Below are 133,128 nucleotides of genomic sequence, written 5' to 3' on the forward strand. Positions count from 1 at the left end.
GGTGCAAGTATACAGTCTCTCACCTCCGCTTTCCCCTGCAGACATTGACAGGATGCAGTGACTTCCTTCCTTCTGTGATCCCTATGACCAGCTGCATGTGGTACAGCAGAGCTGGGAGAAGAGAGGAGACATGGCATTGGGACACAGCTCTATGCTTGGGACATCCTCTATGCTGGGGAAACCTGTTCTCAGAAGGTCCCTGGAAAGTCCCTCCTGGCTTATGGTCCATGACACATTGTCTGACAAGCTGGGGAAGGACATGCTTGGGAGATGAAGGGCTGCTTCCCATGGTATAGCCAAGGATAAGAGGTCAGGCCCCTGATTCAGTGCTAGCCCGGACAGGGTCAGATACTGCCTAACATCTATAAAGTGAGATGTCTGGCCTCAGCTTCCTCTCAGACTTGTCAGTGAACTGATTCATTTGTGCTTACAAAGCACAGTGAATCTTACAGATGGAGAAGGCAAAAAGAGGTAGGAAGGCAGTAAATCAGGAGTGCCCAGGAACATTCTCCTAGACACATCTTGTAAACTAGCACCAAACGGCTCATGCCACTATTACTAAACTTTCTTCACCTCTGAAACAGTGACCTTATGAAAAAACCTATTGGGAATGGTCCTGTGCCTACAACTCCCAAATCATGCCTGGAAATTTTCTGGGACAGTCCTAGTGGGACCAAGTCAAACCATGCCAGGGGTGTGCTGACACTTACTTCTGACAATTGAGTTTGTATTCTAGGAACGTTTCCTGATGTTTTTTAATTTACTAGTAAAGACTTAATTACTAGTGAAGACTTAATGTCTGTTCTATTAAATTACCCTCAAAGTCAGTACTGCCCTGATAAAAATCAGCAAGTGTCCCTAAATCTTCCTGAAAACTTTGATTCTTCAGTCCTCAGGGATTATCTTTCCATCTCCTCAGTGAATGTGGAACAAATTATTAAATAATCAATTTGTTATCACTTAAAGATAATCAGGCGATAAGAAAAAGCCAGCAGAAAGAAAGCTAAGAACAAATCATGTAAAACTGTTTAACTTTCTTTGCCACAGTAACTGGAATAGTGGAGAGAGTAAGCCCAGCAGTGAAGGCTATCCTGATGTGTAGTAAGGCTTTCTGAAACAATCCTGTATGATATTTGTCATGGATATGCACTCTGCAACTACTTATCAGTAGTTTGCTATCAGACCAAGAGGACTTACAGAGATCAGTCCAGGGGCTGCCCGGCCAGATCTATCAACTAGTTTCCCCAATGACTTAGATGATGAAATAAAGTGTGTTTATAAAATGCATAGTTGGCCCCAAGTCTGGAAGAGCAGGCAAGACTGAAGGCACGACAGGAAAAAAAAATTATCTTGACAAATTGGAGAAATAGCTCACAATCAGCAATCTAAAATTTCATAAAACTAATGAAAATAGTGAACTGAGAAGGGGAAGAAATTAAATGCACCAGTAAAGAAAAAAAGTGCCTAGACCTCAGCACTGAGGAAATGCATTGAGGAGTTACAGGACCATGAACTGATTATGAATTGCCATTGAGAAGGTATTGCATTAAAAGGCAAATTTCCTTCTTGGCTGTATTACTAGGGCACACTGCCTATAAGACAAAGAGGGTGCCATGATCCAGATATTAAAATTATTAGAAATGCCTCTGCCCAAATTAAGGTGCAAACAAGACTATATGCCGAAGTCAATAGTATGGATTTTATTCAACAGTAAATGTGAGGCAGAGAGAGAGACAGAAAGAAATAGGAAAAAAGGGGTGGGGGGAGGGAAGAAAGAGAGTGATGGAGATTAAACAGAAAATGTATCACCACTCTGTGGAACCCAGTGGCATCTTGCCGGTCTGGTTCTTCTGGTCTTCTTGGTGGTGAGGGTCCCGCAAAACATAGAGTCCAGTGGATTAATATACATTCAGGAGATGCCCAGGCACCTCCCCTGGGCAAGCTTTACAGTCTCTTGAGACAGACTCTGGATTAGTTGCATCCCTTGGATCACAGTGCAGTCCTGTGGTGGTAGAAGGCCTCAGGAATGAGTCTGGACGGCACTTTGAGGGTCTTTGATGGTTTATGACCCCTTCTCAGCTCCTCTCACGTGAATGTCCTGTGTGTATGTGGCCTTCCTGGAGGGGGGAGTTATTCGTGTTTTGTGTGGAGAGATTTCGTTATCACACGCCCAAAACCCTTCTCCTCCTCCACTCACTCAGCCTTATTTACTTCTTCTTAGACCTGAAATAATTAGACAATAATCTTATCTCAAGTTCCCATCACAGTCTAAATTACAGTCAGGAAGCATATGGGGGAGGTGTTGGGAGAGGACGGTGTTTCGGTGGTCGCAGACAGGCAGTTTTTTCCTTGCAGTTCGACAAAAAGTCTTTCTATGATTTTGACAATGTTTAAGACAACAACATATCGGTCTTGCACAGGGGGTAATTTTTTCTTTCTCCATACCCCCAAGTTAAAGAGGATTAGTCTAGGTTTGGACTGCAGAAAGGTAACAAATGGTATATAATAGGTGCAAAACACATAGGGTTGAGAGGATTTAGTCTAGCAGGAAGAAAAGAGGGAATATGATGATGAACCTCAAATACATAAGGTTGTTAGAAGATGAGGATCAATTCCTCCCCATGTGTGCTGAGAATAGGTCAAGATGCAACAAGCTCAGTTTGGTTACAAAGAGGAGGGAAACCTTCCCAACCATCAGTCAATGAGCAGCGTAGCAGGTAGGAGGTGGCAGCATCCCTGGCACTCCTTAAGCACAGATAAGGCAAACATCTGCTTGGGTGGCATCAGGGTACCCGATCCTGCCTCTGGGCATGTAGGTGGAGTGTCTTCTGAATTTTCCTTTCAGACTGACACTTGTGTATTTTTAGTTTCTAATATCACTTCATCACTCGCTTTGGCTGCAGGGATGTGACCCCCAGTGCAGGGACAGCCTAATCAGAGACCCTGAGCAATCTTACCAGGACTTTAATCCAATCTCAGTACTGGATATGTTATTTGGTGTTCACCTGTATGTCATCACATCCTACACCTTCCTCTTACAGGCTTTCTGTTAGACTATTCCATTCAAGAGATTACTAAAAACTATTCCACTCTTTTCCTCTTACTCCTCTGGCAGGAGATGTGTTCCATAATATGATTGCTCTCACAGCTAGAAACTTCTGATTTCCAGCTTAGATATGTGCATGGCCAGTCAGCAGCCATCAAGTCAGCTTGCTATGGAGTACTTCAAATTCATACTCATGTCTGTGGTTATTCTAAAATACAGAAGCTGATGACATTGCATGTGAAAAACTTCCATCTCTTTTCCTCAGGTTTCAAGAAGGAAAATATTACAAGTTTGCTGAGGAAAAAGAACAGTTGTTCTTTCTTGCATTAGCATGCAGATGACCTGAATGACATTACAAAGGAAATTAAGATACAACACAGGGAAGAATGAAGAGAAGGTGTCAGCTGAAGGCAGAACCAGGAGACCCAAGACCACATAACAGGCATAATGAAGTTACCAGCTTGATGGATTTAGGAGTGCCAGGAGGAGTAACATGAGAATTGAAAATTGCTGCTTGCAACAGTGGGAATGGTGGCTTCTTGGTGAGAGAGGAACCAGTTCCCCTTTTCTGTCTTCCCAAAAGATGTAACAACAAAGGTCACAGTCGTCTGCCCGAAAAATGGTGTATGTTTGTCTCTGAGAAGAAGTGTATATGTGAGAATTGACAGTCCTGCCCTGAATCAATATTCACCTTTGTAAAGGAGAAAATGCTTTCTGCTGAACTGATGGCTATTTCAGCCCACTGCAAACCATAACAGATGGCTTTCTTCAAACCTGTATGCATTTTTAGATTGTATTTACACTCCCTAAGCAAGTCTTCTAAGAGGGGAAAAAATAACATTCTCACTCTTTTTCATTTTCTCCCTCCCCCTGACGCTGTGCTTTTCCGGAGCTGCTGGGTGGGTCCTCCTCAGCTTCATTACTGCCTTCTGACTGAGCTGCTTCTGCTTGGAAAGCAGTTATCTGTGTCTCACCTTGGAGGGGGGAGTTCTGGCTCCTTTAGGTTCAGCAGTATAGGTTCTGTATCATGGAGTCAAGTACCAGACCGGGAAGCAGAAAACAGTACAGCTGTCCCTCATTTTCTCCAGACATAAAATGAGATTGATGCTGTTACCAACACATACTACCTCAGGTAGTAAAAATGTAGGGGGGTGTTGTTTGAAAGAAAAATGAAACACACTAATCAGGTATCAGTAATATCACTCTTTCTATGACAGGCATCTGCACTCCTGCCATCCTAGCAAAATTTCAGTCAGCAGAGGCTATTTAGTCAAAATGAAAATTCAGTCTGTGTGTCTAATAAATGCTGCTGCTGCCCAGCCTTCTATTTTTTGGTCAGCAAATAGATCTGCTGTTCTTTGTCATGTAGCAATCATTTCCTACCCTGAAGACAAATGCATTTCAGTAGTTCTTGGCTGGTTGTTTTTTTCTGGTTGGTTGGTTGTTTCTTTTTTAAATACCAGATAGCAGTGTTTCATAAAAAGCTTTCTAAGGACAGAACAAGAGCTTCCATGCATATGTAACATTGTGATAAGCATCTTGCAATGAACTGGCTAGCATGCACAAAGTGCTGTCTGCTGGTAGATCACAAAGCCCACTTTTCCTCAGCTGCTTTAACATAAAGCTGCTGTTTGAGTAGAAATCCCAAGGACAGCCTTAATCACAGAATCACAGAATTATTTAGGTTGGAAAAGACCTCTGAGATTATTGAGTCCAACCTGTGACTGATCACCACCATGTCAACTAGAACTTGGCACTAAATGCCACATTCAGTCTTTCCTTAAATACCTCCAGAGAGGGTGACTCCATCATCTCCCTGGGCAGCCCGTTCCAATGTTTAGTAACCCGTTCCATGAAAAAATTCCTCCTGATGTCCAGAAAAAAATTCTCAGTGATCCTAACATGCAGCAAAGCAGCTGTGCTGGGTTTGCCTGGTGTTTCCAAAATTGCCTTCTTTCTAGGTGAGCCCTGACCCCCAGCAATACAAGAGCTGGGCTGGAGTGTCCTGCCCAGTGCAGGCCAGGAGCAGGATTGCACTGACTCCCTTTGGGGGAAAACCAGATGATCAGTTCGGATCTGCCCTCTGGGACAGACAGGACAGATAGCACCCTACAGGGACAGATAGCAACCCGAGGGAGCAGGGGTTTCTGAGGGGTGGAGAGGCAGGACGAGGCAGGACCAATAGGTCCCACCTCAGCTTTCCAGCCTGCTCATCCTCCTCCAACCACCCCTCATCCATCACCACTGGAACCGGCACAGAAGCCTCCGGGCAGCACCGACACAACGCAGGAGGCACCGCTCCGGATGCCACTCGCTCCCGGTTGTGTCCAGACGACGCCAAGAGGGATCCCAGGGCCAGGCCCAGCGGCTCCGACGGAGGGCCCGGGCAGCAGCGCCCTCACCAAGATGGCGCTCGCTCCCCTCCCCGCCCAGCGCGGCCCATCACCGAGGCGTGCGCATGCGCGGCCGGGCCGGGCCGGGCCGGACCATGGGCAGGCGGCGCGCGGGGCCGAGCGTGGCCCGGGAGGTGAGGGGGGGCGGGGGCCCGGCCGGGCCGGGCCGGGAGCGCCGAGCACCGTCCTTGTCTTCACCGCCGGGCCCTGAGCGATGGCGCTTGGTGTCCCTGCTCCCGCCGAGCCTGGAGCCAGCGCCGTGAGGGGCGGTGGGGCTGTGCCCGCTGCTGCGGCCCCAGCGCGGTGTGGGCCTTGCGGCGGTGGGAGTCAGCCGTGTGCGGGACACGGGCAGCTCCTTCTGCTTCTTGTGAGGAGCCCGGTGGTGAACCAGCGTGTGAGGGGCCTGTAAATCACAGCGAGGAGGAGGGCTAAAGGCTGTTTTTTAATAACACGCCTCCCTTGTAAAAATGCCTTTTTATTGTTGCACTTGGGTGTTTTGTCTCCCTCACCGGAGATACTCAAGAACTGTCTGGATGCAGTCCTGTGCCATGTGCTCTAGGATGACCTTAGGTTGGACCAGATGATGCACGGTGGTCCCTTCCACTCTGACCCATTCTGTGATTCCATGATTCTGTAATCTGCTGAGTGGCAGGAGGGCTGCTGGTAAGCTTTGTTGAAGGTTTACATTTGTGTTAACAGTCTGAGTCGTGTTAGTTAAGGTCTCTCTGAAGCATACGTGGTTCTGGCTCCTGCACTGAACAGTGACTCCGAGGAGGCAGTGGAGAGCCTGTAGTTCAGATCTGAGGGTTGTGGATACTTTGGGGACAGCAAAGGCATGAAAGCTCATCCCAAATGGCTGAGATGGGGCAGAATCGATGAACCAGTGAACTTCACTGGTCACCTTTCGGTCCTGAAGCCTTTCGGGTGAGATTATGCATAGCAGACCAAAATAACCAGAGTAGAAAGGCCAGGTAAAGGATTTGGGGCTTGTAGTGTTTGTGTCATCAGCCATTAACGTAAAGGTGAATGTCACAGAATCGTTAGGGTTGGAAGGGACCTCTGGAGATCATCCAGTCCAATCCCCCTGCCAAGGCAGGGTTACTTACAGCAGGTTATACAGGAACGTGTCCAGGTGGGTTTTGAATGTCTCCAGAGAGGGAGAACCAAACTTCCCTGGGCAGCCTGGTCCAGTGTTCTGCCACCCTCAATGTAAAGAAGTTCTTCATGATGTTGAGGGGGAACTTCTTGGGCTTCAGTTTATGGCCATTGCTCGTCCTCCTGTCGCTAGGCACCACTGAAAGGAGTCTGGCACCATCCTCTAGGCACCCACCTTTGAGAATGCTGTTGAGATTCCCTCTCATCCTACTATGTCATATGATTGGGAGTTCAGTTTATAGTAGTTTTCTTGTCTGTTTCATTGGTTAGGCTTTCATTAGAGACACAGACATTTCTAGACACTCTAGCCCAAATATAACCACCAAAGGGAGTCCAGAGGAGAGTGTGCTGACTGTCCAAGCTTCCCTTCGGTGAGCCTAGCAGGGAGTTGAAATGCTTTTTTGGTGGTTGTTGTTTGAGATGTGGTAGACAAGGGGAGTTGAAGTAGTAGGGTCTACCTTACAAAAAGAGAGATGGTAAAAAGGTTGAGCCTGTCAGGGATCTCTTGGTCACAGAATGAAAAGAGACTGATTTTAGCTGCCAGAGAAAATTCTTGCAAAGTGTCTGGGGACTTGTAGTTGGTTTAGGTTTTGGGGGGTTTTTTTAGAAGTTGTCATGATGGAACACACTAGTTTTGAAAGGACTGTAGAACTACTCTTTTTTGGTGTGTTACAGGTGAAAACCTCTCAGTGCAATGATACTGCTAAAAGATAAAATTCTTTCCACTTGCAGTGATGACAAAGGTACTGAATAGCAGTTAGGGAGGAAGAAAACAAAATCCCTTTAAGCCAGAGGAAGAGAGCTGTGTTTCAGGTATCAGAATGCATGACAACCAAGATATTGATTTCATAATTTAAACTTTTATTCTGTTCAGTATTACCTTCTGAGCTGTTATGATTGTACTGAAAACTTTCCAAATGAGTCTTAATATGACATTATACATGATAGTTTTGAAAGGCCTCATCTAGGCAGAGTCATGCTTGTTTAACTGAAGTCATGATGCTAAATGAGTGCAATTTTCCTATCACATTGGCTTGCACTTACAAATTGCAGGTGTAATTAATATGATCTGGTTTAAACCGATATAAATGCATGTCCATAATGTTGTGGTGGTTTAAACTCACCTCACTTCTTTCCTATAGCTCTCTAGTCTTTTGACAGGCAGCCCTACTGACAATGCTGAGCTGCACAGAACTCTCTTGAGGAAACTCGTCAGGCAAATGAAACTGAGGAGACTGGTCCATTTTGTAGCAAAATAATGAAAATGGAAAGAACTTAAGAGAGTGACAAGGATGATCAAAGGTGTGGAAAACTTTTATGCAAGATTCTGCCAAGCATTCCAGGTCCTTTTAAGCTTGAAAACACAACTGCAAGGGGACCCAATATAGGTCTATATCCTCTACATGCTATTTGTAACTTTAAACAAAGAATGAACCTTCACTGTCAATAAAAAATTAGGGCTGTCAAATGAAACAAGCAGCTGACTAGCTCAGAACAAACAGAAGGGGTTCTTCCCATAACCTGTGGCTGTGCTGTGAAACTCCCTTTCAGAGGATGTTGTAACCCTTAAAAATATACTTGTGGGTCAGGCAACAACTGAAAAAAAAATAACGGAAGCAGTACAGTGCATTAAATGCAAAGAGAACACCCTGCACTCAGTGCCAAAGCTGTAAAATGTCAGGTGTGTGTTTAGAGAAAGTATTGTTACTTTGTGTATTGCTGCTTCTGACAAGGCAGTTCCTAATGACTATCTATGGAAGAGCATAAAGAATAGGGAAAAGGCCAACATAGTTTTTACTCAGTAAAGCTGTTCTTACAGAATTTTTCAAAAAGCACTGGTCTGAGCTGAGGCAGGATATGCTTGTGGGATAGTCTCTCCAAGGCTGAAGGAAGAGATGCAGGTAGGATCCAGCCTTTTCTCCTTTAGCAATGCAGAGGGTTGTTCTGCAAAATTTATCTTAGAGTTTGCTGGAGGATCATCCTCTGCTGTGTAGTAGCTTGTCTGATAAATATTTCCAAGCACACTGTGGGTAGAACATGTGTGAAATTATTTGCCAGCATGCAAAATGATTCCAGGAGCGTGGAGAAAATGGAAGTGTGTACATAAACTGCAAGTTAGCACTTGAATTTAAACAAAACTTGTTTCTGCTGGACTGATAATAATCCAGCCAAATTTGTGGATGAAGGAACCGTTAATTCTTCTGTGAAAAGAATGGCTCAAGTATGCTGGCAGGTGATAAGGCTTGTAAAGACTGCTCAGACAAGGGTTTTTGCATTTGCCCCTACCTCTTCAGTTGGCTTTGATCTGTTTTATGAGGGTCACAAGATGAAAACCTCATTACCTAATGCTGTTGGATGTCAACATATGTGTGATATGGCTCTTTGCCAGTATCTTAATTAGGGAATTCATAAAAGCAGAGGGTGGATGCCAGTTCTTGAAAAGCGCTTTTAGCCTTTCTGCTGGAAAGATTTTATTAATTCATTACAAAATGTATTAAATGGGATCCAGCTCAACTCTGTAAGCAAAGCTGCTTCTTTTTCTCTTCTCTCTTTGCCTTTATGTGAGCCATTTTGGGCTCCCTGCCCAAGATGGTCCCCGCAAATGATATTTGTAATCAGCATATAAGTCAGTTTGGATTGAAATCCATTCCAGGTCCCTCTGGCTTAAAAAGGTCTCCAGATTGTGAGTGAGTATTGCCAGAATTCAACAAAAATAGCCCAATGCCTTGTCATACCTGTGGAGCAAAGGAGGCATCTGGTCTTAGATCTCTGTGTGCATCCAAAGCTGCTGGGACCTGACTTTGTGGAGTGTCTAATGATGAGCTTCAGAAGGGCAGCTCTGCATGCTCTGAGCTGCTGCCTGGATGTGAAGCACCCATTTCACTCACCTCTTTTAACTGGCACTACTTATAGATGTTGCTGTGAGTGAAGTCCTGTGTCCCTGCTACCGGCTGTGAACCATGATGAGTTGTCATGTGAGCTTTCTGAGTGCTGCATTTCAGCTCTGTCCCAGAGGATTCCCTTCGTGGAAAGGAGAGCTACAGGGAGGAAGGCTTCATCGTTGCAACTTATGAGACACTGTGCTGAGCTTGCCACTAAAATGATAAGGCGGTGTGAAGTGCAGGGATGGGTCAGCTAAGCGAGCTTGGCTCTTTCTTTTCCTGTGGGCTTCCAGTATGCCTAGGTACATACCCCAACTAACCTTCTCCTGTATTAGTTAGTAGGAGGGAAAGCTTTCCATCCACAGCTAGCTCAGGTGAGCCCCTGCTTTTAGGATTGCTCTCCTGGAGAGCTGCATAGGGAATTATGCCAAAGCTCAACAGATTTTCTTGTGCTACCGTTTTACAGACTATGCTCCCCTGGGAGTTTCCTGAGCAGCCCAGAGAGTAATCAGTAAATCCCAGGCATTAGTCTGATTTTTCCCTGTGCTTATTTTCTATTTCTGCCTTTCCTTTGTCCTGCAGTGAAGAATTATTTGGATGACTGAGCTGCCGAGAGACTCCTGGCTTGCAGGAACTGATCCCAAATCCCAAGTGAGGTAGCGGCATTGTCTGAGGCTTCTAGTGCAAATGAGCTACCTTCAGGAGGCAGATGGTATTGTCCCAGTTTATAAGTGGGGAAACTGAGGCATGGTGAATGGATAACATCTGTGAATCCTCACTCTGTCCTTTCTTACAACCCCTAATTCCCTAGACTAGCTGGAAGAGCAGAAATAGAGAGATTCTGAAGGAAAAGTATTTTGTTCATTCAGCAGTCTGTTTCTCCTTCCTTACTTCTTTTTATTTTTTTGTGATTATTTTCTGTCCCTTGTGCCCTCAGCTCAGCAAAGCTGATGGTGCAGTTCTAGGGCATGTGGTTTATTAGCAAATTATTGCTCTCCAGCAGGGGACCCAAACTTTGGTTTTGATTTAAGAGCAGTAACACCAGTTGAAACTTTTAAAGTATTATGTGGACTCTGAAGATTTTTATTCAGCAGAAAGTAAAAGCGTTGACAGAGTTGGGTGGAGTATCCTCTTGCTGAGTCTCATGAAATGAGGGAAGTATGGGCAGAGAATGTCCTAGTGAGAGCAACTGCAGACTGCCCAGGAGGAGCAGTTCTGGAGGAGAGGAGTGCAGTGGCATGGATTAATTTAGTGGTGGGGTTGGCAGCTGACTAAAGCTCTCATTAAATTGTTATTATTTAACATTATTTTTAAATGTATTTCCCAGGAAGGCATGGTGCATTGTAATAAGTTTACTGGCTAAGGAGTAGCCAAATAACACATACTGGAGCATCCCTTGCTGTGTGTGCATGTGAGGGTTTCCAATATCTAAGGGAGCAGAGACAGTCATTTTTAAATGGTAGGAGCTGGTGAAGGTGATGGTAGTTCTTAAACTGGACTGGATGGACACCCCACCTCTACTCTGCTGCACTCTGCCATTAAATTAACTTGCTGATAACTGTGGTCAGAGTTGACCTGGACAAAGCCCTTACTTGGCCCTGAAGCATCATGCTGACTGACCTGTAGTGGATGACATACTGATGAGCAGCTGGAATTAACATTCCTAACTGGCACAGCTGGAAATGGAGGAGAACAGTTATCTTTGCCCTGACCAAATGCATTTTCAGCTAACATGATTCAAAAATATCCATTTCCCCATCCAGGCAAACCCAAGCATTGCCAAACACAGCAGTGCCGTTCCATGTGCTCTGGATCAGGTGATGTGCTTTGGTGCTCCCCTTGGGCTCAGGGGAAGCTGTGCAGGTGCCTCTGGGGAGCTTGGCATCTCAACGGCCCTAGCAGAGTTGCCTAATAACACAGGACTTCGAAATTGCTATCTGGTAAATAAAAGACTTACTTGAGCCTTGTTATATGTGTCCTCCTGCCCAGCTCTGCTGTGCTCCTTGCAGTGAGACTATTCAGCTGACTGGCTAAACTTCTTTTTATGGTCTGTTTTGTTCCCCGTTTTGCGTCAAGCCTCTTCTCACGTCCTGCTTATTTATGATGCTTGCCTGCCTTTCCTGAGCAGAAGGTGTGAATTGCTAATGAGCTCTGGACAGAGCTGATCCCCAAAGCAACAATAATTAGGGATCACTACCTTTGATTTTGTTTCCCTTATCACTGTTCATGGGAGTGTTTGTGCTCTGAGCCACCTTAGAGCAGCTTATGTCCAGGCAGCTTATTCCACCTCAGTACTTTTCCTGGGACTGTGCTGCCTCTCAGTCTCTAGTGTGTTAAGGCTCCCACCACAGAGAGGCTGTGCTGCCTTCCATCTAGCCAGCCCTGGCCTTCCCTGGAGAACCAGGCACAGCAGGAGTGTTGTGCTAAGTAGCTAAAAAGAGAGGTCATTGCTATCTCAGGGCACCAAGGCTGTTTGCTTTCAGGCTAGGTTGTTGTGTTCATATTATCTGATTAGTCCCACTGTTTCTTTGCTGGCAGCAAGCTTGAAAGAAAGTTTTCCTAAAGATGTCTATGCTCTGGTTGCCAGGCAGAAGAGAGGAATGATTCCCAGAACTGTTGCCCATGGTAGGATTCCCTCCTGGGCAGTCCCTTTGCACACAAGTAGATCAACCCCTCCTGTGCTTAGCCACAGTTACTCCCCTCCACAGGAAGACAGAGGAGGAGGGTAGCTGTTAGGATGCTTGATGAGGAGACACAAGGAGATGACCAGTGTTCTTCTGCATGGGAACATGTTGCTGCCAAAATCTGGTGCAAGTGGAAGGTGTGGAGGCAGGGTTGAATGCTCTCTTGAGCATACTCTGCAGACCACTGTTGCTGTTGTAGATTTAGTTGGGTAAAAGATGGTAGGTATCAGTGTTTCTTTCCCCTTTTTCCCCCTTTTCACCCAACCAGACAGCTGAGGGTGCTTCGTAGGCACATCCCATGAACTTCTGCATCCATTCACAATTCTAAATCAAGACCTTGTCCCTCAGGCTTTGGCCTAGGCCAGTCTCTTTTTTTTCTTCTTAATTGCCTAAAGATGCCTTAGATCACATCTTTGCTTATGGACCCACATGCAAAGAAACTAGAACAGACTGGAACAGGACCAGATCCTAGCAGAAAGGTGCTGGCCAGCCACACAACTGGCAGCATCAGGGCTGGCTTGGCTGTGTCTGGCATTACGATGTCATAGTTGCCTGGGGTATAATACAGGCTGATCTGGGAGGTGAAGGGCTTTCTGTGCTGCGAGCTCTGCACAGAGCTGGGGCTCCTCCCTTGATTAGGGCCGGAAAAAGGTGGAGTAGCTGAGCTGCCACCCTTCTCATCTGCGTGGGAATGGATCGGTGTTAGCTGAAGCAGGAAATGATGGTGACTGGTGTGATGTTTTTCAGATCGATGGACTGGAGGAGAAGCTGGCACGCTGCAGACAGAGCATGGAAGAGGTGGATCTTAAGCTGCGCAGGGAGAAGCTCAGCCCTGAAGGAAGGTAGTGATGACCACCTCCTTCCACGGGTGTGGCTGTGCACTTCAGCTACCTGTCATCCTGCTGAAGTACTGAGCAAGGGCTCTTGAAAGGATGGGAGTCTGTGGTTCCCCATGACAAGACTCTCTTCCCCCAGCTTGGAGCTTACTTGGGGAACTTGCTGTGTGAGAAGTTCAGTGATATATGGAGAGAGCTTTATCTTGTTAACAGCCTGACTCCAACCTGCACCACAACCAGACAAGCAGTGCCCAAAACTTGCCACTTAATTTGCAGATCTGACTCCTGGCCTGCTAGGAGACAGCTCTATGAGTCTGGCAAAGGTTTGCTGCATGCTGTTGCTCAAGCCTTGCCAAAGCTGCATGAGTTCAATCAGGGGAGATGTGCAGCAGCTACTACTGAGGGCCAGACCAGGCTGGGATGCAACTGCAGAAGGGGCTGAGGGGGATTTCCTGTGCCTGTGTTGCACGTGTGTCTGGATGTAGGGATGCATTGACACACTGGCTTTTCTTGGGAAAGCTAAGAGGGACAATCCCCCTGAAATCTGTTACTGCCGTAGAGGTAGCAACTGTTGGCTTCTAGAGCTGGGATTCAAGCAAGGACTTTGGCCTGGATTTTGTAGCAGACAGAGGCACAACCTGCTTTCTCTTGAGTGTGAAGCAAGAGATTCTAAGTCTTCCAGCTGATTCTCAAATCTCTCAGTTTGAGGATATTCTTTCAGTCACCTGAGATTAGCTCAGTTGGTCAGAGCTTGGAGCTGTTAACACCAGGGTCATGGGTTTGATCCCCATAGGGGCCATTCCCTTAAGAGTTGGACTTGATGATCCTTGTCGGTTCCTTCTAATTCGGAATATTTTGTGACTCTGTGACCAGCATCCTACTGCTCTGCTCATAGCAAAAAAGGCCAGGAAGCTCAGTTATAGACCCAGGGAGTGGTTCTGTTGATCCTGGTGTTTGGTCTCCAATGCTGTCCAACAGAACCCATTAGAAATGATCCTAGCAGTGGTGATGTCTCCATACCCTGATATTTATCAGCCTCAGTTTAACTTCTTTGTTAAACTCTCATTTGCACTCTCCCCTCCCTGCTCCTTTACTGGGGTTTTGGATCCCCATCCATATTTAGACAGGGTCCTGTCCCTCATCTCTTCAGCTCTTCATCTCATCAGTCCTTTTCTAGGCGTAAATTCTTCTTGTTTACTGTGTGTATTCTTTATCTGGTACTTAGATGGCCAACAACCAAACCTACAGTTGTGATAACTTCACAGGATGGAAAAGATGATGGTTTCTTTCTGAAATATAGGGCCTAGAGCAAAGAATTAGAAATAGAGATTCCTGGGGCCTTTTCTGAGTTTTACAGCTTGTATGGAGATAGAAACAGAACTTCAGTTGCCCTATTCCAGACCATTTGAAAAACCCTGAAGGAAGGTACATACTGTGACGAAAATTATTGATTCGGTGCACAGTACACAAAGGAGAGCTCTGCTTTCCCACTTTGAAGTTCAGTTGTCATGGTTTCTTCATGTCTCATTCTCAAAGCTTCTTCCCTTGACTCTCTTCACAAGGCAAGTTTCTAAGTAGCAGCTCAGTCATGTTGGTAAATGTCTTCTCACTTCCTCCTGGCTGCTCTCCCCCTTGCCTTTCCCCAGCTCTATTTAAGAGCCCTTTCCTTTCCTGCTGCTCTGCTGTAGTTTGCTTTCTTGCCATCCCTTACTTAACTAGCTGTACAAATAGATTTGGATTTCTTTCCTCCTACAAGTTCTTGCTCTGCCCCAAGGGGAACAACAAACTCTGTTACACTTACTGCCTTCTCTGAACCAGGAGATAATTTGTTAGTGCATGTGTATTGATGTTCATAGTCTGAAAGGAGTGACTGTGTCTGCACTGCCAGAATGGAAATGCTGCTGCTTTCAGGAATTTTGTTTTGCATTTATATTTTAAACTGTGTATTAATTAATCATCTTGTGCAGTTTAAGACAAGGGCTGGGTTGGCCTGTTATTATCATGAGTTTTCAGCATAATAACAGGTTGCTTAACTGGTTGCTACTGAGCTTGGATTCAGCTTGTTTCCTTGAGTTTACCAGTTTGTGTAAATTGGATACCTCCCAACACAGGGATCGTGGCTTCTATCAGTGAGAAGAATTACTGTTGCAGCACTATGCCAGTGTGCTGGAGGTGCTGCAGAGAGCACTTGGGGATCCTGCCCTATGTCAGAACTTCCTACCCCACCTGGGGGAACTAGAGTAGGGGCTCTCTGACACACAGACCCCTTTGTAGCTGCTTCAGGAACACTGACACTGTCCTGAAAGAAGAGACAGGAAGCAGTTTCAGGGAAGGCAAAAATAATCTAAAATGCTGCATCTCTTCTCTTGCGCAACTGGGTGTTTCTAAATTGTCATCACTCCACAGTGAAGGGTGAGGGGCTCATTCTGTGAGCAGATATCCCCAGCAGTGGGACAGTCTCTCTTCCATCATGTAAGCAAAGAAATAGGCTGTGTTGTGCCTCGCAGGTAATGAACTCCTCTTCTCATTACAGAAAGTCACTGGAGAGAGAGAGAAACTTACTAATGACCAAAGCTGACAACTATGGTAAGAGCTTCATTAAAAATGGTCCCTCTGGGCTGGATGGGATCACTGCTGCAGCTTAGCTTTGTCTTCAAGCTCCTGCCACCTCTGACTTCTGCCTTTGAATTTAAGTTCAGCCAAAGGGAGCTAGACTGAGGGAAATGTAGTCAGCATATTATGAGTCTGTATCCTCCTGCTTGAGCTGTGCTACCATAGGGGAAAAAAAATAAGCATCAGCTAATGAAGGGGGGAAAATGTCCCTTTCACATACCCCAAATTACTAGTCTTTAGATAATCATAGCTAACAGATCAGCTTGAGTAGCTTTTAACATTTCTTCCCCCCCTTTTTAATTTTTTTTTTCTTTTTTTTTTTTTAATTGAAGCTTGCTAAGCAAGCTGGCAAGTGCTATCAGGAGTGTTGCAAAGTATACCTTCCTTGGGGAAGGTTCTTACTGCATCAGTTTCTGGGGCCACTCAGCACAGGACCATAGGGATTCACACTGATGTGTGTGCAGTTCTAGAGAGCCAGGGTCTTTCCTTGCTGCAAGTCCTGCTGTAGACAATTAAAATGAGAGTCCCTCCGAGCTACCACAACTTGACAGCATGTCCATTCCACCAGGAATGCTGCTTTGCACATCTTCAGACTCCTAGTGTTGATCAGTGTGTTACCTGCTTGACAGTACTTTAAGGCCTGGAGAGTGGAAAGCCAGCAACTTTTTAATTATAACTCCTGTTAAAGGACTGTTTCCAGAACAGTAGCCATTACTTTAAATAGATTGAAAGCTGTTCCCTGAGGAGCTACCACTAGAGACAGCAGAAGACTCTACACATCACTGCCACTCTTTCACCAGCCAGCAGTCAGCCAGCACTGGCAGCAAAGTAGTCTGACAGCAGCTCAGACAGCAGCAACAGCCTCACCTAATGGTGATGGCTGCTCCTTCTGGAACAGAACACACAGTGCATGTGCACAGAGTCTTTTTAGATCACTGCTATGGCCTCTGATTAAATCTTTACTTATTCCAACTGACACACTTGAGGTCATGAACTGCAGCTGCTGACGATGGCATTGCTCCATCACTTCAGGCTGGCACTGCTGTGTATGAGGTTATGTGACCTCCTGCCCGTGTCACCTCCTCTGGGGCTTTGCAGATTTAAGCAGGTTGCTCTGCAGTTGCATGAGAACGCTTGCATTACATGAAGAATGGGGGCAGAAAGAACAGCTAAGAGTCTCTTTTGATAACAATACCAGTTTAGGAACTGCTGGAGGCTGCTTGTGCAAACTGTAGAGGCAGTAACTTGTGCAGTTACTGCAGGTGAACTCAGCAGCAAAAGCAGTCCGACTCTGGAGACAGGCCCCACCCAACCGTGCCCTCCCAAACAATTACTGCTGTTCGACCATGCAGTGTTTAGTGCTGTAGGCCTCACTGCTTGCCTGTACCACCCAGCAAAGTTTTGTGGAACCAAACTAGCCAGACTGGAGTTGTCATCTTTTGTAAAGGAAACAAATGAAATGGAGATCACAAGGCTCCATACTTGCAGTAGCCACTTCCTTCATCTCTGTGTGTCTGTGGTGGTTCTGTAAACCAGGGCAAGGAATAGCAACCTGTCTCTAAAAAGCTTCAGACCCCAACAGAATGAGTGTCTACGCTTAGACCTGTTCCACACTCATCCTTCTGAAGCACAAGGAAACCCACATTCTGCAACATTCAAAGGTGGCCACAATTAAGTAAATTTTAACGCTAGAAAAAGCTACCAGGCTGTTACCTCTAGAAGATATTAGAAATAGCTCTTAGCCCTCTGTCTCCTTCATTCTTTTAGGGAACAAACAATTATTCTAATGACAAACTCTGTCCTTAGTAGAGGCCTACAGCAATGTCATTTGCAAACAGAAACTGGTCCGGCACTGAAGTATTCCCAAGCACAAGTGTCAGGATGGGAGTTAGCAAATGAAAGGGTTCCCGCTAGTTTACTTCCTGTTTGGCACATCCTATAATTGGCAGCTTTGCATACCGGTCCCAAAATGTTGCCCATGGCCAAGGTAGCTTTGTGCTTTTAAGAGAGTTTTGAAAGTGGATGCGGCTGCAACATGATGAACCTTCACAGGCAAGGCTTTTGTTTGTTTCCCAGAGAAAGAACTGAGTGCGCTTCGCAAGGAAAATCGCAAGAATGCTGCCCTTGCTGTGGCCATGGCGTTGCTGATTGCTCTTATTTACGCCTGCTGGACGATGTGATTGCAGTCAAGAATTCTCCCTGCTGACCAAATGACTCCCCTGCAAGAAGTGCTTCCTCCTCTCACCACTGTGCCTCCAAGAGTGAGGATCAGCATTTCAAAATGTTGTTCTTGTTTACTGTCTCCAAGCCTCATTGTAGGGAAGATTTTTCTCTGCAAATTGAGGGGGACAGGAGACAAACCAGAAATCACAGCACACTTGCACTTGAAAATCAGGTCAAACAGAGCTCAAGGTGGTGCCATCTTACCCAAAACACAGTCAAGATCACCCAGCCTGATGCAGGAAGACAGTTTGTTCTCCTTTAGAAGAGGACCCCTGTGGTTGCAGACATGCCACTTTCTTGGCTCCTGTCACTCAGCCATAAGATGAAGGGACACCAACCTCAACTGAAGAGTAATCTTGAGGAATTGTGACCTTAAGATTTTATGTGTTTACAGAGCTGCACTAAAGATGTTTCCTCCTCCACCCTGACTTACAGGACCAAAGGAACCCTACCTCCACAAAACCATAGGTACATAGGTATCTCTTTTTCTGCAAGCAAGTAGCATACAACTTCAGATCTGGGTGCTTGGGCTTTGAGAAGATCTGCCTGCCTCTCCAATGCATCAGAGCTTGGTAGCCATTTTGTGCCTTTGAGAATCAGCACTTGCAGAAGAGAATTTACTAGTAACTGCCAGAAATGGAAGTGCTTCTGTAGGGTTTTAAATAAAATAATCCAACCTTGTAATTTCCTGTTCTGTGATTTTTTTTAATTTCTCATTTTGTCCTGTTTCTCAGGCAGTGCTTTATTCCCATCCTACCCTCTCCCTGCTGGCACACATTACACATAATAAGCCTAGACTGGGTTAGGCACTTAGCATCCCTGGTTAGTGAGGTTTCAACAGTGGTTACTGGCCCGTTGCAGCCTGGAATCTACTTCCTTTGAGAGGAAAAGCAGCCTAGCATGCTACAGAGGAGCACTGGAGACTGTCCCCTGTAGTCCCCTCATTCTTATGCAGGGACATACAGTAAGTAGCCCTCAGCATGCTCTAACTTGGCAGAAAGCCTTTAGAAGGGACTGCCTTGAAAATCTAACTCTGCAAGGCATATCTCTGTCGCCACACTGACACACACTGCTGGCCAGAATTTTGTGGGGAAGCAAAGTAAACAAGCACTCCTGTGAACTAAAGGGGCTGTATTGGTAATAGAAACAATGAAAGCAGAGAAATCAACACAAAATGATACAAAGCCTAATAATACATTGTGCAATTAACATACATAACATTCCCTTCAGCAAGACCTTACTCACCCACCCCTTCCCAACATAATCCCTCAGCAGGGAAGCAAGTAGCACGGTGGCTCAAGCTTGCCTTCTTGAAGGGAGATTTGGAATCAAGGTTCAGTGCATCAAAAATAAAATTAAAAGCAAATTTAAATGAGGAGCTGGAGACAACTGAGTAAAAAAAGTATCTGTTCATAAAAGCCAGCCTGCAGGCTGACCAGGCATTCTTGTACCCTCAGAGGCCTACACTCACCCTAGTGTCCCTCTTAGTCACCCCTCTGTCTGCCAGCCCACAGAAGTCAAAGCCCTGAGTGGAGGGTACAACACTCAGGGAAGGAGCCTGGCAGAGGGAGCAGCATGCTGTGCTGGCACTGGAACAGCCTCAAGGCAGTCTGCACAAGTGCCAGAACTCAATTACTGGTTGCTTTAAAAAGCCAACTGTACACAGGCCCGGACACCACACAGTTGGAGGTGCTTCACTGCCCAGTGGGAGAGATTCCTCCTTTTTCCTTGTGGAAGTGCTTGTGCCAAGACAAAAGGTACCAGTGAAACACTTTTGTTCTTCTGGAGGAAGGGCCACCACTTGCTTGATACATGTTTTACTGATGTTTGAGAGCAGAGGGGGTCTCCAGGTCAGCAAGAAGAAGCATTAACAGCCCACAGTCCTTCAACTGCTTTGATAGACCTGTATCTAAGTGAAAATTTCTGTTTTGCTACACAAGCTTGTTCAAATCATATGTATGCTTGTGGAGAAAAAAACCTATCTAATAAAACTGCTATAGATTCTAGAACTATAGCTTTCCTTAAGGCACACTTCAGACCTAAATCAGTTTTCTCCCTACTGCCAATCTCTGTTTAAAAACAAGAACAAACAAAACAAAAAAAAAGAAACAAAACAAAACACCAAACAAAAAGGGCAATTTTGCTGCTTGGTCAAAAGCATTCAATTATGTGTTATCTTCTGATTTACGTGGAAGACCTGGCGAAGTGCCATGGAAGCCAGAAGTGAAGGTAAAACATGCAACAGAAGCCAACTTTGAGCCTGGCGCAGAAGTGCATGGAGAAGTCTGGACACAAATACCATGCTGAGAGTTTCACAGCTCTATGCCTTCACCCCAGATGCAGTTCCACAGCCAAATGAGATACAAAGGGTTTCAAAGCCACTTTGACATTTAAAAAGGAAAGTCTGGTTACCTTGCCAGGGGGTACAGTCAGGGGACAGGATTTCTTCCAATTAACCAACATGGTCAAAGTCAAGATCCCTTTTCACTGAAGCCCTGGGTCTTTTTAATTAAGTCAGGCATCCCCATAATTTCTTCCAAAGACTCCAGCATCCCAGCCTTCCAGTGTCTTCCCTCCCACATCAGCTTTTCTCCCTGAAGATTTGGGTAATGGTGTTGAGTACCCAGAACCAAAGCACCTTGGTCTCAGAAGTACCATGAGGCACATACGCCAACCATGGTACATGTTCACAAATTAACCCTAGGCTGCTGATTTGGGATCAGTCACTAACCTAGAGAGGGGAAATCCTTGTCACAGCAGGTTCTAGAGGTCTGAGAAAGCCCTGGCACTGAGCACTTCAGATCTGTGCCAGGAGCTCTACTCATCATCTGCACTGGCATTTGTCCAACAGGATACCATCATGTAAGAATTGCCAGGCCAACTGAGTGCCTTGATAAACAGAAGTGTTGGAGACAACAAGGATACATAACTTGTGTCCCGCAGCTAGCATTCCCCAAGGAGTTAACACCCTCCAGTGGGTAGTGTAGGCCTTTGACAAGGCCAAGGAGACATAGCTGCCAGGAACAATGCAGGGCTGCTTCAACGTGCAGTTGCCAAGCTCTGCCATCAAAACATCTCTGCTCCTTCCCATACTGCCAGAGAAGCACAAGCTTGGAAAGTTCTGGCACACGCAGAGCTCCACAAACCTTGCTGAATGTTTGAGCAGGAGCAAAGAAAGCTGCCAGCCCCTTGGCCTCATGCATGCAGTAGGGCAGGACAAAAGGGCATTAGGCCTTGGCTCCAGGAGTCACCGTGGGTACTCCAGCAGCAGGTGCTACCTGGGCTGTACTCTATATACACTGCCAAGGTAGGGCCTCATCCTGTGCCTTCTGCATACCACACCCTTGTTCGATCACCTCCAGGAAATCAGCTCTGGAGAAGACCAGGATAGAAGTTGTGGAGCCTCCCCAGTCTCATCAGTCCCTGAAGAATCCAAGCTGGGCTCAGACTCCCCCTGCACCCTCAAGGGAGCAGGGTTAGGGGTAGTGCGCTTGGATGAAAGACAGGACAGTCTCTTTTGACAGCTTCTCTGGATCTTGTCTTTTCTGAGAGTCGTGCACTTTGACACCTTCCCCCCACTCCCAGAAGAGGCGGCTGTAATGGCAGATGCTGTGGGCAGAGAGGAGAGAAAGATTAGTTTGGCAGGGGAGGGAAAGGAAAACACTTTCATCCTATCCAGAAACAGCTGCCCTTACAATGGGAGCCACAGATAAATACTCTTAACAAGTGCCTTAGAAAAGACTGGTGCATTCATTCACCTTACAAACTCTACAGCTCCCAAAGTACAGCAACTGCCAAGCCTGAAAGATTTCCACAAAAACAAACTTCTTAATTTTAGCTTCACTTGAATTCAGTTCAGTATTTGCTGGAAGGAGTCAGGACATTAGGGAAAAAAACCTACCTCCCCCAATGTTTTTCAGAGAATGAAACTGTCATTGCAGGCAATGGAAAGGCCTTAATGAAGAATTTAGAAAGCCTGCCAGGAGCAGCAAGCTAATCACTCACCACAAACCTACTATAATCAGTAATAGCTGTCCTATGGAGCTTTGCAAACAAACAGCACTTCCCACTTTAGCGAAAGCAGCTAGGATCATCCCCTCTTCCCCCTCGTGTGAAATAACAGAGTTCAGCTTGGCTGCTGACAGTTCTAGTCCTACAGCCATCTCCCACTCCACCCATCAAGCACAGCCCTTCCTCACTGCATCAACATAGTCCCAGCCATAATGAAATCAGAGCTGCTAATTACTGCCAACACAGCAGCCTTTAGATTTGTACAATTACTGACACTTAATATTCATAGCTTATTTAGTGCTTCTGTTCTAACAAAGCAGTACTAGCACAGCGACAAGAGCACATGTCAATGGCTAATTATAGACATTAGTACTCACTAACCACAACACAAACACAACACATCCCTTCCAGAGTCCCACACAAGCACTCCCTCCACCTCTTCAGCCATTCCTGCAGGTTCCTGCTGGTCTATTTCCAGTACAAAGGCAGAACTAAACCCATCCTGACACATAGAGGGAAAAGGCATCATGTGCCTCTGCTTTTTAAGCCTGTTTTCCATTCACCCCACTAAGGAAAGCTTCAGGATTCTTGAGACCACTGCTGTAAGGTAGGTAAGGAGATTCATAGGGAGTAAATCAGGAGTCCTATTTCACACCAAGCTCTTGCTCAGAGGCACATTCTTGGGTAACTGTGGTAGAGAGCATCTCTTGAGACTACCTGAGGGCAGGGTGTACAGAACATCTCCACTCATGTGGAGTGTCTGAGGTGTCACAGACAGATTTGCTGTATTTAAGTAATGGCCTTAGCCTAGTAGTCAGATGGGGTTCAAGAGCCAGTGTTAATGTCCCATGGCAAGCTACTCCATCCTTTCCCAAGGAGCTACTGCTTTTCTCTCCCTCTCTCTCTCTCACCCCACCTTAAGAAAGCTCCCAGTTTCCCACAGCTTATTCCAGAGCCTGGGCTAAATGAACTGGGATTTACTTTTAAATTAGCAACTTCCAATCAAGCACGTTAAAATACAGAGATACAGCAAACTACAGTTGCTGGGCTCAATTTCTACTTCCCTGTGTGCAGGAGGCTCAGTAACCTGTACTCTGCTGCAGACAGGAAAACAAAGTTGTGAGACGTTTGTTATTCATAGCCATTAATCACAAAATCCAGGATTCCAGATCGGCAGTTTCCTGAAAGTCTGAGAAGATGTCAGCTCCTGCAGCACACCCTGCTGGTGACCAAGCTGCACTTGCACTGCAAGAACACAGCACTCCTGAATTCCCTTCCAAATACCCAGGCACACACCCACACACACACACAGAGACACTCAGCTTTCCTTCCACAGCCTCAGCTCTGGCTCATACTCACTGAAAGGGTGCAATGGCTTCAGAAGGGAGGCTGTATGTTGCTACATTGGTCATTTTGTTGAAAAAGAATTTCCTCTTGAAGTTTTTGCTATATGCCATTGTCCAGGGATCTAGTAAAAGTCACAGGGATCAGACAGAAAACGAAAGGGAGGAAAAAAGCACAGTATAAATACACATACAGACCAGCAAGAAGGAAGAATCTATAAGAATAATTGTGATCTTTCTGTTACTCCTTTTTCCTTTCCTTCCCCCAGGGTGTCCTGCTTCCCAAGCTGTTCTCTATTCACTGAAAAAAATCCCTTCTCCCTGCATTTAAAAGTTGACGTTCCAAATTGGATATTTCCATGTACCATGACTCTAGAAAACATCTTGATGAAAAATTCTCTCATGAAAAAAATAATCAGTCATGTAAATAAATGGAATTACCCACACAATAGCTAATCAACCCACAACAGAAAAACCTATCATATAAATATACCCTAACCCTTATCCAAATCCAAGCTACCCTCATTACATGCAAACAGTAATCTCTAGCCATTGGAATAGTCCCATTAATTTTCTACCAAGTTACAACAGGAACAAGCCTGGTGAATACTTTTTAGTTGGAGAAGGAAAGAAAAGCTGAGTAAGAGTGAGGACTGTCTCTTCCTACCATTCATAGTCCGTACGATGTAGAGTCCTGTGGGCACAAAGTGCCGGTCATCTCGGCCAGTGTAGGACAGCCGGGGCATTCCCCCTGAACTCTTGATGACTTTCATCTCTAACCTAAATGTGGAGAGAAGGCAGTGATAGAGGTTGCCTGTTTCTTCCTTTACCACTCTCTTGCACACAATGCACCACTTGCACACCCTCTCTAGAGAGTCACAGTGTGAACTGACAGCACTGCAGAGGACAGGACCAAATCATCACACCCTGGAGAATTCTGTCTCTTGCTTTCCCACACAGGGCTAGAGAAATCAGCCAGATCTGCCTAGGTCAGGTTGTAAATTGAGTGTTGGGATGAAGAATTTGTGATGAACTACCATAATTAATCCAAATACGGTTCCCAATTCAGGTATGAACTCTTGATCTTTCAAGTCAGTGAGAATCCACTGATACTGCTGCACACAAACTCCAGCACTGTTGCTACCCCAGCTGTTTTAAAGTGCCCTGGTCACATCTACAGCATTAGAATGCAGCAGAATGATGCTCTGAGGCAACAGCATCTCAGGAACAGCAGCTACCAGCTGAATGAGCTCTAACAGCTCTTGGTCCAGGACTCCTCTAGCGCAGATGAGCACGTCCCTTCAATTCCTGTGCACCACTGGCTGATAACCTTAGTTTCATTTGCACCAGTTGCTTACCTCACAAAAATCTTCTCCATTTCCTCCAATCTGTACACTTCCTTCACCCTGAGAGAAAAAGACAAAAGCATGATTTAAAAAAAAAAAAATTAACATTTTTTTTCCTGTTCCAGCTACAGGGAGCAGACAAATGGTTGATTTTGTATAGCATGAGGTAGTCAGGCACGACTGAGGTTCACCCTTCTCCTCAATCTTACGCTTCAGTGGCTAATTTTTCCTGGCTTGAGAAAACCTGACACCTGCATGCTCATGGTTGGGTTGCTATAAGCAACATATGAGCATCCTTGCTTCTAAGGAAGCTGTGCGTTTGTACTTCAGGTTGAGTATAAAGAAGAGTTAGAATAGTGAAAGTCAGGTGCTTTTATTTTCCCATCAGATAAATTCACCAAAATCAGTCTCAGGCAGCTTCTGGTCTCACAGTATTAAACAACCTGATCTTCACTGTTATTATCCTCAAGGATGCCATGGACTCCTTAATTACCATGAGGTAAAAACAGTTTTGGTTTGCCTTTTTTTTTTTAAATCAGTAAAGATGATTTTGAGTCATCATTCCATCATTACAAACTGGTTTTGTCATTCTGAGATACAGAAAAACAATCATTAAGCTTCAAAAGCACTGCCTCTAATCTGACACCCCAACCACCCATTTCCCATATACTGCTACAAGCATCAGGCTTTGAAGAGCATAGCTGGAACACCTTTAACACCTTTCACAAGAACAGCAAAGGACCCCTCTACAATCTATTTCCACAGCTCTCCTTCTCACTTCACTTTCAGCCCTCCCCAACACTTTAAGCTCCTCCAAATACTACAAATGTCTGTCTTGAGTCTGAGACCCCACTCATCATCTTTCATTAAGCTACCAAAAAGAACATTCTCTTTCCCTGCCTCCAGATTCTTTCCTAATATTGCTGCACTCCTAGCTTCTGAAAGAGAAGCTGTTTTGTCTATAATACCTATCTGATGCCCAGCCCAGCAATGCTCTTATGCTCTACCACAGCAGAATCAATGAAATGGAAGGTCAGGAGACAATCAAAGCTGAAGCCCATTGTCAGGAACTTTCTTGGGGTTGTAACTAAAGTCTTGTCCTGCTAAATGCTGGTCAGTACTTCATCTACTAGCAGTCAGCATAGAATTCTTTGCAACAACTAAGCTAGACCTACTATTGCACATATCTGAAATCAGCACCAGCCAATCCACCTACAAGGAAAATATGACTGTTCGACATTTGAAATGAGGGCACAACTTCTCCTCTAACAATATTTACCTTAGATATTTAAAGAGCTTTTAGCCTCTTTCCAAAGAACATAAACAGAACTATGAATGTCAGTTTGAAATTTAACTCCCCTTCAGCTCCTTATCTTCGTCCTCCAACACACTGACACCAAAGCATGCCAGGTTGAGGTAAGGAGTCATCACTCACCGGATGGGGTTCATATCTGGTCGACTTGGTTTAGAAACAGCTTTAACAAACTTCTCCGCCAGCCGAATCCTGAATGAAAATGGAAGGAGAACCCAGCAATTTAATGAGATCTTTGGCACAGTGGATAGGTAACAGTTTTTCAGCAGAATAACTGACTAGACACATGCAGACTGCCTCCACTGCCAGCCAAATGGGTCTGAGCAAGACTTTTTTCACCCCACACTCCCAGTTCAGTGCCCAGTGATACTGGCTATTATCCATTAGGAATGAGTCACCATAGTTTACTCCACAGGCCCACACACTGTTGAATGCATTGATACATCAGCAGGATAGTAGGACTAGCAGAGACATCATGTCCCTAAGGAAACAGAGGGGCTTGTTCCTTCTCCCTCAGCCAGTTATCAGCTATGCTCATTCATATTCCCAGAATGCTCAGTTTACCCCAGCTGTGGCTGGCTCAACCCAGACTAAGGAAGGAGCTAGACCTGCCCTCATACACAGAGAAGATACAGCTGGAAAAGGCTATAAGCACTTCACGTCAGAGCAGCTTCATTCACAGTTCATCTTTATAGCACTGTTTCAGCTGAATGCACTTGTCTCCCTGTGCTCAGCATTTTGCTTTTTGGGTGAACACTGTTTCCCAGTCACTCCTACTCAGGTACAAAAAAAAAAAAGCTTCTCCAGATCCCACATACCTCTGGTTGAAATGCTGTGTTCGAACATCATTGCCGTTCAGCACCAAGACATCAAGGATGTGGATGGCACTGATTTTTCGCTGGGCTTTCCCCTAAGGAGGGCAATACAGAGATTTACTACTCAGACTGGTGATATTTCAGCTTTGATATATAGCTCAGTTTTTGATAGGAAATCACTCTTTTCTATCAAGAAAGCACCGTTCCCAGATATTAGAAGCACACAAATTCCCTGCTGCCCATTATACAGTACCATGCCATCCTCCAAGAACTGGTATATCTCAAATACCCAGTTCAGTCTAAGGGGAGGGAGAGAGGGCAGTACCACAGCTGCCATCACCAGCTCTCTGTGCTTATCAGGTACCCACAAAGCCCAGTGCACTATAGCATCCTCATCTGAGGTACCAGAGGACAGGCAAAGTCCCAGGCAGCTGAGAGTTTTCGCCTTACACTGTGAACATACCACAAGAATCTTTTCCTCACAGCCTGCAATCACTACTGAGCAGTTATGTACCCAAAGAGCCACAGAAACAAGAAGTCATGTTGTCAATGCCATATGCTGCTCTACATGGAACAGCAACGTCAGGTCCAAAGTGTTTGCAAAACAATGTTAAAAGTTCGTATCTCTAGCACTGGACAGAAAGAAGAAACTTCATCCAATATAGTTACTCTAAAGATCATATACCAAAAAAAACTTTGGACCCGGCACAGATGGAACAATTACTCTGCAGTATCTTACAGAGAATAGGCAAAACTCCTCTTTGTATTTGCAGCCACTTGGTAAGCGAGAGAATAGGCTCCTACCTCTCCTTTCAGCTCATGAACAATCTCCACAGACAGAAGAGTATCTCGTGGCAGCTCAGTTTTCAAATCCAGCTTTGTCCAGCGATCTGACTGGCGACCACCCCAGGTGTAGATCTGTGATTTCTGTGTGTAGAAGGCAGAGTCAAACTCAGCCAAAGCTTCTTGAGGGCAGGGGTGGAGGAGAGACCTCTGGTTAACTGCAGAGCAGCCCTCAGAGAATCTTTTTGTCCTAAGCTGTCACAGGCAGTTTCTTTGTCAGAAGTTTTAAGGAAGAACTTTAATCTCTACAGCAAAGGAACAAAAACACTGATTCTAATCTGCCAGTGACTTTTCATACCTGCATAAAGAACCAGAAATAGAAAACCTTTAAAAGAACAGCGAAGATAATTAGAGACACTAGCAGGAGTGCAGGTCTCTGTGTAGGCTGAGATTACAAAAACAGAGTTAATAAGTGTGAAAAGCAGTGATGTCAGGAGAAAGAAATATAACTGGCAGTCTCAGACGCTGCTGATGGGGATTCTTTTAAGCATCTGAGCACAGGAAAGGTTGGGCTGAAACTGCAAGGCAGAATAATACCATTTAAATGAACCAGCAAAACTTCCAGACTGTCCTTAGCACTTACCCCTAAGCCCAAGAGGAACTTCTGCTCGCTTCCAGATACCATACACCGGTAATCTAACACTTGGCGAATTTTCTCCAGTGTGCTGGAATTCAGAGGAGTGGGTTTGTAACTGAAGGTATCAATGTCTGTGCCCTAAAGAACGAAGTATGGAAAAGGTAAATTAGATATATTACATCAACAGGTAGGTCAACACAACTTCTACATGAAACGATAATCCAGAACCAGCTTCTTCATCGCTTAATTCCAATGGGAAAGAAGTTAGATTAGTATGAAAGGACTCGAAACTAGCTTATGGGCAAGGTCTCACCTGGATCAGCTCAAAGAACTTGGACTTGGGATCTGAAGATGAAGGAGCAACACGAGCCTTATCAGGAATCTGAAAGCAAATCCAAACAACTGATGGTAAGCGTTATTCTTTGGCACATTCATAGGAACATTTCTTGTTTCAATACATGACAGAACATCCAGCCCCCAAAACTCCTGCTCTTGAGGTTCCAGTTGAAGAGACATCATATGGCATCTAAAAGGTCTCCTGTTTGCAAATTTAATGTAGGCATACCACATCTCCCAGAAACCAACAGGCAAGTTCAGAAAGATATAGCCTAAACCTTTGATTTCATGCATGTTTTGATGAAATACACTTTCACTGAAGACATACAATTAGCCTGTGAAACTGGCTCCACCACAGTCAACAGCTCGGGAAACAGAAACTGCAGACTCATAAAACAAGACCTTTTGGAGAGCACTGCTGCTTGAGATCCAGGTGCTGAGTTCGTTCCATGTACAATGAAATATTCTGAACTGCAGCAAAGGAGCCTGCCTGGTTAAGCCATACACAATAAATCAGGGACATCCTGTTTCATTACATAAACAGCTTGGAATGGCCTCCGACTTTCCTACAAGACAATATATTAAACCTCTGGCTAAAAGTCCTGTCTGTACTGCAGCTCCACTCCTGTTTCACCACAGCAAGGGCACTTGCACAAGTGCCCTGCCTGGCAGCTCACTTACCCCCCATAGCTGGAGACACTCCTTCCGTATTTCAGCCTGCCGTGGCTCAATCAGTGTCCTAAAGAAAGACAGCAGACTGTTGAGATGGCAAAACCTCCTTGATCTTGCAGCCTTACATATCCCAGCCCTATAGCACTTGGATCTTTCAGCCTCTGGCTTGGGAATGACAAACATGCACTGCTCTACAACAAATTATACAAAAGAGGAATGATGCCTTCCTTCCCCACCCTCCACCCTCTTCCAGTCCCTGTGCTTAGCTTTATTTCATGGCCTGCACTGCTGATTAGCAGCTACCACTCCGTTCCATGAAAGTACCACTGGGTATAAATATTTTCAAGAAGTTATGTATTAGTATGAACTTATGTGAATCTCTAAGAGCTGGGTATACAGCCCTACTTAAGAATAGCAGTGAAAACCTGCTAAAGGCCACACAGAAAACAGTGTCAATGTTAGGATTAACTCTTGGATAACTCCTAATTACCAAACTCACTCAACTTTCTACCATATATTATCTCTCAATAACCGGAACAGAAAAGTCATGGCAGGAAAACACTGCAATGGCTTTAGTTTTATGCAAGAAATTGACTTCGTAAACTTTAAGTAATTCTAGGTATGTAAGTTGAATGCTTTCAATTGCCCCTGGAAAATGAACAGCTATGAACCACACCCAACTTAGATGGCTACTGCTGAATTGAACATACCAGCTGGGAGTTACTTTTCTGCTTTTACACTCCTGCTAAGAAGCAAGCTCACTTATGGTAACTGGAAATCATGCAATGCATAGAAGAAGCCTTCTCAACAAGGGTGATAACAGACCATCAATTTTCAGGACTCCTCCAGCCACCCACACGTTTCTGCAAATAACTCAGGCAGAGACACAAACTGAGCTACCTAAAAGCACTATGCACTTTCCTGGCTCCAAAGACCAAGACAAGTAGCAGCTCAAATCAAGAGCATATTAAAGAAGGGCCAAGCAATTAGTTTATAGTGGGTTAATTCCATCCTCGCAAAAAGCCAGAGGAATATACTCACGTGTCTTGAACAAAAGCACGAATTTTGGCTAGTGCCTTTATCTGAACTTTGCAGTGGCTAAAAGAGAAGAAAAGTTTCAGTCAGAGAGCAAGTTATCACCACCAAGATTGTTCTACTGTTCAAAACAAGAAAGAGTGCTGGGACAATAGGGGGAAGCCAGTCTGATCCTCAGAGCAGTGAGGGATCTTTACCAATGTGATTCAAACTGACAGGAAGATCACTGGAACGAATTAGGCACTACCCTTCCTTCTTTTCTACAGAGTACTCAGAGGCCAAACAGTCACTAACATTAATACAGCATTTCTGTCTGCACAGAGTCCCTCTGCTCTGCTCAGCCCCTCAGGGAGCTAAAGCAGAGCAGTGCGGCAGCATCAACAAGTATCTCCATGAGCACAAGAAGTTACAGCTGAAAGCCATGCCGGTTAACCTGCCTAGAGCCAGCAGCTCTCATCACCCACAGGCACTCACTTTTCATTGGACTGGACGATGTAATTGTAGAAATCCTGGTTGTCTTTGATCACTTTCAGTGGGACAATAAGATTCACATCCACGTCAGAGTTGCGCAGCTGGTTGAGCCTGATGTTCACTGTGAAGAGGTAGTCCCGCACGTCATCAATCCCTGACTTCAATCCTTTGCAAATCACATACCTGCAGAGCAAGGCAGCGACATCATGTGGGTTCAGTTCTTTCACAGAGCCAACTTTTCTGCCACGCTCCCGTTATAAGGACAGTTTCCCAAATTCCAGGAATTCCTTCCTCCTGGATATCCCCAGGAAGGTGCAATCTCACCTATCACAAAATCACGATGTTTTCTATGCACTGGAAAGACTGGGAAATGCAACCTTATGCACAACACCCACAGATCTCCCTAAAGTAGTAAATCAATTCTGCTAAACTTGACAGGTACAAAGAAAAATACATATATCATAGAATGGTTTGCGTTGGAAGGCACCTTAAAGATCACCGAGTTCCAACCCCACTGCCATGGGTAGGGACACCTTTCACTAGATCAGGCTGCTTAAAGCCCCATCCAACCTGGCCTTGAACAGCTCCAGGGATGGGGAATCAACAACTCTGGGCAACCTGTTCAGTGCCTCACCACCCTCATAGCAAAGAGCTTCCTTCTAGCATCTAACTTAAACCTACTCTCTTTTACTTCGAATCCATTACGCTTTGTCATATCACTACATGTCCTTGTAAAACATCCCTCTCCACCTTTCTTCTAGGCTCCCTTGAGGTACTGAGAGGCCCCAGTTAGGTCCCTAAGCTGTCTCTTTTCCAGGCTGAACAATCCCAATTCTCTCAGCCTTTCCTTGTAGGAGAGGTGGTACTCCATCCCTCTAATCATCTTGGTGGCCCTCCTCTGGACTCACTCCAGCATCCAAGGTTAATGTCCCTCCTGTGCTGAGGACCCCAGAGTTGGATGTACTGCTCCAGGTGGGGTCTCACAAGAGCAGAGTAGGGGGGCAGAATCACCTCCCTGGACCTGTTGGCCACACTGCTTTTGATGCAGCCCAGCATACCATTGGCTTTCTGGGCTGTGAGCATATGTTGTCAGCTCACATCCAGCCTCTCATATACACTCTGGCTTCACTGAAACCGTAGTTGTTTCACACAAAACAGAATTTGTTATATATCCACTACCACAGCTTTCTTTCCATAAGGGCAATATCATTTTTACCTTGTCATAATTTGCTGAACATCTAAAATGCTTCCTTCTCCAAGGCAGTTGCCAATTGAGGCACATCACAAAGCTTCCACTAGGCTTACCCGAATCCATTTATCACCGTATTTAGAGGATAGTTTCTTTAGTAGTCCCTCATGCTCAAGAATCTTACCTCTCCGAGTTAGCAGGGCGGCTTGTCACAGGTTTAAAGATGCACACTTTCTCAAAGCAACAATACAGCAGATAAACAAGTCCCACACTGAATGGAGTAAACAGGTCAAAGGTTTTGCAGACAAAATGTCCTCCTGGAAAACAAAGAGGAAGTACATCAAAACTAGCAGATTATAAGAAAACAAGAAGATACCAGGCACCTCAAAAACCTTCTCTTCTGCAGAACTACTAATAGTGTTTCTGTAGGACTAAACAGCATCTAGAACACATTTATGAAGTGCACCAGCAAGGCTTATTGAAACATCTTCCCCACGTCTCTGAAGCAAAGAGAGAAAAGCATTCCCTTGACCAGAATCAAATCGATATGTAGGCTGTCTCACAAGCAAACCTTCTATCTACCCCCATACTTCCCTTCCAGGCACAAGTTGTGCCCTGTGGCATGGCAGCATGCTATGCCAGGGCCCTTAATGAAAGAGGGGCTCTGGTATGTGCAACAAGGAACCTCAGGCTGGAGGAAAAGACTAAGATGTTACCTAAACAGAATAACTTGCCATCTAGAGACAAAAAGAGTCTATGTTGCCCCTCACCTTCAAACAAGATTCCCAATTTCCCCAAGCAAAACGCAGGCAGTTTTACAAAACTATTATCTACCCAGGTAGGAAAGACTGAAAGGCTGCCCCTTTTACCATATCACATTTGAGACTACTGCTAAGCAGATCGTTGCCTCAGGTACTTCTACACACAGGGCACAAAATAAAAATGATCATTATGTTACCATTTGTCTCCTGCATCAGTGCCAAAGGCTAACTAAACTCACTGGAAGAGAGGAGCCATCCAAATCAGATACAGCTGTAATGTCTATCATTTAGCAACAATGAGGTACAGCTAAGACAAGGTGAGACATTATCTTGTTCTGATCACACAGATGGCAAATTTAAAGGAGAAGAGCCACAAGTTAGAGAAAAGGATGAACTGGATAAAGACTGTTCTAATCAGCTGGCATATTCAGGAAGCACCTAGTCCAGCTAGTGCCATAAAACTCAGATATACTCTCCAGTTATCACACTGGTGGCCTGAGCCCAAGACAGGTACATAACCTAACAAATTAAGAGGTTTAAATTAATGCATTTTACCTCATGCTTTTAATTAAAAGCAAAATAAACACAGAAAATCTTATTTTTCTGACCAGTTCTCTTAGCTTTGTGACAACCATCTCAGGATGTATGTATACACATTCAATTCTGTGCAACTTAGCCTCACTGCAGAGCAGACTTCAAGGCACATTAATAAAAATTGTACAGCAACCTTCCACAGTGCCACCCACACCTTAGAGAAGGAGGAAAAGATTAATGGATAAAACATACCTGTCCGGACAATGGACAGTGCTGTAAGGAACTGGCAAAGCATGAGCTGTTTGCTTAGGATTTCTTGCAGATTCTCCTGACCCTCCACCGAGAAACCCTGCAAAGCACATAGCATGCAATTAGTATCTCCACAAATCTGCTGGTCAAGCAAAGGATTCTGCAGAGATAAATCATGGAATCATGATAACTTCTGTTTCTTCAAGGTAAAAGAACTGCTACCAGGAATTTTAATGGCAAACCTTGAAGTATTTCACATCGTAGATACAGATACATGTCAAATACCCTACTATATGCAGACTGAGGTATCAGTTTTGGTCCTTAGTGCAGGAAGAAAAAGAAATTGACCAACCCCATCAGCCATTAAGAAATGCACTCCCTTGTGATCAGTGTTGTCCAAAACAAAATTCTGGAAAGCAGTAATGTTCTCTGATCGAGTGATGTCTCCATCTCCATCAATCCCTCCCTCTCCTAAGGGGAAAAAGGAGATGATCACTAACATGTTTGCAAGCACAAACTGAAGATCAGTATGCGCAGATGATCTACTGTACTCAGGCAACATTTAGTCAGAAATTACAAAACCCTGATAGGCCAATAAGCATTAACACATTCCCTTGTTTTCAACCAAAGATGCTTTTTAATTTACAAAAATTATTCAGATTGTGTGGTCAGGCCAAAACGAAGCCATATAATAACCATGCTCAAATGATGAGTAGTACATTAGCCTCAAGGCAACATAATATTCTCATCCAAGTACGAAAGACACATAGCTGAACCTACTAAATATGTAAGATTCAACCTCACTACACTGCTCACCTATTAAAAACATGTTATTACAGATATAAAATTATTTACCTTGTGCATTTGCAACCTTCTAATAAAAAGTCCAATCATTCCAAACAAACACAATACTCATTTCCAAACACAATATAATCTGGACTTTAAAAAAGCAACCACAAAAAAAACCTGTGAACAAGTTTATAAAGCAAGTAGGGAAAGGGAAATAAGTGCAAAAATATGACTTGCTATGCAAGTTCACCAATTTCAACCCCTTTCCCTGATGCCCCCCCCTTCTACTTTGCAAACTTGTTCCCTAGACTTCTCCTAGGTCCCCATGCTGGTATCAATACCAGACCTGCTACTAATGCAGAGTATAAGCAAAAACATCAGATTTTTGCAGTATAAGCAAAAACATCAGATAACACTAATGGACACACTACATACCATAATAAGGTTCAAAGAGCTCACTGGAAGCAGAATAAAAATCCTCCAGTTTAAAATCATTAGGTCCTTTCAAGGTCATGCCAAATCCTTTTGCATGCCACTTCCGCCTCCATAAGACATATTCAGAGAAGCCTCCAGGACCAGCACACACATCAGCAAAGTAGAGCAGCTCTGCATCATACTCCTTTATCAAAGGCACCTGCAAGAGGAAATTGAGGAAATTCTACCAACCCATAACAGATACACCATAAACTGCACTACTCAGAGAAGTCTTTCGAGCACCTGTTTTGCCAGCTAGTATCCTACAGATTCTCCTTTGTTCCCACCTTCTAAATTCTCTGAGAAAGCACTGCTGTTTGAAAGTCAGAGGCACTCACCCCATTGTAGTCCTTAGGGTTTGTAAACATGTAGTCAAAGACATGGTCCATATTTGCCATCTTCATTGCAGCCCTGCGAACATATAAATAGTATGGCCCCTGTAAGTTTCATCCTTGGCTCCCACAGCTGACAGTGGACATAAATGGGAAAGGGACTACACTACCAAATGTTCTACAAACCTGTTCAGAAAGAAAGCTCCACGGATCATCTCATAGGGGTTAGACCTTGTTCGAGCTCGACGCATTTCTTCTCCATCCAGCTCATCAAATACACTCTGCACAAACAGAAACAAAGTTCAGCTTGATGCCTTAAGCCCCTAATGGTTTTTTTATTTTTCTAATATTGGTAAGCCTTATAAGTTTTATAAGTAGATTTTAAAAGCAGCAACCCTTCATCCCTTGTCCCTTTCCCTCTAGCACCCTTAGTTTACACATTCCTTAACCCTCTTACCCCATTCTATGCTCCCAATATCACTCCTACCCCCGAATACAGCAGAAATGTTTAGTCTTTGGTCAAGGCAAGGCCTAGATTGTTTGGAGAATGCTTGTATCTTGGCCTAAACCACAGAACACGGTCAAAAACTAGGTAACTATGTACCCTTTGTGCTCTGATGAAGATGGGATGAACAGAGGGTCCTGAAATACACCCCAGACCCATTTTCAGGGGGTGTACCCGGGGTGGTCCAGAGTAAAGGCCACAGGGTGGACACATCTGGGATTGGATGGATGGTATAAAATGTAACATCTCAGGCACCAGTACACGCGTCTTGTAACATCTTTGCCTTGGCATAATAAACCTTTTCTTATCTCACCCCTAATTAACTGCTCCAGGAGATTTTTTCAGCACCTAACTCCCACGGCAACAGCTGGACTTGGCACAGGCTGGAGGGATAGGTAGGCATGAGTATTTCCTATCCTCATATCCTCTCCTTAGACAGCAAACTCCATGCAGGGTTTGGTTCACCAATACAAAACATTTTCCATCACATAATAATATTTGCTCTTCTTCTAAGCCACCTCAGCTCTTATGCAAATTTAGCAACTCTGAAGAATTCTGTATTGACAGCTCCAGAGCCTGATAATGTGGTTAGCCACCTCAAAAGCAGTCCCAACCTAAAGTATTCTTTCACACATATACACACACTCACACTCTACCACAATTCACAAGGGCATGATAAAATCTAGGATGGAAGATGGAACACACAAGAAAGGGAGCTTATTTCCTCAGCTTATTCAAGCCTTCAGCCTTTCAGTTGGACTATTTTCAATCATTCCTGTGCTGGTTTTGGCTGGGATAATTTCCTTCACAGTAGCTAGTATGGAGATATATTTTAGATTTGTGATGGAAACAATGTTGATAATAGAGGTGGTTTTGCTATTGTTGAGCAGTATTCAAACAGCATCAAGGCCTTTTCTGCTTCTCCTACTGCCCTATCAACGAGTGGGTTGGGGGTGCACTTTTGTGGAGTTTGGAGGGGACCACAGCCAGGACAGGTGACCCCAACTGTCCAAATAGATATTCTATACCATATGGCATCATGCTCAGTATATAAGGCAGGGGGAAGAAGGAGAAAGGAGGGACATTCAGAGTTATGACTTCTGTCTTCCCAAGTAACCGTTACATCTAATGGGGCCCTGCTCTCCTGGAGATGGCTGAACACCTGCCTGCCCGTGGGAAGTAGTAAATTAATTCCTTGTTTTGCTTTCCTTGCATTGAGTAGCTTTTGCTTTACTTGTTAAACTGTCTTTATCTCAACCCAAAAGTTCTTCTCACTTTTACCCTTCTGATTTTCTCCCTGATCCTGCTGGTGAGGGAGCGACTGAGCAGCTGCACGAGGTTTAGCTGCCAACTGGAGTTAAACCAAGACAGTCTCTTAGAATGCTGAGGTTCAAAACAGATTGCTAAAGACACAGTAAAAAACAGGATGTCAAACCAGTGACATGAAGGTGAAAGAGGATGTTCTGAGCACTAGCCAATCACCTAAGTTAACTACTCAATCCTCTTCAATTATTTACTGCACTTACTTCCCCAAAACTTCAGTTCCTCTCTAAAAAGGGGACTCACCTTGCACTGCAGAACACTACGTAAAAGCTCTTCATTACAGAACTCTGTTTCATCTTCAATCACCATCTTCCTCTGGAACAGGACAAGAACACAGATAGCAATTAGCAAACATGGTATCAGTCAGCTCAGAATGCAGCATGTATCAGCAATGCATGAAGGCTGCCAACCACATACTAGGCTGTATTAGCAAAAGTCTGGCAATCAGGCTGAGGAATTATTCTCCTCTCTTACACATCTTAAGGCCACATGTGGAATACTGCATTCAGTTCAGCATTCCCTAGTACAACACAGACATACTGAGGCAAAACCAGGACAAGGACCACCAAAGATGAAAAGGGTGCAGAAGCACCTGCTGTACAAGAAGAGATTGAGAGAACAGTTTGTTCAGAACAGAGAAAGGGAGATCCTACTGCTGTACTTAATGGCAGGAAACAGAAAAGACTAACGTAGACTCCTAGAGATGTACAGCAATAGGACAAGAAACAATGGGCAGGAGCCACATAAAAAATATCAGTTAGCCATACAGAAATTTTTTTTTGTTGACTGAGTTATCACACACTGAAACAGATGCTCAAACAGGTTGTGAAGTTTTCATCCTTGGAGATACTCAGAACTCAACTAAACAAGGCTTTCAGCAACCTGACTTAGTTGGCTCTGCTTTAAGCAGGAAGCTGCACTAGCAGTCTCATGCGATTGCTCCCAACCTGGGCTATTCTGGAACTATTTGACATGGCAATTGTTTCAGGCTGGGTAGCCTTGCTTTGTCTTAGGCTGGTAACTACCAAGATATAAAAGAATTACCTTCCCCACAGTCATCCACTCCTTCAGCTCCCGGGCATCTGGGATCTCCGTGGTACACTCGGGACACCAGTCCACCTTCTCGTAAGCACTAGGCTGCAACCACAAGTTGTGGGAAGAGACAAAGATGTTTTCACAAGCAAAATATAAAAACAAATTGCCCCCCAAAAGTTTGCCTCCCAATCTTAGCATAAAGGGTTATGCCATGATTTTAGGGCCGACCATAGTTTTCTCCTCCTAGACTAAAATGTGTCTTACTTGTTTATTTTTAAAATTAAAAAACAAAAACAAAAACAAACACCTCCACCACAAAAAAACCCCCGAGTCTGACAATCAAGACAAAGCAAGAGTCTAATACTCTCAAAGTAGAGTTGAGAGACACTGGAAAAGAGACAGTTGCCAAAAAACCCCCACACTTGCTTTACACATCCTTTATCCCAGTTCTTGCTGAACGCAGCAACATAAATGGGAAACAGAACAAAACAAAAAGTACATACCTCTGGCTCATCCTGCCAATCAATATTGAGCTCCCCATCAAATCCTTTGAGGGTCAGCCCAAAGCCTCTCCTTCCCTTCTGATTGGAGGCCTCAACAATATCCTTCCTGCCTTGGCCATATTTTCCCAGACCTTCTCCTTCCCGGAAGCCCATCTTGGCCTATAAAGAAACCAAAGGGAACAACACAGTGAAGCAAGTGGATTCGAGTTTATGCACTACGACTGAGGTCAGACAGGAAGTGACTTGAAGGCATTGAGCATTTTTAATCTCAGTTGTGGCTTTCAGGACTTAATAGTGAGTTCACTTCACTGGGGCAGGACACAAAAAAACTAGATCTGAAGAATGATGACAGCAAATTACAAAAGGTTCAGTAATGCGGCAACAGCCTGCTCAGAGGGAGAAAGTAGTGAGGAGTCTGGAGCCATTCATCACAGTGTTCAGTAAGCATGGAAGGCTCGTAAAAAAAAAAAGATGCTGGTGCAGGAAAAAATTCATGTTGTGATGATATTTTTTTTTGTGAACATACACTCACACACATTTCAAGCATCAGCTAAAACTTCACCTAATGGTCAGAGGAGGGATGCAAGACACACTGCTCCCGAAACACATCCCCATCTCTCAGGTTAAAAGAACTATGTTCATTAACTGCTAGTGTTTCTGGTTTTTCTCTTAGTAAATTATAGCAAAAAGAGAATAAGAACAAAAAGCATGGATGCATTCAATTTCACATCTTCCAGTATGCATCTACAAGACAATAAGTAAATAGAAGACTTAATGACTGTTTCACTTTGAATGCTATCCATATACTCCTTCCTGTGAGAAGCAACAAAAACATTGTTTATTACCAATCTGTATGAGAAACAACACAAGAATATCTGCCATGGTGTTTTCCCATTGCCTTTGCTACCTGTCTCTGAATCAGGCCTTGAATTTTGTACACCAAATGTCACAGTCACCAAATCTGTTATACCAGTTTTCTGAGGACAGAATTTTGAAAATCTAGCAGCTAAGGACCATTTTACTTTTACTTACCTAATGCTGCCAAATCATTCAACCACACTTGGTATCACTTGATATCAATCTTTATATTCAAATTTATGAGGCCTTACAAACAAAAGCCTCCCAGATTTAGTAGTAAAAGCTCCTGTATTATGGCAACTGAAAGCACACTTCTTAATTGGCTCAGGAGAGAACTCTCCAAAGACAGTCTTGCTCTAGAATCAGCAAACTGCTGCCCAGTGCCAAAAATGCACATGGACAGAGTCCGAATGACCAACAACACAATTTAACTACAGAGAGGCACAACCAGCAACTCTCAGCCTCTGGATCCCACTGAGTTTTGAATTCAGCAAGAAAGTTCTTTTTTCATGTAGAGCTATGATCCTGCTCATCAGCAGCATTCCACCTCCTTGAGAAGCAGTATCTCCCTGTTCCCACCCCTAGTAGCAGCTAGCTCTTCCCAGCTTCTAGCAGAACACTGAACTTGTAACTTGGCAAAGGCAGGTACAAGCTGATCTACCACCACAGAAAGACTGAGTACAGCACCAGCACAGAACAAAGGGAAACCCACATTTAGGCCCCCAGTGAGTCCCAAACTTTCTGTCGTGTTTGAAGTAACATACAACTACACATCTCATCTTCTCTGCTGCCCTTGGAAATCAACATTTTTCTTTCTCTGTTCTTTCATGATTATGAGATACTCGCGACACGATCGTGACTAAGTTTGCATCAGGAAATAAGCATGCATCAGGAGACTCCACTCCTTTACAGCCCACTATTGCCTTAAACTCAGGAACAAGTTGCCAGATTTAGGACTACCATGAGACAGAGATAGGCTACCATTTCTTAGAACTTTCTAAAAGCATTTTCTTCTTCCACGCTAACACTGTGTAATCAAGGGGTGGCTGATCACTGTCAAAGTTTAGTTGTCACAGTTATTACCTTTCATAGTTCCCTGCCTTTCTGAGAAATTTCCAGCCCTACATAAAGCAGAGTGGTATGACTTGAAAGAAAAAGAAATAACTTAATTATTAAGGTAATAATACAAGAGTATACCAGCCAGCCTTCAAGACCAAACAAATTAATGTCAACCACAGAATTTGCTAGGGCCTTTCTTACAAGGCATTTTTTAGCTGAAGCATTGCAAAATAACACATGGTAGGACTTCTTTTTGAAGTTCAGCAAACTGCCTGACCCAGCGATCCTTCCCTTCTCATTCACCTCCCTGCTCTAAGGACTTGAACATGAATCAACTTTCTTTTTTAACAGATCCTCTTAAACCAAGCTCTCTCAGCCTCCCCCACCTGCTGCTAGTAGATGGCTCAAAGATGCAGAGAACTGTGCTATGAAGAGGATCAGAATCAAAATATCTTATAACAAAGTGATCCTTTCACTTTGCACTCATCAGTTCCTTATAGTTCAGTCCAAAACTATGTTGACCTACCATGAGCTTTTGGGAGACACTGTTATACATCGAGTAGCGAGATGAAGTACCCTCCACAAGAGAGTCTTGTTTGAACTCATTGCTGAAGACTGGTCTTTTTTCATCGCTCTCGCTGTCAGATCCACTGCTGCTACTGGAAGACTCTGAAAAAAAATGAAAAAGTGAGAAAAGTGAGAATGAAAATAAAAATAAAATGGCAGACAGACACCTCAGTAACTACATTAAAATACAGTGTGACTCATTAAATCCTCTCAACACACACTTGGAGGACATTTCAGTATCTCAAATGTGCTATGGGAAGCACACAGGTGTAATATAAAATACCCTGTGGAGCCAACACCTGGTTATCTGCCCCTTTGTCTCAAGGACCCACATAGCCTCTCTGAGCCAAAGGATTCCAGGCCCCACAAAGGGCTGGGCAAACCCCATCACAGCAGTAGAGCAGCCACTGCATAACCATGATAGTACTGTGGTGTGCCTGACCTTTGCAATGATCCCGAGAAATTGAGAAGGTCCTCACGGATTCTCTCCCAAGAATAATAACAGTTACACCTTGATGAAACATGCTGAATTTTCCTCTGTATCCTATCTAACTACAAGTGTAAATGCATCCCTAACTTAACTAAAAATCTGCATCCAGTACCCAGGCATCTACAAAATGGCCAACACCACAGAAAGAAGAGAAATTTAAACTTTGAGCCCCACTACCCACTTCAGTAGCAAGGATCCACAAGTTCACTACAGCAACTGAGACAGCTTTTCACCTCTAGAGTTTACCAATACATACAAACTCAAGGAAAAGAAAAGGTCAGAAGACATCAATCTTTTTTAAAATATTCTGACAAAGGTTTGAGGACGAACTGAATAAAATCACATCAAGGGGTTGGAAGGGACCTTAAAGAACATCTAGTCCCACCCCCACTGCCATGGGTGGGAACACAACCAAGTCAGTGGTTCAAACAAGGTAATAAGTACCACCATACACTCAAAATAAACTTTTGTCACCTGAAAGTCACCTGAAACTGATGTGTCAGAGCCTTCATGGGCACTAGACAATGAAGCTCTGTCTATGCCCATTTTCACCTTTGGATCTAGTCAGGAGGAACCTCGGTCTGCATGAACTGTACAGTCCTCGCTGAGCTCTATAGTTGTGAGATGCCCAAACCTATTTGCTTTGGGCTGGACGTAACTGAGATCTGAGCAGAAATCATGGTAGTGTCATCATTTCTCTCAGCCTGCACTGCACCAGGTGGGTGACAAGGGAGGTCCTAAAACCCAGTGAGTCCTTCCATTTCTCTTGTGGTAATATCACTATGAGGATGAAGCAATGGCACAAGTTTCCTTCTGAAATTTGCCTAGCACCTCATCAGTCATACTACAGCTAATGCTGTGGGACTGACCATACAGACCACAGGAGCAGCAATCCACAGCAAGTACAGCCACACTCTGCACTGGATCTGTGCCTCTTGAGCCTCCCTTGTTAGCCAAGCACTAGAAATCATTCTGTGTTACTTTGTACAACTAGGAGAAGTTGATCTACAAAAGCTGCCCAGAGACAAAGTAGAAAATTGTTAGAAGAGTTGATCTTTTTCTGTGTATCACTTAAAAGGGAATTATTTAGCTTCACAGATGTGTTAAAAAAAAGAGACATTATAATCACCTAAAAAGGACTGAACTTCTCTTACGTTTGTCTAATTTAAGAAAAATCAGACTATTTCTCTCTCAACTCACAGATCTCCCTATTTTCCTGTTCTGGAAAACTGAGCATCAGTGAAGTAACAGGAAATAGCTGAAAAATTAGCAAAAAAAGGCCATTACAAAAAAAATGAAGTGAAAATGAATGATACCACCGTGAAATATATGACTGTAGTTAAAAAATCCTTTCAATACATCCTCAGAACTTGTTGCTGAACTATCAGTTTTTAAGAGTCAGGACTTGTGTCCCCACATAACTACTACACTAGAGTTTTACAGTATCAGCCTTAGAGGCTTCCAGTTCAGAGAAGGAAGGCTACAATTCAACTTGCATTTGCAACATTCTATACCCATCTTCATTTTCAAACATCTGTCACACACGCTACATTTCTCTTTCCTTCACAAAGTTCATAGCTAAGAACAGGCTCACAAAGGACTTTTGCTCTGGGGTCAGTTACAGCATTCTGCTTCTTCAACACACAGCTTCAATTAACTTTGCTACCTGCTTTTGAGCTGTGTCTTATTTTCCAGAGATCCATAATGTGCCTTAAACACAATAGCCACTACATAAGTCTTAAGGAAGTCTGTTCACAACTCTTCTTGTTTTTAATATTTGCTAGGCCGTGCTCAGCTGAGATCAGATCTCAAATCAGTTCTTTCCCCTGAATTCCCTTCTTTACCCGGAAACCACAATGGGTGTAATGGGCTATTAAACACTTTATGCTATCTAAAACCTTGTTCTAGAACTGTATCAACTTGTTTCTTAAACACTAGGGGTCACAGCCTGTTTTGACCCATTTATGAACTCATTAATCAAAAGGGGGGAAAAAATTAAAAAAAACTTTGGTTTGAGTTGTTTAGCTCAGCCCTGAGTGCACCGAGCATTCCCTACCCCAGCTCTCACAACCTGCACCTCTGACCTCCTCACTCACCTGGGGCCTTGCCAATCAGGTACACACACAATACCCTGCAACTGCAGCTACTCACAGACCGACCCACTTATCTCCCATACGCATCCCTTTCCATTTTCACCAGAGGAAGGCTTCTTCATGTGTTCAGGCCCTTCCTCACTAACACTTCAATACCACAAGAAATCCCAAGACTCAGAAGCAGCAGGCATGACTGGGAGGTAACCTGAAGTACCATCCTGAGAGAGTTTAAAGCATCCTGCAACAGCGATACCAATTGTGTGGAGCACTCGCCTCATCTTTGGTATACCCCAAGCTCCAGGTGCGAAAGCACACTCCAACAAAAAGCAGGCAATTAGTTAACTCTGAAACAGATTTTCTTTCTGAAATGAAAAACCTGTGAGCTCTCACAATTCCCCTCTTTCCCCAAAAAAAATCACACTGAGCCAGCAAAAGAAATGGTGCTACAATGTAGGAGCCTAAATCAACCTGCCCCTTTGTGTTCATCTCAGTTTCTCCCATCTGCAAAAATACGGTAAGATTAACAACTTCTTTCTATTTTTTAAACAAAATTAAGATTGCAATGGTTCTTTATGGTACAACATCCATAACTCCTCACTACCGAGAGTCTCCAAACCAGAAATAGCTGCTGGGACTTAAAAGATCAATGCTGCTCATATATTACAAGAATCTTTATAGCTTTGGATGATGCACACGTCATCTACCTCAAACTCGATTTTCTACGTCTGAATTCATACAATTCCCAGATCAAAATGTTTACATGAGATTTTAAAAAAGCTTAAAAAAAAAAATCACACCAATTCAAGGCTGTGAAAAGAAATAATGTTGTTTTTTTCTAAAGAGAGAGCATCCTCTTGAAGTTCTGGCTATCAATTAGGATTTAAGAGATGTAGGTTTAACTCCTAGTTATTACTTAGATTCCCTGCAGCAACATATACCAAATCTCCAGTCTTACCTTGAGTAGTATGATTACTAAATTGATTTTCATCATCTGAAGTAGAACTGAGGGTTAATCCCAAATCTTCCAGCCTCTTCTTCTGCTTATTTTGTGGGCTGCTAAACTCGGGTTCTGTCCTTCTCTTCATTTTTTTGCTGAAATGCTGAAAGAAGATAATCACACTTGGTAAACATTAAGCAAATTAACTTTCTGTAAGGTACAGCAGCATAGTGACATAGATCATTTTATGGACTGTTCGCTGTTATGCTTCTCAAATTTATTTAGATAACTTAAATACATGGCAGTTGATTATTACTACTACTGAATCAAAGACACATTTTTTGGTGTGGTTGAGTAAAACAAAAGATCAATCTAATGGAGAATGTGCAAGGTGGAACCAGTTTCTCACAAAAGACTCTGAACAAGTCTGACCTCACCTCTGGAAATGTTAATTAATAAAGGAGCTTTCCTACATGACTTTTGTAACAGAACATTATTAAACACGTGTGCTCCAGTTGGGGGTGGGGGTGTGTTTTTCACCGGAAATCACTGGCGAGATAAGAAGCTTCTAAGTGTGACTGATAAATTTCACATAAACCCAGAGAAAAGACGAACACTTAAGAAGGAGTTAATAGAAGCCAGTTGGGAAGGCCTGCAGAGTACAAGAACCAAGAAGCAGGTAAGCAGGTGAAAATTAAAAGGCAGAAACACTTAGCACATTAGCTAAAACCTCTCTGTTATTGAACAAAAAAAAAAAAAACCAACAAACAATTAAACCCCTATTGGTGTTTATTATTCTACATAGGAACGCTGGGCTAGAAACGGTGCCCCAGGTCACCAATTCAAACCCTCTGTTATCCTATTTCCGCAAGCACATACAGGGCAGTTTAAGGCCAAAAGCTTTATTCATCCCCACAATCCTGACTGCAAAACGATCCCATAACCTCACTGCACTATGGCTAGAAAATCTTTTCCACTCTACAAGAAATTCTGTTACAGATAAGTCACCTTTATCTGCTCTTGCCTCAATTTAGGGTTTTGCTTTTTCCCCTGCTTCTAACAAACTGGCCATTTTCTATTTTTCCTGAGATAGTCTCTTATTAGGCTAACATGCTCTTAGTTTATCCCCGACAGCTCCCTCTAGAGAACCCCACTAAGGGTCGCTCACCGCATCTGCCTTCCTGACAGATTTCAAACCAAGAAAAATTAAGGGCAAAGTCAGGGACACCCCGCTCGTCCGTCGGGAGGCCCTCCGCTGCACCACCGATGTGCCCGCGGGGCGCTCCCAGCCGGCCTCGCACAGAACCACAGAATCAATTAGGTTGGAAAAGACCTCTGAGATCATCGAGTCCAACCTATGGCCGAACAGCACCGTGTGAACTAAACCACAGCAACAGGTGCCACATCCAGTCTTTCCTTAAACACCTCCAGGGAATGCGACTCCAGCACTTCCCTGGGCAGCCCATTCCAATGTCACATCATCCTTTCTGGTAAGGGACTCCTCCTGATGTCCAACCTAAACCTCCGCTGGTGCACCCTGAGGCCATGTCCTCTCCTCCTGTCGCCTGTTGGCCGGGAGAAGAGGCCGACCCCCCCTGGCTACAACCTTCTCTCAGGTAGTCGTAGACAGCAATAAAGTCCCCCCGAGCCTCCTTTTCTCCAGACTGAACACCCCCAGCTCCCCCAGCCACTCCTCACATCACTTACCCTCCAGACCCTTCACCAGTTCTGCTGCTCTTCTCCGGACCCTCACCGCACCGCCCGCACCGCAGCCCCCGCTGCCGGGGCCGAGCCGCGGAGCCGCCCGGGGGAAGGGAGCCCGCGGGAACCGCTGGCGGCCGCGCCCCACGCTGACTCGCACACGGCCGGGGCCCGCGGGCAGCGCTGCGCTGGAGCGGGCGGCAGTGCCGGCAGCACCGGCCGGGGTGGGCTCCGGAGGGCTCCGGCTGGTAGAAGGCGGCGGGGGGAGGACGGGAGGCCGCCGCTCCTGCGCCGCCGTCGCTTTCGTTTCCCCGCTCGGACGCGGCGCCGGCCCCGCCTCCGTCCCGCCCCTCGCGCGGGGCCTGCCCGGCCCGGCGGCGCGCGGCAGTGACGCACCGCCCGATCCCGCAGGCGGCCGGGGGCAGTCCCGGGAGGGGGTGTGAAGGGAGCGGGATGCGATGCAAAGTGCCAGATATTCTTTTTTTTTTTTTTTTTTTTTTAATATGTTGGACGGGTAAACGTGTGTCTATCGTGTGTCGTATCCGGAGCTGGGGTTGTTCATCCTGGAGGAGGTCCAGGGGTGACCTCGTCACTCTTTACAACTCCCTGAAAGGAGGTTGTAGCCAGGTGAGGTCGGCCTCTCCTCCCCGGCACCTAGAGACAGGACAAGAGGACATGGCCTCGACCTGCGCCAGGGGAGGTTTAGGTTGGGCATCAGGAGAAATTTCTTCACAGAAAGGGTGATTGGACATTGAAACGGACTGCCCAGGGAGGTGGTGGAGTCACTGCCCCTGGAGGTGTTTAAGGAAAGGCTGTTCATGGCACTCAGTGCTATGGTCTGCTTGGCAGGGTGGTGTTAGGTCAAAGGTTGGACTCGATGATCTCAGAGGTCTTTTCCAACCAGACTGATTATGTGATTCTGTAAGCTGCCTTGTACTTTGCATTAAGCTGTAAACCTGGGGACATACAGCTCAGCACATAGGCCTGAATGCTTAGTCTCAAAAACGAAAGCAAACATGGTAACACCAAGGGATAGGAGGATCCTACTTGAGAAGTGTAGTTCAAGATTATCTAGTTGCTGTTTGTGTTGCTGTTGCTGTTTGTTGTGTTTGATTAGGTCAAGTTATGGCAAAAGGGACCAGGAGGAGGGAAGGACAAGGAGGAAATAAAACATTGACTAGTCAGAATACACCTTTGGAAAAGAAAACCCAGACTTCACCTGGGGGGAGAGGGGCACAGCTGGAGTATTAAAATTGCCTGTTACATGTCCTGCAAAGTTAAATGACAGTTGTTGGTAAGGCTCTGCAACAATCTGTAGCAGGATGCTCTGCCTGGAACGGGAAAACAATTTGCAAAGCTATCAGTGGTAAATGAAGAAGGGGTCATCATGCCGCTTTTGGTGTTGACTAATGCTGAATCCAGTCTGACTTCTTAACACCAGTTAAACATCCTGATAGCGAGATGAATATGTGATAAACCTAGTGAAGTATCCAGATAAAGGAATAAACAAGTGATACTACTGATAACATACCTAAAGCTGCTGAGCTGACACAGCTGGCCTGGAGACATATGACTGACAGTCAGTCACTTTATACTATAAAAGCCCAGTCCCAAATTTAACGGGCAGGGTCTTCTGACATACCCCTTCTTGGAGTGTATGTGTGGAGATTCCTGCCTTGGGGGGAGACACCCTTCAAGGTTACTCCTCGAGGCTGAGCAAAAGAGATTTGGTCATTGGTATGGGTTGAGTAACATCAATCTCTACTTAATAATTGGGTTTTGCTAGCTTTAATACAATTGCTTTAATATAATTGCTTCAATACTACTTCATAGTGCACTACAATAGTTGTTATAGCTCCTATAGTGTGTAGTAAATAATTCCAATTAAGATATTTTTGTCTGATTATTGTCATAATAAATGAGATATATATATATATAAATATATCTGGTTTGCCATTCCATGGGACACAGCTGTATAAAGGTTCAATTACACCTATATAATCCTTTACACTTAAACTGTTGACAAAGCCTGGGGCTAAGGCTGGATCCAGCCAGGCTGCTCTCAGAGGAGTTTATAAAGCAAGGGTGCCCTTTCTGCACCTCGTGACTCAACGGGAGGCCTTCTTAATAAACTTTTGTCTGAAGCTCCCATTCTGCCTGTGACAGGCTCACCAAATACTAAGATGGTAGATTTTTCTTGCACATGTGATTGTCAGATTCATCTTGGGCTCTGTAAGTCTCCATGAGTTAAACATTCCCCTGTGACGTGATGATCCCCTTCCATAATCCATTAGCACTCCTTCCCAACTATTTCTCTGATGCTGCTAGACAATGTATTCCTCTGAAATTATTTGATTAACACACTGCTTGACAGCTGTCTTCCAGTGGAAAGCAGCAAGTCTTGAACCTGCATCAAGACTGCTGTGCACCAGCTGTGACTAGCTCAGCTGTAACCTGAATTCTGGAAGCGCTTGATGCCATCCCAAGACAGGAATGTTATGTTCAGGATATAACGTCTCCAAGGGGACACTTAGATGTACAACCAAGTAGAAGAAAGGATCCAGAACTTAGACCAAAGGAGAGCACACTGCTAGAAACACAGACCTGGTTTTGTCAGTGAAAAGCTTTTGCAAGTGAACAGTATTATTACTTCACCTCTCTCTGTGGACCTTTACACATTATGCACCTACCAATAAGAGTGGAAATGGTTTGGTATACCACTTACATTCTTCATGTTCTAGTGAAAAGAGGATACACTCAGAAATTGCACCAAAGATTACCATTCTGTTACCCGGGCAAGCGTTCTCCTTCTCTGCAACACCAATATAATAAAATATATATATATTTCACAAAATGAAATGAGCAAAAAAAAACATGGAAGAGATACATAGTAGAAGAATTTGCAGTCCTAGGTAATCAGAGTATTTTCCTTCTACTCCTCTTCATTGAGAATGCCTGTTTTACATCAGCCTATTTCATGAGCATTTTGAGGAACATTCTTTTGCACATCCTAGAAAGCACATATTCACAAAAGAAACTTTCAAAAGCACATACAGCAAGTGAATATTAAAAGAGAAAGAAGAATGTGCAAGACATAATGTCTCCTTCACAAAAGAAATCTTACACTAAAATTTTAAGCAAGTTGCCTGGCCCTCAGATCAGCCCCCCCCGCCCCAGTTTAAGTCCTACCAATCAAATGTCAGAATGCACTAACTTCCTAAGGACAGCATCACCTTTTTAATGGGATCTTTCTTCCTGTGGAAGAAGGTAAGAGGTATGATTTGTAGCTACTAAATTAGTATTAGGGTAGTCACAGTCTTTTATCAGTGCCTCAATACAAGAGTCTTTCAAGTAACTTTACGTACCCACACTGCTTACAGCAGTCAAAACATGAAGCAAAGTCATTAAATGAGATGGCCTCTCTTTTCTCAAAAAAAAAAATAAAAAATAAATCTAAAGATGACTAGGAGAAAGACATTCATCTCAGTGGCTGCACAAAGGAAGACTAATGCAGAAATGGATTTATATTTTCGTTCTTAAACAAAATAAACATAGAAACAAAAGAGCACATACAAATAGCCGAAGACATACTACAGATGAGAAGGGCTTCCCCATCTTCTATGAGTCCTTTCCACGTAACAGCTAAGTCAAAAGCATAAGCCACTGGAAAATGGAACTTGATAGACAAATACATGATAGGATGAGGCAAGACTTGCTCAGTCTGTTAGGGACGAGTGATTTTCTGTGAGAGTAGTATAACCCACAGCTCAACAGTGATGTTTTGTAAACAATAAAATGAAGTGCTTCATTCTGTGCCTTGTGGTTGCCTACAGATCCTGCTTTCCTACCCTGCCAACAGGACATTTCAATAATTTGGAGAGCAGCACTTCTGAAGAGGCAGAGGTTCCTCTCCGCTGCTGACTAAATGTTTCTGAAGTCACTGCTAATAATTTCTGGATTTGCTGCTTCCCAATTCTAAAACCCTTTATGCAAAAGCCTGAAGAGGGAGCAATCCAAAGACACTACATGAAAAGAGCACTAGCTAAGGAATTCTGGAAGATATAATCTCCTTCATCCCTATCTAATGGAAAATAATTTACATAAAAAGAGAGCTGATGACCAGTAGCTCAGCTCACAATGCACTTACGGCTGACAGGGTCCATAACCCACCCTTTATTACCTTTACTGCCCGAGGCCTGGGATGACTCTAGCTGCCGTATGAAATTCAAGGGGAAAACCCACCCTGGCACTTTTTCCTGACATACGAATTTCCTGCCTGCTGGTGGGGATGGCCAAGTTCTCCAATACCTTGGGCCATTCCCTCTGCTGCCTGAAACAAGGGAAGCTGATGTACACATTTAAACATGTCATTCACTGAGGAAAAGGGCAATGATGCAATACAAACTATTACATTACACCAAGCGGGTCACAAGCTATCATGGAAGCTTAGGGTTTGTAGGTCAACTAGCTAGCATAACAGCAGTTTGTTCTCTCCGACCCCAATTTTGTTTTAGAGATCAAGGTTCTGTATATTCATTGAAAAAACAAGGTACTTCTTCGAAATGCTGCTAGTTCTGAGCTCCAGCCTCTTCATAGAGTCTCTGCTTCCAGGTGTCCAGTCCGCTCCTCCAGCAGCACTCAACCAAACACCATTAGGTTGGTTCTGGGCAGCACACAGGCAAACAAGTCCGCAGTAACAGTGTTCAGATAATGTAATAGCTTTCATTATAGTAAGAATCCTCCTCAGACTCCTCACTGTCACAACTGCTTATTGACAAGATGGAGTAGGTGGAGGAAGTGACATTGTTGTCATTGTCTGTGGCTGGTTTCACCATCACATTCTGTTTCTCTGCATTCAAAACACACAGATACAAAAGTTAGCTGTGACTGCAGTACCCACAAGTGTTAATTACCAGTTGTCTGAAACTATATTATAGCCTCTCACTGAAGATTGATATATGTCTTTCAAGCTGCAGGGCATGGGCCTTTTTCTTTTCAGTTTTCAGTATTAAAAGAACAAAGAGTTGGGAGTTTTTTGTTTATTTGTTTTCTTAAGTGTTCTCTCTGTCTTTTCCTGTTAAGATAACAGAGATGAGGAGGAGATATTCTCCATCCCTTCACAGGCACACAACTGGCAATGGAAATGGCCAACAACTATTACAGTGCCTTGGCTAACTATTACAGGTAAGAAAGAAGAAGGAACAAAACATGGTAAGAAGCTCTCACACAAATAATAGTTGCTCAGGACACTTACAGGCCCATCAAAACCTTCATACATTTAAGACTGCAAGCTGTCCTTCTGGTGCCCATTCTACTAAGGCTCTTGGAAAAGTTTCTTGGGAAGCTCTGACAGCTTCTCAAGTGCCACTTTCATCATTATTCTTCTTTCAGTGGGTTTATTTCTTAGGAATTAATTTCAAATAGACACATGGTTATCCTCATGTCAATCAAAATGTTTCCATCACTGAATAAAAAGATGGCAGAGAAACCATTTAACCTTCCTCCTGAAGTGTGTCACGGTTAAGTTAAATGATTTCCTTACAGATAGTCATTTATGAAGGTAGACTATGAACTTATTTCCTTTTTTTTCAACCAAGGATGAAGACCATTGGTTTAGCATGCAGAGGGCTCCAATGAAGGCACCACTGCAGCCAGTCCTCATTAGCTACCTGATGAGACACTTCAGGAGCTATGGCGTACTCTGCCTACATGCACATATGTCAGTTCTGCAGAGGTGAAAGCAATTCATGAAGCTGAGCCAGGCACTCTCTGAGCAGTGCAGCATTTCCTGAGGGAATCGGGCTGAGATGGTTACATAGGTTCTAATTTCAGGCTTGAACTAGCACTGCTTAGTGATGTCATTCCATGTCACCATGGAGCACCTGAAACATTTCAAAAGCACCTTTCTTTCATTAGGTAAAAGGCTTGACAGACTGCGAAATGAAGGATCATGCACTGACCTCTACGAAGCGAAATGAAGACAATTACTTAAGGGAACAGAGCAACAGAAATTTGTTAAACAGCAGCAGGAAAAGATGTCTGCATTTTAGCACCTAGATACCAGTGTCAAGTGCTCTAGAAACAAACCTGGAAGAAGGAAGCAAGAGTAGGAATAGCCCACACCAGAATTTTTCTTAAAGCTATCTACACCATGCACTGTCTTTTAGCTACAACTAGGCAAGATGTTATGTCTTTAGGCCACAGTGACTTTAATTCCACAAAAATAAACATGGCAGAGCAACTGCCAGTTCAGCCATACACTTACATGATATACCAATGTCCCTTTCAGAGATTTCCTATATAAATCTAGCACATGGAAGAGAATTCAGAGCTTCTTATCTGGCACTGCCCTGTTGAGTTTTTGAAATTGTGTACTCAACAGTTTAATTAGAAGTGCCTGGCAATTATTCAAGGACCATTCTATATAGTTTTGTTTTTATTTAGTGATCTCTTTGAAACAGCGTAACCTTTAGCATGATTAAATTAAGATACCCTGCTAGACTGTGCAATTCATACTTAAGACTTTTTCCAAACTTTTTATTAATTTTATTTTACTGTGCAGTAAAGCTAGTTACTCGAGAGATCTCAGGATTACTTTTCTAGTGTTTCTGCTGCAGTCCCCGAGCATCTTCTTGGTATATAGGTGCCAAAGAAAGTTGTACAAAATAGATGGAATAAAAGATTGTACTGATCATGCCACATCCACCCACCTCTCACCTTTCCGCTTTCTGATAAGGGTCAGGCGATGCTCTTTCATTTCCACATCCAGTTTTTCTACCATCCTGTCAATGCAGTTATCCAGCACAAGAGAGCGTGTCTTTGATTTGATCTCCTGCCTGCAGATGGGGCACTCCACTTTACGTTTCGTCCACTCATCGATACAGTAGGAGCAGAAGCTGTGTGCACAGTTCAGAGTGACAGCCTGTGGAATTCAATCAAATGACACTGGTCACAGCATGCCCATACAGGCATTGTAAAGAAAAAACATACTGAAGACAGAGAAATATTAGATGGACACTTCCTATAAGGAAAGAGAGGGGAGAGCCTAAAGCCCCTTTTCTTTAGCTTTAAAGGGGTTACACACACAAACTTTCCCATGCCAGAGGGCAGGCCAGTTTTACAAGCAAGTTAATGGAGTCACTGTAAGTCACAGCAAGGCAGAAACAGACAAAATGAATTAATTCTAAGTTTCCCTAATATGAAAAGGATAAATTATGAAAAAGCTCAGATACTGCAGATTAGTATTTTAAATTACTGAGAAACCAGAAATTAAAATTTGAGCTAGCTCTTAAGCCGTTATAGCAAGACTAAAACATCAGTTTTCCCCATAGTAGAAATTAATGTAATGCAACTGAAGGTCCAGCAAAACATGAACAAAACTAACAGTCAGACATATCCTATCAAATCTAGAATCAAATAAAAATAGGCCAATTTCTCAAAGAAAGTGTTTATCTGAACAATATAAACGGTTCAGGATTTGATTGATCTAACCTCTCCATATATCTAAACCTGAAACAGTCCAAATCCAGCCAACTTAAAGCAAGGTCCACTACAAAATGATTCCTCCCCAAGACGGCCATCAGCAGCGACTCAGAGCACCAGTTCAAAAACCTGCACAAGTGCTCCGAGCTTATATGCATCTTAGGATTAAGCATGTCTATGCAGGTGGAGACAATAAAGTTGAATTTTCTGTCCAGAAGAGTCAGGGCAAACAGAATGGATTTCTGGATCAACCCTTTCCCATAACAACGCACTGCAGGTCTGTTGGGACTGTTAAACTAGTGAAGTAAAGAAACAGGCTTAACTATTGCTTTAACAGAACTAGGAAAAGCTACTCAAGTCTCTTCTTTACTGGCAAACCCATACGGGTTTACACATACCTCAATAAAGTGCTCAGAACAGATTGTGCATTGCAACTCATTCTCCAACACATCATTCATCTGATTCAGCACCTCTTCTTTTTGGGCTCTCACCTTTTCCTTCTCCTCCTAGTGGAATAGTACATACAGTCATGTGTCAACAAAGAACAAGATTTTACTCAATATAACATTGGCAGGAAGCACGTGTGCAGGAGAAGGTAGTACAAATAGAAAATCATACTGCAAGTCTCCACATGTCAAGTCTGTGCCTATTATAATACCCAGCTATGTAACTTCCCTCCTCTTTGTAGTCACAGCAGTATTGAGAATATTCCCATGCACTGCAGAGAACTTAGATGGAAGAACAGCAGCCGCTACCAAAATTCCCTTCAGCCCTAAGAAACTACCAGCTGGATCACTTTTTCAGAATCTTTTCCAGCCCATTCCTGGCATGAGTTTAGCTTAAGTCAACAGTTCTTTTGATGTGTGATATAAAAAGCATAACACCCAACAGACAAAACACCTCAAATGTTAAAAAAATGAAGCGTAAAAGTTTAAAACATTTACTTGCATTTAACAGCCCAATAATCTTTTTTTGTTGTTTGGTGTTAAATTAGGCTGATTAGGCTAGGTACCTGCTTTATCTTCTAAAAATAACAGAGAAATTCTTCCAGTTGAAGCTATACTTGAAACAGCAGCAGAGTTCCAAAGACAACATAAAAAAAAACGAAAGCAAACTGCCAGAGGTAGATATTATGATAATTTCCAAGAGTAAGACACAGAACGAATCTCCTTAATTATTTCCCACTCACCACCTTGTGTCATGAGCAGGAAGAAATATGGCTTATCTCATTCATTATTCAAATTCCATGTTGCTTTAGTCTTACACTCCTTTATACAACTGCTGTCACACTACAGTTTTACTTATATGCACTTTAACTGAAAATGAAACACCTCACTTTTCAAACATCTCTGGGTGTTTTTCTGTTGGTGTTGGTCTGTTTTTTTGTTTTTAAGGAAAGAGTAGAATAGGCCCATTTCTCCTGCACAATGCGCAGTTCTGCTGCTCTTGGCTTTCTTTATGACTGAGAAAGATCTAGTAACAACTGTTCAACAGTAGTTTATGAACAGGGCAAGGTGCATCCTTGCCCAGTCCTGGAACCAGAGTCAGCTGCCACCTCAAAACACAGAAATTTTTGCACTATGGGAGGCCAGGCAGAACTAAGACAAATGTAAAATAAACTATTTTCTCTGCTGCAGCATATCGTTTTCCACTTATGAATAAAACTGAGAATTCACTTATTCCTTACCTTTGTTTCTTCCAGTTCTTTATTCTTGGCTCGAATTATCTCCTCAAAGTCTTTTTTGCTACGGCTCAGCTCTTCCATCAAAGCATGATGCTGTAACAATACCATCCCAGAAGTTCTGAGTGGCCTTATAAACTATCCTATTAAATATATACATGGTCATAGTCATAAGTTTCAGCATACTCATTTCTCCTAATCTCCTCCTAAAAGAGCAATATTGCCATTGCCAAACTCATATGTATATATGAGTTGAGCAGTTTATCCTTAGCTTAAAACTGGAATGTACTGACAGTTATTTATGACCTTCCCAGTGTCGCTGCACTTTGCATTCCCTCTCCCAAGTACTCTTTCATTTCAGTTAGGTTTTACAGTCTGTTAGACACCAGATCAGCGATTATTTGGTCCAAACCACCTTGTGGGGAGTGTGTGTGCGTGGAGGGGGAAGGGATGGGTCAAACTTCACAGAGGTGAGGTGGATCTGTATCCCTGATGGCAGGCCCCTGGACCCCACATGGGAAAGCCCCAGAGTAGCTGTCAGCCACAAACAGCCTGGGAAAACTATAACACACCACACCTCTTGGAGCCCCTAAACCAGGCTCAGACTGGCAGAGACAGTGAGAACACTGCCCCTCACTCGAGGCTGGAACCCCAGAGTGGCTGGTGAGTCAGAGATGCTGCCTGGAGGGGTTGGCCATAGGGACTAGAGTAGATAAACCATGTGTTTGCCTCGTGTCATGGCCCTGCCACTTGGACGTGTGAGAGCTGGTCTTCCAAAAGGTTCCAGTGGTAGCTATATAATGTCTCTCCTTCTTCCTCCTTTTCTCCTTTTGCTCTCTCTGCTTCTCTTTCTTTGCTCCTTTCTTGATGTTTTGGGTGGCTTGGAGCTGGAGGGATTGGATCTTAAGTGTTGTGGATTAACAGTATATGCTGAGTCAGTATTGTGGTGGAACATTTTTGTGTAGCTTGTGTGGTGTGCTTCTGAACTTCAGCCAAGTTCCCTTATTTGCTCCCCTAAATTAATAAAGAAATCCCTTTGGAACAAGACCGTGACTTATTCTCTTCACGCTATCTCAAAGTATTAAAGAACACTGTATCTATATATTAAACTCCTAGCTAAGCCCAGGAGCTGGCAGCTCCTGGGGCTGGAGTCTTACACAGTCAGCTAAGGCAAAGTTCTCATCTTCTACTAAGAGGCCACAGCAGCAAGAAAGATTTAAACATTCGAGTCAAAAAGTTAGACCAAACCTGGACTCATAACCACTTGCCTCTTGCAGGACCTGGGCCAGCTGCTCCTTCAGATTCTCTTCCCCATGTTGCCACTTTTCTCCCTAGGTGGGGTAAGAAGTGAGACAAAAAAAAAAAAAGACTTGAAGAAAGCAAGAAACAGAAAATTACTATTCTGCACCCTCGCTTTAGAGGATATGCTTAAAGAAAGAACACTGGTTTTCAAAAAACTCTGACATGTCCCACTCTAGTGTACCACAGAAATTAGAGCTATCATTTACTGTGAAGAATTAAAATGGATATATCATTTGCAATTACATTTTTGGAACACCTCCACAGTATTCTAGCTCTTAAAGGCACCAGCATGTTCATAGAAGCAAAGAGGTCAGCAACAGCTTAAAAGCTGCAACTCTTATCTTTGAGCACATCCAAAGAGGTCAAACATACCTAAAGCTGAACTTCACACTGTGCCTAAGGACAGAACTCCAGACTTTCTGTACTTCTGATACTGGTATCTTGCCTTTAGCAGCAGACTTTAGAGGAAGTAACTGATAAATTATTAAACTCGCTCCAAGATGAATCCTTACTTTTTTTAAACTATTTTTGAGAAGTCTCAAGTTTGAGCAGTTTCAGTTTGTTATCTAAAAGGCTATTTATCAGCATACATGTACTGCTTGAAGATACGGATTGCAAGAAAGGTTTCTTTGAAAGCAGGAAAATAAAAAATCTCCATCCCTCCAAGGATTAAGGTATGCAATAATTAATTGCTTGGAAAGAGAGTGGATTTGCCATGCAAACTGGACATTATTTCAGCCATATACCAAGAGAAATTCACACTCAAAGTAAATACTTTTCAACTTGTCCTCTCTGTAACCACAGGAGATCCCGCAGAGACTTTTCAGTTTTTATTAAAAAGCAAGCTTCTTTACCAACTGAAATGCTTTACTTTCCACCTTTTTCCTAATTCCCCATACAGCCAAATCTCTTCCATCTCTGCACTTTCTTTTGGTACAACTTAAGTACATCCATGAAAATTTAACAGGGGTAATTCACACAAACACTATTTGCGTTACTCTATAGTTTCAGAGCTATTTTGGATTCCATAAAAATGAAGACAGGCAAAAATGATTACCACCATTATACCTCTAGCTTCTGCTGCTCTTTACAAAATGTCCTCTCCAGCTCTTCCACCTGCTGCTGCTGATGTTCTTGTTCCATGCACAGCTGGTCCTGCAACTCCTGCAGCTCCTGCTCCATTACCAGGATCTCCTTCTGAGCACACTTTCTACGCCTCTGCTTCACATTCAGAACTGCTGTCTGCTTCTCCTGCACTTTGACCTTTAATTTCATTACATCTACGAGAGTTTTCCTCAGCATTTTCAAGCCAGTCCATGACTCTGTAAGACCAGAGCCTTTCTGGTCCTTATGGGGGACAGACACAGCTTTCTCGGAGTGAAAAGGGCTAGTATGCACTGGACCGCTATCCCCCTCACTTGGTCCAGGAGCAGGCAGTTTGATATCCATCTTCTCTGTTAGCCGTTTGGCCTCTTCTACCCGTTCCCATGATTTATCCAAAGGTTCATTGTCACAGGACACTCTGTCTCTTTTGCATCTGGAGTTCGAAGGGCCTTCTGATCCAGATGTCTCTAATTCCTCCGAACTAAATTTACGTTTAGTTCTTGAACTCTTAGCTTTCCCCAGGTCACTTCTTTGGGCTAAAAAGGGCCTAATTTTCTCCCATTCCTCTTTAATTACTTCATACTCATATTCAGCAGTCTCTCTGTTTTCCAAAGGCACTCCCAACTGGATACGGTCTCCTTCAGCAATAGGATAGACTTTTGATGGATCCAGGCGCTGCTTGTTAAGCCAGACTCCATTTAGACTCTGCCAAGAAACACAGAATCAGCAAAATTTAATATGTAGTTACAAACTCCTCTCCAGGTTATTTCTGGCAACTGTAAACATATCCAACCTCTTCAGTGCTCCAATAAGAATAAGGCACCTCTTTAAATAAACCTTACAATATCCAAGTTATTGGCTGGGTGTTCTGTTTATTATTTGCTACATTGCATGATTTACTGTGCCTTATTCTTGCAATATAGATTTAGTGTACAAGCACTAAGAACAACATTTTAACATGCACGCTAGTGCAGAAGAAAAAGAAGGAAGTCTGAAGGGAAAAAACAGCACAAAAGCTTGTTGGACATTTTTCTTCTACCAGTGCTGTTTTAAAGCAAATTACTGATTTTACAGTTTTCAGTCCAAATGAGAATGCGGCAAGATCACAGTTCAAAAAACAGATCACTGAAGTCAAAGAGAGCCCTGAGTGATGACTCTCAACATTTTATTCTAATTAGCTGAGAAGGACTTCCAGGAGAAACTTGTTTGAACATGAAGCATGTCTTTTCTAACAACAGATTCTTATTGCAGTTGATAATAATTAAAGCACCTGTGTCACTACAATAAGGAGTTCCAGCTTATTCTTTCATTTGCACTACAAGAACACTATCCTTTTGAAAGGATAAAATCCTACGCCAAAATTCATAGGATTTTTTTAATAGAAAGCAACACAAAACAGGTTCACAGACTGCAAAGTGCCCTTGGCAAGGCCACAATGGTCTGAAAAATGCTAAACCAAAAGGTGAATCTACATACAGAAAGTAGTACCATTTGCATCCAAATTGCAGCAGACTGAATCTTCCTGAAGGGAGTGCACAACAGGCAAGACACATTCCCATGAACCTTCTATCACACTTACATTACACTATATCATGGCCCATACATTGCTTGATCCCAACAAGGCATTCTTTTCAATCAATCTCAAGAGCACAAGGTCTTCAATAAGTCTCTGTACCTTGTTATCCTTGACAGTCCACTGCCCTTCTGCATTCTGCTGGAAAATACAGTGCTTACGAGAGATCATCAAGGGACAGGTTTTTGACACCAGCTGGTACGTGATATCTAATCCTCGGCCTATAGTCACCTAAAAATAAAGTAGTTTAGTAACTGCAATCATTAACATGGTAAATTCAGTTTATGTCATTTAAATTTAAGTACAGCAAAACTCTAGCATCTTATAGGTATTTCCAAAGAGCCTGGCATAACATGATGGGGGGTTTTTTGCATTTAAATTCAAGAGTACATAGAAAATGGAAACCTACAAATTTTGAAGTATTATCTTTCTCTCCCATTGAGGAAAATTTGATTTCTCTGAGGCACATTACAGCCTCATGGACTTCACGGTTTCATGGACATCTTCCTTCAGCAGCAAAGCTGCTCAAAGCCACTCTCAATCCATCCGTGTTCCAGTATAGTCATTACCTAACTAAACACCATTTCTCCAAACCAGCACTATTGTTTGTGGGTCTGAATATTATTTCTTACCCTCTTCTTTTGGTGGCTGCATCTGTTCAACTGTCTGTGAACAAGAAAGCTGCAGGAAAAATAGCCCAGAAAACTGCCACAAAAAAGTGTACACACAACATTGCCCTAAATGTTTACTTTTGTAAATCATACCATCAATCTTATGGCTCAGAATCTAAGCTACATGCAGCTCATAACCAGTAGTGAAAGTGATCTAAATAATGTAATTACACTCTAGTAGTATCTTCTGGAAGAAGGGACACAATTTAATTGTAACATTTCACAGTATCTTATTAAATCCCATCTAATTGCAGATTGCCATTTAAAGCACGTCTCTGCTCTACCTCCCTCCACTGCCTCTTCTGCACACTTTTCTTATTCATCTGTGCATTGCACATTACCTGAGCAGGTCTCACCTTGAGTTTAAAGCCAGAACTCAGACTCCGATGTCATAACTAAATGCAAGGAAGCAAACTAAGATGACTAAAGCAAACTTAACCGCATTGTTCCCGTCTTCTTAAATACTTCATATACATTAAGGTTCTGTCAATATGGATTGCATCTTCAAGAGATACAGAAACTCAGGTGGATAAAGAGTCCCCACTTCATGTGGACTCAAACATAAAATCAGCTTTGCACTTGTCCCTGCAGCAGCAAGAGAAGTGCCTAAGCCACCTGAATGATTCTTATGGCCCAGGCACACCCATCTGCAAGGCCTCACACACAAATATGAGCGAGACCAAGTGGGGCCAGCCACAAAACTTCCCCTTGGTCAAGTTCATTTAGCAAACAGGGGTCCAAGACATGTTACCACTTGCCTGCCAGAGTTCAGTGCTGTCCACAGCAGTACCAGCACACCACAGCACATCCCCATGCCTTGGCACTGAAGTGGTCACAGCACCAAGCCTGACAGAGTTCAAGAAGCATCCGGACAATGCTCTCAGGCATATGGTGTGATTTTTGGGGCTGTCCTGTGCAGGGCCAGGAGTTGGACTTAATGATTCTCATGGATCCTTTCCAACTCATGATATTCTAATATTCTGATTTAAATCCCAGTAAAACTGGTTTGTGCTCTGTGGCCTGGCACACCTGTAGCACCAGGATGCTGTCAGCCGTCTTGCTGCCTGTGAGAAGTGCCATGCAGACAACTGGAGCAACAACATCCCGAATGGCATTCTCTGCACAATTAGTGGAGCTCTGGCTGCAAGTTCTGCAGATGTATGAGCTCCAGTCCTTCACTAAGCATACTTGCACACCTCAGGGCTTCAAATCCACGATGGGAGAGTAAGAAAACTATACATTTGCTTAAAGACTTGAGTAGTACTGAAAAGTGAGTTTGAAGGGGCACCTTCTGCAGTGCGTTAACACAAAGGAGTTGGCTACAGCATCATCCACACCACCTAACTACTCACCTGGTTTTGACCACCAGAACAGCAACTCCTCCTACATTGCCTCAACCTCACCACACATCTTTGCCTGCTGAGTTTAAGGGAAAGAATACAAGGGCCCGTTTGGCCTTTTCAAATAAAATCACGATTCCTGCACCGCACCAAAACACAACCAAAACATATTTAAAACGTGACCTCGTTTACACCTGAACACCTTAAACCACACAAGCGCAGTGCCTTATTTAACCTCGCCAAAACACCGGCTTGTTAATTAGGCTATGGGCTCCCTCCCCCATCCGCACTTAGGTTACTGTCACACAAACAACTCCTATCTAAATACGACTTAAGACTTTTAAAGATAATAACAACCTAAGACTCGACTGCAGCGCCCGGACCCGCCCTGCGCTCCCTCCGCGTCACCGGGGCTGCAACGCGCCCGCCCGGGCCGCCCCGCGGGGAGGCCGGGGCAGCGCTGGGGCGCACGGGGGGCCCCTCCGAACGGCCACGAGCGGCGGCTGCTCGTTAAACGGGGCTTCCTCCTCCTGGGAAGCGCCATAAGGAACAACGAAGCTCCCGAAACAAAGCTCTCCGAGGGCCGCTCGCCCGCTGCCCAGGGCGGAGCCGGCCGCGGCAGAGCTCAGCCTAAGCGGGGCCGGCACTGGCTGCCGGCACTGGGGGCCGGCTCCGAGGGCCGCGCCTCGGCCACCCCCCGCCCCCTCCAAGGGGCCCGCGGGGAAACCAGCCCAGCCCGGCCCGGCTCACCTGCGTGCCGGCCTCCAGCAGGAGCCAGTCGCAGCTGGCCCCGACTCGGCGGAGGCACCAGGCCAGGCGCGGCACCCCGCGCACGGCCATGGCTGCCCCCGGAGGGATGGCTGCCCCCGGAGGGATGGCTGCGGCGGCGGCGGCGGCGGCAGTGACGGGGCAGCCTCGCGCGGGGCGGAACACGAGGCACCGCCCCGCTGCCCGGCCCCGCGCGTGCGCCGCAGGAGCCCTCCGGGCCGCTGGCGCTATCCCATTATCCCACGGTGCTTCCCCGCAGTCCCGCCGCGCTCTTCCGTGTCCCGCCTCTCCGGCCCCGGCACGGCCCCCGCACCGCCCCTTCCGGGCGCCCCGGCGCCGCTGTCCGGCCTCAGGCGCTATGGCTGCGGCCGGTCGGCTGCGGCGGCGGCTGCTGCTGATGGTGCCGTGGCGCTGGCCCTGCAGCCCCCGCCGCGGCACTGCCGGCTGCCCGCCGGCGGGGCAGATCCGCGCCGCCTTCCTGCGCTTCTTCCAGGAGCGCCACGGCCACCGCTGCGTGCCCTCGGCTCCCGTGCGGCCCCGCGGCGACCCGCGGCTCCTCTTCGTCAATGCGGGCATGAACCAGGTGCTTCCGCCGCGTCCCGCTCCCGCACGTCCCCGTCTCCGGCTCCCTGAGTGTCTCCAGAGGAGCGCGGCCCGCCTCCGCCAGCGTCCTGTCACGGAGGTGTCCGGCAGTGCTCTGGCCTGACCGCGCCGCTGCCCTCCCGGTCGCCTCTCGCAGTGCCAAAGTGCCGCTGGAGTCTCCCTTGCTGGGGATATTCAAGAACTGTCAGGACACAGTCCTGTGCCACGTGCTCTAGGGCGACCGTGTTTAAACAGGGAGGTTGTATCAGATGACCCACGGTGGTCATGACCCATTCTGTGTCTGTGTTTCAAGAGCCCCAGGCATTGTCCCCCTGCTCTGGGTGGCATCTAGCAATAGCAGGTGTCTCTCGTTTCCAGTTCAAGCCCATTTTCCTGGGCACGGTGCACCCCCGGAGCGAGCTGGCGCAGTACCAACGGGTAGTGAACAGCCAGAAGTGCGTGCGTGCAGGAGGGAAGCACAACGATCTGGAGGATGTGGGCCGAGATACCTACCATCACACGTTCTTCGAGATGTTGGGGAACTGGTCCTTTGGAGATTACTTTAAGGTGAGGTGATAGGAGCAAACCCTCTCCAGGGGAAAACGTGGCCTTTCTTTCAGAGCTGTGCTGTAGTGCCATAGGACTGTCAGCAGAAGACATTTTGGTAAGCTCCTTATTACTCCTTGGGAGCTCTGTGGCCTGGAGCAGAAGTGGTCAGCTGGTGGGCTCTGTCATTAAACATGCCCTTGAAGCCTGTCAAAGCTGTGAACAACACACACAAATTAAAGTTCTTTGTGAGAATGCCAGTGTAGACCATTTAATATGGTGAAAAGAGGTTAGCAGTTCATTTGATGCTTATTACTAGGAAGTTTGAAAAGGGAAGAAGGATAAAGGATGCTACTTTTTGTTAGTGAGTATATTTTTCCCTTGGAAAGAAAATAATCCATGGAACTCTGCTGTTAAACACACAGAAGTAAATCATGCTGTGATTTACAACAATTTAGCAATTTAGGAATGCCAGCTTTTCACAGGCAGCAGAGAGCTGTCTCACTCTCCTGATCCTCATCCTGCTCTTTGAAGTGAGCCTTAAGATTGGAAAGGGAGAGAGCAGCTGAAATTAACTTCTTTGGTGTTTCACTCCCATTCTAAAGAGCCTTCCTGCATCACTATGCATCCTGGCTTACAGTGCTTCATTTTTGTTCCCTACCTGCTCAGGAGGAGGCATGTAGCATGGCCTGGGAGCTCCTGACAGAGGTCTACGAGATCCCCAAAGATCGTCTCTACGTCACCTATTTTGGTGGAGACTCTACCTTGGGGCTGAGTGCGGACGAGGAGTGCAGGGATGTGTGGCTCCGCCTGGGGTAAGTGTGTTAGAGAAAGGTTCTGATCAGCAGGTGCTGACATTTCCATCTCCACAGTTTCCCATCTAATTCTTAGTTGATGTGGAGGCCAAAAGTTATGGTTTAAACTTATTTTGTTTCTGGTTTGTTTGGGCTGGTAAAAGTCAGCTGGGCTCTGACTAGGGCACTTGACCTTTAAGCTCATTCTTAGGTGGTATCACTAGGGGAACTATGTGCCTGACACTGGCTGGCCTGGATGAAGTGTGTGAACTGTCTTCAATTCTTTGCTTTCTCTCCATCATGAGCTGTGGAGAGCATGTTCTCCTAAAGCTAGCGATTGCTAGTGAGAGAGTGAAGCCATTGCAGAACAGTGCTGTGCTTTGGAAGCTTGTTCCAGGCTCTGTGTGGGCTTTGAACCCAAGGCAGCCAGCTCTGTGCTACTGATGGTGTACAGTCTTTTCTGTTGTGATTAGGTCTTGCCTCTGCTCCAAGGAGGAAGGTGCTCCACAGACCCAGTGGAGAGCATGTCTCCCTCAGCAGGGGCCAGGCTGTGTTTGCCAGTTGTTCTAGGCAGAGTGGGATCCTGTCTGGTTTAGCCCAGCTTGTTCTTGCTAAGAAGAGTAATTTTGTGTGAACAGAAGCAGAGGAATTCCAATGTTTGCTTATTGAGTCTACAGTGGGAAGAAAGTATTCCTCCCTTCCAACTTTCTGTGTGATCTAGGCTACTGTGTGCTTTGTGCGTATGCCTCAGTGCTGCCACCTCTGTTGTTTGCCTTTCCAGGGTGCCTGCCAGTCACGTGCTTCCTTTCCCCTTGAAGGACAACTTCTGGGAGATGGGGGACACAGGTCCCTGTGGTCCATGCACAGAAATACACTATGACCATGTGGGCGGTGGCAGAAATGCTGCAGCACTGGTGAACCAGGGCAGCCCTGATGTAGTGGAGATCTGGAACTTGGTCTTCATGCAGTACAGCAGGTACCAGGTGTCTTGTCTGAACTCCAAAGCCTTTCCCTCTTGTCTGACTCCAAAATCATATGCGTATACTCTGACATCCCACTGCTTTCCAGAAGCAAGAGGGAAGCTGGGAGGATGTTCCAGTGTAGTTATTGGTCTGCTTCACTTTATTTGCCCTGTCCTCCTTCAACCTTTGCTGTCTGTTCTCCCTTACTGCTGCATTTCAGAGGTCTCTTGAGGTTTGCAGCAGCCCAGAGAAACCTGCAGAAGGAGGAGAAGGCCTTTGGCCCTGTCAGGGAAGACCTTTTTCCTTACATTACAGCCTATCCTGACTGTCTGATGGTCAGATCCTGGCTGTTTGACAGTGCCAAGGCAGGCTGCTGTTAGTCTTGTCCCTTGAGCTTCCTTTTGCTTGGTCTCCCACTGTTTCCATCCCCTGTCACTCTCCTATTCACTTTGATTTACATGCTCCTTTTGTTTTTTGTGCATGAACTGACCCTTTCTTCTCTTTTGCCATTTATTTTTCCTGCCTGGCTGACAGAGAGGTGGAGGGGAGTCTGCTTCCCTTGCCACAGCACCATGTGGATACAGGAATGGGTCTGGAAAGGCTGGTGACAGTTCTGCAGAACAAACGCTCCAACTATGACACAGATCTCTTCACTCCCATCTTGGATGCCATTCACAAGGTGATGGTGCTTCTGCTCAGAATCACAGCTCAGCAGAAGATCCTTGAATGCAGACTGCTTGCCTGGTACCATAGTACAGCCTTCTCTACATGCACATTTTGAGATGGTTATGTCTTGAGAGGAGATTATGTCTGGCCAGGTCCAGAGCAACATTTTAGAAAAACTGGGGAGAATTTCAGGTTGGAAATCTGCTGGATTATTGGCATTGGTGATCCATTTTTCCTCCAAAATTTCTTAAATTTCTCAGTGCTAGGGCATTGGCTGACCTGTGTTAGGTACGGACGTGTTGGTTTGTAATGCTATAGAAGGATTTAATGAGTACATCTAGATGCATGAGGTTCAGAGGTAGTTGAGAAACATGACGTCAAGTGTGAGTGGCTGCCTCTTGTATTGAAACTTGTTCTGCAGCCATTAGTTTCTGCTAATTTATATTCCTACTTTCTCTTTTAGAGCTGCGGGGCGCCCAGATACCAGGGTCTGGTCGGGGATGCTGACGTTGGGCGTGTGAACATGGCCTACCGTGTGGTGGCAGATCACGTGCGCACCTTGTGTGTGTGCATCACTGATGGCATCTACCCAGGCTTCTCTGGAGCAGAGTAAGGACATAAGGAAATGGCATAGGGTGGAAGGAGTGAGGTCTAGAAAGGAATATGGACAGCCAGGGGAAAGGTTCTGATGTGGGCCCAAGATAGGGAGTGCATGAGCTTTGGGAAGGCAGGAAGGTGAGAAAATGTAAAGGGTTCCAATCTGCAGACTCATCCTTGGCTGGGTGTAGAGTGTGGGGAGCAGCTGTCCTGTGTTGATGAATCAGACCAGAGGATCCGGGGGATGCTGGTTGTGGGAGCTGGGCAGGGACGCTCACATGCCTGCCTGACGAATCCTGCCCCGTTTTCAGACTGGTGCTGCGCCGTATCCTGCGCAGGGCTGTCCGCTTTTGCTCTGAAGTCCTTCGGGCTCCACCTGGGCTCCTGGCCTCCCTGGTGCCTACTGTAGTGGAAGTGCTGGTGAGTAAAACTGCTGCCTTGGGGAAAAAAGAGTATCACACGTGTCCCTTTCAGCCCCATGTCCCTTTCCTGCATACTGTCAGGAGACAATATTGGATGTGAAGGAGCTCCAGGAAGATGTGTACTTGATGCTATGCATTGCAGCAGTAAAAATCTTTTGTCCCCTGATCATTTGTGATGGGAGGGAGGGGCCTAGTGTGACCTTTGGTACAGTCAGTCCAAGCACATGTAAGTGTATGCAAGTGCACGTTGCTGTTTCTAAGGGCAGTGACTTCCAAGGTGTTGTATCTGGAGAAAGCCATCTGAAATTGGTCTCTGTTAGTACTAACAGCATCTTCAAAGACAATCCTTTTTTCCTGTTGTGAACGGATGTGTTGGCCAAGGGATGCTGTGCAGGGTCTAGCAGAGGCCAGTCACAGGGAGACAGGCAGGAGATGGTCCAAGCATGATTCTTGCTCTGCACTGCTGACCCTGGAGCTGTGCGCTGGGGCTCCCTTCACATGCACCTGCCTGAGAAACCTCTATAATGTTTGTGGCATACTCCGAGATTCCCTGAGGATGATGCTGAGAATGTTATCACTAACTGAGGTTCGCTCCACAGGGAGATGCTTATCCAGAGCTGACGAAGAATACAGACCAGGTGAGCAATGTGGAATCCCCTGGAGAGAAACCTCCATCTCACTGTCTTTGTGAGGCAGTGCTCTCAGCAGCAGCAGTCAGCCCTTCCTTGGGACTTAGCTGGAGGAGTTTGCATAGCCTCCTCCATAACCATGTTCTTGTGGGTGGGCTGAAATGTGCCGGGCACAAGAAGTATCTGTGGCAGATTTTTGTGTGGGAGCTCAACTAGATCCTTACCAGGGACTTCGTGTCCTGGTGTAAGGCAGCTGTTGCTCTAAAAAAGCTACAGGAGTTCTTTTATTGAGTGCAAGGACAGCCTGTCCTAGCCTGGGTGCCCTTTGTTTAAAGTGGATTGGTGATTTAAGGCTAGAACTGAGTTGCTTCTGCTGACAGCAGCTATGACAAGCAACTTCTCTGGCTGTTCCAGACATACAGTTGTAATTGGGTCACAGACATGAATGTCTGACAGAGACCATTTGTCAACTTAAAGCTTTACCCAGGTGTATGGCCAATATTTCCTTGACAGGAGTGGTGACAGGACGCACAATGACTTTGGCACTGTTTAATAGTGCATTGGAGACATGTTGTGATGGATACTTGCAGAACAAAAAGTCTGGTTGATTTGCTTTGAGCTGACTGAGCAGGGCTGAGCTGAGCAGGAGAACTCCCTGAAGTGTTGTGGCTAACCCTTCTTCTGATCCTTGGGCAGATCATGGATATCATCAATGAGAATGAGGCCGCGTTTCTGTCCTCCCTCGAGCGTGGGAGGCACATCATCGAGCGGACAGTGCAGCAGATGGAGCCCTCCACGAATTTCCCAGGTCAGTCTCCCTCTGACAAGCTGCATTTAGAGACACTTTGCTCCAGATCCTGATCCTCACAAGCACTGCAGTCAAAACTGGTGGATGTCTGCCTCCCCCACATGTCTTTTGTGACCTTATAGCCCCAGGCAGAGGAGCAGATGTTGCTTCTTTCTCCACATTGCAGTTGTTTTCTAGTACTTTGTTCTCACAACAGACTGGGCACCAGGAAAGTTAGAAGCATTCCCTTGCTGCTTTATTAACTGAACTAGGTCCTTACAAGACACAGCTGAAAGGAGCAGCGCAGAACCCAACCAGTGTGGTTGCCTGTCTAGATGTGCTGCACTGAATTTTAGCAGGAATGGGGCTGTGGAGCATCATTAATATTCAGTCCCATACAAGAACAGCATGGTGTCTCTTTCCCATTGGCGGTGCAGCTGCACACAACACAGATGGCACACCCTAGACTGGTCCCATCCAAATCTTGAGATGCCTTTGCTTTCTGTATTCACACAGAGTTCCTGTCCTTTTTGTCTTACAGTTGAAGTAGCCTGGTCTCTCTATGGGAATTTAGGATTCCCTCTGGATCTGATTGACTTGATGCTTGAAGAAAAGGGAATCAGTTTGGATTCAGCTGCCTTTAACAAACTTGCTCTGGAAGATGCAAAGGTAAGAGGGAGACTCACTGTATCAGAAGAATTCAAAGCTTTCTCTCTCTCCTGTGAGCATGGAAGTAGAATCCTTTTCACTGCTGAGTCTCTTTGAATGCACCATAGGGCCACATGGCTTCTCCCTGAAGGGGTCTGAAATAGCAGTGTCATCACAATGCCTTTGCTTGTGAGTGTGGGACTGAGAAGTGTTGGCTGGTGATTTTCTTCAGGTTGGTAGAAGTGTTTTATTATGCTGGAGTGAAGGTTATAAGAGAATTACGTAGATAAGGAGAGTGCCGTGTGAGTCTACATGTAGTCCAGCTTCTCTCACAAAGCAGAGCCAGCTTAGAGAGCCCAAGCAGCAATATTTATGAAGAGTTTACAAAATCTCCTTGGCCTCTGTAGTGCTGGAAGACTTGTGCTGCCCACCCCACCTGTGCAGTAATTGGTTCAAGGCCTTGCTCTCCTGAGCTTTAATGGCCTGGAAGTTTCGCAGCTACACAGCAAGCTGTGCCAGGGAGGTTGTGTTAGCTGTTGCTTATGGCCTGGCTCAAGGCCAGCACAGAGTGGCATTGAGTGCTTGTGAGGTTTGAAGGAATGGAGTTGGTTTAGCAGTAGGCTCCATCAGCCTGGATCTAAACAAGCCTTTTTCACAAAGGGGGAAGAAGTTGTTCCTAGACTATAGCACCGCTTACTGGTGTGTGTGCCCCCCAATGTCTCCTATCTAACTGTGCCTGTGCTCTGCTGCAGCGGAAGGCTGGTGGCCCACAGGCAGCACAGCCAGAGAACACAAACACACACCTTGATGTGCACTCGCTGGCTCAGCTGCGGAGCAGCAACGTGCCTGCCACCGATGACTCCCCGAAGTACGCCTACACGCTTGGGCAGCACGGGCAGTATGGTAAGTGACCAGTAAGGCAGGTTCTGCCTGAGGGCACTGGAGTCCCTCACAAGCCTGCTTTTACTGCTTGACCCTCGTGCATGCAGAACGTGTCCATTGTGGTCCAAACCTGTTCACCTTGCTGGCGCATCTTATCCCTGCCCCTGTACCTCATCCCAAAGTAGGTGCTTTTCTTGGTGCTGAGTCTCTAGGAAGCCTTTGGGCTGGTGTCAAGGCTGTGAGCTCTGGGTTGGCACCACTGCATGCAGTGGTGAAGAAGGGACTGTTGATTTCTTCTAGAGATGAATCTGTCTCCAACAATTAGGCTTGTGGGTGTGTGTGCTCCGGAGAATAAAGGATAGTTACACAAAGGGGTTAAGTAGTTGTCTGAAACAATGCCTTTGCTATTTCCGTGGCAGACCACTAGATGCCAGCACAGGCTCTTTATTATTTAGGTTAACTGAGATTGCTGATGCTCTAGGGAAAGCATGAAGATAAACCACAGAGAGCAAGAGGTGGTGTGGCTGTCACAGACAATTAGAGATAGCCGTGCACAACCAGCTCCCTCTTACCTAATGTGCTGGTGGCAGCCCATACTAAGCAGAAAGTGAGGCAATTCAAGCTATATATAATACAGCAAGAGCACAATGGAGGAAAAAACCCAGCAGTGACATTGGCTGAAATCTCCAGGCTAGAACTGTCTCACCTCCTCAGCCTCTAAATCATGTAATAATTCAGGTTGAAGGGGATCTCTAGAGGTCCAATTTCTTGATAAAAGGAACGTCAGCTTCACAGTCAGATCAGGTTGCTCAGAGCCTTGTCCATTTAAGTTTTCAGTATCTTTAAGGACAGAGATCCCACAGCCTCTCTGTTCCCTGTTCTTTATCACTCTTAGTGTGAAAAGTTTTTTTCTTTACGTACAGCCAGAATTTCCTGTACTCTAAACATAGTCTCAAAAATGCTAAATAGGGATGAATAATTTCTTTCTTTGACCTGCTGGATATGTTTGTGTTCAGACAGCCCAGCAGGCAGGCAGTCTTCCTTGCTGAAAGGGCACCCTGCTGGTTTGTGCCCAGCTTGCTCCCGAGGACCCCAAGATTTCTGTCAGTCCATTTCTGTAGCCTGCTGAGATGCCTTAGAAGAGCAGCCCAGTTTTTCAGTGTATCAACCAGTGCCTGCCAAGTCATTGCCATACACAAGTGGGATATGGGTACATCTCACCTTGTCATGGATAGTTATTAAGGAAGATGTTAAATGGTGTTGACCCTAATATAAGCCACGAGGTAGCTCTACTAGTAACTGAATATCAGTTGAACATTGAACTACTGAGCAATTCTCTGTGGGGCCAGCTGCCCAGCCAGTTACACATCCACCTTATGGTCCACCTCTCCAGTCCATATTGCCCAAATTTGGCTCGAAGGAACCTACAGGAGAGTATATTAGAAGCTTGCTGCATCAAGGAAAGTAACATCTGTGCTGTCCCTTGTCCACCATGTCTGTCATCTCTTCATAAAAATCAGGCAGGTTTGCCAAGCTTGCCATATAGCAGGATGCAGATGTCTGTGCCACATTTTCTTCTATCAGGTTCACGTGGAGCCAGATTGGGTGTCCCTGCCTATGTAGCTGCTACTCAGCAGTTCTGTCATTAGTTAAGTGAGGGGTGACTTAGTTCCAGTTAACAGATCTTTCGTCCTTTCTGCCAGTAGCTGTTCCTCTCCTACCAAGGCAAAGTGCCAGCTTTCAGTATAGCCTGGATATTGGCAGGGTTGGCATGGGGAAGTGATGCCTCCTTTCCTGTTGCAATCTAACAGGGTGTATGCACTAATTGTTTCTATCTTCTTCCCTCTGACAGAGTTCAGCCCATGCCAGGCCACTGTCCTGATGCTGTACAGAGATCAGTGTCTCCAGAAAGAGGTTGGGGCAGGGCAACGCTGCGGTGTCATCTTGGACAGGACTAACTTCTATGCAGAGCAGGGCGGGCAAGACTCTGACCAAGGCTACATGGTACATTTAGGACAGCAGGTAAGGCCCTTTGCTGCCTAACCCAAGGCCGCCATGGGTACTGAGGCCAGGCAGAATTCCCCAAGTGATGAGCTCTTTTACTGTGTAAATTTGCAAGATGCTGATTCTTGACAGTTCCCTTGGCTTTGCATCGGGGTTGGTATGGTGAAGCAGAAGCAGCAGTAACTTTACAGAGGTGTACTTGCTGCTCTGGTTGTCTCTTCAGTGCAATTTCATCTTGCTAGGGAAGACTGTAGTCTTCTTAGGTCTCCCTTCAATGTGCTGTATTTTTGCCTGCTGGGAGTGTAATACTGAGAGAGGGAATCAGTGATCAGAGAGTCCATGAGCTGAGTAACTTGTCTCTGGCCAGTCCTGGATGACTGCAAGCAGTCCCCAATCTGAGACCCAGTGGAAAATCTCTTATCCCTCCCGAGAACATCAAGAAGGACCTCCACTTCTGCAGCATGTTCCTTCAACCTTGCCAGAGGGAGAGCTTTGACCCTCTCATGGAAAGTTACACAGGTGCAGCTTTTTCTGCTTCCCACATTCCAGCTCTTGATAATCACTCCTGGGCATTGATTCTGCCTTTTTAGCCTTGCAGAATGTGATAGTGCCTTGCTCAGCACTTCTCCCCAGGCTGAAGTGGGGATCCAGTTTCTGTTGCCAGCCCAGAGAGGCAGAATTGGCACCTTGGATGCCTGAGACAAGTGCCTTGGCAAACGCTGTCCATTTTCTCATGAACAAGCATCCTTGTTAGGAAAATTCATCAGCATGGGTGGTGTTACTGCCCCTCCATTGCAAGCTGGCAGCCTCAGCATGTTGTGCAAAGAGTGGCTGGGTGCAGGGAAGGTCTGAGGCACTCTGGTTACATTTGCAGCAAGCTTCTCTCTGCTTTTTCCACCCAATCCCTGTCTTTTAGGGATCAGTGGGTATTGTGTTTCCTGGTCGGATCAAGCAGGTACCTAGCACAGGTATTTGGATATTCCCTGTGTCCTAATTCATCTTTCTGTCTCTTTGCTCAGGATGTACTCTTCCCTGTAGAGTCAGTTCATCTCTGTGGTGGCTACGTAATCCATGAGGTCACTGCTGTGGAAACCCTGCATGTTGGTGACCAAGTGCAGCTCTTTGTGGATGAGGTGATAACTCACTGCCCTTAACCTTTTCCTTGTGATGTCCTGAGTAGCCTGCGCACAGCAGATCTTTGTCCCTTGTATTCTTGAGACTGTTCCTCATTGTAATGTGCAGTGGGAAGGAAACATTACAAGTGACTCTCTAATTTTCTGTGAGCCACTGGTCTGTCCAAAAGTATCCAGCCTACCCTTTGCTTTTTTGCAGAGGTGATCCCATAGGAAAAGAATTTAGATCTTCCCTGCAACATATTTAATCTGACGGCTGTACTATCCATTGTTCTTCCCCCATCTTCTCCCATCCCTTCACGTGCAGCCTTTCCCTTACCTCTTCATGCCATCCCCTACTCCCCTGAGCTATGGAGAACCAGCATTCCCTGCCAACCTCCTGTCTGTGCTTTCAGGCACAGCGTCTGGCCTGCATGACCAACCACACCGCTACCCACCTGCTGAATTTCGCGCTCCGTCACGTCCTGGGTGACAGCACAGAGCAGCGTGGGTCCCATGTGACAGCAGAGCGGCTGCGCTTCGACTTTGATACCAAGGTGACTCTGAACTTCAGTTTCCTTGCTCTCAGCAGTACCAACATTCCAGTACTGGCCTTATCTCCAGGGATTTTTCTCCTCTCACCATAATCACTCCTTGGAGATGGGTCACATTTTATCTGAGCAATGAAGCTTGGCCCTCTGGATGTGATGGGGTCTGCTTTGCATTGACCTGACCCTGAGCAGGGCTTGCTGAGGGGATGAATGGGCATCAGAAGGAAAACGCTTAGCAAGGCCAGTGGTCATGGGACTGACATTAAATAGTGTAAAGGGGTCTTTGAGAGATGGTGCTCGGCTGTGACACATACCTGGTGTGGACATCCAGGTAAGAGTATTTGGGAACTGAAAGCTGTCTGGTCAGGCTGAGTGCTGGCCCTGGTAACCTGTCACTCGTTGCAGTATCTCTCCTGAAGGCTTTGGCTGATGCTCTTCATCAAAAATCCTTAATCTCTCATGGGAGGAGGGGATGGGAGGGCCATGATGCTCACAGTTCCCTTTTACAAGTAGAGAAGATGAGACACGGGAATAGTGGTGTGCCCAAGCTGAATTGCCCAGTGGCCCTGCCCCACTTCTCCTCCTTCATTCTGTTCCTCTCAGGAGGCTTCTCCTCAAAGTGGGTGATTTACTTCCTCAGGGCCCTGTGACTGTGGAGCAGCTGCAGCAAGTGGAGCAAGTGGTCCAGGATATGATCAAAAGAAATGAGCTTGTGCACATGGCTGAGGTCCCCCTCACACTGGCAAAAAGAGTTCAGGGACTCCGTGCAGTGGATGAGGTATGACTGGATAGCAGCACACATCTTCATGAGCCTTCTCCTTCAGCAGGAATCATCTGGGACACGAGATGTTGACGCAATGTGTTTCTGCGAGGGAATTGACTCCCAAAACCGAGAAAGGAAAATAGGACAGAGATGAGATCTCAGGACACTGTGTTGTAAAACATGGAGGCTGGTGATGCATAGGCTTTCTGCTCATCCCTTTGGACCAAAAGCCTGTAGTGTCACCCAACTGTTTCTTTCTCCCCGTGGTGGCTGGTGATGGGGGAGAAGTAGTTGCTGCCCCTGACTCTGGGGCTATTCTAGAATAGGGGAAAAATGAGGCCGACACCTGAAGCCATGTAGTTAGTCTGTAAGTGCCCCTGAAGGACCATGTTGTTAGCTGCTGATCCCTGTCTCCTCTGTCAGGGGTATCCAGATCCAGTGAGGATAGTGTCTCTGGGGGTCCCTGTGGAGAGTGTGCTGACCTGTGACTCCGAGGCTGCAATGCAGACCTCTGTGGAGCTCTGCTGTGGGACGTAAGTGACTTTTATTTGCAGTGAGAAGGCATGTTTTTGGGCACTGGTGGCTGAAGTTAGAGATGTCATTGCGAGCTTAACTCCCATCCTTGTGAAATTAAGTTTCCTCACTGGGAAGATATTGTGAGGACAAGATTGGCTAGTTGTGAAGCTTTGGAAGTCCCAGGTTGAGCAAACTTTAATGAAATGCAAAGTGTTTTCCTTACTTGAAAGTCTGAAACCAACCTAGAAGTCACAGGTCACCAACAGGGTATGGGAAAGGTGTGTGTGGCCTGTCACACCAGTGCTTTGCCTTTGGGGATGAAGGAGGGCTGGGGACCCAGCTGGAGACTCCAAGATCATTGTGCAAATTTGAGACTGCTCAGATTATTTTAATTAATTATCTTCACTCTCTTTTGCTTTTAGCAGTAATGGGAGTAGAAGAAACGTTAATCTTAGGACAGTGCTGACAAAAAAAAAAGAAAAATCAGGAACAAATTGGCCTTTGAGCAGATAGAGCTGAAAATGAGCAATTTTCTAGCCATGAGATCATTCTTGTGGGAGTAGTGGGACAAGAAACTGCATGGGAGTAGAGATGATCAATTCTTGTGAAGCTGTCTGAAATGATTACTTGTGGTAACAGAACCTGAGACACCATAGTTTTCATATCCAATGTTAAACAACCAAGAAGGAAAGGGGAAGTTGTCAGAGCCCTGAAACTGCACAACTATCCTGTGACTGGAGTCTACTGGCCAGGCTGTGAGCTGGCCTGACAAGAGAGTGGTGGAGTTGGAGCATAAGATTACTTTCTACAAGATTTAGTAGCAGCTGAGTAGAAGAGAAAAATCCCAATTTATCCCACTGCTGAGGGAAAGGTGAGGAAAGGAAGGCAGAACTTGGCTATTATGCATCATTGACAGAACCCTGCTGGGCAGGTAGCACAGAGGTTCCTATGAAGTAGCCTCAATGCCGCTGTCTCTTGCCTGACAGGGTGCCATCAGGATTTTAGGGATGGGAAAGGATTTGAGCTATTGGGATTGGGAAGGGGCTACTGGACTTCAGACTTCTTTAAAAAGAAAGCAGGCTTAATGATTTCTGTTTCAAGAGAGCAGCTTGTTTTATTTCCTGTTCTCTACTGACTTTTTAGGCACCTTCTGCAAACAGGATCTGTGGAAGATCTGACCATTATCAGTGAGCGTCAGCTTGTTAAAGGGATTAGCCGTGTCATTGCAGTGACAGGGAGCCAAGCCAAACAGGTAAGAAGGGGGGAACTGAGATTTCTGCCATGTCAAGGCAATGCCAGAAGGACCAAACTTTGTAGATTCCTCATAGACGATTAGCTCCCCGCTGCTTTGGTTGGAGCCTCCCTGCTGTGCTTGATCTGGTTTCCTGCTTCACCCCTGGACTCAGCTCTGCTGCTGTACCTCACCATTCACCTCTTTTACCCACATCCTAGTCTTCTGTCTCCTTGACCTTCATTCTTCCCCCAGACCTACTTTTCCAAGAGAAAAAATTTGGCACAAAATATCAGAAAGTCTCTGGTCTATAAATTTCAGTCCCTGGGTTGACATTTGAAGCTGTGATCCTTTGTGCATTAGTTTCACCTCCTGCCTATCACAGTTGGACTTGCACTTTATGATTACAGGGCTTTGACCTCATTCTTACAGCCCTTTTGCTTCTTTTCTTTAGTCTTTTTCTTGCTAAACTGTGATTCTGGTCTGGTTGGGTCTGTATAAAAAGTAAGCAACCTACTATTGTGTTCGTGAGATCACTCTGTCCTTTAATATCTGGAAGTGTCGGGTGCCCCACAAGCTTGTTCATTTCCTTTAAGGCTGCAGTCAGAGGAGAGTGACTCATAGTCAGTGGAATTGGAAAGACTAAAGGCAAAGCCCACCCCTGCAAATCTGTTACTTTTTGGCTGGCTGTCCCCTGTGCATCTGTGTCCCAGTGAGGCTTTTGTTTGTGCAGAAGAACAAAAAGCTGCAGGGCACATCTGCATGCTTTGCTGGAAATGCTGACCTGGAGAAGCCTCCAAGAGGAGCTCTGTGCATGTGTTAATGAAACAAGGGAGACTGCAGGCATGAGGGAATGACTTGAAACAAGGATTGTGTACCCTAGCTAGGCAGAGCAGTCCACAGTTTCCACAGCTTTTCTTATGTACTCTCTGCTGTCCTGGTCTGAAGTCTCACAGGACCATCATGGACACAGAGATCTGGCAGGAGGAAATGCTCCAAACCATAAGGATTGCCACTGATGAGAAAAGCCTGTAATAGCTTTTTATTTTTTTTTTTATTAATGGTAGCATTGTTGTTGGGGAAAGCAATAAGAAATACACCAAGATAGATGAACTGAGGAAAGATGCTTGAACAGCTGATAAGGTTTCTTTTAGTTTTAGTGTTTATTTTGTTTCTTCAGTCAGTAGTTTCAAGATCGCATTTGCTAATAGCTCTAGTATGCCATTTGCTCCCCAGTTTTTCCTCAATGAAATCCTGATGATTTGGTGCAAGATAGTGAGGAAACATAAATGCTTGACAGCTCGGTCTCTGGGGTGTAACCATCTAGTGTTGGTTGCAAATCTGGAGCAGAACGTTCTATTTCAGAGTCTTGTGGGAACAGTCATTCTTAAAACATCTGTAGGTGTCTTTCCACTGGATCCTGAGCAACACTTCAGTTTTATGACCCTGCTGCCTCCCTACTTTCTCCATCCCTAGTCATTTTTTCTACTGCTACATTTCAAGCTTTCATTCTTTCTGCCTCTCCAGGCCCGGGAAGTAGGCCAGTGCTTGGCTATGGAAGTGGACTCTGTCTCCCTACGAATGAAGCAGAGGAGCACCTCTATTCCTGAGATGCAGAACCTCTCCAAAGAAGTGGGCCAGTTGACCCAAGTAAGGACTACACTCCCATACAGAAAGATCCTGGCACGGGCTTTATACGCTTGAGGCATGTGACTTTTTTCCTACCAGGTTAATGTGTTACCATGGTCAATAGCAAGGGCAAATTGCTACTTACTATTGCAGGATTTTTACCAGTGCCCAGATGCCTCTGTTATGGATAGCCAGCTGAAGAAGAAAGCTACTTACCACAGTGACTGGCTGGCCTGATCACATGGGCTGTAGGAGAGTCTGAAAAGAGACCAGGCTCCAGCCTGACTTCCCAGAGAACTGGCAGTTTACGTCTAGAGGTACAGCTTAATGTTCTTACACAGGAAATTGTCTTGCAGGTAGTGTCCACCACTGCAATGCCCCAGTGGCAAAGAAAAGAATTACAGACCATCCTCAAAGCCCTACAGCGAACAGCCAACACAGCTATCAAGAAACTGGAGCTGCAGCAGGTATTGTGGCAACAGCACACTGACTTGCAGCCAGCTGATAGCACTGTGTGGCACACACCAGTGGACCTGGTGTCTCTGTCACACTTCACAGCCACTCAGTTAGTAGAGTCCCACTAGAAAGCAGAAGAAGGCAGGTACAGTCACACACAGTGCCACACGCCCTGTGTTGGGTTGATTTCACTGGCATTGTCTGGTGCTGTTGCTTAAAATGCAGTGAATGACTGGCTGGGCTTTTAGCAGCTGCAGAATCCCCACATCTCTACCTGTGAGGATGGAGAGCCCCATACCAGCACTTTTGGCCAACACCAACAGGGAGTTAGGCATCATTTCCTTGTTTATATGTGGAAAAGATGAGATGGTTGTCACAGTGGGCTTAACGAGGTCATACACTAAGACAGTGGCAGGACAGAGCCTTTCTCCCAGCTATGTGAATATTGCTGTGACTTCCCACATGTGTTTGTATTCTGCCAATTTACATTGAAAGCCCTTTGGAAATGCTTATTGGTGACTTAAGAGATTTCAGCAAGAACTATCCCTTTCTTACAAGTAGAAGCATCTTGCCAAAGAAGCCTTCCTGAGATCTGTGGTGGTGTATAGGTCCAGGAGAGGCTGGGGACTGAATGGGTCATTGTCTATTCCACTTTTGCCAGGGGTTCATCTCTGCTTGCTTTCAAGGAAGGAGGGCTGTACAGGTCTCCACATGAAGATTTCAGTCTGCCGGCCTGATTTCTGCTATCATACAGCTCCCTTCTGTCCCACAGAGCAGCACTTGCATTCCCTTTTTATATTTGTTGCATGCATATATCCCCATCCAGCCCACCCTGTGCCACCTGTAGCCTTTCAAAATGCTGTGTATTTCTCCCTCCAGGCTGAAAAGAAGGCACAAAGCCTGCTAGCAAAACATTGCAACCAACCTGTCATCATTGATACTGTCCCAGCTGATTCCCTCTCTGTGAGTAATCCACATTCCTTGTTGGCCCAGCGGTACCTCAGATACCGCAAACAGTAAAAGGGAATTGCTGGGCACATTTTCTGCTGGATGCCAGTCTCCTTTGCTGTAGCCTGACCCCCCTTCTCCCTGTCTCTCCTAGATCCTAATGAAGGTAGTAAATCAGCTGTGTGACAAGTCTCCTGGCACATCAGTCCTGCTGCTCAGCCCTCAGGCTTCTGGTGAGGTGCTCTGTGCCTGTCAGGTGTCCAAGGTAAGCAGAACCCTGGAGGAGACACGGGGAACCTGCCTGCAAAGGGGCATTGGACCCACTGGTCTGCAGGTCCTGCTTGAGGCTTTTCCTGGGATTCTGCCCAGAGTTGGTGGTTAATCACACAGGGGCAGGACCTGAGATGACCCTACTGGGACCAGATGTGCTTTCAGTCTCTGCTGGGCACAGATATCCCTGGATCCTCCAGGTCACGTTTGCCCAAGGGCAAGACACAGCATTAACATGTAAGCTCAGCCTTTGTCATCCTCACAGTCATGACTGCCTCAGGATAGTGAGTGCCCAGGCTGGGTGAGGAGAAGATGTTTTTAACTTTCTTTATTCACACTTCAGAGTGCTCCACAGTCCAAATGACTTTTCTGTGTCTCTTCCCCAGAACTGCCTCCCTGCATTCTCCGCTGCCGACTGGGCCGTGGCTGTGTGTACACAGATGGAAGGCAAGGCAGGAGGCTCTCCCATCGTTGCTAAGGGCAGTGGAAATGCCAAAGGCATGCAGGGAGCTCTGACTACTGCACTGGAGTTTGCTCACAGTAAACTGTGATGCTTTAGTGCCAGGACAGCTGTATGCACCCACTGCAAGCTATGCGTACACTTGATATTGAGCATGTACTTCTGCTGGTCTGAAAAGTTTACCAGCTCCCACACTGAACATTGCTGCTACCACTGTATTGGAGCACTTGACTTCTGACCATCCAGGATCACCAGAGGCCCTGCTCCTGATCCCACTGACAGAATGATGCTGCTTGTTCTTCAGCGTGAGCATATGGGGATAGAACCTTGGAAAGCTCTAGTTGCAACAGCAGGTCCTTCTCTTGGAACAGTGCAGTTCTTGCCACAAGACCAGCACAGAGACTCTGTGAGAACATGGGGAGATGGCACACTGTTATCCTAAAGCTATTAAAGGGTAGAGAGTGTCTGATCCCCTGATGTTTCTTGTTAGCGCACCGTTTTTTTCTCTTCTGGCAGAGGGGTCCTCTGTAGCTCTGGAAATCAGCAGACACTTGTGTCTAAGAAAGTGTGTTTCCTACTGCAGAACTCAGGACACCCCTCTGATTAAAAATGCTACTGTAATTTAGAAATGGGAAGAGAAATCCCACCTTGCTTGTGGGCTATGCAGTGCGTGGTGCTGAAGCCAGTCCTCAGGATGGAGGGAACAGAATCATCCCAGTCTCTACCTCTTTGTTTTGGATGAATGTTCCTATCCCTGTTTCTTCCTTGTAACTCCTTCCTTCTGGTTTCTTACCAGCTCCTACCTAAAAATCACCACTGATCTGGTGAATTGTGTGAATGAGAACTGTTGCTGTGTCACAGCATGTAAGTCCCTGCAGGAGGACACCCAGTCTTGAGGTGAGCAGGTCTCTCTCATAAACTGATCGTTTTTCACAAGCAGTAGCAGACCCAGCAAATTCAATTCATAAAGACATTTCAGACTTCATTGTTAGAGTGATGTCTAGAGCTCCTGGCCAAAGCACATTATTTGAGATACAGTTTTGACCTAAATAGAGATCACAAACGGTAGCTGAGGCAAAGGTGCAATGGGATAGTGATACAAGCAGATTTCACTGTAAGAGCAGCCTGACAGGGATGAATTTCACCAGCAGGTAGGGTTGCCTGGCACTGTGAAGGGAGGTGGAGGAGGCAGTAGCTGCCTGCTTTTGGGGAGAGGGGGCAGGGTTAGAAGCATGTGATGCTGATGGATGGGTAGCAGGCAATGGCTGTCACACAGATAAGGGTTGGTGAAGAGGATGTAGAGGGGAATGGCCCAGTGTCCTAATGAGAGACTTCCCACTTAGCTGTCTGCCTCAGGGAGGGAGGGTGAATAGCTGCTGTGAGCAGAGCCTCATTTCCCTTCTCTCTTCAATGAACAGGTCATCTCAGGAGCGGTGGGGGGGTGATGTGGACTTAAGGGGCATCACTAGCAGACAAGGGGTTTTCTTCCTTATCTCAGAGGTTTGGGCTCTCCAGCCCAAAATCTCATATGGGGCTTAATGTGGCTCCTACTCATCTTTGCAAAGTGCCAGCAACTGTTTTTGCATTGGATAAGTGCCAGATAAAAATGTGAGGACTCGGAAGAAGAAGGAAGCCCTTTAGGGGCTGCTGGTGCTCCCACTGTCCTCTCCTGCTCCCCCAAAGCACTGACAGCTGCAGCAATAGTGCAGACCTTAAGCCTTTGGTTCAGTAAATGCTGTTTCCAGCCAGGGAGCTTAAAGCAGAGCTTGTAGCAAAGGGGTCTGTGAGCCAAGGTCTCGACATTGCCTTTGCTGCCCCGATTTCAGCCATCAGAGGGGTGTATAGGCCCCTTTCTCTCATCACCCTGCCAGTGGGGCAGGTTGCTGTTCACCCCAGACCCCATCTGCTTTCCTCTATGCTGTAGCAGAGCAGCTTGGTGCTTTCTCAAATTTCTTTCCACTTCTGAATGCAGAGGTACTTTTGGTGCTTGTAACATCTCTCCAAGGAACCTGAGCCCTGGAGAGAGCTGGAACATCTAGCCTGGGGCTTTGGGGACCTTGTGACAAGGCTGGTTAAGTGCTGGAGAGTGTCTGTGGAATCCTAGGGAATGGTTCGTGCCATCAGTTGAAAGCAGCATCAGTGCCCAGTGTTGCACAGCCCCTGTGTTTCACTTGGGCCACAGCAGTACCAGGTGTGGGAAGGGGAAGGGGTGCTCTGTCTTACAGGGAAAGCGCTTTCCAGAGTGATTTTGTGTTACTGTATTAATAGCTGCTACAGGAGATGATGTCTCCTTTCCGTATTGGGAAGTAGGTGTGAGGAGGAGGAAAGGAATGCTGGGTTGAGCTGCTCCTGCGTGATGCTCCAAAAGCAGAGCTTGAGCTTGCCAGCAGCAGCCTTATGTAATTAACCCTCTTTAAGCTAACATGACTGTTAGCTTAAAAACCACTGACCCCTCGTAGATTTTTGTCCAGCCCCTTAAGGGGCAGAGGTCTGGGTGCTGACCTTCAAGGTAATGCCTTTACTGATGGAGAAGTTGAGCCGTTGTTGTCATTCCCCTGGAGGGCCAAGGGCTGCTGCTACAGAGGCACTGTGGAGCAGTGGCTCTTGGGGCCGTTGGAAGGAGGTCCATCACGCCTGTAGGAACTGTTAGGCTCTCAGCACTGTGTGAAGAGTGAGCAGCCAAGGCCTGATGCCTTGGCACTCCAGCTCTGTCCCCTCCTGTGTCCCATGAGAAAAGTGGCTTCCTGTTCTTATGGTATTTGCAGCAGCTCCAGTACCCACTGCACCGAGGGCTGCTGCATCTCCTGCACCTTCCTATAAACCTTAAAAACCACCTAGTCAGCAAGCAGGGCTGCAGCCTGCTGCAAAGGCACTGGCTCTTCTGCCTCAGCTGGGGCAGTCTTGGAGAGCCCATTTTCTTTCTCCTCCTTTGCTGCTCTTGGCTTTTATGAACATGAAATTTGTATTTCCCTTCCCCTTCCTGAGCCTGCAAGGATCAATGAAGTCACAGCATAACCAAGTCGTGATCTTACTAGATCTTATAAGCTCAGTCGCACTAAAACTGCTCTGTAATCAAAGAAGAAAAAGGATCTTACCCTACCAAATAGTGGTTCTGTGGAGGCACCTGTGGTGCCCCTATCACCTCAAGCTGATAAATTGGGTTGCTGCAGTAGAAATGCTGGGATTTGTGCTGCAGCCATGCCAGGCCACCACTGATTCAGGAGAGAGCATTTCCTGTTCTGTTGAGCCCCCAGCACCCATACTTACTTCCTGTCCTCCTTTTTTCCCTGCCACACAGGGACAAGGCATTCACATCCCATGCTGCAGCTGCAGTAGTTGCCACATTTCTGCCTGGCATGCCCTGCATGCCAGGGCAAGCAATGATCAGGTGGGAGGACTTCAGGGAATGAAACACAATTTTGAAATACAGTTCTCTGGCCCAAATAGCAGCCTGCATTCCCTTACAGCCATCAAGGATCTAAGGTCCAAGCAGTATTCTGGGCAAACATTTGCAATTCCGAACACATGCACGGAAGGGACAGCAGGAAGTGGGAAACTAATTGAAAGACAAAAGCGTTTTTGCTGTGATCAGGTGCTGTCAGGTTGGCAACACCTCAGTAAGGCCAGATGGACCCTGAGGTCTCTTAAGGGCACCTGCAATGCAAGGGCTTGCTGGCCTCAACCCCAAGCAACTACCTGACATCAGCAAAAGGGGAGCAGAAAGTACTTGGTTGTCTCTTCTGACCCACTTTGCTCCAGGAGCTTCACTCTCTGTATCCTGGGCTGCAGCATGAGAGGCAGTGCCTGCAAGAAGCCCACTCTCCTTAGGCACCCCTGCCACCCAGTCCCTGGGGCAGGCTGCTGTAGGGACTTGAGGTGCTGCACCTTGGGTCCTGAGGGACTCATTTCAGGAATGTACTGGGATTGTAGTGGTGGCAGAGCCGAGCCATGCAGAGGATGCCATATGCATGCTGAGCCACAGGCTCAAAAGCTGTGGGGCTTGGTCCCTTACGGCTGGAACTGAACATCTCCCAGAGACACTGAACATAATGCAGCATGTCCAAGCTAAGCCCTGCAGGGAGGAAAAGCAGCTCAGTGGTGGGGAATCAGAGGTGACCTTTAAAGGTCCTTCCCAACCCAAACTATTCTGTGATTCTACATGCATAGTGATAGTGTGCACCGAGCTAGTCACATCACACATGTACACACATGTCATCCAGGAACCCACACATCCACCTATCTGTGGGTTTCTGCATTACCCTTGCAGGCTTTCACCATCACACTGCCCTGTGTTGTGGGCTCCCTGCTCCTGCAGCAGCCAACACCCACACACATGAGCAGCTGCTGCACAGCACAGACAAGGCTGCAGTGGTGAACCATGGACCCAGAGCACTGGTGACAAGGTGGGACTTCCCATCCCTCAGGAGTGGCTCAGAGCCACCACGAGCTGGTGCTGCTGCTCACCTTCTGTGTCCTAGATGCCTGGGAAAGGAGTGGATGGCTCTGTGCTAGAGGCATTCGGCTGAGGGACAGGCAGCATGTTAGGGCACGTGGGCAGGGCAGGAAAGCCCCGTGGCCAAATCACCCCTCTGGTCTTGGGCCCTCAGCTTCTGGGGAGCATTCCTGGGAAAGAGAAGTTTCTACTGCAGCAGAACACTGCCCACAGCAGCACACTGAGAGCCTGAGGAGGCAGGAGAGGCATTTTGTGGGGAATCCCAACAGCTTGCCTTTGCTGCATGCCCTTCACGGCCAGCCAGTTCCCTGCGCGAGAGCGCTGGCGCCTTGCAGTCAGCTCCTCAGATTGGATTGCAGCTGGCGTTTCTGTGCTGCTTGCCCAGAGGCATGATTTGCTCAGCTACAACCCAAAGCTCCTCTCTCCTCCAGAAAGTACCAGGAAAACCCACAGGGCTGGGAAAAGGGTTCCGCTTCCCCCTACATCTTCCCCACCGCCATCCCAACTGCTGTCAGGAGCACCCTGCTACTGAGCCCACCCTTCTGAAAGGGCACACCTCATTTCCATGGAGGGATGAATTTTGATTTATTGATGTCATTCTGGGTCTCAGTCTATTGGAGGATGGCTGTGGGGTCCCAGGATGTCAACACAGAGGGTATGCAGTGAGGCTGTTGTGGTGTTACCTGGGCTGCATCCAGATCCATCATCCAGAGATCTGCATGCTGCTGCATCTGTTGTCCACTGCAGAGCTGCTCATCCTGCAATTGTGCAAACATGGCAGGCCCTTGTGGGAAGATGAGCAAAGCTATGCTCATGACCAGCCCCAGGCATTGGAGTGCTGCTGCCCACCACCTGTACTGGCTCCCTTGAGCTGGAGGAAGAATGGAAGGTGACCCTGCCCTGTAGGGTCTGCTGTGGTGTAGACTGGCTTAGACTCATCTCCTCTGAGTCCATATTGCACAAAGTGCCTGTGTGTCACTTTTGCAAGCTGGAGGGCTTCAGACTAAGTTGTGAAGTCCTACCATCCACAATCACTTAAGATTCCCATGGGGGCTGTCAGCCTCAAAGTACTGCTGCAACTCCAGTTCAAAACTCTTCCTATGTTTTCAGCTGGCTGTGGAATCCCAATGCCAAAGCTATTGCCATCAGATAGTCTGGTTTTTCTGAGACACTCCACCCCGAGCCTGCTGCAGAAGTTCCTGAGGCTATGCAGACACTGGGTTACTATTCCAGTCCCCAACCAAGATCCCTGCATCTCCTAGTCCTTGCCCAGCCTTGTGTCACGCACTTTCTTCTTGCTTTGCATCAGAGGTTGCCTGAGCTTGAGCTCCAGGAACAGGGAGATAAATCTGAGCCTACGTAGACCTTCTTTTCACATGGTGAAGAATTATTTACACTCGGGTTGGGATTTGCTGCTCTACTAATTTTGTTGTCTCCTCGTTTGCCTGTTTGTCCCACATTCCACACAGTGTTTCCTCCCTCCCTCCCCCTTCCTTCTCTCACTGCCCTCACTTGTGGGTGTCTTTTCTCCATCCTCCTGGCTGGCCAGGTTAGGCAGGTGCAAGAAGATGCACAAGGAAGACAATCCATCAACTCAAATATCACCGAGTTTTACAGAAAAAGGGGGAAAGAGAGACAAAACTAAATGACCTTTAAAACAAGCGAGTTCTCAGGCTCCCTCCCCCACCCAGAAGTGGCTCCTCTGCTCTGCTGTAACCTCCTCCCTGCCCCAGCATTTATTTATAAGCACCATCAATAATTAAAAAGCTGCCTGCCTGCCTGCTTGCCTCGGCTGCAGTGTTGACAGAGGCATTTCTGATGTTTCGTGGCTCAGCCTGGCTGCTTTGCTCACTTGGGCTTTTAATTTTCTTCCCCTGCCTTATTAGAAACACAGGAATCACCCACCTGGAACAGACCAGAGGTTTGGAGAGCCAGGAGAGTTCCTGCTGGAGCTTGTCGCCCCGAGAGTGACCCAGGAGTTGCCAGTTCTCATGGCCCTGCAGCAGCAGCATGAGCTAGGATGTGTAGGGTGTCCCTGCTATGGGCACCACCGCTCCCTACCAGAGTCAGGCTCTGGGAGAAGAGACCCCCTTGTCCACATCTGAGGGCCAGTGAGCTCCCACAGTGGCTTTCTTTTGTGGAAAAAACAGTAAGTGCAGGCTCTGCAGCAGGGCTTCCCAGCCCTGGGGGAGCAGCATCACCCTGGGCACCCAGTCCTGGGCATCTAGCCAGGGAGATGGAAGAAGGAGAGACCCAGCAAGCAGTGCAACCAAAAAGCACAGCTAAGCAGAATAAGTTGGCCCTATCAGGCAGAACTGGAGGCCTTACTGTAGAGGGGTACAGCTGGATTTAGAAATCAGAAATGGAAAGCTTTACACTGGTCCAGAGGACACACCACAGGGCATAAGCCAGGGGTAGACCAGGCACAGAGGCAGCAGCTGGCCTTGGCACATTGCTGGCAGTACAGAAGTCCTTGGGAATGCTCCAGGTTGCTCCTTGCGGGTTCAAAAGCTCTCTGCAGGCATCAGGAAAGTTCTGACCCTTAAACAAAAAAATTGTGGGTTTTCCAGACAGCCTGGCTCAGCAGCTGCAAGCAGAGCCTGCAGCATGCCAGGGCTGAGCCCAGCTCCCTTTACCAGTGCAATCCCAATGTGGTGATGGGGCACAAGAGGGAAGCCCGGTGTTTCTCCCTGAGCTGGCCTGCTATGCTGCTGGACATGGCAGAGACATTCAGGAAGCAGTGGCAAATAGCTGCAGCCAGAGGCATTTGGCAGTGTGCACCCAACTCCCTCCAGCACACGGCATGATGCTTTGGGATCCCCTGCTCCACCAGCTGAGCCCTGAAAGGGAACACAAAGGGGACTGTGGCTCTACTGTGGCCCCTGTTCCTCTGCCATGGCCCCCACACCCTGCTGTGAGGCCAGAGAGTGCCTGGGAGCTGGGTGTTGCAGCAGTGAGAAGCAGATCTGTCACAGAACATGGCTCTGGAGGGACAGTGATGGCAGCTGGCAGCTCCCGAGCTCTACCGGTGCTGGGCTCCGCTGGTTTGGGGAGAGGGCACCAAAGGACAGTGTCAACTCAGCAGCCCTTGGCGCGCAATCTCCCAGGCTGTCCTATCCCATCAGCCTCCGACTCCCACCACAGTGACTGCCCCAACATTGTCCTTGCTGTGATGGGGTGGACAGGGCCCGCCTTCAGCCTCCACAAGTTGCCCTACACCAGACCCTGCAACTGCTGATACAAGATATATGGAGCTGCTACTGGGGGACACCAAGGGTCTGAGAGACAGAAAAGGTGCCTCCTTCCTCAGGTACCTCCATGTCCCCAGCCCATGCAGCCCAGCTGACCCAGGGATGCTGGAAGAGCTCACCCCTTCCCACTCCTCTCCTTCTTCTATCCGTCAGTCTCCAAGCAGCATCCCCAGCCTTCAAGGGAAGGGGTGTCCCCATGCAAGGGGTATCGGGTGTCCCTCTGCGAGGGTTATCATAGCCAAGCTGGTCTTGAAAGTAAATAAGGCAAGCACGGATGATGCCCTCATTTCAAATATAACAAGGACATGGACCTCTGAGCTGCTTTTGGGTGCCCGCATGAAGGAAGGATGCTGCACTGCCTGCCCCAGGATTTTCAAAATCTCCCTGTGCTCTGCCTGTGCTGTAGGATCTGATCCCGTTTCACATCTCTCTAGAGCACTTATCCTGTTGCACACACTTCGGTTTATCAAAACACAGTACGACAGGGATAGGTGGAAATGGGGGCAGTGAAGGGAATGACACAGAGTCACAAGCTAAAATGCAAAGCATGGACCACCCTGAAGAAAAAAGAGACTATGCAAAACCAGTGGATCATCACCATGAGAGTGCTGGAAAACAGCCTCCCACTAACGCTCATCCCCAGCCTGGAAAGGGAAAAGCTTCACACCTGCTCTGAATGTCGTGAAGTCTGCAACAAGCCCAGACAGGAATAGAAGTCACTAACTAGATGCTTTCCCTCCTCCAACCAAATATGCAGCCAGCTCTCCTCTCCCACATGGCACCCCAGCTTGGCTCACACATCCACTGCCGGGTTTATCGAGTGAGGTGATGCTGTCCACTTGCAGAGCCCTGCAGCCAGCAGCCAGGTGTACAGGGAAGGTGGAGTGTGACCAGCACAGCTGAGAGAGCTGGCCACAGCTGGCACCCTCAGCAAGGACACAGCAGCACCCCATTCCCCAGGAACTGAGGTGGAGAGGAGAAGGGCTAGCAAAACCTTAGTGACCAGGGTTTCTGTATCAAATACCTCCTTCATGACCCAGACTGCTGCAGCTAGGCCTGTTTCTGTGCATGTCTCTTCCTGGACTCTACTAAAGGTGATGTCTTCCTGATCCCCTCCGAGGAGCTGAGTGACAGCAACCTGGCAGTGAGAGGACACATGCTCCAGGGATGGGATCTGTGGGGATTGCTGTAACACAGTAGTGACAGCTGAGACCCTAGAGCTCAAGCAGTGCTAATGGAGAGGCCCCTCCCTGAGTATCAAAAAGAGCTGGCAAAAAGTGCCAGAATCCCTACAGGAAAGGAGGGATTGCTCAAGGGGCCAGTTCTGAGCCAAAAGCAGCAGGCATTGTGCTAACGCAGCTGTCTGAAACACAAAGGCTGGAAGTATCTGACCACATCCTCCCCGGGTTCCTTTTGCTGTCCAAACACAGCCCCATGCTCCCAGCAGGGCTCACAAATAGAACGTTTCTGCTGCCCACAGCCTCTGCAACCCACTGTCTGGTATGACAGTAGCTCTGCTTATCCCCTCCTCCTTTTTTCAATATAGGGGACCTCAGCACTTGTCCTACACAAGAGAAGCTTTCTAAGCCTTCAGATCTTCTGACCTGTAACTACCTTTGCAGGCAGTTACCCAGTGTTGGTGAGCAACCCTGGATGAACAAGAAATTTTCCAACAAGTAAGGAAGGAAGCAGGGCCAGGGGAGCAAGGAGGAAGCAGTGGCTGTGGTTGTGTCCTCAGCATTGCTTGTTAATTATAGCAGAGAGCTGCGCACAGGGGAGAGCTTCAGAGTTGCTCCTCTCTTCTCTGGCACCCCTTGGTCTGGGGTACTTTCAGTACCTCCCATTCAATCCCACTGCAACTGGAGCTGAAGGCTGGGGAAGTTGGCACAAACATGGTAGCCTGAAATCTGGCAGTGCTGGTTCTCTGTCTGTTTTCTGTAGATTGAAGGGTGGAGAGAAAGGGAGGGGAGCCTGGCACAGCTCCTTCCCGAGCCTAGAGTGCCATCTGGCACTTGGATGCAACACAAGGGGCTGAGTGGGAGTCAGTAGAGGGACCTGAATCTTCTGGTCTGACGTTGGAGAGATCCTGGAGACAGGGAAAGAGAGAAGACTCCAGCAGCAAGGAGACAGGGGTTTTTCAAACTGGAGCCAGGAGGTCCCTGGGCACAGATTCTGCCCAGAAGAAGGTTTTCTAGAATCAGTTAAGAAAACACATGATCTGGGGAAAAAAGAAATTAAAAACTAAGAGGAGGCAAATAAACTGCCTTGCCTAGGGAGGTTCAGCTTGGTAGGATAGGATAGTGCGTCTGCCCTTTTGCTCTCACCCTGGTGCAAGCAGCAAGGATCAGTGACAGCAAGGGGTTCCTGTGGTGGAAGGTGTTACTAGCTATTAAGCTGAACCAAGCAGGGAAAAGGCCAAGTTTTGGGAACAGCAAGGATTCATTAAGACATTGTGGCTGTTCAGGTGGACTGAGTGGGGTTAGTGAAGTGCAACCTTACTAAACATCTTGGGAAAACACTGGTGCAGAGGGTGTCCTGCCCCAGAGCCAGAGTCTGGGATGTTCACGAAAGATTTAACAGCCACCCACATTTTCCTCCATCTTCTTGGGATGTGATTCCTGGGAGGCATAGTCTCAGTGGATGAAGAAAACCTCGTGCACTATTTTTGCAGTATTTTTGAAGTAAACTGAATGAATGAAACCTTCCTACTTCAGAGTTCAGGCCAGAGATGCAGTGGCATAAGATCAAAAACATCGCTCCCTTGGGCAGGTCATATCCTGACTAACCCCATGGCATCTAGGCTGTGCCCTGTGGGAGATGGGGGCCAAATCCAGGTGTATTTCGCTGTTTTGCACCAGCAGTGGAGGAAGGATGCCCCATTTCACAGACCTTGGTGCAATTCATTATGATGGGGATGCCAACCATAACGACAGGTCAGATTCCCTGATTATTTCTTCCCCTGTTTTGTTTTTTAAATTAATCTCAAAGAGAGAGCACACCCACACCCTCAGGGTTAGATGGGATCATTTATCTGCCTCCCCACAGGGCTCCTTTGTGCTCCATTGGAAAGACCAGGCTGAGATGAGCTGCTGCAGCCTGTCATCTGGCAGGCTTTGCCTCTGCCCCTGTGCCCATCATCCATGGGCAAGGCCTGCAGGATGTCCTGGGGAGATAAGCCTCCATTCCTGCTGCCAAGCCCTGCTCCTCACAGAGCCAGTGCAGGCAGCAGATGAGCTGGTCTCTCCCTGCCAGAGCAGGCAAGGGGGCTGGAAGGTAGGAGGTAGAACCAGTCTCATTAAGGGTAATTACCATTCATCCCAGGAAGCAGTAGGAAAAAGAGCCCACATTCTCCCCATCTATTAATAGCTATCAGCAGCTGCATGGTTCCTGCTGGGACCTAGGGAGACCAGAAAGCTTTGGGAGAGTGACAGCACAGAGAGCATCCTGCTCCCCATTCCTTGAGCACTGGCTGTGCAGGGGTCTTTTTCCTCCTTCCAGGATGTCATTTGTTTTGCTGCTTCCCCCAGGACTCCAGGAGCTGCTGGCTGCTTGTAAGCAGTGTTTTCCAGCAAGAGCTGCAGGGAGCCAGCAGAGAAGGGCCTGGAGACAGGGCTTTGGAGCCAGTCCCTGCTCCTCAGTATCCTCAATTTGCTGAGTCCCTTCCAGTTTTGGCAATTTTCTGTGCTCTTCATTGAAAGAGTAGAAGCCATTCATGAAAGAGGACTCCACCAGTGCCAAGGACAAACCTTGCTGGCTCCTGCCCTAACAAATCCCTTTAGTGTCAGGCAGAAATCAAACACCAACAGCCTCCTCTCAAACCTGACCTTCAGCTGTTCCTGTGGTTCTTCCCCATGGAGAGATGAACCACATCTGACAGATGGGTGTAGCCTTGCTCTGGGCAGCAGCTAGAGAAGCTGCCCCACGTGGAGTAAAGGACTCAAATAAATGATATCATGGACTGGTATGGTGACTTCTGGCAACACAAGAGGACTTCTGTCTGTCATGGTGGGGTATGAGGACACAGGGTGCTGCAGAATATGTACCAGCAGAGCTGAGTAGGAGGACACCTGCACAGAGGGGTTTTCTTTTCCTCTCCTGCTACCTCCAGCTGCCAGAATAAACAAACAGCCTTCCACTTGCCATGGGCAGAAGCCTCACCAGATGTGTTCCTGCAGTCCCCGAGGAGACAGCTGGTCCTGGTACCAGAGGAGAGGAGAGGAGAGGAGAGAGGAGAGAGGAGGGGAGGGGAGGGGAGGGGAAAGGAGGGAAGCTGCTTGGCTGCAAGGCATCTTGGTGGCTGAGCAAAGCCAGGGAGGATAACATGTTACTTTTCCATCATGCCTAGGACACTAAAAAAGGTTGTCACCCTGCAGCCATATCTCTGTTTCCAGAACAGCACCTGAATCTTCATATTAGCAGCAGAAGATGCCTTGTGGGATATGTTCCTCCCACACAAGGCACTGCAGGACCTGGCTCCTGTCCTATTTATTTGTTGTGATATGAGTTTTGACTACTGTTACGCTGTCCTCCAACTCCAGGCAAAGCTGGCAGAGCTGATAATGCACAACGCCAACATAGGTGCTGTCTGGGAGAAATCTGAGACCTGGCAGCTGCAAGGATACAGAAGGCATCTGTGGTCTGCTGGTAGGACAATGCTCTAGTCACTAAGGCCAGGAAGCAGCACCTTCCCTCATCCTCACCCTCAGATGTGAACAGGGAGAATGGGAATGGATATGGGTATTTTGCCCTGCACAGTCAGCTACTCCACAGCACTTGAGAAAGAACTGCCACTGCACACCCCACTGGGAACAGGTGCTGACGCCTACAGAGATGGAAATAAATGTTAAGGCAGATAGAGAGTTAACACAGCTATTTTTTTGACTACCATTCCTTGTTTTCAGCATATGATTCAACACCAGATTGCATCCAGTTCAACAACTGACTGCAATATTTGGGCACCATTTCTCTGCGAATCAATGACTGGACAGACACAGCTGGACTCCATGAGACTGTGAAGTCCAAAATATGACATTTGCATTATGCTAGCCATGAGGTGGGCTAAAAATGTCAGTTGATGGCTTGTTGAAGGCTCAGCTCAGAAATCAATCACTGTTGTGGAGGCAACTAAGGGAGGCTATTTCTTTGTTTCCCGTTTGGCTATCTCGTTTGCTATTCAGGAGTCTGACTGAATGCATGCATGGGAATCAGTGCAAGAGAAAATATTTCTGGTCTTATATTGCTCTCATTTCTCCTTTTCGAGGTCTCAAAAGCCCTGAAGATGTGTTCCCGGGAATAACATGGTCAGTGTGGGGTCAGTGTTTTTGAAGGGCTTTGCAAGGCTTATGACACCCCCACTGTGTTAAACACCAGCTTGACTCACAGGCAGTGTCACTGTCTTCTGCGGAGTTGAGTGACAGAATCAGGCCACACCTAGAAAAAGAAGTACATTGCTGCCAAAGCCTAACTTCCCATCTTTGAAACTCACAAAGGAGGCCTCAAAATCTTGATCCCTTTTTTAATCTATGCCTCTTTGCATTTATTGTTATGTCGCTGGGCCTTTTGGGTATTCTCAGATCATGCTTGTAACATCTTTTTCACGACCAGGAGGTATATTTTATACGAAAGTCAGCACAGCTTCCTAAAAATGCCAGCTATTATGGGACTTGCAGGACAATCATGAGAGCTGGCACCAGTGTTATGTATGCTCCCACAGGGCACAGGCTGGCTGTGCTCCTCATGTGCCCACTACTGAGTGTATCAGCATTCTGATGAAGAGAAAGAAAGACACATTTCAGTCTGAAAATCCCCTGGGAAATACTAAAATGCTTAGATCTGAGGAATGGAAAGAGGAAGTGAATGTTTTTATCTCTTTGTTTACTCTTTATATTCCACAGCATTATGTGTGTGTAGTCACTGCCTTGATGAGAATTCTGGTCTTTCCCCTCCTCTACAGAGGATGCTTAACAGCAGAATGAAAAAAGAGCAAATCAAGGAGGAGAGATGGGCACACAGCAGATGGACCAAGATCTTGCCTTCAGTGGAGTTCTCAAGTTTGCTTTTCCCCCCCTCGGACCTGCCTGTGATCTGCCGTTCAGGGGTAACAGCCCCGAAATATGAGACCTTGAAGCAAGCCTGTTTCATGCCCTGACAGCATACTTTTAGCATTACAAACACGCAGCAAAAAACAGCATTCGCCCTTTGATTATTGGTACCGAACCATTCACACGCCTTGCTCCATTCTTTCCATGATGCCGTGATGCCACAGGGACCTCGGCCCCTCCCGCCCCACTCCAGCACCGCCGGAGCATCCCCGTGAGGGACATGGTGGTGAGCTCACACATTTTCCCCGCGCTGGAAGAGAAGGGCTCCCATCCACCGCCAACTCCTCAGCCTGAGGCGGGACCAGCCGCCCCTCGAGCCGCGCGCGTGCCCGGCCGGGTGTCCCTCCCGCCCCGCGGGGGCCCCGCCCGGCAACGGCCGCGTCCGCAGCGACGGCGGCGGCGGGAGAGGGCGGCGGGGCCGGGGCGGCGGCCGGGTGGTTCCTGCCCCCCCTGCCCCGCAGCGAGGGACGCAGCGGCAGCCGGAGCCCCCCGGGCCGAGGGGCCTTGAGGGACCCCGCGGCGCTGCGGGGGCCGGGAGCGTCCGCCTGGCGTGACCGGACACTTCCACCCTCCTGCATTTTGCAGGTCTGATTCTTAACGAAGCGGCCGGGCTTACGACTTTTCTTCCCTCTCGGGGTCTCTGGAGAGGAACTTGGCCGGGAGGGGGTAGCGCAAGGCCGTGCCGGCGGCACCTCACGGAGCTGGGCTGGCGGGGGCCGCGGAGTTGAGCAGCAGCCAGGCGTTGTCCTCGCCCGTGGGGAAGGGACCCCTCTCCGGGTGTCCGGGGGCTGGCACGGCAGAGCCAGCTGCGCGCGGTGGCCGGGCTGCGGTGTGCGATGCTCAGGTCCGAAAGGGCTTTCGTGTTTCTGACATCCCTTTGGGGCAGAGGCCCCTTTCCGCGTCATGCCGGCAGAGGTCCAGGGCCATAGTGTTGGCCCTTCGCACCGCCTGGATTACAGTGGTGACATTAACCATATTCCCAAAAGGCTGGCTGGCCTCGTTCTGCCCAATCTTCCATTACAGACAAATTTCATTATATCTGAAGCTAAATAGATTCCTCATTTGACACGCCTTTTTTTTTTTTTTTTAACTCTCTTAAAGGCCATTGCAGACACTGAGCCTCTTGATTAGCCTGTCTTAATGCACACTTAGCATCAGCCTTTGGAAGTGCAAGGCAGTGTGGCAAGTCCTCGCATGTGGCAGCAGGATCAGCAGTGTTAGCCAGCACTTGGGATTGCTTGTCTGGACTACAGGTAACAGCACAAAGGTCAGGACATGTGCAGAATAACTGGCGTACTGCTGCAGTGGTGTAAGAGCTTCCTTGATTCATGGATAGACAGAGATTCAATGTGAATGTGATCTTGGCTGGGGCATAACCAGAAAGAATTTCTCCCACACTTGCAAACTTTCCAGTAAATGCAGTGTTTACAATTGTTCCATATCTTGGATCTCCATAATGCTGGTAAGAAGCATCAGCCAAAGGTCACCAGTTTCCAAACAGCTTTTCTTTTTTGTTCTCTATGGGCTTTGATGTGAATCAGAAGAGCAAAAATTTTTATTTCCAGATCAAAACAGGCTCAACTGGAGAAGCTTTGTTAGGCACATTAGTAGCAGCATAAGTTGGCTGTGCGAGTGGACTTCTGTCAGCTTCCTCCTGGGAAGGGAAGTGTGATTTTTTTTAATTTTTTTTTTAAGAATTTTAGCATTATTTACCTTTCAGTCTAACCTGGGTGTTAAATGACACAGTGGGAGTTTACTACATGACCCCATTCATTATATATCATTTAATAAAGCCTTTTTAGCATAGGTGACTGCTGTGCATGTAGAGTGTGTCCTAAGGAGCGTGCATTAATGCTGTTGACTTGGTTTATTGATAGTGAATTACAATGCTTCTCCATTTTTAAATATACACTTAACAAAACCAGGTATGGAAACTGGCTTGGCGTGTCAGCTCTGGATGGGTGAGACTTCTGCAGCCAAGTCACAGGGGATGTGGGCTGAACGAGGTCCTTCCCCTGGTGGTAAGCACACCTGGCAGGGTATGCTCACTGTGTTGGCATGGTGGGAATGGAATTGGGAGTGGTGACTCAGCATGAGACCTGGCACTGGGGTTGATTGCGAGGCCTTGCGGCCTCGCTCTTGTTGGCTTCATAGTGAGTGACAAGTGGGGATGGCGGAGTCAACTGAGCTACTTGCTCTGGGACTCAAGGGAAAGCTTCTTAGCAGCCCAGACACAGACACCTCAAGCTGTCTGCCTCTCCTTTGTGGTCACCTGACATTGGGGCTGGCCCACAGCTGAGCACTGCACAATGACTGACCTCTCACTGCAGGCATGCTTCGCTCAGAGAGCTTCATCCAGTGCATGGAGGCAGCTGCACTGTTTCTAGAGATGGGTTTCAGCTCTGCCTGTGTCTCCTGCTTCCTCTCCAGCAGTCCTGCATGTGCCATGGTTTACCTACCCTTCAAAAAGCAATCTGCCACTGGTAAACTGGCAGTTGGATCATTTGCTGGAACACAGACAGGAAATAATCCTAGGCCACCAATGCTGCACTGGCTCTCCCCAACATCTGGCCTTTAGTGATTGCTTCCAAAAGGTCAGGAAAGCCATCAGAAGCTCCAATTAGCTGTGACTGGCCTGGGGGACAGAGTGATACAGATGGTTTTTGAATAGGACAAAGGACTGAGCAGGGAGAAAACATTTTTCCCAGTCACTTCTCTTCTATTAATGCCACCTCACTGCCTTCCAGCTGTGCTTTGCCCTTCTGCTGAAGTCCATCAAGCACCAAGAGCTGAATTTCAGCGGGGTAAGTATGCTGTGGAGAACCAGGCCTCTTCTCTTCCCCCTGAAAGGTGGCCCACCATCAAAGCACCTTCTTTTGGGGGTGAGAAGCTTTGCAAGAAAACAACTCCCAGTCCATCCTCACAGCTGCCTGTCGCTCGTGCCTTCTTCCACATCCACCCTTCTTCAGACCAGGCTCCCTTTTTCTACAGCCTTTGTCTTTGCCATCTGTACACCAGTGCCTCCCAGGAAATATAGCTTCATCCTCCTGCTTTCTTGTTGAACCCAGAACTAAAGTGGAAGATTCTTTCCTGATGTCTTCTCTGCCTCTTTCAGACTGGTAGTGCTGGTAAGAGAACCATTAAGACTTCCAGGCAATAACCATACATGTGGGATTCTGATGGCGTAAAGCACTGGCCCTGAGGTTGGGATAGGAAACAGCAAATGGAAGACTTTGGTCTGGGAGAGCTCTGCAGAGCTAATAGGATTGGGCATACTTCCTCCTGTTCCAGGCTGGGTTTTTAGTTCATATTTGCTTAGGCTCAGTGCAGTCTGAATAGGTCTCACCCATCTCATCTGTTAATGGATGTTTGGAAGGAGTTCAGCTGGACAGTAATTGAGAAATGCAGGAAAAAAACCCACTTATAATGTATTCATCTGTAAAGCATCTCTCTTTAAAGAGTCATAAGAACAGACATAGTGGATCAAATCAGGGGATAGCTGGCCCAACAACCCATCTCTGACAGTGGCTAGAAGCAGACACTTGGAGAAGAGTAGAAAAACAATGCAAGTATATGTTCTTCTTTCCTCCAGCAGCCTCCCCACCTCCACCTGTGTTCAGCTCACACTGAGCCACATGATTTCTGTGCATTTAATCATTCTCAAGGGGTTTCTCTTCCATGGACTTGTCCTGGAACCTGCACAGTCTCTTAGCATCCACAACATCCCATGGCAAGGAATTCCCCAGTTCAACTGCAGACCATGTAAAGAATCATCATTTCCCTTTGCTTTAAACCCAGCTCCTGTCAGCTTTGCCTGTTCCTTTTATTGGAAAAGACAGTAAACAATCAATTCCCGTCCATCCTCTTCAACAGCACTCTGAATTAACACCACATTATTATCTGCTTATTACATGTAGCGCCTAGAGACCTCTTTGCACAGGGCAGGATATAAAGATAAGGCTGAGTAATAGTTGTTTGGCTGCAGTGCTTCCAGTCCAAAGCAGAGGAGGCAGGCAAAGGGCAGGGGCCACGTGCATTACGGGAGAGCAGTGTGAGCAGACCATTCTTATCACTGGCCTCTTTCTGAAGTTGCCTCTTTCTTTTGCAGGCAGTCCAGCTGGAAAATGTGGTGCTGACTCTTAAGCACTTCTCCTGAGGGCGAAGTGGGTCCTGAGCAGGATGCAGCAGCCAGCGACTGGTGATAGGAGCACAGCCATTCCCTCACCAGATCCATCTCAGGCCAGCTTTGATGCTGGCTTATACTATGCACGCCGCTGCATCACTGAGGACCCCAACTGGTCCCTTGTCACTGTCCCTCACCTCACTGAGCTCTGCCTCCAGCACATTGTTCACAATTTTGAAAGTAAGTGGGAGTGCATTTACCCTGGGGCACAGGGAGAGAGAGCATCAGTCCCAGGGAGCAGAGAGTCAACAAGGCAGGCAGATGCATCTGAAAGGCAGAGTGTGGTACCCAGCCCTGCCAAAGGGACAGGTGGGGAGAAATATCCCTTTGGGCAGCCAGTTAAACAAACTGTTTAGTTGCTAAGTATGTACCTGTACACTCCAGGGATGGCTGTAGTCCTCTGGGCTGCTGTCCAGGATGTGACTCTGCCCTGACCTTGTTCAATCATATCTCCTTCCATCCGTGCTCTTCTGGACTCACCTCAACCATGGCTGGGGCTGTAGAGTTGCTGTTTCCTCCTCTTGATTAACATACGTGTTATGCTAGCGCTTGAGGATGGAGCCCTGTTATACTGAGTGCTGTACAAGGAGATGGAGAATTGCTCCCTGCCTGGAGGAGCTGCCATCTCAGAATACGTACTGTACTCACAGACTCAGCCCTCCTCCACGGCTTCCGGTGGTGATGTGACAAGGTATATCCTTGGGCAGAGAATGTGCTTTTGAAGCAGGTGGAGTGAGGAAACAGCAAAACAGAAAAAGCATGTTTCATCTGAGAACTGACTGGCAGGGGGAGAAGAAGGGCCTACCTGTCTTCTTGGCTGACTCAGTGAAGTGGCAGCAAAGACTAAAGATAGCTCTAAGGCTATCTCGACATTGGGACTGTAAGACAGTACAGAGGAGCTCAGTGCTGCCTTATGTCAGGAGCTGATGGTACTTGAGGGTCTGAGCTGGGACACCCTTGCAGTCCTACCAGCCAGTAGGATTTGATGCCAAATGAACTGGGCCTACACTGTGTGTGCATAAAAGCAGTGTGCTTGGTGTCATGGGGACCCTCATGCCATTACTTGAGCTGTGCAACTGCGCCTTGCCCACTGCTGTGGCCTGAGTGAACCCAAGTGAAACTATTCCAGTCCTGCCCATATTGTGTCCCACCTCTGCTTGTGTTGTGGGACTTAGCAGAGAAGGTCACTGCAGTGTCAGCTGTAGGACGCTGGAAAATAGACTCCGGGAAGAGACTGTGGCAAAACTCTGGGTGTCCTTATGAAGGAAATGCCACAGCAACAGAGGAAATATAAAGCTAACCCCACTCAAAATCTGGTTTCCCATGTGCAGATAGGTCTCTCCACTGATGATTTCTGTTACTCAACACGACTCCACATGTCACCAAACAGTCATGATGTGGGTACACATGACTTTTCTCTGGCATTTCCTACCACAAAGAACTTTCACCAGACAAAAGCCAGCTCAGGCCTAGGGTGAGAACTGGGAAAGAGACTGAGGGGAGAGAGTTCCTGGAAAAAAACAAACTTTTATTTAAACAACGTGGACCTAAAAGCTAGGAGTGTGTCTCAGTGCAAAGGAAGAGGAATCAGTTTGGGGTAAGACAGAGACTTGACTTAAGATAAATAGGCACAAGGACCTGCATGTAGAGCACACACAAGACAGTTGTTCTCAAATCCTGTTCTTCAATATGCTTAGAAACCAAAAGGGAGAAAGTTCAGCAAATGGCAAGCCAAGCTCTCCCATCGCTGTAAGGCTGAATTAGCTCTCTTGGGAGCAGAATTCCTGCTCTGAATATAAACTCCATTCAAACTAAATTTAAATGGGGAGCTAAGTTTCTGATGCAGTACTCAAATATTATGAGAGTAAACCCAATTACACTGATATTTATTGTAAAAGTTAGAAATCCTACACAGAAATGTAGGAGGTGAATCCTTCATATTTTCTGCCAGCTTAGCTATGTGCACCAGCCTCTGGCAACCGAGAAGAGAGGCAGTATCAGTAGAAGGGAGGGCCTGGGCACACAGCTGCGGGGCTGGGCAGAACCGTAGAGCTAGCCCTGGTTCTTACAGCCCAGACCAACCTCTCTTTCTTTTTATTCCTTCCAGAGAACCCTATTTTGAACTATCTTCTGCCTGAACACCAAAGGAAGGTACTGGACAGGCTCTCCACTGGCCTTCCACTCGCTGTGACTGCCAACCTAGTAAGCGATGAGGAGTACTGGAAGAGGTGCTGTACTGAGCGGTGGCAACTGTGTGATGTCTCCAACTATGGAGACAGCTGGAAACGGATGTTCTTTGAACGTCACCTGGAGAACATCCTGAAATGTTTCATCCCTAACACCACAGACCCCAACCAGGTCCTAGAGCTCATCCCGCTCTGCAAAGGCTATGTGCGGAAACTGGAGATCGATCAGTTCCTGCCACCAGTGAAGGTGGATCAAAAAGAGGAGAGGGATGACCTTTCTGATACAGGGAGTGACTTTGAATCTGGTGAGGTCTCCGTGCAACATTACGACCTGAAAGATCTCATTACTGCTCTCCCTCACCTTGAAGAGCTTCATCTCACTTATGGCGTGAAGGACTGTGGCATGAACTTTGAGTGGAACCTCTTTAACTTCACCAACCAGGACTGCTCCAATTTGGCTGCTGCCGTGAAGATGTGCCACAACCTGAAAGTAATGTACCCCAAACTGAACCTTCCCCTTCCTCAGATAGATCTTCAAATCACCTGGGGATAGAAGTGCAGGGACCAGTTTTTGCTCGCTGGCAGCACCCTTCCTTTTGCAAGTTACAGAGTCTGGCAGAGTGCAGTGATGTAACTTGCTGGCCTAGTGCTGAGTATCTCATTCTGCAATGTCCTTGTTAGAACAGGTTGTCAGAGGATCAGTGAGAAAAATACTTGCTCCCACAAAACATGTTGCCTGTAGCATAAGGGACAGCAGCACTCCTGTTTCAACTCCTCACACAGTTCTGGGAGGGAAGGAGAAGTCCAGAGAGAGTTTTTCGTAAGGAGTTTTAGTAGTTATGCTGAGTAAATACATGTTAACCTGCCCCAGAGGAGCAAAGACACCCAAGAAGAGCATGGGGAAATACTCGCACTTCTCTTAGAATGATGAAGGGTTTTCCTCCTGGGCACTAGCAGCATCTTCAGTTTTGGTAACTGCAGTGAAGATAGCCCCTCCAAAACATCAGTAGGCATTGCTATCTATAGCAGAGACAGGGCAAGGTGGCTGAACACTCTCCCCATAGATCAGCATGCTTTGGGAAATATTTGTCTACTTGGCTTCCAAAAGAGAAATGACCTCTCTTGTGGCTGTTAAGGTGCCTTGGCAGCACAGGACATTGCACTGTGGTTACCACTGGTGTGCATGTTCATTCAGACAATATTGGACTGTGATCTGAGGTGGGCTCTGCTGTCACTTGCTGCAGATGTTTGGACAGCTTTATCTTGCTTTAATTCAGCCCCCAGTTAAAAATCTTGTGCAGTCAGAAGAGAGGAACAGGAATTTCCAGAAGACAAACCATGTTTCCCTAGAATAGGCATGGGACACCAGTGGCATGCCCTGCCTGCTGGAAGTATCTGCCCACTATGAAAGCAACTACTCAAACCTACTGGCTAAAGGTATTGGAAGTGAAGGGAGATGAAACCTGTCTGGAGGACCACAGACTTAACTCCCTTGAGATCTTGTAAAAGCTCAGTCCAAAGCACTGGCTGTTTTAGTGACCTTGCTTTTTATCCCCACAGGTTTTCAAGCTGACACGAAGCAATGTGGATGATGAAAAAACCAAGCTGCTGGCCCGTAGCTTGCTGGATCACCCCTGCTTGGTGGAGCTGAATTTGTCCCATAATCTCATCAGGGACAAGGGTGCACAAGCTCTTGGCAAGCTGATCAGTCGCAGCAGATTAGAAATCCTTGATCTGTGTAACAACCAGATCCATCACCTGGGGGCTCAGGCTCTTGCTCAAGCCCTGGCTGAGAAGTCCACCCTGACCTCACTGAATCTGCGCCTCAACTGCGTGGAGGACAAAGGCGGGGAGGCGATTGGCCGTGCCCTGTTGACCAACACCACCCTGAAGTCCATCCATCTGGGAAGTAATAACCTGTCAGAGCCAACTGCTACACTTTTCTCCCAGGTCCTGGCTCAGAACACCACCCTGAGGAGCATCAACTTTTCATGCAACCACCTGGGGCTGGTAAGAAAACCCACTTCTCCCTGCAGTCTGTGAGCCTGTGTGGTGGATTTGAAAAGCAGATGCTGAGCCTGCCCTCCCTCAAAGCCACAGAGGCAAATGAATCCCTCATTTTGGAATCTCTCTGTGATAACAATCAGTTGCGAGCAGGAAAGAGCCTCTAGCAGAGGGCAGGAAGAAGAAGGACACGTTCTGTGCATGCACACATATTTATCTCACTTGTTACATCTAGCTCCATTCACAGGGCTGAATCTGGCTTTGAGGCTTTGGGCTTTTGGGCAGGGAGGGATTCCCACTCCCAGGAAACTGAACACCAGGGAGTATGTCTGGGAAAAATCACAGCCACTTTGCACATGTGAGAATAGTTAATAATGATAGGTGATGTGAGATGAGGGCCTCATGCATATCTTCTGTGCTTTGGATCTGCTGTGCCATCTGTCACTCAACAGCACACAGATAGTGTCACCCTTCCCAGAATTTCTCCCATCCATCACATGCTCAGAGGAGACTGTTAGAAAATTGGCTCAGTTGCTGAGCTTCTTTAACTCACTCTGCAGCCCTGGAGCAGTGCTCTGGGTCAGAAGTGTCACATCTGGGTGCTTATAAGTGACTCCTAAAACACAGGCTTACATTTTCTAGACAGAAGAGCATCCACAGATCTTACGACATCCCAAAGAGCTGCAGTATGCAACATGCCCACAAACCAGACCGCTTCTCCTCTGCTGATTAAAAAGAGCTTTAGAAATCCGAAACTAGGCAGCCAAAAGCAATCATGCTGGCTTTTAAACTTTCTGCACTGCCTCAGTTATTCTCTCTGTCAAATAAAGAGACAGCAAGACCAGCTGTCCCTGCTGGCAAGAATATTGGCATCAATGTGTTTGACAACGGTTTTAAAAGGATTTGATGGCAGAAAACCTTTTGTGAGTTCTGAGTTTTATGGTCCCGGATGTGGAAAACCATTTGAGTTTAATGATACAAGCGGGCAAAGATTGGAAAGGATAGAAGGATTTTTTTTTAGTAAATAATAATCTCTATGCTTAGCATCTTCCTTCTGTTGAGCTCTCCTGTTACCCATTGGTGAAGCCTCAGAGCAGCCCAAAACTCAGCTGGTGAAAATTGGGGGTTTTGCTACAGATGCACTAAATTCTGACCTCTGTACCTCATTAAAAAGAGACTTCTTCCCAGTCCTTTTTGCTCTGCCCTTTTTGGCAAAAGGGCTAAGAGAGAGGGTGGTGGGATGAGAGGACCATCTGGATGGAGGAGATGGGGCAGGAGGTGTATTTGGTACCCGAAAGAGAATAGCTAAGATGGTAAAAAGTTCAATTTGTCACATGCCTAAATACAGTGCTTTGAGTAACAAAGAGAAATGCCCCAGAGTGAGTTGCCTCCCTAAGGCTATCTACATCACATTTTCTGTACCAAGCAGGCTGGACTTCAGTTGTATGAAATGTTCCCCTCAGGAAAGCCAACCCAGTCTGGGAAATGGCATCCAGGCAGGAAACTGCCAGTACTGGGGCTCACACCACTGATGAGAGGAGGAGCAGAATGAGGAGCAGTACACTAATCACACTGCCATTTGTCCCCAGCCAGCAGTGAGCTGGGGACTGAGGGACAGGGGGGAGCAGACTCCTCTCAGGTTATCACTGCCAGACAGACGTGTTATTAACCAGTCTGAGCTTGAGAACTCCTGACATGGTACCCAGAGGGAGTCATTAGCATGTGTCATATCACTGAGAGCTGCATAAGGTTACACTCCTTCCCTGCACTTCTCCTGTGAGCAACATTTCAGGCTTGGGTGAAGGCCTTCATCCCTTGTGGCACCATCTCACGGACTTTCCACTGCCAGCACCAGAAGTTGCCCTGGGGAGGAGAGAAAAGGAGCAACACACTTCCCTTTTGGATCTCCTCCCTTAACCACTCCTTCTCATCCTTTTGCAGGATGGTGGGAAGCAGCTGCTTGCAGGGCTGGCAGACAACAAGACTTTGACTGAGCTTGACCTCCGCCGGGCAGAGGTGGACCAGGAGGCTGAGTACTTCATTCACCAAATTGTGTGGGCCAATAGGGAAGCAGTGAGGCTGCAGCACCCCATCGCCAAGCCCCCCTGAATAAAATGCTCCAGCACAACGAGCTTGGGAGGTACAGTGTTGGAGATACTTTTCTTCAGAGTCTTGGTTTTATTTGTATTTCTGAGAAACACTTATCTTGTGGCTGTCATCGCAGCCTTTCCCAGACCCACATCATCCAACCTGTGGCTTAACAGGAGACAGACGTTAGACCTGAAGGGACTGTAGTGGCACCACAGAGCAATCTGCCTCTTGAGCCCCCTCTCTCATTGCACACCAGACTATATTCCACCTCCTGTGGTGCTTCTAAAGTGCCCCAGCAGTAAGCTGAGTTCAGGTAACTGTTCCACCTGTAAAGCAGCTAAGGTGAAGCCTCTGCCATCTAAATAGTTTAGTCCAGAGCTAACTTTCAGGGCAGGCAGCTTTTTTAAGCATTTTGCTGAGGAGGATGTGAGATGCATAGGGGATTGAGGGAATGTTGTTTCTAGTTCCTTGGCAGCTTTTTCTGGATACTGCTCTACTCAAGAATTTATTTGTATTTATAGCAAAATCTGTCTGGAGTCTGATATGGATGGTGAAAAGCACTAAGAAATAAATTCAATAAATCATAAGTCTCGCCACTGTGGTTTCCTGCTTTGGGTTGCTATGCCTTTGATCAGTGCTAGCCTGCTTTGCAAACAGGTGAATTCTTTATAACCAGATGCTTACCTTGCCTAGTAGTGATCTTCTGTGCAGATCTGTACAAAAAAAATTCTGTATTTGCAAAACTTCAAGCTAGAGGGGTCCCTGCAGGACTGCTAGCCCACACAGTCCACAATGTTGAAAATGGAGGAGTTTCTTTTGAGTTGGAGCAAAATGGAGCAGCTTCCTTTTGCTCAACAAGCTGTGGCCACCTGAGGAAAGGACAGGGCACATACTTGACTGCCTTGGTCCTTTGACCACCCTGCTCAGGAGATGTCATCAGGGAATTCAGCAAGTGAGCTGACTTCCATCCTCTCTTGCCCTCTGAGCAATGGTAAGGGGGCTTCACATTCCTCTAAACCTGTCCAGCACCAGTACTCACAGACCCACCGCTGGCAACCACCTCAGTGAATCATCTGAAACTTTTATTACACCGATTTGGTTTACAATCTTTGTACTTTGATATTTCCAACAAAAAAGGCAACATTGTGATATACTGTTTGTACATATATAGAGAGACAGACAGAGCTAGATCATATTGACAGAGTTGAAAAGTAAAAACTGTTTCCCAGTGTTCACAAAAGAATTTGTCCACCACGTACCCGCTTCTGCCTTGCCCTGCCTGATGGATACAGACACCTGTGGTGCCGCCAGCCCCCGGCCGACGGGACCTTTACCTGCACCGTGTCACACCCGTACAGATCAGAAGGATGGAGTGTGAGGCTGTCCCCAGTGGCACTGGCCACACAAGGGGCGCTGACAAGGCTCAGCCCCGAGCCCTCACAAGTTTGCGTAGCTCCCTTCCCAACTATTGATGGAAGCTTCAGGGGCTACATCCACAAGAATTCCTAACCAGAACCAGCAGCTGTGAAACCTCCCTATCTGGGCATCTCCCACTACTTTGTATTGAATCTCCCACTACTTGTTTCCCATCCTCGAGACCGAGGTATTGAATATACTTATTTATTTTTATTTGCATTTACAAAATATTTCCACTGGATGACCAAACCTCAATGAGATGAGAACTCATGTTCAGAAACAGCAGAAAAGACTCAGATCAGCATCAGGCTGATGAAGCAACAGCTCCAGCAGCGAGGGTGTTGGCTTAATGGGAGTGGCCTGGTCCTGGGCAAGCTTGCCTCTAGCTCCAAGGACAGGGCTGCAGCTGGTCAGCCAGTTGTGCAATGAAAGCTCATGCTGGGAGGGCAGCGATGAGATCCTGCAGACATGCTAGCAGACACAAGAGGAGGAATTGACTGCCAGAGCCAGTGAAGACAAAGGAAGGAAAGAAAAGGCTTGGGAAAACATGTCATCACCAGAAAAACTGCTGACTTGGTTTCCAGGATATTCACTGCTCCTTTTCCTGCAAACAGTCCTGAGACTGTTAACACCACCTAAGTACCCCCCAAACCCACTCCTGGGCTGCCACAGGCAGGAATGCCTGGACAGTTAGCTGGTGCCTGGAGAACCCTTTGCCCTCCCTCCCATCAATCTCTTGGCCAAAGAGCAAAGTCCACACCAAGCTGCCTGCACCACTTGCCCACACCCAAGACTAACAATCAACTATCTGCCAGTCTGCAAGGGCTGTAACCATGTCAAACACCACACATGTTGGCTAAAAAAAACGTCTGCCAGCAACAGCAGATTGTATGAATGTAAACATTTCCACTGTAGGTGGGTCACTTGTCAGCTCCAGGTCCAGTTACAGTACGGTGGGACTGCCTTCCAGAGTGGTAACTAGCTGGTCACTCTGTGCTGGGAAAGGAATGTGCCAGCACAGGGCCAGGACAGACCCCTTAGCTCTCCTTTGAGATCTATCCCCAAGGAGTACTGTCAGGCTTTGAGGAGGGGGGTCATCTGTGGGCCTCTGTCTGAAGGAGGGAATGACCTCCAGCACCGCCACCACCCACCAATGCTGCATGAGTGGCACTCAGCAGCAGAGGAACCCCAGGCAAGCTGGGAACATCCCCCCGCCCATGGATCTGTGCCAGAGAGATGGGGAGAGATGAGGGTGGCCGGAAAGTAAAAGAGGGGGAATGACACAAGGGCTTGCACTTGGGCTACGCTAGCGGGTGCCCCATCAGGCAGGAGCAGGGGTGCCCAGCTCACTCCCTCATGGAGCAGATGGTGAGCCTGGCTTCCACTGCTCTGAGCAGAGTGCACGTGGCAGCAGGAGAAGGTGGCCAGCTTCCCAAGCCTGGCGGCTTTTGCTCACAGCGACCCAGGCATTGATTTGCAAGGTGTCACACTGGCATATGTCGCAAACAGGATGGCAGGCTGATTTTGAGCACTGAATGGGGGAGGAGAAGCAGACTGCCACGGTGATGGGCAGAGGCTGTGCATTGAAATGGTTGCTGTTCAGTCTCCCTTTGCTCCCATGGAGCTGGATTTGTCCACACTGAGCTTCTGTCCCTGCCTGCTTGGGTACCTACCGGCCCTTTGCACAGTTAAGATGAAGTGCTGGTGGCTGGGGTTCAACAGCACGGGGGAAAATGGGTGTCCTGTGCATTGCCTCTGGGACAGCACAGTGAAGCCACCTCTGGACGGGGGGAGAACTTGGGCTGGGGCAGGCTCAGAGAATTTCCAGGTTGCCTCTTATAGAGGCAAACTACGAAACTGAACTGGGGAGGAAACAGCATGCTTGTAAAACATGGCACCAAGCACTACTGGCTTGAAATGCACAGCCCAGCCCATGCAACTCTACAACCCAGACAACTCACACAAGCTCTCCTGATTGCTGGGGACCCACCAATTTATGCCACCAGCCCCCACGTCACCCCTGTCCTCTGTGCAGCAGTCTCCCTCCAAACTCCTTTACCAGCTAGCCTCATGCACCACCCTGCTGACAGGGAACTTTTGGCTAACCTAGATCCTTTACTGCTTCTTCCTTCTATTGCAGTGAAAAGGGATGAAGCCTGAGCTCATGCAACTGGGAAGCTGAGGGGTGGCACAGAGCCAAACCCTGCACTGGTTTCCCTAGGTGGAGCGGGGGATGGCTCAGAAAAGAAGCATTCCTCCTCCCCACAGGGTAGGCCTGAAATAGCCAAGCCTGTCAGATCCCTGTCTCTGGCCGTGATGGATTAGCCTCTCCAAGGCACAGGGCAATTTATTCATTAGTGACACTTACACCTTGTGGCTGCATTAGCCATCACGGTTGGTGACACGTGCTCAAGCTGTCAGTGCTGGGCTTAGAGGCAACACCACTGTTCCAGCAGTGCAGCGAGACATGGCCTAGGCACTTCAGCTTGGGAGTACCTCCTGCCTGTCTTCTCAGCTGGAGCATTTACAGACTGCTTTGAAAGCTCACTCTGTTCCCAAGCTTCTCCATCAAATGCCCTGCTCCCTCTGTTCCCCCCCCTTGCCTTGCAGCACCACTGCTCCAGCACCACAGCCTCCTGCCTCGTCTTGTCTTCTGTCTCCTGTAAAAACCACCGCACCTGTAAACCTTTTTACAGCTGTTCCCCTACCAACCCTCCTCTCCACATCTTGCTGAGCATTCACATGCTATTCTGCCCTCCATCAGTGCACTTTGTGCAGCCCACAGCAAAGCTGCTCTCAGCCCCAGCAGAGAAGCACAGAGCACACGTTTGGAGACTCCAGCAGATATGCTGCTTTCACTACGATGCTGTTCCCTGCCCCCACACTGCCACAACAGCTGACCTACCTCTCCTCCCCAGGGGCAGCACCAAAGATTTGGGGACCAGGACCACCAAAATGCCAAGGCCTTCTGTTTTCTAACTTTGGTCTGTTGAACTTACCCTGATTACCGAGGCTCAGACAAGTGCTGTGAAATTCTCTGGAAAAGCACAAGATGATGCCAGGACGTGCACGGTTGCTCTCCACCAAGCAAGGAGGAGGCATGACAGGGCAGGGAGCACTGTTGGAATGCTGTGCACCAGCAGGGTATTGTGAGTTCTGCCCACAAGCACGCCTGCGGTCATCATGTGTCTGCTGGCATTTCATGGCTGGCCCACAACACCCAGCAGGGACAGGACCCAAATGATGTGAACACGCAGCCTCAGAGGAGTTCAGGGGAGAGGGGTCCTTTGGCTACCTCATAGGAATGACAGTTTTCCTATCAGGTTTGGAGAGGGTGGGAAGAGACGGAAAACATTGTCCAAGGAGCAGATCCAGCAGCTCTCCTGTTTCAGGCAGCCAGCAATGAATTAGCTTGTTCTTAAACACAGCTTGCTCCATGCTTTTATCCCTGCTCCTTGGCACTCACTGCAGCAAATGTGACACTTCACACCATCTTCTCACAGAAACCAGGTCAGGATTTTCCTCTCACAAGGAACAAGCAAGGCTGTCACCCTGAAAAGCCCTTGCCGCAAAGGTAGATGGGTGCCACCAGCCCAGAGCCACAAACACACCAACCCTCTGCAGGGCCATGGGTCCCAGCTGTGCACACAAGCATGCAGAAGCCCACCCTACCATGCGTGCATGTGTAGGTGGATGGCCAGGTCACACCTCAGAGGAAGACTTTAAACTCCAGCCTCTGTTCCAGCCTACCCCACTGCGAAGCCACAGGGACACCATCCCAATCCACCTTGAGCATTTCTTCTCCACCACCACAACAAGGGCTGGAACGAGTGGAGAGTTTAAACCCACTTCGTCACCAAAAATTATTTTTTTTTAAGCAAGGAACAGCAACATGAAACACTTCTCACAACTGTTAAGGCCTCCTAGTCTCATTTCAGTTCAAAAAAGATGTTGGCATTTCCAAAGTGAAATCCTGTTATTTTGGGGTCTAGTTGTCACTGCTGTTTCCCATTGGCTGAGCTGTGCTGTGCATCATGCTCCATCAGACATGTCACTACTCTCATTCTCCTCTGCTTGGCCCCTGGGAGCAGGCTCTTCCTGGGGGACAGGTGCAGCACAGAGCCCACCAGCTCCTGGCACAGCCGAGCCGGAGGTGATGCCTGCTTTCAGCTGCTCCTCCCACTGCATCTGCTTCTGGAGATGCGCTAGACTCAGGCTTGTGTTTTTCCAAACTTTTACCCTGACTGGTTCATGGGCTGTCATCCAAAGTCCGAATTCATGGCACAGCAGCCGACAGCGCTGCTAATGGACATTGGGACCATGGGACTGATACAAAGTACTACATCATCTCACCACATTCTAGCTAGGCTTTTTCTTCCACTAATGTGAATAGCTAAGATCGCAGAAGCAGCTTGTGCTGATGGAGAGTGAAAGAACCTCATGTGTCTGTGTGTGAAGTTATTTTGTTCTACAAAATCCGTTAAATTATAATCACAGTAGGTGATCCATCCATTCACGAAGTTCAAAAGACTGGGGAGGGTTCAGGATGGGCACCAATTTCTCACAAGCTTCATTTCCCCCAGATGAAGTTTACAAAAACGGAACGAACAAAATGGCCCAACAAAAAACAGTCGTCCTTGGGAATGGGGGGAGGAATAAAACCCACTTAGCTTTCCAGCAGCCTCTGTGCTTATTCTCAGTGCCGGATGGCCATGCTGCACATTGTAATGAGCTCCTGAACACTTGGCAGCTTCTGGAAGAGTTGCATAGGTGGATGATATACTTGTGGTAGAGCCTGTGTATGAGCCTGTGTATGAGGAAGAGGAGCTTGCTGAACTCCACAGGGAAATCGTCCCTCCCCCAAGACAGACATATGAGGTAAGGAGGGAAGGAGGAAGGGCAGGCCATGAGGCCATGGGTCTTGCCAGTTCAGTTCTGTCCTTGGGACCTCTTTTCCCTCAGGTGCAGAAAGGCTATGGTCCTGTGGGAGAAAGCTCCTCTCCCAGTGCTGTGGAGGTCAGTTTGCTTGTTAGCTTGCTTTTGAGAGAGTTGACAGATCACATCCATGGGCATAACGTTCCCCTTGGTGGAGCAGCTGTGATGGAGGCAGTAGAGCAAAACAATTCAACCCACTGCTTGCAGAAACAGTAGATATTCAACATTCATTTATGTTGGTCAAATCCCAACACAAATTCTATACATCAAAGCAACACTGTGACAAATCAATTTGTCTGGACTCAAAAGACAGACCCCCTCTGAGGAGTTGCTAAGCCAAGCTCACATTAGTATGGTACCACTGGCTTCAATAAAATTACACTAGGAATGAGCATAGCCCATTAATTTCTACCTGAAAAGTGACTATGTTTGTTTCCACTTTTTCCAGAATGCCCACAGGGGAAACAGCCCTAGGTGGGCTCAGCCCCAATTCCTCACTGGGCTCCCAGGTCCTATGAACCAGCCTTTGGCCCCCATGCATACCTGGCTCGGTGGAGACTCTAGGCCCAAGTGCATCACTGGAGGCAGCAGCACCAAACAGAGCTACACTTAAACCATGTCTCATTTCTGAGATCACCTGGATACAGATCATATTCACACAGACCTTATTCTAATATGCACATGAATGAAACATGATCAGAAGCACATATCCCAACTTAAGACTTACAGCTCTTTGGTAACACAACATCTTGGTGGTGGTATAGTATTTCAGACTCAGACCCTACAGCTACGGTGGCAGAGTAGGAGCACATTGCAGCAAGGTTGTACCCTGCTCATGTAAGGCAGCATCCTGGTGATATTAGACAGCTGTACTGAAGCTGTGGTTGGAAAGGCTGGAAGAAGAGCTTAAAAGGTGTTATTTGTCCCACTGGCTAATCAGCAGGCACTGTTCCGCTGACATCGGATGCTACCTAACTCTCTCCAACTTCCACTAAATAAACATTTTCCTGCAGTCCTCTCCCCACGGGCATCCATCAGTTATTAAACATCTCTCCAGCCTTTTGAGTGAAAAGACAACAAAGAGGGCAGGGACTGGCTGGATCTCTAAGGTGCATTTTATGGGGAGCAGAAAGGGAGGGGGATGTATATCAACTTCCCCAGCCCTAATACTGCACATTTGCCTGGTGTGTGATTCTGGAAGGCCTGGGCTTCGCCATAAGCTGAGATTCCCTCTTCCTATCCTAACAAATGCCCCTACAGCTGCTCACTCTGACAGCCCTCTCTGAAACCTCCTTCCTTGGTGTAGAGTGAGACACGACATGCAGTGGGCTCAGGAAGTACCACCAGGCTGGCTGGTGTTGCCGACCAGTTCTGCGCAAGCAAAGTACCAGGTGCTATCTGGGAAGCTTCCAGTGTGCTGAAAGATAGATAGATGGGTGGTCATGTGTCTGGAAGATCAGCTAATTCAGAGCTTCTTAAGTATCTGACAAGTATACTGACAGCAACAGCAAACATCAAATAGCCCAAACTTATTGTCCAGCTTTGCAGCAGTAAGGACTAGCCCTATTCTAGGATGCATTAGCACCATGAAGGGCCAGGAAGAGGAGCTGGTAGCATTCCTGTCTCACTCCTTCCAGTATGTGAGGAAAGCTTGCTGATAAGTGCAATGCTGAGCCTGACTCTCAGCCCATGGAAAGCTGCAACGGGTGAACGATGTATGGAGAAAACCTAAGCCATCTGACTGTGGAGATCCTTTAGTTATTGCTCCCATCATACTGACAAGCACACAGCTTTCACCTTCCCAGAGGGTGATGTGCACTATCTGGCTTTCCTTGCGTAAGGGGCCAGCAGCAATGTGTACTCCACTCACTTTGAAGAGATCTGCTCTGGAAGTGAGGACAAAGCCTTCCTGACAGACCAAGGCATTGCTTGCACCTTTGGCCCTCTCCTCTTGCCCAGGCTGGGCTCAGAGCAGGAGTGACATACTCACTACACAGAGAAAACTTCTGGGTTTGGCAAAGTGAGATCAAGACCCTAGGATTGGTGAAGGGAAGGCTATAGAGACTAGATAACACCTGCTTGCGTTGGGAAGGCCATGGGGAAAAGGAGCAGAGCCAATTAGACTCACCAGTCAATGAAGGAGGAGTAATGGGATTAAGATACAGCATGGAGAATTCAGGTTAGATATAAGGGAGAAGGCTATCACGAGAGGAGCAGACTGGGCCATCGAATGAGCTGCCAAAGGAATCGTCATCACCAACACAGACACGGCAGAGAGCAGACACAAGTCTGCAGGAGGAGTAGATGCGTGACTGCTGCTCAGCCCAGAGCTGTGGTAGGTGGGTGTCTGTGTGCCGGGGAGATAGGACGACTCCACTGTGGAGAGGCTGTGCTGCCAGAGCAGGGACAGACCATCTCTGGGTATCTGTGCTAGTAACCTGTGTCATAAGAATTGCTTTTGCCCAGGGCACTACAGTTCCTCACCAACACTCAGGAGGAAACTTATACACAAACTTTGCTGGTGGTGTCCAATGCCAGGAGAGGGAAGGGAGAGCCCAGTTTTCTTCTCTGAACTTCCCTGCCTAGCTAGACATGCCAGGAAGAACCCCAGTTTCAGTCTGTCCTCTTCAGCTCTACCACCTCTCTGCCAAGCCAGCAGGCAGCTCCTGTTCCTCCTGCCCAGTCCTGCTCCTTTACCATGTCCATGTGTGTCATCCCCCTTTCCTGAGCCTGAGGCAGGGCACGAATATCTTTACCCTTGCGAGAATGGAGTAGTTGGACCAGAGGGGCAGTTCCACCAGCAGTAGTGGGGTAGCAGGGCCAAGAATATGAGGAAGGGGATCTCCAAGAAATCCTAGCGTCCAGCAGGAAGCACCAGCTAGAGAGGTCCCACTTCTCAGGGTACTGAGGGTCTGGGACAGCCACAGACAGTGGCACTGGGACTATGCTTGGGACCTGGCTGCAGCTGGCACCAGGTACAATGGGGAAGGTGTTCAGTAACAGGAAGACTGTATGGATCCTGCTGCTCAGAGCAGCAGCCATGCCTTGAAGACCCATGTGTTCACCCGGACAGACCACCTCCGGAATAAGATTTCACAGGAGAAAATGGGGCAGAGGAACGAGGTGAGGCATTCTCATGGAAAGCCCCAGAAAGAGCCAAGGACACGGTGCCTGCAACTCCGCTGCGCGTGCTAAAGGATGGGGAGCCCAGAGACCCTGCTAATCTGTCCCTATTCTGAAGACTGTCTTTGCCCCAGGGAGCTAAAAGGCCTGCCAAATCTTAGATAAATCCATCTGTCCAAGGCACCTTGGATGCTGGAGATAGAAAGAGGAACCATCACAGCCTAATTTAAGCAATGTGTAGGAGATTTCAAAGAGGATATGTCAGCAAGGACAAGGTGACCACATTCCTCACTAATGACCCATTGCAGCTCCACTGTCTCAATTCACTGGGACATACAAGAACACACCATTATCTCCCCAGAGTCACGTGGACACTCATCATTGGCCTTGGCTTACATTAAGCCCTTGGAGAGAGAAGCACAAATGCACAGCAAGCCAAATGTCATTACTGAGCAAGGAAATCCCAGGGTTGCTTTCACCCGGTTTGAAACTGTGCCAAAAATGATGAGAACAAAACGCAGAGAGGGATGTGCCCACACCAGAGATCTTATGCTTCTCTGGCCTCCCAGGGACCCTCTTTTAGCCAACATCTAAGTCTAGGGCAAGAAAGGGCAGATGACAAGACAGAATCGTAACAGAGTGAGATTTTAAGGGACTTTCTGTTCAAACCGCTGTTCTCCAAACTCCTGTCTGGAGTCTAGCACTTGGGATCAAGGAGGACAAGCTGACTTGAAGGGCAAGAGACACTGACCAGGATACACAGGGCACACAAAGAGCAGAACAGACTGCTCTGGCGGAAAAGACAAGCAGAGCCCTACAACACCCGCAGGTGCTGACCGCTCCAGGCTTGCCAGCAAGAGGACTGATGTGGTGCATGGGTGCATTTGCAGCCTCCTCAAGACCTGGGAGGCGAAGTGATACAGCAGCGTGATGAGAGAAACAGAGCCCTCATTAATAGCTGGCAGGAGGAAGACAGGCTGGACTAAATACAATGCCTCACTGTTTGCTGTTACATCTCGCCTTTCTGCAATGGATGTGGAGGCAGACATCAAGTTCAAATGCCCAGGTGCTAAAGGACTTACCCTTGTCACCCAAGACCTGCTGCTTTTAGCTGTTTGCCCCAGCTGATGAGGGAAGTATGGTGAGGCTGAAAAGCAGTGCTGTTTGGAGAAATCACTGGCTGATTTGGCATGCGCTCCCCCAAAGAGCTGACTGAAAAGGAGACAGCTTTTCTGAGAAAAAGCTGGGTGTCTGCATGCTGCAGCCACTGATGAAGCTTCAGTGACATGAATGCTCCTTGCCCAACGTCACCAAGATCCCTTCCGACAGGATAGAAGGGGCAGCACAAAGCTCAGAGCAACCTGCGCTGACAAGAGCAAGGCAGAAAAACCCAGGGGCTAATGGGCTACACAGAAGTCACCTCACTTCTCACAGCCTGACACCTCCCTGCAAAAACCTCTGTAGTGCAAACTGCTCAGTTTTAAGCAGGTTCCCCTCTAACACATCCCTTGCCTCTGTTCCAGAAAGCATCACTCATGGAAGATGCCTCCTGCATGGGTCCTGCACCCATAGTGGGGTCCCACAGAAAGGGAATCCTTTTACTCCTCATTTCCCCAGCCCAGGTTCTCAATGCTCCTGCATGCTTTTGCATTTCTCTCTCCTAGCCCCTCAGAGCTCTCTCCCAAAACCAGGCTGTCAGGATCCTGCAGCTCAGAGTCCACAGCCAGAGCCCAGCTGGATCTCATGCAAAATTCACTCATGCAGAGATGCACCAACCTGCTGCTCCATTATCAATAGGTGAACTGCAGCTGAACCTACCAGAGCCTTCCTTGACGCTTGTCTGAACCAATTAGGACTCAATTCAAAGCCAGGAAGGGTCCCCAGCTACTTGACGTGCCACCTGATACCATGATGCCTGTCCCAGTGCCATCCTCTTCCCCTTCCTCAGCTCACCGGGGGCCTACCGTTTTCTCTTTCCAGCTGAGCCCTCCTCCAGCAAACACATCAGTAGCGCTGCAGATCTCTGCTCCATCTGGGTTTGCACATTCATCCCTTCCCCGGTGCTGCATGCCCAAACAGAAAACCCTTTACCTAAGGGATGCTGACTCAGAGCTGATATGCTGAACCTTCCTGAGGAGCCTGGGATCCTCTGGAGGTGATGCCATTCCCAGCAGTGAGAACAGAGTAACAGTCGGAGCGTGGTCTAAAAAAAAAAATGGGGAGGGTGGGGAACAGTTGGGGGGAAGGGGAAGAGCTGGATTCATGGCTTTCAGCCTTTGCTTTAACCTGCTGCTCCATCCACGTGCCTGGATGCCCCAGACCTTCCGTTACAGGCAGTTACACCCTGCTCCCAAGGGGCCCATTCCCCTCCACACTGCAAGGGGTCTTGCTCCAGCATGGGAAGCAGAGTGGGCAGAGGTGCAGCAAGGTGCTTTCTGATGGCTGCTGGTTCCTCGGAGCATGAGCCAGCCTGGAGCCAGGGCCGGGAGCCAAAAACCACCCCCTCCCTGCATCAGGCCTATCTTTTTATTCTCCCCTTTGGATCTTGATGCCATGAATTACGGTTTTGGGGTTGGTTTGGTTGAATTATTTATTTTTTTTTGCATGTGGTGGTTGGTCTAGAGTTCTGTGCCATGTCAAGGGAGCATCAGCACCCACCCCTCTGGGAGGTCAGAGCCACACTGTGGGGAGCTTTCGCTGGCTGATGGAGCAAGATGCCATGTCCACTCCATCCTGATGTCCTCTTAGGCTGTCCCCCCTGTGCTCCTCTCCCCAAATCCTGTGCTGGCTTGGGCCAGGCAACGGACAATGAGATCTCACCACCCTCTGCTTTCACAGTGAGGTCTCCACACAGGACCCGTTGCGATGGAGGTGACGGTGGTCGTGGTTCAGGCAGCCTTCGTTGCGGTGTACAATGAGAACGGGGAAGTAGAGGGCATCCTGGTAAGGAGGGGGGTCTTCCTCCTCCACAGTCACCTGGCTGGAGAGGCGTGTCTGCTCAGTGGGGCAGCTCTGCTCGTTCAGGCTCCCACTCCGGCTCTGCCAGAGGCAGCTGCGTCTTGAGCCGTACAGGCGGCCCAGAGAAAAGCGGCTGCTGCTGAAGGGAATCCTGGGACTGCCATTGCAGATGCTCAGAGCACTGCGGGAGAAGATGGAGGAGCTGCTTATAGTCCTGTGGCATCGCTCGCAGTTCTGCCGGTAGCCCCCGTACCGGCAAGCAGAGTAGCTGGTGCAGCCAGAGAGCCCCACCAAGTCCATCAGGACCGCTTCCGAATAGCTGGGCACCAGCTGCTGGTTGGATCGTATGTGCCACTCCAGCTCAGTGCTGTCCACCGTGTTGACGCGGGGCATCCTCCGGCAGAAGGTGCGCTCCTCGGCCGGTGTCACTGCCACGTAGTCGAACCCAAAGAGTTTCTCCACGTGGTAATGGACGTAGGAGGTGCGGTACTCATTTAGCACCCTCAGGGGCCAGGACAGGGTCAGCAGAGCTGCCACCCAGAAGACATAGTGAGATACATACCAAGGCAGGTTGTCTGGGTCGGAAAAGGCCACCATGTATTCCTTGAAGTCCACATTTTTGAGGTGCATCCCCTCCCTGGCCTCCATGTAGTCATCTAGGCCCTCATTCTCTGTGAAGAAGCGGGCCCGCTGGGTCAGATAGGAGTTCTCTGACTCCACATTGGCAAAGCTGAAACACTTGGTGAAGCGGAGCCGCGTGGCGGGGTAGCTCTCCAGGTCAATGAGGTCCTTGGAGATATCCTTAACTCCACAATTGGAATAATCAAATTCAGCCTCTGCCACGTGGGTGTTGACCCGCTCATGATACACTTGGGTGGTGGTGTAGGCATCCCCGTTGCGGTAGCGGGTAACCTGCCGGGTCCTGCGGACATAGTGGTAGCTGATGGCCTTCCACCAGATGCAGGGAGTCGCCTGCTGCATCCGCTGCACACGCTCGTGCACACTCTCCACGTCTACTTTGTATTGCAGCTCGTTGCGGGTGTAGCAGTGCCAGCACTCCACCAGGTACACCACGTAGAGCATCACCAGGAAAGCCAAGGGGATGTAGACGTAGCCGTTGGAACAGGGGCTGTCGTGGTACATCATGGACTTGCCTTTGTAAGCGCTGTCAAAGGTCAGCCGGGTCACCTTGGTGACATGGCACCATGTCATGGCTCCCATGCAGCCGTACATGAGGAGGGACAGCAGCAGGCATTTCCAGTGGGACTCTCGGCACAGAGACTTGCTGAGAGACTGCTTCACTGGCCGCTGCTGCTCCGGTGGACCGGGAAGAAGGGGAGAGAAAACAAGAGAGGAGTCAGTAGACTGCAGGAGCAGAGGGAAGGGGAGAAGGCAGAAGGGTGCTATGGTAGCACCTATAGCTCTGTGGAGACAAAACAGCAGATGCCTGGGGCTCCCAGCCTCAGCGGGCAGGCCAGAGGCCGGGATCTCTCCCAGGATGACAATCACACAGTGCGGGCAACTGTCACCCCCACTTCCCTTCACGGTGCTCTGCCCCTCCTTGGGAGACATCCCAGCTGGATGTGAAGAAGAGTGGCAGAGGACAACTCTGCCAGCCGCACCCCGAGCATTCCCCTTCTTCAGAGGAGAGTAATCCCTAACACTGCCACATCCTGGGGAGGGGTAATGAAGCACAATAAGACAGAGGCTAGTGGATCTCCCCCACATACCTCAGCTTCTGCACCCATCCCACCAGTGCAGGCAGCTCTAACTGATGGGTCGTCCCACCTGAACCCCTCCCCACAGCTCATCCCAGTGCACCTCTCACTGCTCACACATCAGTCGCTCCCCTCTTCCAAGTAACGAGCACCAGCAATATTCCAATTTCTCCCACCAGGGCAGCACAAGCTGCTTGGGGTGCCTGTAAGGTGGAGAAACAGACCTTCTGCAGCTGGGAGTGTCTCTGTTTGGTAATGGCAATGGCAATTCCCACCACAACACTTGGCAGCCTAAGGGGCTCTGAAATGCTTTTCAAGTATAAATCACAACAATGGGAAAGTACTTTTCCACAACTGAAATGCAGCCACCTCTGGCAGGAGAGAAAGCAAATATGGAATAACATCCTAAAAAGTGTTCAGGCTGGAAGAGCATCCCACCAATCTGCAGCAGCAGGGAGGGCAAGAGGCCACTCATAGCTGCTAGCAAATGTCCCTGCTTGCACTGGGATTCAGCTGTGACAGCCCACACTTCCAGAAAAAATCCGCTCTCAGGTCTTTCATGGTGAGGAAAGGGCAGAACTTCAAAAACAGGACTTTTTAAAGGGACTACACTGGTGCTTTTACCAGAGGAACAGTGCAGGGTTTCACAGAGATCCATGAAAAAAACCCTGGTTAAGGAAACTTCTGTCACTCTGCAACACTCTGCAGTCTCAAGTATTGATCCACCTTGGTCTGTGAGACCTAACATTATCCCATCCAAAGAAAGATTATTTGCTTTCTTACATTTCATCCAGCAGTCTCCAAATGTGCAATCTGAGAGAGGGAGGCAAGAACCCCATCACCGTGCAGATGCCATGAAACTCACTAAGAGGCTTCTAGCTTTGTTCTCCCTCCCAACCTGCTCTTGAGCTCACCTCTGCCATGGCAGGGGCTAATGCCAGCTGTAATCACGCCACTCATGGCACTGAAGTCCAAGCCTGGTTCCATTTTTCTCCATTCCTGAGCACACTGGGCTGGACAGGTTTCTCACCCAGGGATCTCAAAGAGCTGAATGGGCTCACACTGCTAGAAAGCAGGAGGGGCACTTCCACTCTGGCATAAAAAGGAAAATTAAAGCAAGAACCAGAGATCACAAGGCCACTGGCAGGTCTAGGGACAGATTTGCACCTCTTCTTTCCTTTAAGAAATGTGTCGTGCTCTCCTGAAGAGTCCCTCAGTGCCGGCTTGGCCCCCTAGAGTCCCAGAGGCTTATCTTTTCTCCCCACACCTTGTCAAACCCTGTTCCACCCCATGCCAGTGGGTCTTCTGCCACTGCATTCAGCAGGGCTGGATCCAGCCCAAATCTCCAAGAGTGGTTTCTCTCCCAGAAGCAGGGAGCTTCCCTGCCTGCCCACCCCAGCAGCCAGCCTGCACATCCAGAGGGACCACTGGTGGCAAGGGGAATGGTGGTACATTCCACTGGCAGTCCCAAGCATCAGCAGCACTGAGCTCCCCTCTCTGGAGTCACCGGCTGACAGGAAGAGCTGGAGACAGACACCGAGCCCAGGGCTGGCAGGTGGGGCAGTGCCAGCCTTCAGGCAACACGGAGAGGTGCAGGGTGGCTCTGCTCGGCAGCGCCAGCATGGACACACGTGCAGCCAAGTCTTCACATTGCAACCCACCACTGCAGCAGCCTCATGGTCATGGGACAAGAAGGGAACCCTAGGTAAGAGAAAAGGGAGTGAGGAGAGGAAGGGGGAGCCATTCAGGAGGCAAAGCCTCCTGAGCTGTGCCCTCCCTCCTGAGGTCCACACTGCAGTTATAAGAGCCTGCTCAGATCCCTCTGTCTTTGCTCAGCTGCAGCATGACTCTCCCATGCTGGAATGCTGTACCACTACCCAGGCAGATGAAGGTTTCCTCTCCCACTGCTGCCTTCCACATTGCAGATCTTCCCTGGCAGCAGCAGCACTGATTGTGAGGATCTAAGGGAGCTGCTCAGCCAAAGGAGGAGCATGGGGAGGGTCTGAACAGGAGCCTTGGGGAGATGCAAGGTACATACTAAACTCAGGGTGTCTGTGGGGTAAGAAGGCTGAGAAAAAGCACCTCAGGAGGCAGATCTGCAAACAGAGCACAGGGAAAAAAGCAAAGCATCCAGCTCACTCATTTGCCAAGCTGGGGAATGGGCGCAAACAAAAAAGTCTTTGGAGATGTCTGCCTCAGAAAAGCAAATTTCACCTCCCAGTCACTCCCCAGACCTTCATATTCCGCACTGCCTGCGTCGCAGGAGAAGGGAGATGCTGGCTGTCACCCTGAGGAGATGCAGGCAAGCCCCACTGCGGTTACCTATCCAGGGCAGGGAGCACGATGCAGCCCAGGCTTGGTTCCAGGAACTGTGTTAGCAGGGCTCTAGTCCATGCATTAGTCTCCTCCTAGGACTACGCAGCATTTAGATACTGCAGCGCTTTTACAGGGTCACAGTAACCCCTGCTGTAAACTGTTTACAACCCAGTTTTGTCTTAGGCTTTTGAGGTAAAACACATACACCTCGGCAGCACTGGTGGGGTTTCCGAAAGCTGATCAAGTGCCTATGACGGGATACAACCACAGCAGAGACGGAGGAGGAGCCAGCTGCAGAGTCTAATCCCAGTAGGAACTGCAGCATCCCTGCTCCTCTCCCAAGCTGCAAAGGGCTCACAGGAGCAAACAACCGGCTCCACGGCTTCCCCCCGCAGAAGCAGCTGAATAAGGTTGTCTCCTTGAGCTATTAACCAGCCTTGGATAAGTCCAGCATAGCAAACAAGCAGATGAAAATGCTGGGGAAAGGGAAATCTGTCCCAGAACAGTGTCACTGGGAGGAGAGAAGTCTCTGATATAAATGCCATCGTCATCTGCCCGCTGCAGTCTGATGGAATGAGGCAAAATACTTGCCCTACTTCACTGCAAACAGGGTTTCCCTCCATCACCAGGAGCCTCCCTCATGGCTCAGGCTCAAGCACTGGAGAACGATAAGCAAATCCGCTATTGCAGGTGCACAGAAACATCTCTGCAGTGCTAGAGGGCAGAACTGGTCTGACCAAGGCTTGGCTGACCCCTTTGGGGGATCCCAGTGCCTCAGTTCACCACACAGAACAGACAAGGCAACTCTTACCAGGCACCTGGGTGCTGACTGTAACACACGTTGGAAAAGGCAAGAGGTGGGCTGCTGCTACAGCCTCCCCTGCCTCGTACATGGCATTTGTCTCTGAGGTGGCAATGTCTCCCTGACATTGCCCCTGAGATGAACAGAGATGGAGTCCCACAGCTGACGTTGCTGCTCTGGGATGCATGGGGAGGGATGGAGGGGATGACTTACAACCAGCCGTGAAACAAAAGGAGATTCCCACAATGTACAGGGCAGAGGCAATAGAAAGTGTGTGTGGGGGGATCCTCTTCTAAAAAAAGCCTTGAGGAGACAAACATGCCCAGCACCCCAGTGGCTAAGCACATGGGCCAAAAAACCTTAATCACCCCTGCAACCTTGACCCTGCAACTTTGAACACTAAACAACTTCAGAAATCCTTTAAGCTCCTCTCTGTAACAGTTCAGCCCTGGCCCCATCCACTGTCCCCCTGTTTACCAAGTGTGTTCATGTCATCACCTCCCATCCTCTTACCTGTCTCTCCCTGCAAAGACCTGCCTTAAATCTCTGATTCAACTCCAGAGCTAAACTGTCACTTTACAAGACCCCCTGGGGTTCAGAGGGTTAGGTGTTCTAGAGACGGCCCTCTACAGGACTGAAAAAAACCAATCAAAAAAGCCCCAGAGCAGCAGCCTGAAGGCCCAGGTAGCTCCTGAGTGCCAGGCAGTGGCATCAGCTTGCAGGTGACTCCAGTGGGACTCTTGAGCATCAGTTTCCATGGCTCTTCCCTACTATTCACTTACATCATGCAAGAAATTAATAAGATCCCTTTGACTTCAAATCCCCAGAATAAGAGGCAGGGAAAATCCAGTCATTTCTAGGAATTGCCACTGTCTTCCAAGGCCCTGGACAGACATGGGCAACTCCTGGCCAGGATGGTCCAAGCAAACACCCACATCACACACCCTATGCCTACAGCCCAGATTCAGGAGCTACCTGAGGTGGCTCAAGACGAGGCTGGCAGCATTGCCAGCTGCAGAGGAAAGAGGAAGGCTGAGCATCTAGGAGCCAGGGAACTCTGCCAGCAGTCAGATCCTGCAGCGATACCAAGTTCTCCATTTTACACAGCAACTTGGAGGAGGACTGGTCCCTTCCATCAGATCCCACCTGAGCAGCAGGACGAGGACATTTTTTCGCTTGTTCCCAGGCTGAAGAGCTTTTCCCTTGGTATTCCCTACCCTCCAAGTATGCGTTGCTGATTGAAATGCAGCTAACCACCATTAAGTGTATGTGTAGGCATGTAATACCAAGAGGAAACATGGGCTCAGTCAGCTCTGGCCAGTAGTTCTTGCTACTTGCCTTTCTGGGACAGAGAAGCACCTGAAGCCCTGCCTGGCTTCTAGACCCAGCAACCTGAGATATGTTAACACGAGGTACCTTCAAAGAGGACAGAGCACATTTCCCATTTTCCAATCCCCAGACATCCCCTCTGGCTCCCCACCTGCCCTGGCCAACAGATCCTGACATGTGGGATTCAGCCACATTGCTGGGATGCTCAGCGATATTGGCACCAACAGTTGGTTCTGATGGAAATGAGGACATCACTACAGCCTGTCCTTCTCCCCTCCCGATATTTCTGAAGACAAGAGGATTGCCCTAGGTCAGTCCACGAATCCAGGCTCCCCTTCCCACTAAAGTGATTCATTGCATCACAAGACACCAGTAAGCACGGCACCCTGAGGAGAGACTGCAGCTTTCCTGTCCTGCACCAGCTGCTTTGTGCAAGTCTGTGACAGCTTCTGGCCACAGGAAGGATGCCCTTAGCCTAAAAAGTGCAGGTCATGGGCTGTACCCCTTCTGCCTACTCTGATGGTGTAAGATTACACTGACACCCTAGTTGGCAGCCACAGCAGAGCAATCAAAGCCAAGACAATCTTCTTGTAATCCCTGCAAACAAGGGGACACCACAGGTGAGGGAAACTCACCTGGATGCTACCCCTGCTACACTTCTTTCATCCAAAGTGGCTCTTGAACTGGCACCTCTGAAAAGCCACTGTGCTGTCTTGAAAGTAGCACCAGCACTGGCAGAGCACTGGCAGTAAGAGACCATGTCACAGCATGACACAAGCATGTCCTCATGCTAAAAAGGGACCTCATAGTTTAGCTACCTTGGTCAGGATCTGTTTGGAGAGCTGGGCTGAGGGCATCAGGAGTTCTTTAATGGAAGTAGGAAGAGAGGAACAGACACAGAGCAGAATACACAGTATTTTACAGCTTCCTAGTCCTTGAACTTCAGCATTCCTCTCCTGCAATTATTTATATCTAAATATAAGCTGTATATATAGAATAACAATGCATGAGCATGCATGTTCTGCCTAAGCCAAGGAGACAGAGAATACCAGGATTATGCAGCACTCACTAACTGCAGCTCCTCAGCAGCAGAGGACAAGTGGTGCACCAGCTCCTGAGCACCCAACAAGCTGCCCTTTGAGCTGTGGTCTCACCAGAGAGGACAACCCACCACACCAGGAGAACGCTGTCCTTCCTACACTGCCCAGCTGACTTCCATGGGTCACCAGCCCCATGGCATAAGGTGCTTCTCACTAGTCGGTGCAGTTGCTTTCTCTCCTCTTGGGAAGCCCAAGCTGCAAGCAGGATCTGTGGAGGCAGACAAAGGGGCTGGCACACCTGCCTATCGGTACTGCTCCCTAGGCACAGGGCACCCTGCTCTTGAGCACTTCTGGCATCTGCTGCCTGGACTCCAGAAAAGTCTCTCCAAAAAGGGAAGACTGCAGTACACGTGGAGGCAAAGCTGTGCTGGTACCTGGCCTGCCCCAGTCTGCACCTTCCACTCTCAGCCAACCTCCAGCTGGGAGCAGCGACCAGCAACAGTCTCTGGCGCTGAGTCCCCAAGCCCTCTCCCGTGCTATCCACCGCGTCTTCCCTCGCAGTGACCTAGGCAGCTGTGCCATCTCCTGGATGCCCCCAGAAGCCAGAGCGCAGCAAGGCGGGGGTCTCCACTTCCATTCCTCCCAGGTATAACAACCTCTGCCCGTGGCAGTAAGACCAAGCGGCGCCCCGCGCCTCTCTTTTGTGATTTTCTCCCTTCCTCCTCCACCCTGGCCACTCCGGCTCCGGCCCCCGCTGCGGACGGCGTTGGCTGCTGCGTCCCTTCCAGCCCCGGCGGCTCCGCGGCGATCCCCAGGTGACAGGCGAGCGATGGAGAAGCGAAGCGCCAGGGCAGTCCTCGGGCGGCGGGGACCGACGGGTGGGTTTCCTGGCCTACCCACCGCCCCCCCTGCCGGCCCGCACCGCAGCCCCGGGGCCGGAGCGGGGCGAGGGGCTCCCGGAGAGGGGGTCCGTACCTGTGCGGGCAAAGCCCGGCCCGGCCCGCGGCGGAGCGGTCAATGAACGCGCCATGCAAAGCGGGCGGGGAGAGAGGGTGGTTGGGGTCAGCCCCGGGCGGGGGGCGGCCGCTCTCCTCACCTCCTCTCGGGCCCCCTCCGCCTCCTCCTCCGGAGGCACCGGCGTGCTGCTGCCTCCCTCGCTGGCGGCGGCCGCCGAGGCCGGGGGGGACATGGCGGCGGGGGCGCCCCGCTGGCGGTGCCTGCGGGCTGGGCAGCCGCATTATCCCGCCCGCCGCCGGGCGCTGCCTCGCCGGTCGCCGGGCGGGCGGCGGGGCGGCGCGGCGGGCGGGCGGCGCGGCGGCATCGCCCCCAGCCGCGGCTCGGCGGCAGCGCTGGCCGCCCGCCGGCCCCGGCCCCGCTGCAGCGCAGCGCCGCTACACGCGGCGGAGGGCGGGCAGAGCCGCGGTGGGAGGGCCGCGGCGGAGGCGGGGGGGCCGGGACGAGAATGGGATGGGATGGGATGGGATGGGATGGGATGGGATGGGATGGGATGGGATGGGATGGGATGGGATGGGATGGGATGGGATCGGGGCGCGGCGGGACCCGCGCCCGCCCGAGCGGGGCGGCGGATGACCTTGAGGCGCCGGCCGGCAGCAGAGAGGGAGGCAGGCAGGGAGGCAGGCAGGGAGCAGGCAGGTAGGGAGGGAGCCCAGCGCAGCCTCCCCTCCCGAGCGTCACCGAGAGTGGAGCCGCCGCCGGGCGCGGCCGGGGAGGGCTCCCGCTCCCAGCCCTGCCGAGGGGGCGTCAGGCGGTCCAGGCGGGCTTCGGTCCCAGCCGGGCTGCTGATGGGGAGGTGAGGGGTCCCGTGGGTTTTCCTCCCCTCGGGACGAAGCAGGAGAACCAAGAGCACTTTGCGTGAACTCCGTCTATTTTTCTAATATATGGGCATCCCAGCTGGTCGGGGGAGGGGGATAGGGGTGACCATCAGTGCTAATGCTAGCACTCAGGGAAAACCTTAGGTTGGGCAGCATCTTCGCTGCTATGATCTCCATCGGGCCCAAGGATACTCAGCTAGCTATTGCAGAGCCAACTGCAGTGTATTTCATACACAGAGCTAACTGGCTTGGTTGCAGGGATGAGTGTGAAAGTCACTTTAGACCTTCAATCTAAACACACAGGGGACACACATACAGAGCTCGGGAAGGGTTCCGACTTGTTCAAGTCCAGATATTGCAAGTAGAGTCCAGCTTCCTTGACAGTCAGGAAATAGGTGTCTCTGCCAGTGCTTCCCTAGTTCCAAACTGGGGAGAAGCATAAGCTGCAGAATTTGCTGGAAACTGCTTCACTTTTTCTGAGCTCTGAGGCTCAGCCTTGGCAATGGGATGATTGGCATGCTCTTGCCCACTGTTGTCTGGGGTGAGGAAGGAACAGTCCATAGGCTTGATAGTCTCACTCAAGGAGATGCATCTGAGGGGAATTGCCAAACCCTGCTTCTTATGGGAATAGGTGTGATGGCCAGGGGTGCTGCTGAAGGAGCTCATCTTCAAAAGAGGCTGGGGATGCATTTCCTCTCGCCTTTCCCCTGTTTCCATGGGAACAGCAGCAAGCAGGAGCAGCTTGCTTGGAATTTCACTGCCTACCGCTCAGACACCCCCTGCCCAATCTTCCCAGCAGACTTTGGCTCTGGAGGGTTTCAGACCCATCCTCACGTGATGGATCCCATGCCTCCAAGGAGAGCTCACCGGTGCGTTTGTGTTGTGGCAGTGCAAAGCAAAGAGGCACAAGCCCAGAGCTGTCAGGGTTCCTGTAGCAGCACTGAATGCTATTCCATGCGCACTAATAGACAGTTGTAAATAATATGCATTCCTATATGCATTTCTGCTTTTTATAGTGCTAGGGACTCCTGTAGCATGTGACCTCAGCTAGACCAAAAGGCGCCTGGGGGATGATCACTCTCCAGCAACAGCAAAGATTTTCTCTCAAAAATGTGAATATTGCACAAAAAGAGCAAAGCAGGAGGTTGAGGGAGAGAAAAGGTAATACGAGTTTATGTCTTTGCTTTTAATAGTCCATGGTGTCTTTTTCTTCAGGGAATTCATCTATTCACTTTTGAGTCTGTTTTGATTTTAGACTTGTAGATGCTCCTTGCATTCTGTGGCAAGGAATAACACAGCACACCCACAGACTCAAGGAGCAGCTTCCTTTGGTGTGCTTGTTATCCACTAGGATTAACTCTTGGGAAGTGGGCTGCTGCCACCCTTATGGAGCCACACATACAGAGCCCTGCAATTTGTCCTCCACTGGTGGAGTCAGTGGCTACCGGTTATTCAGAGGTAGAGTTTTTTGTATCAGGCATCTTTGATACTGATCCAGGCAGCATGTCTTGGAGACAACACTGTCAAGCACATCACCAGCTGTGCTATTTTTGAGCTGAGGTGTCACGAAGAGGTCGTGTGCCCTGCTCTATCTGAAGTTGTTCAAGCCACTTCAGCCACTTTCTGTGGGAAACAGGCAGGTTTCAACCCTCATATAGGAACCCAAAGGCATGGCTGATAATGTGTTACAAAGGGCACAAAACCCCCCAGGAATGGGAGAAATAAGGGTATATGATGCTTAGGCCTTTGGGAAACTGAAACAAGACAGCCAACATCCAAGTTTGTGTTCTGTGTTACCAGCACAGGGAGAACCCAGCAGTCCTAATTGCAACACACTGCCCTATCCATTCAACCCTCCTTCTCTTGGGGGCAAGAGAGAAAAATAAGGGAGATTTCTCTCCAGTTATTCCTGTAGGATTCAGGATGCTCTACTGGAAAATCATGTTGGAGAGCGGGACATTTCTGGGAGGGAGGCATTTCTGATGTAACAAAATGTTTGAAAGAAGCATGGAGCCTTTTAAGAAGACACAGCCACTGAAGTAGAGGTGGTGCCCTTACCACAATATCAATAGGTTTGTTCTCCAGATACCCTGTAACTACCACCCTGCAGAGACATTCATATCTGTTCCAAGCAGACATAAAGCATGATGTCATATTAGCAGTATTTGTTCACTTTCCATAATGCATCAAACCAGAAAAGGTCTCACTCTTCTGTCTCTGGTAGCTACAGAAAATAGCCTTTTAGTTTCCGCTTAAATATGTTATTAGATTGTACCCATGCAGCAAATTTGCATTTAATTTCTAGAAAAATTTTGACAGAGGCTGCATTTTAAACCAGATGGCCACAGACACCTATTCTTATGCTGGTATTTGTAGCTTAAATATAAAAATGAATTTTGCAGCATCATATATATTGTATTTAGCTTTATTTTGTCCAATAGGCCAAGAGTGATCAAAACTCAGTCTTTTGTTCCAAAGCAATCAATGATTCCTAGTGGTGTGCTGCTTTTTGTCTCTTAGGAAGATATGTTGCAGAGAATCCCCTTGTGTTAGGATGCAGGATTTTCTAATGCCTGTTTGATTTAAAAATTTCACGGATACTTTGCACTGGCTGCCTGAGCCTTCCAGAATGTGTCACTCCAATTAAATTGCTTCTTATTAATGCAACAAGGTGAGTGTTGATGAATGAACATGCTTCTTGCTCCAGTTAACATCCCTTTGCCACTTCTGGTCAGTGGTGTTGACTGTGTGGGTGCCATCCACCTCTGCAATCTTTGTCCTCAAGAAGATATGTACCATTAGTTATGTTTTCGTCTGCTACACTCAGACTTCATGTCTGCTGGGAGGAGATCCAGGTGTGCCTTTTTTGTTGTGGGAAGGAAACCCGCAAGGGTCATTAATTTGTGACTGGGGAGCTAGTTTCTGTTTACATCACTAACAGGGGTACACATCACAACTGCAGTCCACAAACACTCAAAGTCTTAAACCTCATGAAGTACGTGGGTTTATAGCTGCTGCTCTGAGGTGCATTTCACAGCATAGAATTGCTGTCATTGAAAACACTTTGATCCCTGCTCTGATTCTTCCTGTTCCAACAGGCTGCCTGTGTGCAGTTTCCTTATTTTCCATCCAACCCCATGAGAGTCTATTTTGTCATCATCACAATTATTTGTGAGGCTCTGCAGAGGTTTCTGGGTCAGGTTAAATCACTTTCCTCTCTGCAGTAGCCCAGCAGGATACCCAGGGCCCTCCCTCACATTCCCCCTAGAAATGAAAAGCGGATTCAGTGCTGCCCAGATGCTATTTGACAGTCCTCAGGACATTTTGTCCAATATAACTCCAGAGCAGCAGCAACCACCCCAAGTTCCTGGAAACTGAGCCAAATCCTCCACTGGCAAATGTTTTGTTCTGACTTAGATTTTTGGCCCATTACCCCCAGAAAGGAGTGAACCACAGAAACTAGTGGCTCAGAGAATCTAGTCTATCCCTAGTTACAGGCTGGGAGTCACCTACCTAAAAGCAGAAAGCAGGTTTCTGTTGCAATTCACTTTCTCCACACTGAGCAGTTGGAGTTGACGTACCCTGATCTGGAGAAGCATTCCTTCTCCATCCAGCTCTCTCCATGGACCTAGGCAGACAGGGGAGATGAGGCTGTCCTAGGGAAGGGGCTAAAAGCCCAATGCATGACTGTCTGCACTGCTTAAGGGCCATTGCTTAGGCCGGGTCTGTTAGTGAGGCCAAGGTCCTGGGGAGTGGCTGCAATCCCATTTTCTGTGTGCCCATCACCTGGGCAACACAGATTTGTTCATCACTTACTCGTGGTGTCAGAGCTTCTCTGTCCCATGGGGCAGCCACCTGCTCCTGCTCAGCACCTGAATATTTCAAACAGCTTGCTCACCCCTCCCTCCCCTCTCTGACACCCTGAGCCAGGCACCCTGCTCACTCCTCTCTCCTAGATCCTGCCTGGGTTCCTCACTTGCTTTCAGTAGTGTGGCTCCACCAGGCCTGTTCCCAAATCACTCTGATGCAAGTGTGGAGAGACATAAGCTCTAATTCAGTCTGGCAGCCAGGAGGTTTAACTCTCCCGAGAGCAGAGCCGAGCTTGCATGAGTAATACCTCTGGCAGCATCGCGCAGCTTGCTAGGGACCAGCAGAGCTGGAGCACTGTTAAGAGGCAAGGACTAGGCTAGTGGGGGTGCAGGGCTGTCATGAGGGGCTGAGGTGAAGCAGGAAGCAACTCGAGCAGAATCCGTTCAAAAAATGAAAGTTAACCTATCCTCCCGTCTCATGGCCATCAGGTCCTGTGTGTCGATGCTGAAGCCCAGGATGCAGCATTGGCAGCATCTGTCCTATGCTCTCTGGCAAGGTGAGCTGAGGGATGGTTGGGTGAGTTGAGGTTTGTGTTTTGTCTTGGATAGTCTCTGCCAGATGAACTGTGCTTAGAGAGTCATGAATAAATGATAGCCCAGCAATGGAGCACTGCCTTCTATGGCTATTCCATGGGGAGGGAGGAGCATTCTTCGTTAAAGTGGTGTGGCCAGACAGAGGTTATCAGAGCTTCTGGAAGCGAGTCTGTCTCTTCGCTAGCTATAAAGAGAGCCCCAGGTGACAAGATTTCTCACCTAGGGCACAGTTTCACCATCTATTTAAGCGTGGTTTTATTATCAGTTCTCCAAGACCATCTGCCATCCCCTTCCCATTCACAACTACATCTGCCATGTCCTTTGGGAGAGCTCCGAGCACACACACACACATAAATACATAGCAAGGCCTTATCAGCCATGCATTTGCCCAGATGCAAGCACAGAGCGTTGCTGCTGCAGCCGCCAAGCTGATAGGAGTTATACAAGAGGGATATAATTTAGAATGAAGTTTTGTTAAATATCTGGGGGTTTTGTAAGGTCAAGGATTTTTAGTGCATCTTTATATCAATCACATTCTGTTTGTGGAAGTGAATGCTGTGGCTGAGAGCAGAGTGAATTCAGTGTGATCCCCATTCAAAGAATTAATTAATCTTCCTTGTCTATCCTCTTGACATCCTACACATCATACACACATATACACAAAACAGAAGGAGGTAGAAACTGCCCTGTCTGCTGTGGGACTCTGAGCAACAGTGGGAATCTTCCCAGGAAGGGCATTAGCTGGGCAACTTGCCAACCACCCACCATGTGCAGACAAACCTGATCTGCTCTGGGTTGTGTCACCATATTGGCATGATGGCTTCCATACCTTACAGGAGTGCACAGCAGAAGGACAAGAGGCATCCAACATGGACTGCAAGGAGAAAATAATCCCTTACTGAAGAAGCAACCAGGTGCCTGAAGCAACATCCCTGGAGAGATTCAAAGTGACCCTGTGACTTCAGCCAGACTTACCAGGAGAGAGCAGCCAGCTCTTTCTGGACTGACTACACCAGCAAATGAGTATCTGAGGAGGACCTGCTTTGCACTGCTCTGTTGGAAAGCTTGGTCTCCCTTCTGGGCATTTAATCTATACAAGTCATGTTCCCCCATTGTTAGGCCAGAAAGTGAAGTGACCCAGTTTGGTGCACTACAGAGCTGATTTGCTGCCAGATATATGGAACCACAGTCAGAGCAAAGAGTCTGTTGTATTTTCTGCAGCTTCACTTGGGCCTCTGCTTCCACTGAAGAGCCCAGCTTTCAGGACTGAGCCCTCTCGGCTGGAGCCAGAGCCCGAGGCAGAGGTCCAGGTTGCTGCTTGGGGTGTCCCGTGACATCTCTGGTGTGGAAGAGTGCAGTGGGAGCTTCCTCAGGTGGGGATCTAGCACACTTTTTATGGGCTCAGCATTTCTGATTCTGGGGACAAGGGAAAAGGGCTGCATCCTCAGAGAACATGACAGCCCAGTGCTCACATGGGGCCAAAGCTGAGCAGTGGACAGCACCAGTAGCACCAGTCATGTTACCTGGTATAAATTATTGTGGCAAGAACTGCTAACAATTTCAGGTAACCTATGTTGCTTAAACGGGACAGAGGACCACAGCTGAAAATTAAGTATTATTTTCCCTCAGAGCAGACTGGGCATAACCTCCCTTTCTCCATCTCTTGCAGCTGCATTTCACATCACCCAGTTAACAGCTCAAAGAATAGAGAAGATGCTGGTGCCAGGCCAGGCTGCGACTGAGGTGGGTAGAGCTTGGGGTCATGAAGCCAAGTGCAGAGACCTGGGTTTCACTTCATAAATCAGAGGGCTGTGCTTGGGAACAGGACATTATTAGGGACAGTACCGGGTTGCCTGGTGATTCCTTCCCATATCCAGGCTCTGGCAGTGCAGTGTGATGGGAAAGCCTTTCTGAGCCGAGTTGCTTGCCAGAGAGGTTATTTTGAGTAGCGCTGGGTGCCTTGAGCAGTGTGTGTTGACACTGACCTCTAGTGGGAATAGATGCCCTTCTCTTTAGTTTTTCCCTGCAGTTTTAACCATTTTAAATGACACATCTTAAGGGGGACTGGAGACAGCCCAGAATTAGAGCTTTGGCTTTAAAACCCTCAAAAGCAAATCAGAACATCAAGATTGGCCTCATATTTTATTTAAATATTTTTATCCCACTACTATTTCCTGCCAATACATTATATATAGATATTATATATATGCATGTGCATTTGTAGATGTATATCCTTCTGTATTTAAAGCCTCTGAAAATAATGAAAGTCCAAAACCCACATGGCCAGGCAGAAAAGCTTTTTGTTAGGAAGACAGCATGACAATGAGCCCACGCCTTGCTGAATGAGAGACAGAAGGCAAATAATAGGGCAAAGTGGCCAAGTTCCTCTTTCAGGCTTTCCAGTCAAATTGTCTGAAGGGTTAATAGAAGCATGCCCAGCCAGAGGAGGGGTGTCAGGAGATGGTACCTGAGCTGGGTATTAGTGGGTGTAGTTGAAAGAGTAGAGAGTGGCTGGCCATGGATGCCTGGGTGGCATGCTGATGTAAATGGGGAGTGCCTGGTCTTCACAGCTCAGCTGCAGGAGACCATTGCAACATAGTCCCAGGAGAGCACTAGCCAGCTCAAGAAAGGTCAAGGCTCCCCTTAAGGAAGCTGCAAGATCACTACCTCCAGCTGAACTCACATCAGCAGCAGAGGAAGGCCACTTCCAAGGGCTGCTTGGTAGCCAGAGGTGAAGAAAGTTTGCAGTGGACTGGACTGTAGAGTCTGCAGTGGTGTATCTTGAATTGCCTCCCTGTAGAACTGGTCCAGGGTTTATTAGTTTGGGCTTTGTGCTTTGGCTTTGGCTGAATCACTTCTGGACATGTTCTAGCCCTGGAATCAGGATCCACACCTATGCCCCAACTGGAACATGACATCGCTAGATAAACAAGTGTGACTGCCACTTGATGCAAAGGTAAGCAGAAACTAGTTCACAGAGAAATGAGATCTTTGTGCATCACCACACAGGTTTGTGCTGATTTAACCGAAGTGGATTTCTCCTAATGCCTCATTTTACCCATACAAAAGTGTACAAGGAACCGTTCCATGATGGAGCTGCATCTCTAACAACATCTAGTATGTTATTAGAAAAAACGACAAAGGCATTTTAGAAGATAGTTGATGGGTAACCTAGGAGCAGTTGGGTATGGAAAGGTGGAAGAATAGAGATTCTGTGTGGGTGTCAGGAACGACAGCTACAGGTAGAGCTGGGATGCAGCCACCACCAGGGCGTGAGAGGGAGTGGCATGGATATATGGCCCAGAACCCCACCCTGCATTGGACAGATAGATGTGGGAGAAGCTCTTTTCCCTTAGTAATTGTAGTCTTGCAGCTAGGTAGTGCCAGGGACACAACTGGAGACACTGAAACAGAACCTGAGCGTGGGAGGAAAACTTATGACTGGAAGTTATTGATGCCAAAAGAGACATACCTGCCTCCTTCCTGCTGTCCTCACACCCCAAAACCTTTCTCCCTGCCTGGTCAGAGGCACTTTTCATGGACAGCTCTCCTGCAGCAGTCTGTGCTCACAGGCCCAGCAGCCACGGGGCAATGACGCAAACCCAAAGCAGCAGCTGCA

At 47.7% G+C, this 133,128-nt stretch overlaps 6 protein-coding genes and 2 long non-coding RNA genes across 23 annotated transcripts; 4 read left to right on the top strand and 4 right to left on the bottom strand.

The window, feature by feature from the left end:
- Positions 1 to 1,677: 1,677 nt before the first annotated feature.
- On the bottom strand, positions 1,678 to 5,228 carry LOC135412366 (uncharacterized). The gene is made up of 2 exons (XR_010429611.1): positions 3,105 to 5,228; positions 1,678 to 2,223 (listed from the first exon to the last, which is right to left on the bottom strand). It is a non-coding gene; the product is annotated as an uncharacterized LOC135412366 (long non-coding RNA).
- A 241-nt stretch (positions 5,229 to 5,469) lies between these two features.
- On the top strand, positions 5,470 to 18,516 carry CCDC167 (coiled-coil domain containing 167). Of its 3 annotated transcripts, none has more exons than XM_064651092.1 (4): positions 5,470 to 5,573; positions 12,908 to 13,002; positions 15,530 to 15,582; positions 17,686 to 18,516. In XM_064651092.1, exons 1-4 carry the CDS (start codon positions 5,505 to 5,507, stop codon positions 17,787 to 17,789), a joined length of 321 nt encoding a protein of 106 aa, XP_064507162.1. In that variant the 5' UTR covers positions 5,470 to 5,504; the 3' UTR covers positions 17,790 to 18,516. The 3 variants fall into 3 exon arrangements, with proteins under 3 accessions (XP_064507162.1, XP_064507160.1, XP_064507161.1); XM_064651090.1 differs by lacking the exon at positions 5,470 to 5,573 and adding an exon at positions 5,593 to 5,833; XM_064651091.1 differs by lacking the exon at positions 5,470 to 5,573 and adding an exon at positions 9,796 to 11,416.
- A 432-nt stretch (positions 18,517 to 18,948) lies between these two features.
- CMTR1 (cap methyltransferase 1) lies at positions 18,949 to 46,308 on the bottom strand. 2 transcript variants are annotated; one of them, XM_064651049.1, is made up of 24 exons: positions 45,999 to 46,308; positions 44,310 to 44,454; positions 40,731 to 40,873; positions 38,288 to 38,446; positions 37,794 to 37,886; positions 36,993 to 37,064; positions 35,108 to 35,202; positions 34,928 to 35,000; positions 34,551 to 34,749; positions 33,679 to 33,797; positions 33,330 to 33,426; positions 31,967 to 32,099; positions 30,597 to 30,776; positions 30,129 to 30,185; positions 29,097 to 29,154; positions 28,393 to 28,461; positions 28,086 to 28,217; positions 27,464 to 27,586; positions 26,663 to 26,754; positions 25,968 to 26,036; positions 24,545 to 24,592; positions 23,854 to 23,966; positions 23,203 to 23,311; positions 18,949 to 21,441 (listed from the first exon to the last, which is right to left on the bottom strand). In XM_064651049.1, exons 2-24 carry the CDS (start codon positions 44,437 to 44,439, stop codon positions 21,309 to 21,311), a joined length of 2,496 nt encoding a protein of 831 aa, XP_064507119.1. In that variant the 5' UTR covers positions 44,440 to 44,454; positions 45,999 to 46,308; the 3' UTR covers positions 18,949 to 21,308. The 2 variants fall into 2 exon arrangements, with proteins under 2 accessions (XP_064507119.1, XP_064507120.1); XM_064651050.1 differs by lacking the exon at positions 45,999 to 46,308 and adding an exon at positions 44,729 to 45,958.
- Positions 46,309 to 48,756: 2,448 nt separating this feature from the next.
- On the bottom strand, positions 48,757 to 62,017 carry RNF8 (ring finger protein 8). Its single transcript, XM_064651060.1, has 8 exons — positions 61,896 to 62,017; positions 59,237 to 59,355; positions 57,526 to 58,266; positions 56,424 to 56,486; positions 55,162 to 55,251; positions 53,873 to 53,980; positions 52,710 to 52,914; positions 48,757 to 50,841 (listed from the first exon to the last, which is right to left on the bottom strand). The coding sequence occupies exons 2-8, from the start codon at positions 59,303 to 59,305 to the stop codon at positions 50,696 to 50,698; spliced, it is 1,422 nt and encodes a 473-aa protein (XP_064507130.1). The 5' UTR covers positions 59,306 to 59,355; positions 61,896 to 62,017; the 3' UTR covers positions 48,757 to 50,695.
- LOC135412369 (uncharacterized) lies at positions 50,838 to 53,981 on the top strand. The gene is made up of 2 exons (XR_010429617.1): positions 50,838 to 51,176; positions 51,909 to 53,981. It is a non-coding gene; the product is annotated as an uncharacterized LOC135412369 (long non-coding RNA).
- A 56-nt stretch (positions 62,018 to 62,073) lies between the features above and the next one.
- AARS2 (alanyl-tRNA synthetase 2, mitochondrial) lies at positions 62,074 to 79,845 on the top strand. The gene is made up of 22 exons (XM_064651043.1): positions 62,074 to 62,496; positions 62,874 to 63,062; positions 63,711 to 63,856; positions 64,617 to 64,811; positions 65,332 to 65,476; positions 65,927 to 66,072; positions 66,372 to 66,480; positions 67,082 to 67,120; positions 67,808 to 67,919; positions 68,440 to 68,567; positions 69,299 to 69,449; positions 71,281 to 71,450; positions 72,452 to 72,565; positions 72,961 to 73,101; positions 73,736 to 73,873; positions 74,282 to 74,391; positions 75,518 to 75,626; positions 77,133 to 77,255; positions 77,591 to 77,701; positions 78,570 to 78,653; positions 78,793 to 78,903; positions 79,295 to 79,845. The coding sequence occupies exons 1-22, from the start codon at positions 62,272 to 62,274 to the stop codon at positions 79,457 to 79,459; spliced, it is 2,961 nt and encodes a 986-aa protein (XP_064507113.1). The 5' UTR covers positions 62,074 to 62,271; the 3' UTR covers positions 79,460 to 79,845.
- Positions 79,846 to 93,566: 13,721 nt separating this feature from the next.
- TCTE1 (t-complex-associated-testis-expressed 1) lies at positions 93,567 to 103,715 on the top strand. Of its 10 annotated transcripts, none has more exons than XM_064651063.1 (9): positions 93,570 to 93,758; positions 94,275 to 94,426; positions 95,099 to 95,194; positions 95,921 to 95,977; positions 96,165 to 96,301; positions 97,282 to 97,536; positions 99,464 to 100,032; positions 101,103 to 101,552; positions 103,488 to 103,715. In XM_064651063.1, the coding sequence occupies exons 6-9, from the start codon at positions 97,353 to 97,355 to the stop codon at positions 103,653 to 103,655; spliced, it is 1,371 nt and encodes a 456-aa protein (XP_064507133.1). In that variant the 5' UTR covers positions 93,570 to 93,758; positions 94,275 to 94,426; positions 95,099 to 95,194; positions 95,921 to 95,977; positions 96,165 to 96,301; positions 97,282 to 97,352; the 3' UTR covers positions 103,656 to 103,715. The 10 variants fall into 10 exon arrangements, with proteins under 10 accessions (XP_064507140.1, XP_064507139.1, XP_064507141.1 ...); XM_064651064.1 differs by having other exon boundaries at positions 96,202 to 96,301; XM_064651065.1 differs by lacking the exon at positions 96,165 to 96,301 and having other exon boundaries at positions 94,275 to 94,440.
- A 983-nt stretch (positions 103,716 to 104,698) lies between these two features.
- Positions 104,699 to 124,882, bottom strand: TMEM151B (transmembrane protein 151B). Of its 4 annotated transcripts, none has more exons than XR_010429609.1 (3): positions 124,371 to 124,882; positions 115,203 to 117,380; positions 104,699 to 110,148 (listed from the first exon to the last, which is right to left on the bottom strand). XR_010429609.1 is itself a non-coding variant. In XM_064651057.1 (2 exons), exons 1-2 carry the CDS (start codon positions 124,461 to 124,463, stop codon positions 115,944 to 115,946), a joined length of 1,530 nt encoding a protein of 509 aa, XP_064507127.1. In that variant the 5' UTR covers positions 124,464 to 124,882; the 3' UTR covers positions 104,699 to 115,943. The 4 variants fall into 4 exon arrangements, 2 of the variants coding, with proteins under 2 accessions (XP_064507127.1, XP_064507128.1); XR_010429608.1 differs by having other exon boundaries at positions 115,076 to 117,380; XM_064651057.1 differs by having other exon boundaries at positions 104,699 to 117,380.
- Positions 124,883 to 133,128: the final 8,246 nt, after the last annotated feature.

The sequence above is a fragment of the Pseudopipra pipra genome, chromosome 3 (assembly GCF_036250125.1).
Source record: "Pseudopipra pipra isolate bDixPip1 chromosome 3, bDixPip1.hap1, whole genome shotgun sequence".
NCBI lineage: Eukaryota > Metazoa > Chordata > Aves > Passeriformes > Pipridae > Pseudopipra > Pseudopipra pipra.

What these genes read in the sequence shown, in the direction of transcription:
- CCDC167 (XM_064651090.1), top strand. Translation starts at nt 5,654, where the DNA reads ATGGCGCTTGGTGTCCCTGCTCCCGCCGAGCCTGGAGCCAGCGCCGTG. An exon ending in AAGCTCAGCCCTGAAGGAAG is followed by an intron (nt 13,003 to 15,529) that starts GTAGTGATGACC and finishes TTCTCATTACAG; the next exon opens with AAAGTCACTGGAGAGAGAGA. An exon ending in GACCAAAGCTGACAACTATG is followed by an intron (nt 15,583 to 17,685) that starts GTAAGAGCTTCA and finishes TTTGTTTCCCAG; the next exon opens with AGAAAGAACTGAGTGCGCTT.
- CMTR1 (XM_064651049.1), bottom strand. Translation starts at nt 44,439, where the DNA reads ATGAAGAGAAGGACAGAACCCGAGTTTAGCAGCCCACAAAATAAGCAG. An exon ending in CGCCCTGCTAACTCGGAGAG is followed by an intron (nt 30,777 to 31,966) that starts GTAAGATTCTTG and finishes CTTGCTCTGCAG; the next exon opens with GTATGTGATTTGCAAAGGAT. An exon ending in GAAGCCATTGCACCCTTTCA is followed by an intron (nt 21,442 to 23,202) that starts GTGAGTATGAGC and finishes CTCTGCCCACAG; the next exon opens with CATCTGCCATTACAGCCGCC.
- RNF8 (XM_064651060.1), bottom strand. Translation starts at nt 59,305, where the DNA reads ATGATCTCTCGTAAGCACTGTATTTTCCAGCAGAATGCAGAAGGGCAG. An exon ending in GGACTGTCAAGGATAACAAG is followed by an intron (nt 58,267 to 59,236) that starts GTACAGAGACTT and finishes GTTTCTTGGCAG; the next exon opens with AGTCTAAATGGAGTCTGGCT. An exon ending in AAGAACTGGAAGAAACAAAG is followed by an intron (nt 53,981 to 55,161) that starts GTAAGGAATAAG and finishes CTATTCCACTAG; the next exon opens with GAGGAGAAGGAAAAGGTGAG.
- AARS2 (XM_064651043.1), top strand. Translation starts at nt 62,272, where the DNA reads ATGGCTGCGGCCGGTCGGCTGCGGCGGCGGCTGCTGCTGATGGTGCCG. An exon ending in CTACTGTAGTGGAAGTGCTG is followed by an intron (nt 66,481 to 67,081) that starts GTGAGTAAAACT and finishes TTCGCTCCACAG; the next exon opens with GGAGATGCTTATCCAGAGCT. An exon ending in GTGGAGCTCTGCTGTGGGAC is followed by an intron (nt 74,392 to 75,517) that starts GTAAGTGACTTT and finishes CTGACTTTTTAG; the next exon opens with GCACCTTCTGCAAACAGGAT.
- TCTE1 (XM_064651065.1), top strand. Translation starts at nt 97,353, where the DNA reads ATGCAGCAGCCAGCGACTGGTGATAGGAGCACAGCCATTCCCTCACCA. An exon ending in CATTGTTCACAATTTTGAAA is followed by an intron (nt 97,537 to 99,463) that starts GTAAGTGGGAGT and finishes TATTCCTTCCAG; the next exon opens with AGAACCCTATTTTGAACTAT. An exon ending in CATGCAACCACCTGGGGCTG is followed by an intron (nt 101,553 to 103,487) that starts GTAAGAAAACCC and finishes ATCCTTTTGCAG; the next exon opens with GATGGTGGGAAGCAGCTGCT.
- TMEM151B (XM_064651057.1), bottom strand. Translation starts at nt 124,463, where the DNA reads ATGTCCCCCCCGGCCTCGGCGGCCGCCGCCAGCGAGGGAGGCAGCAGC. An exon ending in CGGAGGGGGCCCGAGAGGAG is followed by an intron (nt 117,381 to 124,370) that starts GTGAGGAGAGCG and finishes CCACCGGAGCAG; the next exon opens with CAGCGGCCAGTGAAGCAGTC.